The sequence below is a fragment of the Orbicella franksi genome, chromosome 12 (assembly GCF_964199315.1).
Source record: "Orbicella franksi chromosome 12, jaOrbFran1.1, whole genome shotgun sequence".
In the NCBI taxonomy this organism is placed as follows: domain Eukaryota; kingdom Metazoa; phylum Cnidaria; class Anthozoa; order Scleractinia; family Merulinidae; genus Orbicella; species Orbicella franksi.
In genome coordinates, this window is record NC_138156.1 from 11,406,343 (window position 1) to 11,541,117 (window position 134,775).

General features: G+C 38.9%; 8 protein-coding genes, 1 long non-coding RNA gene and 4 pseudogenes across 15 annotated transcripts; 8 read left to right on the forward strand and 5 right to left on the reverse strand.

The window, feature by feature from the left end:
• Positions 1-2,511: 2,511 nt before the first annotated feature.
• On the forward strand, positions 2,512-13,094 carry LOC145462657 (uncharacterized). Its single transcript, XR_014041230.1, has 3 exons — positions 2,512-3,087; positions 5,792-5,962; positions 6,406-13,094. It is a non-coding gene; the product is annotated as an uncharacterized LOC145462657 (long non-coding RNA).
• Positions 13,095-13,122: 28 nt separating this feature from the next.
• On the reverse strand, positions 13,123-16,286 carry LOC145462655 (uncharacterized; annotated as a pseudogene). Its single transcript, XR_014041228.1, has 3 exons — positions 15,747-16,286; positions 14,761-15,175; positions 13,123-14,660 (listed from the first exon to the last, which is right to left on the reverse strand). The product of XR_014041228.1 is annotated as an uncharacterized LOC145462655 (transcript).
• A 12,720-nt stretch (positions 16,287-29,006) lies between these two features.
• LOC145462645 (uncharacterized) lies at positions 29,007-30,891 on the reverse strand. Its single transcript, XM_081446224.1, has one exon. It carries the CDS (start codon positions 29,766-29,768, stop codon positions 29,007-29,009), a length of 762 nt encoding a protein of 253 aa, XP_081302350.1. The 5' UTR covers positions 29,769-30,891.
• A 294-nt stretch (positions 30,892-31,185) lies between these two features.
• On the reverse strand, positions 31,186-45,074 carry LOC145463893 (uncharacterized; annotated as a pseudogene). Its single transcript, XR_014041372.1, has 7 exons — positions 45,010-45,074; positions 44,448-44,699; positions 41,765-42,827; positions 41,212-41,444; positions 40,602-40,692; positions 39,589-39,951; positions 31,186-32,203 (listed from the first exon to the last, which is right to left on the reverse strand). The product of XR_014041372.1 is annotated as an uncharacterized LOC145463893 (transcript).
• Positions 34,162-37,612, reverse strand: LOC145463613 (uncharacterized). The gene is made up of 5 exons (XM_081447379.1): positions 37,519-37,612; positions 37,262-37,413; positions 36,756-36,998; positions 35,916-36,038; positions 34,162-34,473 (listed from the first exon to the last, which is right to left on the reverse strand). Exons 1-5 carry the CDS (start codon positions 37,610-37,612, stop codon positions 34,177-34,179), a joined length of 909 nt encoding a protein of 302 aa, XP_081303505.1. The 3' UTR covers positions 34,162-34,176.
• LOC145462639 (uncharacterized) lies at positions 44,577-49,540 on the forward strand. 4 transcript variants are annotated; one of them, XM_081446215.1, is made up of 6 exons: positions 44,577-45,988; positions 46,697-46,846; positions 47,501-47,675; positions 48,147-48,304; positions 49,039-49,211; positions 49,453-49,540. In XM_081446215.1, the coding sequence occupies exons 1-6, from the start codon at positions 45,638-45,640 to the stop codon at positions 49,514-49,516; spliced, it is 1,071 nt and encodes a 356-aa protein (XP_081302341.1). In that variant the 5' UTR covers positions 44,577-45,637; the 3' UTR covers positions 49,517-49,540. The 4 variants fall into 4 exon arrangements, with proteins under 4 accessions (XP_081302341.1, XP_081302343.1, XP_081302340.1 ...); XM_081446217.1 differs by lacking the exon at positions 49,453-49,540 and adding an exon at positions 48,653-48,739 and having other exon boundaries at positions 48,147-48,330; positions 48,816-49,131; XM_081446214.1 differs by lacking the exon at positions 49,453-49,540 and having other exon boundaries at positions 49,039-49,353.
• Positions 49,541-49,618: 78 nt separating this feature from the next.
• On the forward strand, positions 49,619-51,731 carry LOC145462649 (uncharacterized). The gene is made up of 3 exons (XM_081446229.1): positions 49,619-49,823; positions 50,676-50,933; positions 51,312-51,731. Exons 1-2 carry the CDS (start codon positions 49,619-49,621, stop codon positions 50,885-50,887), a joined length of 417 nt encoding a protein of 138 aa, XP_081302355.1. The 3' UTR covers positions 50,888-50,933; positions 51,312-51,731.
• A 15,782-nt stretch (positions 51,732-67,513) lies between these two features.
• LOC145463138 (cAMP-dependent protein kinase type II regulatory subunit pseudogene) lies at positions 67,514-71,802 on the forward strand (annotated as a pseudogene).
• Positions 71,803-75,842: 4,040 nt separating this feature from the next.
• On the forward strand, positions 75,843-78,205 carry LOC145463895 (uncharacterized). The gene is made up of 3 exons (XM_081447683.1): positions 75,843-75,933; positions 77,183-77,329; positions 77,481-78,205. Exons 1-3 carry the CDS (start codon positions 75,843-75,845, stop codon positions 77,729-77,731), a joined length of 489 nt encoding a protein of 162 aa, XP_081303809.1. The 3' UTR covers positions 77,732-78,205.
• A 158-nt stretch (positions 78,206-78,363) lies between these two features.
• Positions 78,364-87,097, forward strand: LOC145463442 (glutamate receptor 4-like). Its single transcript, XM_081447196.1, has 12 exons — positions 78,364-78,503; positions 79,015-79,068; positions 79,650-79,784; positions 80,108-80,293; positions 80,794-80,904; positions 81,190-81,360; positions 81,770-81,952; positions 82,476-82,661; positions 83,135-83,399; positions 85,014-85,381; positions 85,991-86,215; positions 86,570-87,097. The coding sequence occupies exons 1-12, from the start codon at positions 78,375-78,377 to the stop codon at positions 86,741-86,743; spliced, it is 2,187 nt and encodes a 728-aa protein (XP_081303322.1). The 5' UTR covers positions 78,364-78,374; the 3' UTR covers positions 86,744-87,097.
• A 2,153-nt stretch (positions 87,098-89,250) lies between these two features.
• LOC145462216 (glutamate receptor 2-like) lies at positions 89,251-103,985 on the forward strand (annotated as a pseudogene). Its single transcript, XR_014041177.1, has 16 exons — positions 89,251-89,995; positions 91,332-91,478; positions 92,535-92,771; positions 93,223-93,419; positions 93,906-93,959; positions 94,298-94,441; positions 95,126-95,308; positions 96,222-96,332; positions 96,852-97,025; positions 97,699-97,893; positions 98,494-98,679; positions 99,246-99,510; positions 100,461-100,828; positions 101,614-101,838; positions 103,046-103,218; positions 103,895-103,985. The product of XR_014041177.1 is annotated as a glutamate receptor 2-like (transcript).
• Positions 103,986-107,322: 3,337 nt separating this feature from the next.
• On the reverse strand, positions 107,323-109,565 carry LOC145463847 (melatonin receptor type 1A-like). Its single transcript, XM_081447640.1, has one exon. It carries the CDS (start codon positions 109,374-109,376, stop codon positions 108,381-108,383), a length of 996 nt encoding a protein of 331 aa, XP_081303766.1. The 5' UTR covers positions 109,377-109,565; the 3' UTR covers positions 107,323-108,380.
• An 8,039-nt stretch (positions 109,566-117,604) lies between these two features.
• On the forward strand, positions 117,605-134,200 carry LOC145463160 (glutamate receptor 2-like). Its single transcript, XM_081446883.1, has 15 exons — positions 117,605-117,781; positions 118,048-118,197; positions 119,486-119,740; positions 120,079-120,275; positions 120,793-120,846; positions 122,424-122,546; positions 123,359-123,532; positions 125,301-125,432; positions 127,503-127,676; positions 128,681-128,878; positions 129,407-129,592; positions 129,755-130,019; positions 130,230-130,597; positions 130,957-131,181; positions 131,691-134,200. The coding sequence occupies exons 1-15, from the start codon at positions 117,691-117,693 to the stop codon at positions 131,916-131,918; spliced, it is 2,820 nt and encodes a 939-aa protein (XP_081303009.1). The 5' UTR covers positions 117,605-117,690; the 3' UTR covers positions 131,919-134,200.
• The last annotated feature ends 575 nt before the right edge of the window (positions 134,201-134,775 follow it).

Consider the following 134,775-nt stretch of genomic DNA (forward strand, 5'->3'; position numbering starts at 1 on the left):
AGTCCATTATGAAAAAGCGAAGTCACGCTTTCAAGTGAGCGCTAAAAATGAAACGACAGGCAATAATGTACGTGAAGGGAACGATTCTCAACAGCTCACAGCATTGAAGGAAGGAAGAAGTACGAGAAAAAAGCTGTTTGATTTGACTTTACGGAAGCTTTCCAAAGGGTGTAAGATGAATCGGCATTCACCTGCTTGTTCAAATAACACTATATCGACGGAGAATGCTTTTGGACAGGGAGATATGAAGTCTGTTCATCGCAGTAAACCTATGCTGGTACCAAGTGTGGCTAGTGGCTATTTCGTAAACGAATGCGACAGTGCAAGCAAAGAGACTAATTCGAAAGATCACGAAAAAAACGTGCCACGCATTGTTTTAACAGACCACGATCCTGGTAATACGTCTGCATGTAAATCATTCGAAAATCGTCCACGTGTGCAGTATTCTCGATATGCTGGTTCTCTACCACAGTTACGAGTCAACGAAAAAACGACACGCCCGCCAAGTTGGAACGGCGATTCCATTTCAAAGCTGAACGATTTCACAGACAGAAGATCAAAAACTATAAAAAACGGTTTAGAAGTGGAGCAGAGTCCGGGATTCCTCGTGGGAGCCATGGCTATTTCAGTGTCGCCCTCTGCACGGCGTAAAAGTCTTCGATCGGCGAACTCTTTGCGTCCGAAAAGCCGACAACTTATTAGACCAGGCTCAAGTATCGAGCGCAGAGAAATGGCTGCGACGTCAGACTGCGAGGCTTTATCTTTCCTAACAAAGGATCACTTTGTGAAGAGAACTAGTTCATGGAGTCGAGGAGATGAGAAAGTTAATGATTTTATTAGTGCCAGACAAAATAGAAAGATTGATATTTTTCTTCCGACGATGTAACAATGAAAAGCTATGTTCATATCAGTTCATAGGATGTTTTTGTGGCATTAATCGTTTAAAATGCGACGATACAAAAGGACAAATTTCATACATACGTAGTATACGGCTACTACAACAACAACAACAACAAAAAAAAAAAAAAAAAAAAAAAACGAAACAAAACACAACAAATGAAAAAAAAATTACCCCAAAATTATACTACTCGGCCTCTCCCGATATCATTGAAAAGAGAGTATATGTTTTGTTATCTTTAAGAGCCAACGTTTTAAAATGTAACTTACTAAATAAATATAAATAATAAAAATGAATGAAGTATGGAATTTTTAGTACTCTGAGAGCGTATGGCGAGCTTGAATCATGCGATATGATCCTGTGAAAGTTGATTTCTTTACTAGTTGATTCCTCCCCCTCTTCGAGGAGGGAACGAGAGAACAGGATTAAAATGAGGGATTTAGCCTCCGTCTCTTCGCCTCCCCCTCCCCCCTACCCCGCCCTCGAAAAGCCCGACACTCAGACTACTATTTGTTCATTGAGTTATTTTTTCACATAACCGCTTTGTTTGAACTAATGTTTAAACAATCTCGCTTCAACGATGATTAGCCTGCTTAGAAGTGGTACGCATCTGCGGGAAAGCTAGGAAATGATCATCTGTTGTGGAACCAAGTTTACTTATAGAAATTAAAGTAAATGACGAAATATAGTCGACTTACTACATTCGCCAAAGGAAAACATACGAACAGGCTCCCGGTTGGGCTTAGGGTTTAGTGCGAGCTAGCTGAGTGCGGTCTAGGGCGAGCGGGGCTAGCTGAGAGCGGAGTGGTGAGGAGGGGGAACGCGACCAATCGCTTCTCTCGTGGACTTCGCTCGCGGAATTCTTTATTTCGTGCTAAATGGCTCACTTCGCTCGCCGAATTTTTTTCCGCCCTCGCTAGGAGCCTGTTTGCAGGCTAGCCTAAGGAATTCAATTCAGTTAGGATTTGTTAATTGAGTAGTTGTCATTTGGATGTAGAAAAGTATTAAGTATTGCATTACTACACTACACGATTGGCCTAAAAATGCTCGCGGCACTTTTTCATTTAATCAGAAGTAAAACTAAAACCAATCATGACTCGCTTAGGTACGCGTCAGTTTCATGTAATTGCTTCGAGTTTTGATTGGTTTACTGGGTTTTCTTTGCCCTTTGTGATTGGTTAGAGTGATTACTTTGGTTTGATTCAAGGGACCGTGTGGACCTTGTGCCTCCGTTTCAAAACGAGTCTTCGTGCAAAACCTCTCATATTTAAGCAATAGAACACCGTGTTTACATAGCGTCATCTAAACACGAGGAGGGTTCGGAGAATTCGAGACAGTTATGCAAACCCTCGACTACGTTTCGAGAACTCCCCCAACCCGCGAGTGTTTAGATGAGGCTATGTAAACATGGAAAAAGTGCTCTATTGATTTTATAAAAGTAATTCTCAAAAATACGCGCGAATCTAAAACGTCACAACGGTGTTTACGTACTCTCATCTAAACACACCTATCGACCAATGAGAGCGCGTGTAGTAGCTCAGTTATTTTATAAATGAAAATGAGTCTGATTTTCATGAAAAAACCTCTTGGCGGAACATGTTTTCATATGAATGGTGACGCACGAAGACTACTATAGTTTTGATACAGAGGTAAAAGACAACTCGGAAATGGCCTATTGAAAACCACTCTAACAAACCTTCGAGATAATTTTATCGTTCTGTTTCGATTTAGGCAATTTCTCTACCAGGTCTATCATAATTATAATTTTACAGTTCATAGTTGGGAGGTTTTTTTTATTATTTGATTTAGAGGATTCGTTCGCGAGTGCATTTTTTCAACCATTCATTTCCTGGGCGATGCTGCAACCTCGTGTGCTGTGATGCCTGTGCTCAAATTAAAATGAGAGGTTACCTAGCTCTGAAGGCTTGGTTCCTTTGCTTTGGCGCCCCTCTGTCAACTTGGCGTCGTCTCAGTGTGTTCCATAGTGAGCCCTGGGAGCGTTGATTTCGGTTCGGTTGAGGCAAGCTCCTGCAGAAATCACAAGCTGCGTGCCATGTAGAGCTCTTTACAGCCTTAATCTCGACGAGATCTTTAAAGAAGAACATACCATCACTAACGTACCTCAAGAGTTGCAGAACAGCTGAAAGACAGCTGAAATCGACAAACCCACGTGGAACGTCAAGCATCACGTAAGTCACAGCTACATTCATTCGTCTTTGTGCAGCTGACTTTTCCTTTGTTTATTTGTCTTAAATTTGAATGCGAAGGTTCCACTGCGCTACTAGGGAAGTGTAACGTCGATGGCATGATATCCACATGTAATATTTTGGTCTCGACGAATGATCGCGGTTATCGAACTTTGTTTTGTCGAGAGGCAGCGTTCTAAGGCCCGTTCCAAACGCCGCTCTATTCATGCGCCGAACCTAACTGATGAGTAAAGTACGGCAGAAGAGCGGCGTTTGAATCAGTTTGGTTCGGCAGGTTAGGTTTGGTGCGGCCAAAAATATTAAATTCGGCAGGGTCTGTCGCACAATGCGACGCTTGAGTAGACTGCAAAACAGTCGTATTTTTTGCGAACGCGAGCGACGGTCAATATTCGAACGAAAGGTCCGGAGCGAGTGTAAAAACGGCGAGGGAGAATGGGGACAGACGCTAGAAAATACGGCTGTCCGCCATGCATATGTTAAATTCGTTCAAAATTACCCGTTCTTCCAGCAACGGCAAATTCCCATTGGTTTAATTCTGACGCAACCTGTCATCAAATGTCACTCACACCTCATCAAAAAGATATAGACGCCGTTTCAGTTTCACAGTAAAGACAGTAATTCTCGTGGGAAAATGGACGACGTTGACTTGGATGCGCTTCCGAGCGATTTAGCAGCAGTCCACTCTTAAAAATTATCATTTTACTTTCAGTATGAACAGCTAACTCACTAAATGCATTGGCAATATTCCTCGAAATTTATAACTGAAGATGGGCAGGTCGGGTTCCTCAACGGCCATTCGCATGCATGAATGACCCCAAGAGCAAGCAAATATACATGCAAACAATTTATTATGGCACATATTTGTCTTGGGGCTACGGACTGAACAAGACTTAAACGTCTTCTAAACCTTATAACTTTGTAAGGTAATAAGTTATAAGATTTATAGGACCTTATAGGATTAAGTATTGTTCAGTCTGTAGCCCCAAGAAAAACAGGAAAAATACGTGCAGAAATAATTTGTTTGCGTGTAGATTAGCTTGCTCTCGGGGTCATGCATGCGAATGGCCTTTGAAAACCCTGAAAAACGTCTTCATTTGTATATTTCAAGGAATATTTAATGCCAATGTATTTAGTAAGCTAGCCGTAAATACCGAAAGTAAAATGATGATTTTTATGAGTGGACCGCTGCAAGGGGTCTCTTTTCCAGGTAAATTTTGCACACAGTCGGCAACGAGACATCCACCAAAACTTAGGTTTTGTCTAGACGCTTTTGTGCTGAAGGTCGTGTGTGATTGAAAACCGCTGTAAGATGTGGGTGGAGCTGTCAAGCAATTTCTGTCACCTTAGTGACATTGTACGACCCCCGCTTAGAATGAATTCGTTGTATGAAAAGCCGACAGTCGTTTTCTCGCCTCAAACGCCCTACGGGCGTGTGAGGCTCGTGCGCTTCACACGTGAGGATCAAGCTTACGGTGCTTTGCGCCTTCCGAAGACGTCCGAAGACGACTGTTTTGCAGTCTAACATTGGAGTGGCAGCTGATTTATACGGTGTTCTCCTTATGGGTCGAACCTAATGCATAAATTACTGTAATGTATTTTTCATATAACAGGACTCGTGATTGGCTCAAAATTGAGTGGCGTGACCAGTCGTGCATTTAAGAGAAACGGGACTGTACAAGCGAGTTTCTTTCGTGCAAATTCATTTTTTGCTTTTTCTCCGTGATAATAGCCCAGATTATGCGATTTCCCTTTAACAAGGCGAATTAACCAGGAGAAAACCTGTCTAAATACAAACACTGAACCTTGAGTTTGAATTTGCTTTCCTAAATATTGCTATAACAGCGAAATGGTAGTCACAGCTTTTCTATTTGGACAGAGTTCTTGAATTCAGAATGCGTATTTTCTCGTCGCAAATTGTTACCACTGGCTTCCCAAATTAAGTTCAACGCAAGTACGCTGTCTGAACCAGCCGTCGCTCCAAAGTCGCTCTAAAGTCGAGCTTAATCAAGTTTGGTTTGGCACGAGTGGAGCGGCGTTTGGACCGGGGCTAACAGAGGATAATGTCTCAAAATTAAATGTGAAGGTTCTAGTGCACTGTAGGGAAGTGTAGCCACGATCGTGTCATGTCCTTATGATACTGTACTGTGATCTTTTTTCCCAACAAATGATCCAGGCATGATCGGTGCGATGATCGAGGGCATTTCGAGCAGCAATGTTCTAAAGAAAAAAGTGTCGTTTGATATGTGCGATCAATGACTGACTCATTGTTTATTTATCCTTTCCATGGTAATAAACTTTAGGAATTCTATGTTGCTTTCTGGGGCGTGCAGATGAGCAATCTAGTTCTGCTAGCCTGAAAAAGAAAAAACAACAACAACTACAACTACTAGCTAAAATCTTGGACAATTTAAATGAAAAATTAAGACCACCCCTCCCCCCCATTTCAAAGATGGAAAAAATGGCATGTTTTGGTTGTAGTACGAGCTCATCATTGATTCGGGGGTAGGAGTGGTTTTATTTCGTTATTTTATTCTGACCAAGATTGTAGGCTTTGCTTCATTTGGGATACTCGTAACACCAATGAAACCTCTTCTTGTGTTGAAATGGAATGTATGACTTGAAATGGTGGGAACCAAGTCAGATCAGTTTTATTAGACTAAGTTATCCTAGCTTTCTTTTTCTTTAGCTTCTAAGGGTCCTGTAATTTGTTGCATTAGAGAATTCAGCTGGACATGTGGCTGAACAGTGTATTGTAAGCTGCCAAGATGTTTTGTGCCCAGGTACTTGAGATTGTGTACACCTGTAGCTGTCCAGATAGCATTGAAAGTGCTTCAAGAGAACATGAAAGATTTGCCAGGTTTGTAAGAACTCTTTGTTGTTGCTTTAAATAATATTGTTTTTAAAACAAAGACAAGACCAAGTATTATACCCTCATTTAAATCATGAGAAATTTAGGAATCATGAGCTGCTATTTAGTTGTTTTCTGTAAATGTCCTAAAATAACCGTTGTTACATAACAGTATGAATGTAATGCATGGCTTATATTATTATTGTGGATGCCAATGAAATATGGGTTTAAAAAATGCTCAATATAAACAGTATCTGCCGAATCCTGTCTATACTTGGTGACAGATCACCTGAACCCACAGTACTTGGTCGCAAATCTCCAATGCTTGAATTTCGTTTGGCCAGTTAGTTTTTAGTAGTTTTCTTGCTACTCTTGACTGTTGTTCATGATTGTAAATAATAAAGTTCTAACAATTCTTTCACCTCTTGCACTTGGTTCCAAAATCATAATAGGCAGTAAAAGTTTGCTGAAGATACAAGCACATTGTGACATGCGGACGGACTGCTCAACACTTTCACCCAACTGATGAAGACTAACCGTAAGTGACTGAAATGTTTGCCATCTAGTCATTCTAAGTGATAACATGTTACTAGAACAGTTTTGAATCGTTTAGGTACAGTGTATGTACAACCAAAACCAAAGGAATCACTCTGGCCAAACACAAATTACGACATTCCAGTACTAGTGAAGCAATAGAATGTGAAGCAAAAACATTAAGCTAATGCAAAGAGTACGATAATGTGCTGGGATGAGTCACAATTTGTTTCTTGAGGTCCAAGGGCCAATAAGACCAAATGTTGGCCATTTAAGAGACAGACTAAGTCATTATGAAATGCATAGGTGATACTTAGTTTACTGACAAGCAATACCTGTGACATCACAGTCTCAAGGTAACTGAAATTTACTTACAATACATGGTCCTTAACTGCAACCTTTGCCTGCTTCGACATACTATTGAAGATGTATTCTCAAATGTAGGATGCAGGCTTAAAAATTGTCCAGTTTGATAAGCTTGGCAAAAATGCAAGCATTATGGTTGTACCAAGATCTTTGTTTCTATCCAGCAGATTGCTGATACAAGGGGACTCTTGAAAGTCCTCTCTTGTAACTAGGTAAAAAAAAGGTACGCAATGCTTTCATGTGTCTGCTGCCTTTTGTTGGTGAATGTTTCTTTTATTTTGGGCAAAACAGCTACAGAACACCATCAAGAAACCCTCTTTTCTGTTCTTTTATTGTATCTTAGAATGTGTTGTCTTTTTGAAGGCATAGAAATCCTGACTTAGTGGCTGTTTTGTGGCCTGTTTTTGACTGAATGTAAGGAAAGAGATAAAAAGAGTGCATCAGGAAAATGAAGTGTTAGGGAAGAGTTGTCGAGTAGCAATTTGTCTAGTAGCAAGAATAGTGAGTTGAAAAGATACTTTTTGTTGCAAATTATTCATCTCATTGAAGAACAAAGCAGGTTATTGTGGTATTGATTTTTTCTGCAAGGGAGGATACATACTTCTTACATGTACATAATGAAACATTTAAAGACTATGGGACTGAACTAAACGTAACATTTTTATTGGAAGTAAAGAATATCATTTAATTTACAGTAATAACAGAAAGTTAACATCTTACTTCTTAAGTGGTATATTATCAACATGAACAATTAGACAGGTTTTGAAAATGTTTCTTATTTGTTACAGTTAGTCTGACTTACTTAAGTGGTACACTAACATCAAGAAATGTTTTTGATGTTTCTTATTTGTTAAACTTATTCTGAACCATTAGAACATAACATTTGAATTTGAAATAAAGAATAACATTTGATTTACGGTAACATCAACAGAAAGTTAACATCTTACTTAACTTGTATATTATCAACATGAACAATTAGAAAGATTTTAAACAGTTTCTTATTTGCAACAGTTACTCAGCTGACTTACCTAAGTTGTACATTAACATCAACATCAAAATTGAATGTTTTTGATGTTTGTTATTTGTAACAGTTATTATGCAACTTTAGTGACGAAGTTTGATGTTAGTCATATGTGAAGTTAATATTTTCAAGATCTAGAAGAGCTTCACTGATTTGGTCAGACCTAGTGTCTTTAGTTAAGTTCTTTTTGCTTGAAAATGCTTCAATTGTGTCTGTAAAAGCTGTAAACCAAACCTCCTCTCCATCACCGTCAGCACAGAGTCTTGCGGTAACAATCTTAGTTGCATTCTTTACTTTCTGTGGAGCACCACAATGTGGTCATTGCACAATATTTTTTCCTGGCTCATGTGACGTTTTTTTGTTGCATGTTTTTATGTGGCAGATAATATATATGTTTAGTTTATCAATGAATTTGAACTCATTCACATAGATGGTTTTCTCTGCATTGGCCAGATGATCTGGTCCTTTGATTTTGTTTAAGGGGAACTGCGACCTTCTTGAAATGAAGTGGTGGGAGTTGTTCCTAACAATGTGTTACATATAACCACAAATTTAAGTGTTATCGATCATGAGAAAACATAATACAACACTTCATGTTGGAAAATACACAAATAGGTCAGCATCATTGTGCTGGAAAAATATGCAAAATAAACAGTGGCTGTCAGGCAACAAGAAATAAAGATCTCATGTCAGAAAAAATATACGAAATAGACATTAACGCAAGAAATAATCTCATCTCCCAGCAAAAATTGGTGCATCCAACAAATATCTAATACGGGAAAATATCTACAAAGCAACATTGTAATGAGGCAATAATTAATTAAACATCTCATGCCAGAAAATATATATAAACCAAAACATTGGCTATGAGGTAACAAATAGTACAACATCTCATGCCGGAAAATATGTGAACTAAATATTGGCCATGAGGTAACAAATAACAAAACATCTCATACTGGAAAATATGTGAACTTAGTAACAAATAACAAAACATCTCTTGCCAGAAAAATATATTAAGCAAATGATATGACATTGGTTATGAGGAAACAAATTATAACACATACATGTATTGTGTATGGAAGTGACTGGTAGGAAAAAGAAATAAGAGAATGCCTAAAAAAAAAATGTGAACTATACCCAGGTAATGGGGAAATCAAATAAAACAAAACAATATACATACATGTAGTCAGGAAAGCAGGAGGGAAGCAAATGAATGTGACACTGCAGTGAATATGCATAAAGTAAAAGCAAACATGCAATAGTGAAGAAAGTGCAAAGAAAGTGCCCAAAACTTAAATAAACTTGAAAAAGAGGATAAAACCTGGAAAAAACTATCGACTAAACGTACAAAATAGAATAAATAAAATGTAGAATACCAAAACTAATAAAGGGGATGACGAACTGAATAAAATGCCACAAGGGTTTCAGATATGACATAAATGTGCTAATTTACAAACAGGAAAGCAAAATGTACAAAATAATAGAAAAGACTAAAGTTTCTTCTAGCTGGTTAATCAGGAGCAGCAATGTTTTGCGTGACGGCATTGTCTTGAGGTGGTTACTGCACTTGGGGAGGTTGTTCCTGAGTCTTTGCAGCTGGATCAGGCATGCTGGTGGAGCCTTCTATTGAAATGAAAATGAATTGATGTCAGTGTAAACTCTTATACTTGCTTGAGTAAGACCATACATACATATACATACATATGCACACATACATACGTTTATTTGATAATTAGGTTTAAAATAAGCAACTGTACAGCTGATGTGGACCTACTACTACTAGTCTGAATAAGAGAAACAGAAATTTACTATACAATTGTCGTAATATATACAATAACAATAAAAAGAGTAATCAAATAATTTAAAAATACCTAAATTCAGGATTCTTATTATAATTTGTAAATAGACCACTGTAAATAGAACAGAAAAAGATCGTATGTAGAGTTTCCTACACTTTTATTGTGTGTATAAGCAGAAAGACTGTGCATTAGTCACCTTGGCAACTACCAGTGAGAATCTTACTGTGTCCTTGCATGGCAACAAAACAAAGCCATCATGAGCTCTACATTCCAAAAAAAAAAAAAAAAACTGACTATGTAATTGTTGTATGTGGTACACTCTACCATCTGATGTCTCAATTGTGTATAAATACTGGTTGTATTTCCTCTAATAACAGTCCTTTGCACCACATTTTCACCTGAATGGAGTGGGTTCATGTTCACCACATCAACTTTGTGGAGGTTGAGGGGTTGAGGATCTTTGGCTGTGTGGTTGTAATACCACCTCTGTTTATTCTGGCTTGCTGGTTTGTTGGAGAAGCTGCTTCATTGCTGGAAGTGGGTTCTTTGTTCTCCATATCATTAGGTTTCTGGGCTGGATCCAACTCCTTGTGTATATGTTTTCAAGTAGTACAAGATGGCTAAGTCTGGTTCAGTACCAACTTCATATGCTTTATGGAGACATCGCTTTGTTGTCTTCATGGCAGGCTCTGCCTTCGTTGCAAATTCATTGCAAGAGAACTGCGGGTCAGTCTACCCCTGTAATGTCTCGCTGTAAATCAGACACGCTACATGAAGCTTGCTACAGTATATATATTTTACTGCGTTTTCTTTCTTTCTTTGCTTACTATTTTATTTTCACTGCTATTTTACAACGTACTGAGTATGTTCTAAAATGTAGCCTTGGTATGAAAACTTTTGCACAACCTAAAAACAATGAAACTGCATATGACTAAACTTACAAAAACTTTAAAAACATGACTATTTGATTTTTTTCTTTCTTTTTTTCAACGAAGAAAAAAGGCTCAAAAATCACAGGGCTGAAGAAATGACCTGCAGTGAAAGGGTTAGTAAAATTGTGTCTCTATAACCTGATGGAATGAGCACGGGCTGTTAACACAATGATTGCACAAGCAAAGAATTAATTTTGATGATCAAAGTGAACAGAACTCATTTCTTGTTCTTCCATAACTTGGTAGAAACACAGCACGTTTTCTGTTTGTTATTGGAAGTTAACTAAAAGAGGCACTTGTTGGTACCATATGTCAAAAAGAATAAAGGCGCACACTGAACTATAACTGTGAGGTAACTCACAAACATGCTTTAATCAACTCCTTTTGGAGTGAGAACTAACTTGATTACACAGTACCTTAAAGTATTCATTTAAAAGTATAAAGTTCAACCTTCTCTAACTGAGAAGGCATAAAATGAAGGTGTCTAGTCTGCGATTTAATCCTGATGAGACTGAGTTTCAACTCTATTGGCAACTCTTAAAGGAAACTGGTTGGAAAATCCTTAAACTGAGCAAACACCTGAACCCTGAGTGAAAAAGCCCCTCAATTCTTTACCACATTGGAGGGGCCAGAGTCATTGTAAAGTAGCTGGTCTTTCACAATGGCTTTGTGAATCTGCCTTCTGGACGTCTGAAGCCGATAAACCCCCAGGCGATTTTTGGTGGCTTGGATTGAGACTGGAGTCAAGCTGCTGATGCTCTCGCGCCACGGCTATGGGGCGCCGAACAAGTCAATATTCCCTACATATTTCCATGGTCTGTTGGACTTTTTATACGGTCAACTCGCCTTTTTATATGGTCAACTCGACTTTTTTTATGGTCAACTCGACTTTTTATATGGTCAACTAAACACTTTTTATATGGTCAACTTGACTTTTTATATGGTCAACTAAGCACTTTTTATATGGTCAACGCGACTTTTTATATGGTCAACTAAACACTTTTTATATGGTCAACTTTCGAATTTTTAATGACGTCCACAATGCATTGCGCCCAAAATCAAACAAAGATGGCTGCCACTATCTATCGTTTGAGGAAGCAGCAATAATTATGGCTCGAAACCCTGCAAGAGAACGCAACGAACATGGGTTGTTTTTATTCTTTGACAATTTTAAGTTACTGCTGTCGACAATATCCACATTCAGGGAAGCAGAGAGATACAATAACTTGGGCTTTGAGGATATTGACCAGGCTGCTGATCGATTGATTACTGCTGCAGAGACCATTCAGCTACTCATCTCAGATATTGAAAATAATGACGATTTAACTGATGTTTCGTCTGTCCTGAACCTGATTCTGATTAAAGTCAGAAACTTGAGTGTTCAGCTACAGCAATGCAGAAATGACATGTCAGACTTCGTTGGCGAAAGGGCATACAGCAGCTGAACTGATTCCAGAAAGGGTGGTCCCGGACGCCCTCGTTATGTCATTGAGGAAGATCAAATACGTTTTTTAAGAGAAATGCATTTTCCATGGAAAACAATAGCCGACTTACTTGGTGTAAGTGAGAGCACCCTTCGAAGGAGGAGATTGATGTATGGCATGACCGACCATGAAGAGTCAAGCTGGACTCAGATTTCAGATTCTGATTTGGAGAGAATTGTTCAAGAAATCCAAGAACTAACTCCTAATATCGGACAGGCCTGACTGCTTGGTGCTCTGAGAAGTAGAGGACTAAATATTCAACGATGGCGAGTGAGAAATTGTCTTCGCACCCTTGATCCTGTTGGTACGGTTTTACATTGGCGTTCAGCAATCTACAGAAGAAAGTAAAATGTTCCAACTCCAAACGCCCTCTGGCACATCGACGGTAATCACAAACTAATAAGGTGGAGACTTATAACTCATGTTTGTGTCGATGGATATTCCCGAATTATAATTTATGCACACTGCTGCAATAACAATAAAGCAGATACAGTCTTGGAACAATTTGTTGGAGGCATCAACAGTTATGGATTACCCTCAAGAGTGAGAAGCGACTATGGTATGGAAAATTTCAAAGTAGCAGAATTTATGTTAGAGCAAAGAGGTTATGATAGAGGTAGCATTATAACTGGTAGTTCTGTGCACAACTGTCGTGTGGAGAGGGCCCACAGAGATATTTACTCAGGAGTAATTTGCTTCTTTGCAAGAACATTTGCTCACTTAGAGGATAATGGTCTCCTTGATCCTCTCAATGAGTTGCATTTATTTGCATTGCATTACACATTCATTCCCAGGATCAATAAGTGTTTAGAGGAATTTAAAAGGCAGTGGGAAAACCATCCTTTATCTTCCGAGGGGAATCGTTCTCCTCTTCAATTATATACAGCTGGGATGCTGGAAAATGAACTTTCCGGATATGCTGCAGTTGCAAGTGTGTTTAATCCTAGTAGCATGCATGATTACGGATTTGATCCCTCAGGTCCATTTCCCATGGAAGAAGAAGACTATCAGGTATTGGCTCCAGATACAACTGTCCCACTTTCTGATCAGCAGATGGCATTGTTGGAAAATCAGTGCAATCCTTTGCAAGAAAATGACAGAAGTGGTGAAAATACATACTTAGAATGTTTAAGGATTCTGTGTTCTTTCATTTAAAGGATATGGCCTAAGCTGAATGTGGTAACGAACTTGTATTAAGAAAGAACATGCATTAAGAAAGACATCAACACTTGAGACTATAATCTGCACAAAACACAACAGCTTTTATTATTGGATGTAATATTCTCTTCTATAACTTTGATATTTAAAATAAATTTAAGATTACACAAATTGTTTGAATCCCCAATGTTGAAAAGAAATGTAACATATTTACCTCGAACAAGCCAGCCTTGATTACACTAGAAGACTGCTGGCATTCAGAAAAAATGTATTTAAATGATATCTCCTGTGTTTGAAATCATTTGTGTTTTAAGCAAGTAGATGCAATACTGCTTTAACTCAACAGTTAACTCAACAGTAAACTAACGGCCTGAGAAACTTAATTGGAGGTGATCAAGATTCAGACAATAACTTTATGGTATGTGATAATTCTTCACAAGATGTTCATTTCCCAACTATCTGAATTCAAAATGGCCATGAATTCTTCTCTGAGCTCACAAAAGCTTGCATATGTGCTTGGCACCTCCAAAGTGCAACCGCAAGTGTGAGCAATTGGTCTTCTTTGAAGACCCTCACTATTCGTGAACGATATTGTCAAAGCATCAGTGACAATAACATCAGCTGCAGTAGTAAATCTCAAAAAGGTTGTAAGCTTTGCTTCATCAAGCCCTCTAATAAATCGCTTGAGGTGGGCCATGGCCTCAGTCTCAGCAGCTGTAGTTGGACTTGCTTTGAGCAGGGCAATTACTTTGAGATAAGTTGGTATAATAGAGGAATAAAATTGATATAACAAACTTACATCTGGAAAATAGATCTTAAAGTGGGCAAGAATTGGCTGCCAACAATCACTCACATATTGGGGTTTTTGCACTATCTCCTTGTGGGCAACCTCTCTCATGATTTCTGCTACATTGCTGGGTGTGACCTTCCATTTACAATCAAATGCTGAGAAAAAGTCAAGCATCTCATCGCTGTCACAAGCAATAGTATTAGCCAAGCAGCCCTCAATAAGTTTGGTTTCAGAATGAGAAACATAACACTTGAAAGAATCTTGCAACATTTCCCAGGTAATACTCTCCTCCCTAAAAAGACAAACAGCAAGGAAGGTCTTGCTTATCTTGTGGGGAAAATACTGACTCTCTGTGTAACCCTTTACAAGTATCCTTGCTACTGCTTCCCACTTATTCCTGTCAGAATCATGCCTGATATAGGGAACCCTTTCAGTCTCCCCCAACATGTGTGACTCATAGAAATCTTTCCAAAACAATGAAAATACTTCCCTCAAGACCCCAATACCTTGTCCAGCTTCTTCATGACCAAGCTGATTTATAATGATGGCACTTAAACTGAACTTAATTATGGATGGATCTGAGAAGATCTCAAGCATATCAGCCTTAACATGCAACCTGTGCACTCATAACTTTAGTTGGCACTTCACCATCATTTGATTGTGCAGTTTCACCATCATTTGATGGTACAATTTCACCATCACTTGATGATGCAATTTCACCACCATTTGATGGTGCAGTTTCACCTCCATTTGATGGTGCAGTTGGTGAAAATACATGATTAACATTAATGACAGCTTCATAATTATTGTCAATAGACTGACTGTCCCACATTTCTGGGAAGAATGGCATTGGATCTTCAAGTAGGAGTGGCACTCCCAGATCTGTGGATACAGATTCACTTTCTTGCTTCTGTAAACTTGAAGAACTTGTTTCAGCAGGGTTTCCTGTGATGTCGTCAGTGTGTTGGGCATAGGCTGGTGTCATAAGCTGTTCATCCTTTTCATCTCTATCCTCCTCTTCAAGGGGCTCCAAACATCTGATGTACACACTCCCTTGTCCTGACAGTTTTATTATCCTTTCACCATCCATTCTCACTCCCTTTGCTAGTTTTGGAGTTACTAGGGTTCCATAGCAAGCCTATAAGGTATACATTTACAATCAAAAAAAGGAAGCAATTCTCATCAAATACACAAGTCATGTGAATGACAGGAAACAACTGCTTTGTAACCAAGCAACTGTTTACATGCTTATGCATGTGAATTTACCATCACAGTTTACAGGTATGGTGGTTTGAAAAGGGAAAAAGATATTCTCCATTTTACTTACACAAAAATAAACCTTATGTCAGCTGTTGTCTTTATACCTATTGCTGTTTTGTGTGGAACTGGGATACATTTTTGTCTTGGAATCACTAAAAAGCCCTTGACTTGTGTTCAAAAAAGATGTGTGGTTTTTTAAAGGGGTGGGCAAAAGCAAACACACACTGCACACACACACCTAAAACAAGCTTTAGATAAAAGTGGCAAAAGGTATATGTAGTCCCAAAGGCTCCATGTATTAGTCAGTCATTTCTGCTTCATACTAAGCTTTTGTCTCCACAAATTGCTTTGCATTTTGCCCTAAGAAAAGTTGTGCTTTCTAAAAATGTCTTTAATATTTCTTTGTTTCTCTTGATGAAAAGAAAAACAAACAAAAAATAATAACTTACCTTAAGGTATTCAAACATAATATCATCCCTTGGAAGTTGGCTTTCGATGTTTCTTTTCAAGTCCAGGTGAGTTCAATCTTTGTTAAAAGGCAACTGGTGGATAATAAGACCCCTCTCCTCCAGCTTCACTTTGCTGACATGACTTGGTACTTGGTTGGTATCAGGGTTTGGAATTATCACCAGGTCTTTGTGGATGATGGTCTTATTGGGGCGCCCATTCTTCTTTCCACGAGACATAGAATTCGTAGAACTACTCGTTGAAGGTCGTTTTCTACTCGTTGCTCCATGTGCGTTGTAACTTGGGAATCGTCGCGCAAGCTCTGCTGCAATCGACCCCGAGCTTGAAGACAAAATAGAGTTCGTTGAAGAGCTGTTCATCGCGGTCAACGCTGCCACATTTTGAATGTCCTTGTTCTGCAAGTTCCCAATGGCCTCGAGGGCCTGTTTGGCAATGGCACACGCCGAGGAGATTTGCTGCACGTCTTCCTTGCTGGCAGCCATCTTTGTTTGATTTTGGGCGCAATGCATTGTGGACGTCATTAAAAATTCGAAAGTTGACCATATAAAAAGTGTTTAGTTGACCATATAAAAAGTTGAGTTGACCATATAAAAAGTGTTTAGTTGACCATATAAAAAGTCAAGTTGACCATATAAAAAGTGTTTAGTTGACCATATAAAAAGTTGAGTTGACCATAAAAACAGTCGAGTTGACCATATAAAAAGGCGAGTTGACCGTATAAAAAGTCCAACAGACCATGGAAATATGTAGGGAATATTGACTGGTTCGGTGCCCCATACACGGCTGTCTGTCAAGTTGCAGTCTGTACCGGTTTGTTGATATGGCTTTGTACCAGAGTAAACTGACATCTCCATTTCCCTGGACACAATGAACCTGGCCAAGAAGAATTTTCAGAGTGTTCACAGTGCTGGTCTCTTGATGCAGGCCACATAATCTCCTGGCTGAAAATGGCAGGGTTACGATGGTTGCATGGTAACCAGCACCCGAAATTGTGACTCACTGGTCACCAATGTGACCAAAACTTGAGTGTTAGTGACCAGATATCAAGAACTGGTTGCCAGTGGGCAACTCACCTTTTCGTCTGTCAACCTTTCAACCTCAAAGAAAAGCGACATTACTTGTGAATGAAGGATATGATTTATTTGAGTAGATATAATAAATCAAAAACCCATGATTCATCGATGACCAACTGGATCGCCATGTTTAATTCAGCAGCTTCTTTATTTTAAGGCACAGTAAATTAAACAATTCTCTCGTATCGAAAAACTACCCCTGTTCAAAATTGCCCTTTACATGTAATGCATAGCAGACCCTTGAGTATTGAGTACATCATGTATGCCTACAAAATGTGTCTCTTCTATTTGATTTTACAATCTGGTGACTAAAAATTTACATTTGGCAACCTTTTTTTACCAACTTAGTAGCCAAATGGCAATTTAAGGATTTTTTAAATTTCGAGCTCTGGTGGGGAGGCCTACCCTGCCTCCATCTTCCTGACTGCCCTCAGCAAACTCTCTGGCCAGATTGACAGCAAGCTCCTTTCGCTTATTGGTACATCGATCACAAGGCTGCTGTGCTTGATTGGTTGAATGTCAGAGTGCTGTGGCCAACAAGGATTTAAGCACATCGGTGCAGTCACTAGGAGAAAAAAGCAAACAGTTATTTATCAAACATGAAACTCCCATGAAAAAATACAACAAGATCCAAAAATTTTAATATTTTGTGGAGCCCCAAAGAGAGGACTTGATAAACCAGACAGTGATACCATACTACATAGTTTTGCTTTGATTGATTCAGATTGAATGTTCAGTTTAGGTCTCTTTTTTCAGAGAAAGAGCATTTCATAAATAAGCATTCAAAAATCTGACTTTTAGCTTTACGAATCTGGAAATGATGAACAAGTCATTGAAATGTTATTCAAATTAATACTGCCAATTTTTATTCTAAAGTGGTTATCCAAAGCCTCCATTATTACAAAAAACACAATAGGAAGAAAATCACCGACTTTGCCAATCCCATGGATATACGTTTCCCAATTTGCTTAGGAGTGCATTACAGTGTCTGTATATTTCATGTGAGATTCTGGTTTATCCAGCTTGATTTTTTTGAGAATAAGTCCATGTTGAGAATAAGCCCATATGATGAAAGAGGAATGAAGCATATTCACTGAGACCAGTTTTCCCGTCAGTCCAAAGAACATATTCTTCAGGTGTGCAGAGAATGCAGTTGCAGTGAAGGCATCCCCATTCTTGTTCTGTGGGGAAAGGGGGAAAAACAATCAATTTATTAATGGCATGCATGTCTAAGAGTACCCAGTGGGTAGACTAAGAGCATTTTCCCCTCTGTGTACATCTTTCTTTCACCCTTTAGCATTACCAGGAGTGAGAAATCAAGCTGTTTTACCCCAGAGATTGACCTTGTCAGAATTCACCAGAAGTCAGCCAAGAGTGGAGGGAACACTTGGAAAACCCCAATACTTCCAGAGACACCCATTGAGGAGTCTTGAAGAGCATCCATTCACCTGCAAAGAATTGTTGACTGGCTTGAATCATTCCTACACACCCTGGGAGAATTCTTTTGAGAGGGGAAAATGGCCTAAACATTGGTTTTGGGGATGGAAGAGCCCACTTCAGAGCTATCAGCTTTTTCTTAACTAAAGACAGTATGCCAGAAAATTTACTGGCCCTACCTCCCGGCTAAGGTTAGGATGAAATCTTAATTGCACTGAAGAATGAAAACCAACATTTGTTCACCCCAGTTTGAAAGTCAGACTTAACAAAATAATTTAACTCATTATTTTTTGCAACAGTAAACTGGTTATGTGTGAACAGAAGTCATTCATGTACAAACAAATAATATGGCAAAGTTTGCGGTCATTCTGTGAAGAGAGTTAGTGAGTTGGTCATTAGTAATGCTCCCCTTTACCAGGCTTCGGTTTAAATACACACTGTAACAAACTACAACCTACATGACATTGTATGATGCATCGACTGATCAATGAACACACAAGTTTACAATTAGCCCAGAAATCCAACCTGCAGTGCTAATTTGTTTATTTTTATGTTGCAGGCGTGGAAGTTTTGTTGGAAATGGGTGTAAAATTGGCCTAAAGCGAAACGTAGAGCTTAGATGGAAATCTATGATTGGCATTTAATTCCAAAGATGATTTTTGCAATATGCTCTGAATCTTAAAGCAGTGTGAAAACTCAGACGGAAAATTTCCCTGTTTGCAAGGAATCAAAAAATTCTTCCAAGCAATTTCCAATCCCTTAATTGAACTGCGGTGTAATGTTTAAGCCACACATAAGAAACTAATTAAATTAATTTGTTTCAATTTTTTGTCTCGAGAGGTTCCTCCATAGAGAATGATCCAAAAATTTCTGATCCCCCAAGCAACACAGGAGAGGATTCAAAATTTCTGATCCCCCAAAGAACTCTAGAAAGGGTTCAGAATTTCTGATCCCTCAAAGAACACAGGAGAAGATTCAGAATTTCTGATCCCCTACAAAGCCAGTGTTACATCCATTGTAGCCACATTAAATCTTATCATTGAAGACAGGGTTTAGATCTTGCTGCCTCCCTGAACAATGTCTAATCAAAATATTTTTTCTTGATAACAATATTCAATTAGAAATTTTATAGAAATATGGCATAATTTTCTTAACAGATTCCATACACTCGGATTATACTGAGAGAGCGATGAAGAACAAGTTTCTTCACAGCAGTCTATTAATATAAGTAACTGTAAACATTACACATTGTATTACAATGATGACTGCACGTCAAAATTGCATTAGCTGTAAGTTTAAAAAACAGCATCAAACAGTACCTAAGAGGACAGGAAAGTTCAGAATTGACCAAAACAGTAAGATTACTCAAACTGCGCAACTGTGGGCATCAATGCAGACTTTCTCTGTCAGAATTAGGCCACCTTATGTGAAGGAAAAATTTCTAACAATTTCTATTTAACATGGAAACAAGGCACCTCAAAAAAACAAAAAGAGCGTTCAAGAACACCACAGTACATTACAGGGATGACAATTAAAGACTGCAATTTACATGTACATATAAAATTGCAGTTGATACTTTCCAGTGGGTCAATGTACTCTACATGCATGTATACAGTGTCCTCCAAAAACCTGTTGTCAAATAGCAGAGGCCATGGACTTAAGCATTGCCCAACACGTTTTTACGTCTTCAATCTAACTTTTTGACTGGGCTACCAGTTCATTCACACTTCAGTTACGCATCCACTTTAACCATACTCAAACGAGAAGAGTGGGGGTAAAATTGTTTTCATAAAGACCTGACAGATATGGATGCAAATATTGTAGCGAATGTTACAAGCAATTCTATTCTTTCTCTTTTAATTTGGCATGCTCGCCTTGGAGATGTTTCCTGGTAGATGGCAATAGTTTGCTGTCGTCAGTTAAAGAAAATGGACATAAGATGATACAAGTTTTGGGGAGCTCATCAACCCATGGAGTCTGCCTTCTGGGCACATCTTGTGGACTCCACTTCCCCTTAAAAGATCCTTTCCAGTAGTGGATCTTGACTCACTCACTTCAAGAACCTTTCCAATTACTGGCACTTTATCATAATTGACCAGATGGACTGCCACAAACTTTCCCACCTCAATGTTCTCCAAGCAGTCAGCATATTTTATGTTTAGGGATTCCATGGATGAAGAAAATTGTAATGATCTGGACACTAAATATAAGTTTTAACGGATTTTCTTTAGTACAGGCATGCCTGTGGAGATGTATGTACAGTGGATGTTTTATTGTTTTTTCCCAACAAATGCTCAGTCGTACAGTGTAGCTTTAAATTCCATTAATATGCTTAACACCTCAAAAATATGTAAGATGCACGTACACTATAAGCTGTACCCATCTGCCAATGTAGTGTATCGTACTTGTAATACATCTAGCAAGCACCACTTGCCATAAACCAAGAAACACACCTGCTGAGTCTCAACTGTTTCTTTGTCATGCATGGCTTGCAAATGATCAGGAATGGTGATATCTTCATTTACTGGCCTCTGCATTTTGGGACACCTTTTAAGAATTTCTAAAGGCCACTGCGAGTGATAAGGCAGCTCCAAAAGTTTGTCCATATCCTGGAGTCACCAAGCCCATGCTCTTGAGACTCCCACAGGATAGTGCTCCTCAAATTTTTTAAGATCTCTCTTCATAGCCTCCACATCAATTTTGTTCAGCGTGGGCTGCACAAGGCTGGGTCTCTCAGTTGGTATGGACTTGAAAAGACCAAAGATAAAAATGTCATAAACTGCACTTTGTAGACATTTTGTTATGGAAATTAAAATTAGAGACCTCACCTTGAATGCCAAACTTTAGTTTCCCCAAGGACAGTAAAAGGCTGATGTCATGAAATGTTTCCACTGGCTTTGAATTTAGTAACTTTTTCTTTATGACCTTAAAAATTAACATTAATTTTAATAACAAAACAGTGTAACATGCATGTACCTTGAGCAGTTGTTGAGGGGTGTCCCATCTCATATGCGAGTAATTTCTGTAATACATGATGCAATGTCCCTGCTCATCTGTGACAAAAATTATAAAGTTACTGAGCTCTACATTCCAAAAAAAAAAAAAAAAAAAAGCTCACTACATAACTATTGTATGTTGTACACTCTACTGTCTGATGTCTCTATTGTGTATAAATACTGGTTGTGTTTCCTCAAATAACAGTCCTTTGCACCACATTTTCACCTGAGCAGATTGGGTTCATGTTCACCACATCAACTTTGTGGAGGTCAAGGGCTTGAAGATCTTAAGCTGTGTGGTTGTACCTCTGTTTATTCTAGGTCTCTGGCTTGTTGCAGAAGCTGCTTCATTGCTGGAAATGGGGTCTTTGTTCTCCACGTTATTAGGTGCTGGGCTGGATCCAGCTCCTTGTGTTGATGTTTTCAAGTAGTTCAAGTGTCTCGCTGTGAAACATCAGACACGCTACATGAACCATGCTACAGTATATATATTTTATTGAGATTTCTTTCTTCCTTTGCATTATTTTATTTTTGTACTGAGTACGTTCTAAAATGTAGCCTTGGTACAAAAAGTTTTCTTTTGGAGTGACAACTAACTTGATTACACAGTACCTTAAAATATTCTTTCAAAAAGTATAAATTTCCACCTTCTCTAACTGAGAAGGCATTAAACGAAGGTGTCCACCTGAACCCTGAGTGAAAAAGTCCCTTGATTCTTTATCACATCGGAGGGCCCAGAGCCATTGTAAAGTAGCTGATCTTTCATAATGGCTTTGACAATCTGCCTTCTAGATGTCTGAAGCCGATAAACCCCTGGGTGATTTTTGGCAGCTTGGATTGAGACTGGAGTCAAGCTGCTGATGCTCTCGCATGATGGCTGTCCGTCAAGTTGCAGTTTGTGCAGGTTTGCTGATATGGCTTTGTATCAGAGTAAACTGACATCTCCATTTCCCTGTACACAATGAACCTGGCCAAGAAGAATTTTTGGAGCATTCACAGTGCTGCTCTCTTGATGCAGACCACATAATCTCCTGGCTGGAAAAGGCAGTGTCCCGGTCGTTGTGTGGTGACCAGGGATTGAAATTGTGACGCAATGGTTGGCAATGCAAGCAAAAATTGAGTTTTAGCGACCAGATATTAAGAACTGGTCTCCAGTGGGCAACTCACCTTTTTGTCTGTCCTAACCACTTGTTTTGGGGATGGAAAAGTCCACTTTCAAAGCTATCAGCTTTTTAAGACAATATGCCAGGAAAGTTACTCGTCTTACCTCCCGGTTAGGGTTAGGGTGAAATCTTAATCAGACCACTTAAGGATGAAAACCAACATTTGTCCACCCTAGTTTGAAAGTCAGACTTAAACAAATTTAACTCTTCTTATTTTGGTAACAGTAAACTTACCAAAAGCAGAAAATCCCCACTTCCTTCCCTGGTTAGGTGCAGACAGAAATCATTCATGTACAAACGAATAATATGGCAAAGTTTGGGGTCATTCTGTGCAGAGAGTGAGCGAGTTGGTCATTAGTAATGCTCATCTTTTACCAGGCTTCAGTTTCAATTCACTTTGTAACAAGCTACAACCTATATGACATTGTATGATAGATCGACTGATCAATGAACACACAAGTTTACATTTAAAATTAGCCCTGACTAAAACCATTCGAATGTTTTTTTAATCTTGTTTACTTCTTTTAAAAAACAGGAAAAACCAGAAATCCAGCCTGCAATGCTAAATTGTCCCTGCCAGAGAACCACCTGGTTTTATTATGTAAGTCCAAGACCACTCTGTTGTCCTTCATCAACAAGGCATTTCGATCTCTGAAACATGCATGGTCAAAGTCGAAACCATTGGTGAGGACTTCGAGTGTTCGGATTTCAAGGCCTCTGGAAGGCGTGATGAATACAAGCTGACCATTTCCAGGTCACAGCATTCTCTGGACCTCGCCGTCATTGGAGCAGCCAACCACCCGGACAACCTGGTCCCTGAGGAATAAGGCAAAGAAAATCTCATTACTCTTAAATTATTTGTCACCAACTATGAATAATGTCACAACTCCTTGTAGAACTCTGTTTCTATTGTTCTTTTCACAAGATCGTGTGTCTTCTTATGATACATTGCAAATAACCATGTGCGATCATCCATTGGCTCAGTTCCTTGAGGCTGTACATATGCCTTTGGTCCCAGGGACTGACTGAAAAGTTCAAACAATTCCTTGATATCCTCTTTTCTTCTGTAGAATACCATCACTTTAGTGGCACTCAATTGTCTTTCATCAATGTCATCAGTTATTGACTTGAAGGTCTCATACAGGTTTCCATGATCTATATCAGCCACAACATACCGAATGTTCAGTTTATTTGGATTGCCTAAAATCTGGACACAACTCTGCATACACAAGTCTTTGATTATTGTACTCTTTGTTGCCGCTGTTGCTGTAGCAGTGAGTGCTACAAATGGCACATATCTGTGTAACAATGACCTTAGCTCTGCTAACCGTCCATAATCTTTCCTAAATGCTTCCTCAGTAGCTGTGTTTTTTCCCCTGATAGAAAAATGAAAATAAAAATGCGACTATTTTGCCAAAATAATCATTCAGTCCTACATTTACTGTAACCAAACTCACAAAAGACAAAAAACAAAAAACAAAAAAACAAAAACAAACCAAAAACAAAGACATTAGGAATTAATATTAAATGTTTACATTATTTGACTTTCACACTTTGTCGCCCAATTGTTAAAACGACTTGACTAAATCTTGATGATAAATGCTTTCCACTACTGCAGTTGAAGTTAAATTAACCTAGTTTAAAATTAGAGATAAATGAAAAAAACAACACTCACCATTTAGCTATACAACAGAGTTGGAAACTAACTTTTGAGGTAAATTGCTTACAGTAACGGAGTGTGTTCATTTTCATTGTAATTGAAATTCTTGGCATCATTGTCAGTCTCCTTTGTCTCACCATTGTAGCCCTAAAACTGTTGTACATGCAAAACATGCTTTTTTCGGTGAATTTTGAACATTAACCATGCATTCATCATCATCATCTGCACCCTGTGATCAGACCACAGACCACAGAAATACTGCACCCTGGGATCAGAGCACAGGCTGCAGAAGTTCTGCACCCTGTGATCAGAACACAGACCGCAGAAATTCTGCACCCTGGGATCAGAGCACAGGCTGCAGAAATCCTGCACCCTCTGATCAGAACACAGGTTGCAGAAATACTGCACTCTGGGATCAGAGCACAGGCAACCAATTTACAGAGGCATTGCAAACTGCACACAATTTAATGTATTCAGTTTCAAACTTAGAATAATATACAAGAACTTTAAACTATTAAAAATAATTGTGCTCCACTACTTCAAAAGATCATTTAAATATTATTATAGAAAAACAATGGTAAATGATCAGCATGTAAATGCTTAAATTACATTTGAAATATTATGATCACTGTAATCCTAATCTGCAGAGATGGTTCTGTCATCAGAGTCACTGGCAAAAGTACTGTCAACTGTTGCTTTCATTTCACTTTGCATTTCAAAGGAGGCAGAGCTAATCCACACAGCATGTCTGTTTCCTTTGAGGGCTGCGACAAAGGCACCCCCACTTTTACTATCAACATCAACAACTGTATCTCCTTCTCTAGAGAGATTTTCCACCAACCAGGGAAAGGCGTCTTCCATGGCAGTGGCTGGTTTGGGGCATAGCCCACAGTAGTTAAATTTTCTGGGCTTGTAGAGACGGACAAATGTCTGGCGGTGACTTGTCACGACACCGACCAGTGGCCCATGACCAAGGTCTTCACTGCTTCTCTCAAATAAGGGCCTGAAACAAATGAAAAGAGAAAACATAAACACAACAAGCTCCTTTTCTTTATTTCAGTTTGTAGTGGTGATGTTGAAATTTAACACTTGAACAATCTTCTCCAAATTAGATTTTCATTGATCAACATTCTCAAAACAAGAAATCAGACTGCATGTTCATCAAGGAGAACTGGATAAAACGGTTCACAAACATTGTGGTTTGAGTAAAGACTAAACCAGACGCCACATGTAGCTAACACTTTCTTCAGAATTCTAGTTGGCCAATTAACTTCTGCTTTCAGAACAAAGTTGATGGCCTGACTGATTTTTTTAAATGCCATCATCACTTTAAAATTTATTAACACTTGCTGTGACTTAAATCTGGTAATGTTAAAAACTCGGCAGATATCGCAGTTTTTAAAGAACACGCATCAAGAAGCCCTCTGGATTTTTCAACTTTGTTGTGTGACATAGAACCATCAATACAATATTCCCCAAGATTATGTTCCTTCTGGATAACATTGATAATAGGAGCTATCTGGACGGTGAAGCATGCAAATTTAACTAATCATAAATGTGCAATCATATTATTACCTGCCTTCTCACGTTTTTGGGGAACATTTGTCGCGTGGAAATGTGCTGTTTGAGAATCTGCTGTTCCCCCCTCTATCATCCGTTCCTTGACTGCCTTGAAATCATTAACATTCGTGAATAGGACAAGATTGAAGGATGTTGTCTTTGTAAAATTTACCTTGGATATAAGGCAAAACATTCTGTGGACACAGACAGAGACGAGGATCAAATTCCATTGACTTAAAAGTAAGTGACCATAGTGATTAAAACAATGTCAGTTACATGTGCTGTCAAAATGAATCTGATAAAAATCCAAAGCTGAGGCTCTACATGGTAAAACTGTTTCTTTGCAGTTCTGGCAAATGCCCTTGTCTGTCCACTGTGACATGTAAAAATGTGAGCTTACAATAATATGTTCCAAACACTGTACCTTACCATCACATTTGTAAAACTCTGTAGAATGCCATTTATTATTTAACCAGTGGTAAAGATGCCCAAGAACTATGTTACAGCACGTTGTCACCATGATTTCATTTTTAACATAATCAAGATATGTGTACTTACTTCACAAGCCTGCATTTCCTATCGCCAAAAATGCACCATGAAAATGAGGTAACTTTACTACAGCTGCCTGTTCCACCATGCTGAAATCCTGAGAAAAGACAATGATTCCCTTTGCTTTATTTTTCCCATTCACCAGACCATCCACTTCCTGGACACCCTCATCATCTCTCTGTCTCCTCAGTCTTTCTAAGTATTTTTGAAATTCATGCAATTATTCAACATCCTTCACCTGGAAGTAGGACATACAGTGCTGGCATTGTTCCCCCTTCATTGATGGGTAAAATCGCTTAACCCTGCCACAGAGTAAAATCTACTGGCATTAGCTGGAGTAGAATCTTTAAGTGGCACTCTTTTAGGGTGAGAGAGTTAACTGCAGCTTGAAATTTGTAATAACCAAACCAAACCATCACCGTCACAACAGTTTTATGTAACGCGCTTCCCAATCAATTAAGGGGACAGCCTACCTTCATTTTCATACATTTTATGAACACAGTGCTCGCAAACTTTTAAAGATATACCAATCATCTATATATCAAATTAAACTGCAAAAGATACTCTATCACAGTGGAAATTGAAAAATGACAATTGTTTAATTGAGAAAGCATACTGCCCCCCATACACCCAGGTCCCTAATTGTGCAATCACTCATCTGGCAACAGTGCTAAAGTTACTTTACTATATAGAGGGCCAATTAAATCATTTCTAGCAAGAGTAAAGATAACTCTGTGCAGTAAACCTAAAAACTGCATTGCTACTCTAATTTACAGTTATGAAATGACGGGATGAATTATAAGCCCCCAAAATAGCCTAACAATACAACATTGCAAAAGCTAGTAACATTTCTGGTTATCAAAAATTGACTGTTAAGGTGGCTCTGAAAATGGTCATTCTTGTAACATTTACATGGCCATGAGATCCTCACTACAAAAATCTAGGTTATATCACTGAATGTAGCATAGCTCAGAGTTTCCAGTTCTGAAGTTTGACATGAATAAGATATATTCCAGAGGAGACACACCCACAAATCTGACCACACCCATTTCCGTACCTCCCAAAATAGTAGATATTGGGAACCAAATATCTCAGCCAAGAAACACAGTTTGTTTGTCAAATTTTCAGTGCAAGTTCATATTGTTTTGAACTGTGAAATGGGCCACTCTCATGCCAATACTTTGAATAAGTCAAAAGTTATGACTATCTACATAAACATGAGAAATTTACCTTGGATTACTTGAGGTTCACAGCCAGTAACTCATAAAATACTGGTCAGTTCAACGCAAAAGTGGCTCATTTCACAGCTCTTACTATCCTAAAGACACTGAAAATTTCAAATCATTTGCTCATATACTTTTTTAAAAAGAGCGTTCCCAGTGTTCAAAATCCTGAAAATTTGCATATTTCAGAAAATAAGGCTTAAAGTTAGTAAACTAAATTAGAAACAGAAATGGAATGTTTTTAAGGAAAACGACCAATTTTTTAAGTTTAAAAGACATGTTTCGACAGAACGTCTGTCATGTTCCGTTGAATGAATGATTACAAAGCAAGTTGAATAATAAGGAGACAAAAATGCTAATTAAGACAAATAGTAACAACAGAACGTGAAAAGGTGTAAATTAAAAGGATAATTTTAGATTTACATGGTGTAATTGCTGATTGAGGCAAGGTAGTTTTTTTTTGAATATGGATAGCCTCCTTTATCTTGAGTTGAAAGCTGGTAGACACGTAGGATGGTCCTTCATTTGCTTATTAAGAATCATTATGTCCTTTTTTCCATTTCCTTAGCTGTTTTCGCCGTTTCTTGGCAGCCTCCCCACTTTTTCTATGAGGATGGTGAATCTGGTCACTGTCTAGTTTTCTACAAGCTTTCATGCAGTGGACTCCAGGCAGAATTCCAAGCTGTTTTATGACAGAAAGCAAGGACATTGAGCCATCATTGAAATGGGCTACTCCCAAAAAGGTTGCTCTTTCAACTGTAGGCAAACTTGCGTGTGTCTCTTTGGTAGCACGTTGCCAAATCAGTCCATTAATACTTTCATTTTGGTTTTGTGTGCCTCCATGCATGCATTTTGACAGGAGGCTCTCCTCGCTGAGGGCTTCAAAAGTTGGCAGAATGACATTTGCCACAGCCTCTGGTATTGGGTCTTTGTGTACATAGTCAGTAGTTTCTTTAGCAATGTCTCTTTGGAACCCACACCAGGAATTCTCTCCCTCTGGGCATAGGCCATGATCTGGGTTGTCATTGCTTGATTTACTATGATACCAAATGGCCATGACTGCAGTCTGCATTGCTCTGATACTGTGAGTGTTCTGCCTGATGGCCTTTCCAAAATACACTTGCAGTTTGTCTATTCGGTTTTCCGTCAGCCTCCCGTTGCCACCAACTGGTTTGCCGTCCTCTAAAGGAGTCTTCATCAGTCCCTTTTCAATGAACGTAGGCGTGAACCCAACCGCTTCTAGACATGGCCCACACATTCAAGTTTTTGGACCACAACATTGCCATACACAGCCTCTTGAAGTAAGAGTTTGTGCGCCTTGCTGTCGCCATCTCTAAGGAATTCAACTTATCGTATTTCATATTTTTCAATAGACCTTTGAAAAATGTTTAGCAATCCAGTGGCATCCATTAATCCACAGGACCCTTCAAAATTCGCATGGCATTGATGTTGATGTTGTTCCCACCACTCTTCAAATTCAGGTGATCTCTCTTTCCCCATCCACTGCACACACTGCTTGCATTCTTTGGACATTACCTCACAGTCTAGAGCCTTGCCTGTGATTGTTGACATTGCAGTAACTACTCCATACGATGGCAAAACCCTCTCTTCCTCCGTGTTCCATCCCCTGACACTGCAATATCATAGAGGCTTTCTTCGTTGGGCTCATAAAACTCTTTGACTTCGTTGGCAGCTCTAGACATGCTTTCTTTGGCAACAGATTCGGTTGCACCTCGCAGAGCTTTCACATCATCACGGTACGAGTTCTCATTCATGGGAGGTAACATGTTCATCACACACGTAAACTTTACAAGTCCTTGGTGAATCACACCAATGTTTCTCATTGCTAAAACCGCTCTTCTGTTTACCTCGAAAGCTTGTTTATTAGGCACTTTGGCAGAAGTATAAAATGAATGAGAAAGGGAACATTTTCCTTTGGTACACTTCAAAATAAGAAGGGAAGCTAAGCCCATTTTAGACTCTTCATCTTCCTCGAGAGAAAGAGTTCCCTGTTTACAGGAAGGGCATTGCAACGACTTGAATACCGAGGCAAGGACACAGATATCAACAAATCTAAAACCTTGGAGATTTTCACCCTCAGTTTTACTGAATTCCTCTGAAGAATCATCTGTCTGCGTCTCAATTTTACGCTCTGAAGCTGGCAACGACTTGAAATTTTTGAATTTCACACCTCCGGCATCTCCACTCGACTCGTCGCTTTCCTCGGTTGATTTTTCTCGAACTGGAACAGTTGTGGTTGAAGTATTATTTTTCTTTTTGTACTGGTTACCAGTAAATCTTCTCTTTTTCCTTTCTCGACTGCATACTTTCGTTGGAGGCATGATTTTACTGAAAAGATTTCACCACTGAATTGTAAACACTCACTCTCGGTCGCTTGCACGTTTTCTCTCTCAAACTAGACCGTGTAATCGAAATGAAGTGTCACCTATCTATGCAAACTTGTTACCAGTCTCCAATATAGCATTGGATAGAATGAGGCTGAAATCAAACTGGAAAATCGCCCTTTTTCGGGCAAAAACAACGCACAAACAACATTGGTTTCCATGGTTACCGATCACAAACTGGATAAAACTCTCAAATTGATGTAAAATCATAGACAAGTTGGCGAAAAAATGTAGCTTTTATGAAAGTAAAATGGCCAAAGATGTCTTAAAACACAAAATCAAAACACAAAAAGTTTTCGATTTTAAGCCTATCGAGCCACCTTAAAGGTTCATTGCACAGAAAATTTATCAGATTCTAAAAATGTATGGTTTATGGGTACGTTTCTTAAAACCTTTGCATCTACATTTGCCAAACGGTGTGTCTAATTTGGCCCGAAAAGTGTTTTTGAGAAAATCAAGAAACTTTTCACTTGCGACAATGTCTCTCAACATCCTCCAGGAACATGAGGGTCTCGCTCTTCTTCAATGTTATGTTCCTCCTCATGCCTTCTGTCACTCCTCCTTTGCTGTCTTGCTTCCAAGGCACCGACGCATTACTTTTTTCTTGCATGGTACGTGCGTTTACTGCCTTCCTTGTCAGCAGCTTCAGAAACATACCGTCCTGGATTAAGGTCACACTGTCTCATGATGTTTGCAGTAGTGTGTGCACCATCATTAAAACGTGCTACAGCCAAAGCACATGCTGTCTCCACGGAACTCAGGCCTACGAATGAATCTTTTGGACATAAGCCCCAAACAGCAGAGTTGAGGGACTCGTTTTGGTTTTGATTGGCCCCTTCAAGGCAGTGATCCAGCAATTCATCTGCAGATAAGGCTTCAAAAGTTGGCTTGATTACTTCCACTACAGCTGGGGCCAAGGGAGACTTGTGTTGGTAACTATCAGTTCCTTTTGCCTGATACCGCTGTCACTCACACCATAAAGTTTCACCCGCTGGGCAGTAGTCATGTTGAGGGTTTTCATCTAAGGAAGCAGAGTGGGACAATATGGCCCATTCCCTCTTTGTTTAGTGTCAGTCAAACGGTCTCTCCCTCCAATAGTCTTTCCATCTTCAAGCTTCCTTTCCTTGTGCATATTCTTGAGATCACGAAGCCTTCATCCTACTCTCTTCTGTACATGACCAACGCAGTCTTCCTTGGCGATATCAGTGTCACCAGAAAGGTTTCAGTTCCACAACACTGGCATGGTTTTTGCAATCACGATCTGAAATCATGGTGACATATCTCAGCTTGTTTTGCTCAATGGATCGAGAGTAAATGTCAACAGTGCATCGCATTTCCATTGAATTTGCAGATCCGTCATGCATGGGTAATGTCGCAGAGATGAGATGCTTTCCAACGAAGGTAATCCTGCAAGGGTCTCTTGTCCTGCTTGTTTAAGTAGTTACACTTGTAACAAAATTTTGACTTTATTTCATAGTCAATGACTTTGCCAGTTTGCCAGGAAAGGGAAAACACAGCTCCATAAAGTGAACTATGACTCCTCTTCATCCATGTACCATCAATGGTGATGGATATGTCAGCCAGGTCATCTTCTTCACAATTGTTTATCTCCCTTATCTCCTTGACAGCTGCAGTCATTCTCTCCTTAGCTTCCAAAATAGCTGCATCCTTGATATGTTTTGAATGCTTCTCGTAACTTCTTTTGGCCATGGGCCCAGGAATGTCCAAAGAACTACATATCTTTGACAATGCTACATAACCTCGTCAAATTAACTTGGAAGCAAAAACAGCATTCTTATTTACTGGGAAAAACCGTCCAGTCTTGTAATCAGTACTAAAGGAGGTTTCTTCGCCACATTCAACGCATTTGAAGGTCATCTGGGATGCCAATCCCATTCTTCCATCCTTGCGAAGAAGCAGAGAGCCTTCTTTGCAGCTTTTGCAAACCGCAGCTTGCTCAATCGCCGAAACAAGGCTTTTGATATCAAAAATTTGCCGTCCTGAACAATCTTGAAGATCATATATTTCTTCCAATTCATCTTCCTTGAGATCAGACAGCCGTCGCTTTCCACTAACAATCTTTGTGACGTAGGAATTTTAAGCTAATCACAGTTTAACTCAAGTAGCCCCAGAACTACTGCGTGAGGTATTCCCTGCGAGGAGCACTCGAGTTTCATTCTATGATGGAATCTGATTGGCCAAGAAGAAACAAAAGTCATTACGTCACAGAAATCGTTTCCTGGCTCGGGTTCGCAGACGTTATTTTCAGCGGGGACAACCTGCAGCACCCTCTCTCACAGTTGGAAGTTGGATGGAAAGGTGTCTAAAATGCTGGTTTTCACTCCCAGTATCAACTCAAATTCTGCAATGATCTGAATGACAATATACAATAGTAACATTCTGTGGCTTAATATCACAAATGCAATAAGCCAACCACAGTGAAAGAACTAAGGAAGAGTGTATTAATTAAGCCTCGGAAAAATTACAAAAGTAATGCCTCCCAGGTAAAAAAGAAACCAAAACAAACCTTACAAAAAGGAGCAGAATACCAAAATCATGCAGTCAACCTTTACACTGTAACTCAAAAAGATCTGTTTTAGACCCAAAAATGGGGCTGTTTCGGTGAGTAAAATACAGTACTATTTTTGGGTCTGATTTAGCCCATTTGGAATAGAGTTCTTTTGGCTCCAGTAAACACGGCAGGAATAGCCCTGTATAAGGTAGTCGAAACGAAGACACAGAAGAGCTATTTCAGAAAAATGGGGGGTAGCTTTGGTTTTTGAAGGGGTTGAAGTGGTGCGTTTTGATGGTTAAATTAGCCCTTCTTGAGCCGTTTCATGCCTCCAAAAAGGAAGAAAATTGGCCCATATTTTGTGGCCAATTTAGCCCAATTAATGTTCAAAACAAATGTACACTAAATGACTAAATTAGCACCATTATGTCTGAAACAACATTCTTTATGAGCTGTTTTCCACCTTAATTATTTGAAATAGTCCTCTTACAAGGACTAAGATGGATATTAACATTGTTAAAATGGCCCCATTTGAGCCATTTCAAACCTGTATAAAGGGGAAACAATGGCCACAATGGGAGATTGATTTAGTTCATATAATGCCAAATTGAATGCACTTTTCAGGGCGAATCACCACCAATGTTGTCTAAAGGACTCTTCACTTTAGATCTGCTTTAGACTCAACAGAGTCTAAAACAGCTATTGGAGGGCTAAAATCAACTACCACCTACCCTAGAATGATTCTAATTTTGTGGTTGATTTACACTTATGATGACACCCTAATCAGCTTAAATAAAAAAAAAAAGTTTAAACTGTCTAAGAACCACAACAGGCATTGGTAATAAATATATACACAGTAGACACGTTTTGTGAAGAAAATAAAAATATTTTATTTTCTCACTAACATTGTTGGTAAACTAAACGGAACACAAAATGACTGTGGATAAAACAGCTACTGAAAGACTCTATTCACTGCCAGCATGCCATAAGTTTCTTTACAAAAATTGCAATTTATATATGCTAGAGTTTGAATCGGACCTTTATGAAACTTGCTTGATAGATTATATTTATCTCCTTAAATTCAGTAATATACAAGTGATTACAACTCAGAAAAGATGGTGTTGACGCTCACCAAAGTGTGGCCTCTGCCAATGCCCTTTAATGCCTACTCTGAGAACGACAATATAGCTTTGCTGTCTTTATATACCATGTTAAAGGGGAAGTATCATGGGGAATTTGATCTAACTGGGTCAAAATTGTGCTATAATGCCTTAACTTAGGAACAAAATGTTACCAGAACACCAAGAGAAGGAAATCGACTGAAAGAGTGACAAAGCATGAGTTGTTATAGCACATAATTGGAGGAAAAATGTGAGAACTTGAAAAACATTAGCCTAAGATTTTTCAAGTTGTAATCCATTCTGACTTAGTCAATCTATGGTCAAAGACACTCGGCAACAATTTTAATACTCTAGGGAGGTTATTATAACAAACGTTAGCCATTGCTTTCAGGTTCCTGTTAAAGGGTTTTTGGGTTATGAAATCACCCCAAATCCTGTGATACTTACCCCTTAAATATATAAAATGATGACAGCAAAGCCACGATGCTGTCCACAATGCTCTGGTGTGGAATACTACACAACACTATTCTTTCGCACACGATATAAAGTTTGTCAAAGTCAAACCCTTTTACTGTGGTAGAAATTTGTTGTTGCACAAACATGGCAGGGAGCATCAACAACTGAAACAGTTCTCTTTAAAACTGAAGTGATGTGTTGTTTTTAGATAAAGCTGATTGATTGATTGATTGATTGATTGATCACGTCAATTGATTTACAAATCAGAAATTTCATTAAATAGGGTGTTGATGCTCAGCAAGTTGTGGACTCTGCCAATCCCCATTAAAGCCTGCTCTAAGAAAGACAATATGGCTTTGCTGTCTTTATATACCATGTTAAATTTATAAAATGATGACAGCAAAGCCACAATGCTGTCCACAATGCTCTGATGTGGAATAGTACACAACACTGTTCCTTCACACACTATATAAAGTTTGTCAAGGTCAAACCCCTCTCCAATCCCAACAATTTGTGGTTGCACAAATATGGTTAGTTCATGGGCAGCAGTTCTCTGTAAAAATAAAAATAATTTAAAAAAAAAAAACACAAAGATGAGTCACCTGACTACATATAATTTACCAAATTAAACTACATGTAAAATACTTACATATTTGTATAACATAATGACGAAATATTGGAAGCCGAATATAGAGATACTGGTGGCTGCTGGGTCATTGATATCTATCGCTGTTAAAGACCCTCACATGGCATAGTTACAGACATTTTATTTAGTTTGTTTGCCACAGGCTATTACTCTATCCAATGTCCAAATAAAATACTTACTACTATTTGCCTAGCTGTTGGCAAGTTTACTAAAGACGTATCTTTTCATTTTTTTCAGTGAAGACTCATGATAATGACTAAATTGCCGATAATCGATAATTCTCGGTTTTAGTTTTATCAGATATAAGGCCCTTTAGGAACTTGACGTTTTACAATGTTTTAGCTCAACAGGGTTCTTTGTTTTGTAATAGAGCACATTTGAATTTCCAAGCTTTTGCGTTGCATGACATTAAATGGCGCCCCGAAAAGGCTGTTGTGTAGGTCCAAAAATGAGTTATTGCTTTAGTTTTTGCTAACTGAATAGTTCTTGCACTAGAAGAAGTATATTTAATTTCAACGTGTTGGAGGTCTAGAGTAATAACTTATTTCTTCCCAGAAAAGAGGTTGACAGTATACTTCAGAATAAAGCTAAATTTGCTCACACACCTGATATATAATCTTGACCAAAGTAACGCATGGCAAGGAAAAAAAAAAATAGAAATTGATAATTTGGAGCATTGCTTCTACTGGTAAGTGACCAATCAATGCCTAACAGAAAGGATTCCTCAGCAAAAAGCTTAAGCTTCGCACCTAGCTGGCATATACCTTGATCCCAGTACCACAGAGCAAGGAAAAAAAAAACAGAAGTTGATCATTTGAAGCATTGCATCTACTGGTAAGTGATCAATCAATGCCTAACAGAAAGGATTCCTCAGCAAAAAGCTTCGCACCTAGCTGGCATATACCTTGATCACAGTACCACAGAGCAAGGAAAAAAAAAAACAGAAATTGATCATTTGAAGTATTGCATCTACTGGTAAGTGATCAATCAATGCCTAACAGAAAGGATTCCTCAGCAAAAAGCTTCGCACCTAACGGGCATATACCTTGAAACAGTACTGCAGAGCAAGGGAAAAGAAACAGAAATTGACCATTTGAAACATTGCATCTTCTGGTAAGTGATCAATCAATGCCTAACAGAAAGGATTCCTCAGCAAAAAGCTTCACACCTAACTGGCATATACCTTGATCACAGTACCGCATAGCAGCCAAACAATATATAAAATGATTAATAATGATAATGATAATATTATTGCAACATGTTGGCAGCTGTTGCTTAAAGATAGGGTAGCTTGACATAAAACTTAGTACTAATAAATTAATATCGCAATAAAAAAAAAAAACACTGACCTTTTTTGAACGTAGTGGGGTTTCTTTCGGATTTCTTTTGTTCTGGGATCTTGACGTAGAGGAAATCAGGGTTACATGTAATTCCTCCTCATCTTCCCCATCTTCCTGTGCTCCATCTCCAACCTAACACAGATACACAATGAGTTATCGAACTTCCCCTTCTTTTGGGTGATTTATTCTCAATAATGCACAGCTATAGATTTGTTTTTAGGAACAAATAACAATGATGAACTTAAGCTGGAGCATGTTAGGAGAATCTAATGCAAATGACAATCCTTGGCTTGCACGTGACGTCATCATTTTCTAAAATCTGAACTAAAGAGCCACCAAAGTTTTTATCCTCATCAGGCATAAGAGGGGCTAAATTTATATCTGTTTTCAACTTTTCAGCTTAGTAGCGTGCTTCGTCTGGAAACCAGCGCATTTTGAATTTTAGAGTTATGGCGGTGCGTGACATAAAGCTACGAACGCGTTTGTCGGAAAAATATATACTTATCTCGTGACTTTTAGCCTATTCAGAAGTTAAAGTATTCGGAAAATTGCTTATGTCAATGTTTGTTTGTTCAGTACAGATAATCGGTCGCCTAGATAGACAAAGTAAGTTCCAGATGTTTACAACATGGCGGCGGCTTCATACTGGGCTCTGTAAATTTGTGCAAAATATTACGACGAATATCTGAAGTCTAGGAAAACGCAGACTAAAAACTTGGAGAAGTGTCTTCTTTACCTATACCCTATAACATCACAATTTCCTCACTTTCTCCACTGAATGGTTTTCGAGTTATTTTTTTGTTTCGTGACAGTGCAAGCCAAGAACAGTAAACTGTAGTGGTAGCTTACCAATAATCCCGAGTTAGAAGAACCATCAGCACTGCTATCAGATCTAGATGCTACATTCCCCTCGGTACATATGGGCGATACGTTGCGTGTAGAATTCGAACCTACAATGGAAAGGCTCACCTGAAAGTAAATGTACAAGAATGTTACAAACGAGATGGTTGTGGTAATAAGTTTAAACGATCCGCAAGTAAGCTTAAGCTTAAGTCGTAAATTATAAAACGGCGATGCAATCAATTGTCCCCTTTAAGATACAAGTGGCGCCAATTATTAAGACAAGGGAATCGGCATTCCACAAAATGACTTTCCTTCGCAGTAAAATCGCCAAGGCTAGTGAAAATCAAACTAAGAATTCGCAGTGACTAAATTTTCCGTTGGAAGCCTCCCGCCTAAAGATTTGACATGCGCGTTTTGGAAGAGCGCTCTCAAAGATTTCTGGGAGTGACGTAGGTTTGTATCCAGACTCTTTCGCGGGAAAATGATAATCACAAAGCTGTAAATGTTCTTGCCTGATTTTCCTCTGTTTCTGCCTTGACAACTGTGACAAGACCCTTGAATCTTGATCGTTCCTTGAACTCCGGGAAATATAAGCAACATTCTTTGTCATCCTCACATACTGCAACTATGTCACCTCCATCAAGTAGATCATAATAAATCAAATCTAAAAAAAAGATTGACTAATTGAACAGGAGCACGGGGAATGACATGGGCTTCAACTCCGGTTCAGTTGTAATTGCGAAAGCATGTCGACTCAAGTACTACTTACCTGATATCCTTTCGGTGGTTGCTGTTGAAAACCCGTTTGCCTCCAGCCATGACTTGACTTCATCTTTAGAAAACGATTTGGCAAAGTACTCCATCTTTAAGCGGTCACTGTATGTTTCCTTGATCATAAGCACGGCGATTGAAAGGGCGCTAGGGGAGATGCAGCCTTTCTACCACAAATGGACAAAAGGCAGGCTGGAGTACACAATCATGGACACCAATGAGAGGTTTACGACTACAACTATCTTTGCTTCTGTTGGACAACCTATCGTGGCTGTCTATCATTTCCCATTTGTAGTTAAAAGCACCATTCAACATAGCGACCTTGAATAACCCAATAGTTACTGTCAATTTGGTGTCCACGTAACCCGGGGGTATTCCCTTATATGGGCTATATAGGTATAATCGGCGCCAAAGGGTATAGTTTTTGAGCCATTCTGGTTTGAAATAGAGTATGGTTTGTGCACTCTGGTCTTGAAATGGGAGTGTTTTTTGAAGAAGCTACTTCTTTATCGTTGTATTTAGACCATCAAAATCGTGTACGTTCCGCAACGGCTTGTCACGTGCCGGGTTTTAGGGGGTCTGAAATAAAACCTTGAAAGCGCCATTCAACATAGCGACCTTGGATGACCTACTGAATAGTTCGGTTACCCAATACTCACACAAAACATCCCAGGGGTACTCCCTTACATGGGCTATATAGGTATGTGGGGCACCAAAGGGTATGGTTTTTGAGCCATTCTGGTTTGAAATAGAGTATGGTTTGTGCACTCTGGTATTGAATTGGGAGTGTTTTTAGAAGAAAGTACTTCTTTATCATTACAATTAAGACTACCAACATCGAGAAGGGTGTACTTGTACCTATCGTAACGGACTTTAGGGGTCTGAGCCATAGGGCATCAAATTTTGGGTTGGATCTGAAATAGGGTGAGGGTTTCAAGAAGTTCACCGCACACCCCCACCAATTTTTTTTTCTGGGAGTACCCCTCCCAGGGTCACATGTAAGGCAACATAAGAATAAAGACAACCTTGTGGCAGACTTCCTGGAAGACATTTTAATTGGATGATTGCAAAGGTCTGCAAAGCCGATTGCGAAATGACCGTCTGGTCACGTTTTCGTGGAAATAAGCTTATTAATTGACTGATTGAGTGAGTGACAGATTGATAGATAGATTGATTGATTGATTGATTGATTGATTAACTGGTTGCTTGGGAATCTAAACCTTTCTGTAGCATTACATGTATCTGAATGGCTCTTTAACTCTTCATGCAGCTAACTATAACGGTAATCAAGCACCATAAGTGTGAGGTGGAAATTATAAAATAAATTTTTCCACAAAATTAAATACATGTTCAAAGAAGACTTGATTTTCTCCCGGTCACTTTTTGGTTTACATTACATTCCAGTAATTCAAAAGGCTCTATGAATAGGAGCAGAACCTACCCTTAATTGGGCCCATCTTGGATAAAATGGAAATGGTTGTATCAGTCAGAGTCAAAATGGCTCTACTGGTTGGGGCAGTTTTGGTGGAAGCAAAATGGCTCTGCTTTGCGATGTCAAAACGGCTCCATTAATAGGAGCTTAGATGGCCCTCAATTGGAGCCAACTAGACTTGAACGGAAATAGGTCTACCAGTTTGAGTCAAAACGGCTCTAGTGACAGGGGCTGATACGCACCAAGGGGCTGAATTATTGTACACCGTGAGCCAAATCAGTTTTTGGTGGGACAGAAAGGGTTTTTATTGGGGTCGATATAGACCAAATTGACAAAATGGCCCCTCGAGGGGTCAAATCAGCCCCAGGGGCCATAGAGCTGAATCGGCACTTTGGGGCTGAAACAGATCTTTTGAATTTACAGTGTACTGGCATGACAATGTGAAATTATAATTGTAATCTAGTAAGGCTGTTGATGGTGTAATGTATTGCAATGACTGTATCAACTTCCCATTGGTTCTAATATTGTAACCAAAACCTCCAACTTGGAAAATTTAAGTTATTTAACATGATAAATAATTACACTGTTATTACTTGTTAATTTCCTCCCAAATCACATATTACACGCATGTAATACCTGCTTGAAATTAAATAAGGCCGGGTACTCTGCTCTCACTTCAGTAAGTGGTACTTTTTTGTTCATCAGTTTTGTTCTGTCTGGGAATATGAGTGCCATGCGGTCTTCCACTTTCTTCACGTCTGGTTCTGTCCGCATCTACTCATTCTGTAACCACTCCTTGTGTCTTTTCATGGACAGCTCATCTTCCCCTTCTGGAAATGGTGGCTCCCAGTTGATTCCACCCCTTCTCAACTTCAGTGCTACAGGTTGTACTTCAGACCCCTTAGTTTTTCTCCTCTTGTGAAGGATAACTTCAGGGTAGTCAGTAATGGATTTCCACTCATTCCTGAACTTCTCATAAAGCTGGGCAAACCAGGGGTCCTGAAATTTGGGTTTTAAAGTTAATAATATGCTTTTGCATTTACCAGTAACAGGTAAGAGCTTTTCAACTGACTACTTAAGAGATGTGACCTACCTGACATTGTTTTTGTTTATTCCGATGATAAAAATTGACATCCTTAATTAAGCTCTTTAGTGCAGAGTGCACTATTGGAATGGTTTAGGAGGCTGCTGTTCGCTAAGGCACTAATGTACTAAGCCATAATTCAAAAATGCCATAAGTTGTAAACTTTAATGTTTGCCTAATTAATTAATTAATTTCAATTAAGCAATTAGCCTTACAGGAAGGGGGGCTAAGTGTGGTAGGTACTCGAGTGCACTAAGCAACATGTGTCATACTTACGCTGATTTCACGACAACATGACAATGCTACATATATGTTTTTTGGGCCTTGAAAGAAAATATAAACATGAAACATACACAATGCTGAGATAATGTCTCATCAAGTTTTTGTCCGCTCATATTTTGCAAGGGGAAAAGCAAGTTCACTACAAAGGGAGAGAACGGCATGGGTGAGGACCTATGTGACTACTGTATCAGAGCCGTAAATTGCACTCTGCACTATCTGAGATTCTCTCACTAGTTTTAATGAATATTACCTTCCTAACTATAGCTTGCTATACTGAACTTACATATCCAGTTCCAACAGATTTGTCCCTGAGGAATGGATACGTCTTTACAATGAGCTGCAACATTTCTAGCGGCTGATTTTTTTTTGGATACCTGAAACAACACCATTAAAATTAAAAAAATTGGAGTAAAATTTAATTACCCATGGTTTATTTTGTCCAATAAAATTTACTCTTGACTGGCAATAAAACCATTTGCCTGTTTTACTTCAGTTGTGAACACTTTGACATTATTTCTATGGTCTGTAAGAGTAAAGACCATTAAAAAATGTGGTCAGTTTGTTTACTGGACTAGTTGTCATTTGGTTTGGAAAATTATTGACTGGACCATTAAGCCTTATATCAAGCCTCAGTCAAGCGAGTGGGGTACTTTTAATAAGCAGGTTCAGTGAAACCGCTTTTCTTCTCTCCCAAAGCTTCTTTATTATTGTCAAGACAAATTTAATTAGAGGGAAATAAAAAATAATACACAAAGGAAATGAAGAAATAATCTCTATTTAACTGCCCTGAGAATAAAGGCAGAAAAGGGGATAAAAGCCTTTAGCCATTGTTAAGAGAATTAGGCTAAAGGTACCATTCACTATATAAGTGGATTTAAAAACTTTCTACTTAAAGGGTGAATCTTGAAAAGTGCTCATATATTCGGGAAATGAAGCTTTTCCTAATTTTCCTTGTAAGTTTTGAGCCATCCTTTTCCTGCAAAAGTTTTGCCACCTCTGGTCTATGATTAGTGGGCAAATCAATTTTCGCAGGCCAAGGGAGTTTTGCATTAAAAACAACAGTTTCAGTGCTCACTTGGGCTGTGCTGGCAGCTGGTCGCTTCCTTAAACAAGAGTAAGAGGGTATAAGTCACCTACCTGCTTTTGGTTTGTAAGTTTATTCATTAAAATTGACTTAAATTCATGGTATTGACGTTTTATTATTATAGGTAATACAACAATGATAATATTATTAGCAGCAAAAACTTAAGAAAAAACTGTAACTATAAACTAGGACACGTACTGTGACATATACTCATAAACTGCACATTTCTAGCTACTATTAATGGTGCAGTTCAAATTAACTGTTGAAAAAGTGCTCCCTTTAAATGTGTTCCCTTACAAGTAGATTCATAATAAAATAAGGAGTGCACATGTGTGGTCGGTAACTGAGCCAAACTACTCTACAGGGAAACTTAAAATAATACTATGGAGCTCTGATGAAGTGCACCTACTTGAAACAGGCTTGAGACAATTTTTTGCTAGTTCTTTTAATGGACGACACTTGGTATACTTATAAATACTTGCTATCATTACCCCATAGGAATACATGTCACTCATAACTGATGGAGCATGAGATCCTTCAATAACCTCAGGTGCAATATGACAATGTTCCCTATAGTACTTAGCCTTTTCTTCCTCTGTTAGGATTTTTTTCCTTGCTTCAGAAATTAAACAAGCCTTTCCAAAATCAATAAGTATTGGTGAGAAAAAGCTCTTGGAACTGCATGTAATAACTACATTATCATTCTTTAAGTCATTGTGAATTATTTGCTTATTGTGTAGGTAATTAAGGTAGTCACTCAGCTGTGTTAAAATATGGAACCAGTTTTCTAAACCTCTGATTGACACCTCTGCTTCTTGTTTCATTGCACTTTTCAATGTCACTGGTTTAAAACTTGTGTCACCATAAAACTGAGTCACGATGAAAAATGGTCTGCTATTATTGTTCATCCTATATATTAATGGAAGATTATTATGGCAACACTGCTGTAAATATGATGCCTCTTTTTCAACCAGTTTTGCTACAACCGAGGTTTCAAAATACTTAACAGCTACTGGAGACGATCTAAATTGTTTCAGGAAGACAGTACGAAACCTTCCTTTACCAAGTTCAACAGGAGTACCTTCAACATCTTCCAGCAAAGAGGGATCTATTTTCAAAATTTCTCTACACTTATCAGCAATTTGCTCCTTGGAAATGCTTTGATGGCAGCCTCGAAAAGTCAACTGAGAATTTTTAATCTTATCTTTCTCCTTTTCAGATGCTCTCCACATCTCAAAATATTTTTCTTTTATAGTTGCTTCTATATTAAACGTTTTGGTGAGGGATTCATTCTCCTCTTGGAGGTCTTGAATAACTGCAGTTAGTCCTTGTTTCAAGAGCCTTTTTTCTTCCCTTTTTCGTTTGTTCCGTGCTAAACGCTGTCTCCTTCTACTTTCCAGTGAATGTCTAGACGATTTCTTCTTTCTGAAATTCATGAAGTATAAATTTATACATGTCCCCTTTGATGAGCGGCATACTTGATGTATTCACTCAAATGGGGTGTCAGGAAAAGGCGGCATAATAAGATATAACCACCTAACATGACAACAGCATCTGCATCAAGATAAATTTATACACCTTGTATTAAGGCCTTACAGCCCTCACTGACAAGCGTTGAGTTACACTCGAGTGAGTTGTTGGTTAAAAGCGGCTAATAATGCCACCCTACTCAACAGCTGTTGTACGGCACTGTAAAAGCATAAGATCAAGGTTCCAGCTGAGTCAGAAAGATTTTTCTCTAAGTTAGCTTAAAATGGCTTTCCAGAGTTTAGTTTAAAAGAGGCGGTTCATTAACTTTGGCATTAAATGCCAGTCAATGTGAAGTGTTTTTTTTATGATTGTATACGCAACATCTTTTTTACATCAATGAAGATAAAATTGAAATTAGCGAACAAACGGAACAAAGCGATCTTAAAGGCGAAAACTAAAAGATGAATTTTTGTAACTCGTCGTTACCTTGATTTTTTTAAATTGCCAGTGGAAGTTATCAACAATATTTTATTCCTTATATCTTCCAATTCTCATGTATGGCTCTGAGGTTTGGAGCATTTATGACAAAGATGATTATAACTCGTGGGAGAAAGACATAATTGAAAAACGCATCTATATTTCTGTAAACAAGTTCTAGGTGTTAATAAAGAAATTCAAATGCAGCCTGTAGAAATGAACTTGGGTGGTTACCTCTAAAAGAAATAACCGACCTAAATGAATATCAACCAGAAGTCAGCATTGCAAAACAATGTATACAAATATCAAAGGACCTGGGAATTTTTCTAAGTTCCCCACCCCTCTGGAAATTCCGATTGAGCTTCATACATTTTCAATTTTTTGGTCTTGCAGAACCCCCCACCCCCCAGGAAATTCAAATCCCTTCTGTGGGAGGGGTATGGATATTTTCTGGAACTGAACATTATGCTAAAAGCAACCAACCTCTTTAAAACATGAAATCTAAATATACATGTATTGAACTTATCTGAAAATAACTCCCTGTCATTTTTTAAATTTTCGAAAATTTAAGGTGGCTCTGAACCCTACCTACAAGAATTTTTTTAAACTTTGCTAAAAGTTGCATCTCGTTATGCTTATCAAAAGTTGATAATATAAGAAAATTTCACCGTGCTGTTTTTCAATTACAAGCCCCTAAAGATGTGATTAGGGGTGTTTTTAGCAGGTCATACTGTTGCTATGGTAGCCTATTGCATCACGAAAATGATGCCTACGTGTTCACCAATGATTGGGCAGTTTTTTGATACCATGATTGTAGCATCAAGTGATAAAGAGAGCTTATAACGACCCATCAAAATCTAAGTCTTGGAAACTGTTTTGAGCCACCTTAATCAAAAATTGTTGTATTTTAGTTACATTTTTTAATTTTGTTTATTTATTTATTTGTCTTTTCTTTTTTTTTTACTTGTATTATATTTTAGGTAATACCATGTACTCATATGGGAATTATACTGAAATAAATTGTTGTTTTTGGATCAAAAAAAGTGAAGTTCACTCACACGAACGTAATAAATTTTCTCTTGAGTTACATGTATATACCTCTGATTTTGCAAAGCCTGGGGTTCCTTTGTTTGCTCTTCAACATTGGCGGGGTCTTCAGGCGAAATTGCAGTGGGCGTGCGCGTATGCCCGGAGTCATTTGAGCTTTTTTCTTTTGTCAACAGCTTTAGAAATTTCATCCTGTGCCCCATGACTGGTATGAGTTCTTCGCAAGCCCTTTCAGTAAGGCACATGAGTGCTTCCCCGTCTATCATGTTTTCTGCGAATACAGTAAAGCTTAGAGTAAGTTTCCTACTCTGGGGTTAACGAGATTACTAAAATCAGCAGTTTTCCCGCCGCTTGATACCACGTTTATGCAAATCAACTTAAGCATAATGGAACTCGTTTCTGGTTCTTCTGCTGCTAAGAACTTAACAAAAGAATCGTGCTTCATGAACTGAAGCTTGAACGATGACAGAGTTGCGTCGTACTCCTTATAAAACGATTATAACACTTAACAGAATAATATTGGCATCGGGGCAGCAAAGGTCACTTAGGCTACACAAAACACTAATCGACAAACAATGCACTGTTACGCTCAAGCTGTTCTGTGTTCACTTACCATGAAATGCAGATGCTGTTGTCATTCAGCCATGACCTTAGCTCATCAACTGATTTGTGTTCCATAGCTCCTTGCTAGTTGAAAGCGATAAAAGAGGATACAAACGGATGGCAGATCGTGACCTTCGCAGCTTGAAAGTTAGGCGCAAAAAGAGACCGAACTGGTTACTGTTCAACGATTTAGCAGTATTATTTATCGTTTAGCGCGCTTTTCTGCGCGATCCATTGGCTTGAAAAGCCATGTGATGTTTGTTTTAATCGTCATGTGAGTGATATGCTTCGTGACGAAACCATGACGTTGCTTCGATTTCGCGCTAAAATTTACAGAATGCGCGAATGAATGCACGGGTTCGCGTCTTGTCGGCAGTGAACTTCACGGGATGCTTATGTGAAGGCGACTTTGATGTATTCGTGTACGTTTTGCTCTGGTTTTCTAGGGCATTCTTTTAAGAAGCTTCTTAGCCACATCAAATTTATACATAGTCACGAACCTAATTTCGCCATAACATGCGGTGATTGTGGGCAATCATTTCGCAAATTAGCTTCCTTTAAGACCCACATCAGAAGAGAGCGGGCAAAGAAAGCACTAGCCGAACATCCTGAAGACGCTGACACCGAAGTTGGCGATTATGAAATTGACGATGACGGTGAGCAAGAGTGATGAAGAGCAAGGAGCCGAGAACTACATCGGTGACGTCACGAAGTTTTTAACCTCGTTTATTTTAAAAACTAAAGAAAACCAACTCAGCCAACAAACTATTGATGTAATTCTTGCAAACACGCAGGATGTTGTTGAAAGCAGCGTACAGTGCCTCAAGGATAAAATAAGGAAGTGTTTGGCGAACAATAACACAGAAATTGAGGCCGTGGATGGTTTAGGTGATATACTCGAAGAACCATGCGTCTTTTCAAGGGCCAAGGAACCACTGTCAAATGAATATCTTCAGGTCAAGTACTTTCTGGAAAACTTCGATTTAGTGGTAAGTTCATCATTTAGTAAGTTATTTAAACTCACTTTCAAGCTATTCAGTCAGTTGAATGTCTCTATCCAATCCATAGCATCATTGATTTTATATTGTTTCTTTCACAATTGCTCTGATCAATAATTATGGAGGGAAAAATGATTCTAACTCTGCTCAAGTTTTCAGATTGTACATGTAAGCGAGAGTGTAATTATATCCTACGTATGCAATCAGTTTGCCTGGGATGATCCCAGGCAAACTGATTACATAACTTAGGATCCAGTTGAGTCACTTGAGTGTCTGTTAAAATATCTCTTGATCAACATGTTGACTGACACTTCATGACATTGGCTGATATATATGTTATGTAACGACCAACAAGCTGGCGGCCAGAAGTGGTAACCATCAACATGTTCACCAACATACTTACTTCTTAATTCTCTTTATCCCCTGTGGGACATAAGTCAACATCAAATGAGGTAGACATAGAGCTAGACTTATTCGCCAAGAGTCTGTTGTGTCGACTCATAGCATTTATAATCCTCCAAACACAAAAAGAATGCTGTATGTGTGTAGAGTTAATTAATGGGCTAGAAGTATATTTTATGTAATGAGGTTGTGATGGACCTGTTCCCTTGTGATAGGCATTTTACCTCTTTTCTGTCCTCGCGTCTCACTTTAGACTAATACATGTATATTCTTTGTTTAAAAAACTATATTGTCTAGGAGCCACAGAAGATAGTCTTGAGTCAGCACACTGAATACCGTACTATCAGAGGTTGTCAAAAATTAAGGATTGTCAAGGAAAGATTTCAATATATTCCAATATTGAAAACCCTCCAAGGTTTACTTAATCAGCCAGATATACTTGCAGAGGTAATTAGTCAATAATTGACCAATGAATATTAATATTAACTAGTAGTGATCAAAGGTTAGAGCAGTAGGTTGAGGCCCATACTTTGCACGTTTGGTCTACTTTGGTGGCGTTCAAATGGCTCAATAGAAAATAATTTTGCTTGAATGACAGATAATGATCTGCACATGAAGTTGAACTAGCCATGTAAATAGATAGCCTGCGGTAAAAGTGTTTTTAATTAATTAAGTATTAACTTACTCTTTTTTTAACCAGCGACCTTGCAAGACAGCGCGTTGCAAAGTGATTTCTATTTGTTTTACATTGCTCAAATTGAAAGTTTGTTTTCTGACAACCACTTATGGCCACAACAAATTGGCCGAACTACAAATTGGAAAATTTATTTTCTGACCACAGGCTAAGGTCATCATAGCCATTAGCCGAGCTACGTGGAAGATTTGTTTTCTTACCACAACTCACACCAAGCTACAAAACATTCACTCCCGATGACGCAAGCTTTAGTTACTTGTTGTCAAAGGCGAGCCACGGCTCGACTTTCAAGAAAGAACCTTGGGGCCAGCTGGCTCCTGAGTTTTCAGATTTAGTTGCCAGCAAGAGTATTTCAGTTTCAACGTGTTTATGATGATAATTTGTTTTTTATATTTCTTACCCTTTAGGTAAGAAAACCCCACAATAGTACAGATGGTCTTCTGAGAGATTTTTGTGATGGTGAAGATTTTAAAAGACATTTGCTGTTTGGGCAAGACCCACAGGCTCTTATTCTGCACTGCTACTATGATGACTTTCAAGTTACTAATCCTCTTGGATCCAAGACAAAGAAGCATAAAATAGGTACTTGAATGATAAATAAATTTCTAAACTGTAATAAAAGTCTTCATGAAGGACACAATTTTTGTCTTCAATGACTTGTTATTTCTAAAGATAACCGTGCATGAAAGTCATTGAAGTTACAGTGCAGCTCATATATAAGCGAACTACGCATACGCGAATCATGCGTATTTTGCGTATACGCGTATGTCAATACGCGCGCGTATATGTCTCTTTGTTATGCATTCCCATAAGTTTCTTTATGTGAAGCATTGTTAGTCAAACAAAGGACATTATATTTCTTGGGTATGAAAATGGCTTCAAAGCGAAATTTGCATATTGTTAAAACGTCATGCCGATCAATAAAAGCTATCAAAAATACCATATATGTTGTAAGTAAAAAAACACACCTAAGAGAGTATCTACAGATAAATTTTTGCTTTTTTTTTTTTTATATTTTATCCACTATCAGTTATACTATTGTTGATTTTATAGGGGCATTCTACTTCACCCTTGGAAATCTTCGTCCACAGTTCCGCTCAGCAATAAACATGATACAGCTGGTGGCACTTTGTCCAGTTCCTTACATAAACACTTATGGAATGAACAAAATACTTCAACCATTTATGCAGGATATAAGTCTTCTTGAGTCTGTGAGTAGCATTTCAAAATTCCAAAAGTAGCCTTTTAGGCAAGACTCAGTAGTTTTAAAGTAAGTATTACTTGAGCGCGGCGAGGTCTGTACATAAAAGACTGTGGAACAATATTCTCTGGTATTTTCCTGAGCAAACTTTACTAATAAGAGATTCGCTGAATGTCTAAAATGATAACCAGAAATGATTTTATTAAATAAAAGCAAAATGCAGAAAGAATTGAAAATGAAAAGGTTTCAGTTTCTGTTGGGTATTTCAGTTGGACAAGAATTCCTTAATGCTTTTTTGCAAACCTGTTGTAATTACAAGAGGTTTTTCGAGAGTCAAGTTTTGTTTTACTTTTGCAAGCCATCACAGTGGTTTAATCAGATTCAATCAGGGCAATACCTAATGTGATACTTAAAAATATTTTTTGAAAAAGGAGCAATCTGAGTTGTTAACTTTAGTTAGTGGCCCTCTGACTACCTTTGAGTCATGTGCAAGGTCGTATCATACTCTCTGGCAATTAGAGCAGTATAATTTGATGGTTATAGCTTGAGGGTAGCTTGGCCATTAGCAGTTGATTTGTAGTCACTGTGGAAGTTTTAGCTTTTCACTGCCTGTTAAATGAAACCATTTATTTAAAATATATGTTTAAGTAACTATGATTTAATATGTCATGATTCATATGCATGCAGCTGCATAAGAAAGGTTTTTCATACGTGTATATTATTAAAGTATCATCTGTTCTGCAGGAAATTGGTGTAAAGATCAAAATAGATGAGCAAGATAACATCTTTAGGGGAAGCATTGGACCCTTTGCTTCAGACAACCTTGGGGCACATTGTATTGGTGGATTTATAGAAGGTTTAATACCTTTAGAGTTTGCAGAGTCTGTATGGGTACAAACAATGATATTCAAACAAAGGTACCTATTACATTATGACATTATACTTGCCATCAATTCCAGGATAATTTGTAGTAAATGCTTCTTTCAAAATGATGTCCATTTCTGTCATTTCACTATCAAACCCATGCAAAGGGTATTTTTGTTGTTTTGCAAATTATGAATAATTAATAACGTATGATAAGGTGAAATTGTAGGATAAGTTTAAACTGAATTGTATAATATATACTTACACCTAATTATACACTTATGTTCAATACAGTTCACTGAGAACCAGTATCAACTGCGAACAAGAGCAGGCCACAAGAGACACTGCCAGCTGGTAGAAAATGATAAAACTTTATCTACAAATTATGGAGTAAAAAAGTTGTCCCTTCTTTATCGGTCCCGTTTTTTTCCATGTGGTAGATAGACTTGACCTTGATGTCATGCACGACCAACTTGAAGGGGTGCTGCCCCTTGAGATTAAGTTGTTGCTGCAAAAGTTTATTTCAGTGGAAAAGTACTTCACACTTGACATCCTCAACAGAAGAATGGCTGCTTTCAGTTATCCTATAGTTGATGCATGCAATAAGCCAAGTGCTATAACGCAGCAGGCCTTATCTTCTGATTCTCCCAGTTTAAGTCAGTCAGGTATGTTTAAGGCTACCTTGCCAATTTTGTTGCACTTGTTTTCTTTTAAGGTTTCTTTTCTGAATCAGACTGACAAAGAAACAAAAAAATAGCTTTTAGAATTTATTTGATCAATTATTATTTTTACGATAACTGCAGAAATTCTCGCATGCTCATTGGCTATTTTTTATCGTCAATAAGTGGACAGACACATGAATTTATAATTTGTGCGATGTTTCAATGGGGGAGAGCGGACAATTTGACAATTTTTTATCGTAAAAAACAAATTGATGTCAGTTTTTAATGCGTCTGACCTGTTATTGACAATGAATTTCGTCATAACATTGTCAAAGTAGTCTGAGGATCCACTTTGCTATCGCCTCGTGGATCCACAGCTACTTTGACTATGTTATGATGAAATTCATGATCAATAGCAGGACAGACGCATGAAAAACTGACATCAATTTGTTAAACAAATGTGTAGTTCCATAAATTATCCATACCTCCCCCATGGAAGGGATTTTAAGACCCCCACCCCTCTGGAATAATCCCAATTGAGCATCATACATTTTCTAAAATTTTTGGCCTTCAAGAACCACCCACCCATCCCCAGGAATATCAAATCCTGACTGTGTGGTGAGGGAGGATTTTGGATATTTTCTGGAAAGAGGCAATACGTGTTAAAGGTCTTACATGTGTACATACAATGTCTGTGTGATTTTGTCTGTGGCATTAATTTTCATAGTGAGTGTTTGAACAAACTTTGATTGTTAATTGACGACATCAAAATACATAAAAAGTGAGGGAATCTCACTGCGCAAACCCATGAGAAAATAATTTAGTAAGTATCCCTCTTGTGCTTGTTTTAATTAGCCTCGCAGATGTGGTGCTTCGCACGAATGCTTCCTCTCCTTACTGGGGACCTTATTCCTGCTGATGATAAACACTGGGAAAACTTTCTCAGGTTACTTAAAGTGGAAGAGATTGTTTTTGCTCCAAGAACAAGTGTTAGTTCGCAGCATATCTTGCAGTTCTTACTGAAGATTACCTCGCTGAATTCAGTGAACTTCATGAAAGAAGAATGATCCCAAAGCAGCACTATATGGTCCACTATCCAAGGCAAATTGGGAGGTAAGAATATACAGATTAACAATTGATGCAGAAAAAAACAAGTGAAATATTTTGTAACTAATTAGCAATAAATTAAGATAGTTCAAATTAGGATTATTAGGTCGATTGTTGAAATATACAGTTACGTCATACAGTGTAGGAATAAAAGTAGCTTTTGGTTTAAAATTCAGCTGGTCTCAATGAGAGTAATATTGATAAAAATAACATGTATTTCATAAAAGGTTATGTTAAGGTTACTGGTAAGTTAGAAAGTTGCATTGTCCTTAGGAATGGAAACATAGTTTCGTGATATATGTCTACACAAAATAATTATCATAACGAATTAATAGCAATTACAACACAAATAAGTGGCTGCTTGAACAATATTTTAATTTGCAGAAGAGGACCATTAGTGAGGAATTGGGCCATGCGATTTGAGGCAAAGCACAATTACTTTGAAAGGCTAGTGGAGAGAATTAATAACTTTAAAAATATTAATTAATCTTTGGCAAGGCGCCATCAAGCACTCCAGGCATATTTGCTCCAGTCTTCTACGGGAAATTTCTTACGAATGTCACTGGAAGTTGGACCAGGTACTGCAAAACTTAAAAAGCAACTCTTTATTTTCATCGATGCATTTGAACCTACATGTAAATTCTTTGGGAAAATATATCATTTTACGATAACATCTTCCAGGTACCTATTGAGCGACATTACATTGAATACTCACATGTCCCTACTTCATATCCATAGCTCACATTTGATCTATAACATTTCTAACATGTCTGAAACTTTCTTGTTGAAAAATAGAAATATTTCATTGTTTCAACAATTCTAATTGTTCATACAGTAATTTGCTTGTTCAACAAATGTGAACATGTATGCATGACTGTGAAGAGTATAACTCAGGTTCATACATGTATTGTAGTAATACTCGTACTTCTGCATTATGAAAATAAGCTTATCAATATTTTATTTAGTGAGCTCAGAACTGCATGGCATGATAAGGCTACAAACTCCTTGCGCAGCATTACTAATTAAAGAAACATGAGCAACAATGTGTCTACTACAGTGTGACCTCGTTTGCAACTGCCTTAAGACATTTTGAAGTGGAGTCATTTCAAATTACATCAGCAGTTATGATGGTATAAAACAAAGGGAGTTTATTTTTTGTTAGTACCATCAACATATTTTGTCAAAATGGCAATAATTAAACTTAATATGGCGACTAAATTGATAACTGAAGGGTAAAGTTACCTTGTATCTAGTTGCTCAGAAATTGCCAGGAAGGGGGAGGTGCGGGAAGGGGACTTACGGAAGCCTAAAGAGGAGGGGCTTTTATGTAGCTTTTTATACAGTTTTTAGTTGAGAATTGAGAGGTCATTTATGTTATTATTTCATTTATGTGGCCTGCCCCTGGTGCATATATTAAGTATGTTTGTTAATAATTTACACTATTTGTATTTCTTTTATTTTTGGCAGAACCACGTGGGTCAAAGTATGATACTAAATATTGCAGGGGCTTTGTTATTATTGTTCGCATTTGGTGTGGCATTCCAATTTTTGGAGAAGTAAAGGAAGTTATAATTTTAGATGGACATAAAGTAATTTTGCAATATACAACTTTAAGAGTCCTTGAATACGTCACTCATTTGAATGCCGTCAAAGTTGTGTCAAGAAATGAGGTGTCGTGTGTGAAGCAAGCAGAGCTTGTTGATTTTCATCCTCTTGGGAAGTGCAAGGGTTTTGGACGCTATACCAGTAATGACTTTATTGCCCTAAAATATAAAGTCGACTGCTGCAATTAGTGACAGAAGTAGAAAATAACACTTACAAGTTTTCTTTTTCAAATGTTTCAAAGGATGATCTTCTCTGCTAACCATTAGGTCAACATTTCAAGTGTCACTCTCTATTAGAATGCCTCCTTTATTGTGCTAAATTAAAGTGATTGTTTCAAGAAAACTTGTTAGTACTGTATTAAACAACAAAATCTTGATGTGATGTTGCACTGGTAATTTATAATTGACATTAAGAAATGTTTTTAATAGCCCTTGAAGGCCTGCTGTCTTTTGCAGGGTTACACGCCCATCCCCAAAATGCCCAGCAGTAAATTCATTGATGTCGATTTATACATCCGGGGAAAGAAAGGCAGTGTGAGAGTAAAATGTCTTGCCCAAGAACACTACGCAGTGCCCCAACGAGGGCTCGATTACAGACTGCTTGATCAGGATTTTATTGCAATAGCCATTAGGCCACACTGCACCCCCACGCTTTGTCACTTAGAATATTGTTAGTTTGAGCCCTTTTAATAGCTTTGATTACACTATACAGCTATAGAAACTGAATAAACCATGTCCACTTCTTACTCTCTGAAAGTGCATTTCTTATACACACGGGATAACCGAGGTTTTAATACATCTGCTTATACCAGTCCTGACATTGGTATACGTACAAAAATTATCACTGTGTGCGTGCAATAACTAAGACTGTGTCTGTTGGTCCTCATCAACAAAGCAATTCCACCGTCTTAATAGTGGAAAGTGTCAGCCACTTCCTCAGCCTAACTCCAGAAGAAGGAGCACTGGTTCAGGCAAGAAGACAGCTTACTCCACTCTACCGTTTTGACTAAACTTAATTGTTGCTATCCATTACCCATGCGTGAGTGGTGTGCACTTAACCTTTGAGTAAAAATACTCTTCATAATTTTTACTCAAAATGAAGAGTGTTTTCTACTCACTATTTTGTGCATTAAATAGTACTCAAATCGTGAGTAACTTATCTCGTTATTTCGAGTAAAATAACCCTTTTACTCAGAAAAATGAGTGTGTTTCACTCAATCCAAAAAAGGCTTTTTTTGTTGTGTGATGGCAATGTCAGCCAGGTCATCTTCTTCACAATTGTTTATCTCCCTTATCTCCTTCACAGCTGCACTCATGCTCTCCTTAGCTTCCAAAATAGCCGCATCCTTGATATGTTTTGAATGCTTCTCGTAACTTCTTTTGGCCATGGGCCCAGGGATGTCCAAAGTACTGCATATCTTTGACAATGCTACATAACCTCGTCAAATTAACTTGGAAACAAAAACAGCATTCCTATTTACTGGGAAAAACCGTCCAGTCTTGCAATCAGTACTAAGGGAGGTTTCTTCGCCACATTCAACGTATTTGAAGGTCATCTGGGATGCCAATCCCATTCTTCCATCCTCGTGAAGAAGCAGAGAGCCTTCTTTGCAGCTTTTGCAAACCGCAGCTTGCTCAATCGCCGAAACAAGGCTTTTGATATCAAAAATTCGCCGTCCTGAACGATCTTCTTCAAGATCATAAATTTCTTCCGATTCATCTTCCTTGAGATCAGACAGCCGTCGCTTTCCTCTAACAATAGGGAACTTAAGCACGCGCGTTTTTGAGACGCGGACGGTAGCCGGAAGTGGGCTACTTTCACTTTTAACTTGTCCTCACACAACCATATTTACATTGCTAAGTATCTTTTCTTCATTAGAGATGAGTAGTATAAAAAAACTGGGAGACAATACCGTCCTAGCATGCGAAATCTTCTCTTCCGGTTGCCGTCCGCGTCTCAAAAACGGGCGTGCTTAAGTTCCCTAATAGGCACCTTAAGATACCAGGACGGGACGAGCTAGGACGGCTACCGGAAGTAAATTTACTCAACCGGGCATGCGCACGAGAACTTTCGACTAATCTCTCTGCGGTCCTCGTCTCGTCGAGGACGTCATTTCACCCGACTAGCCGTCGTATCGAAAACATGAGTATTTTGCTCTTGTTTTGCCCCGCTAAATGTTCCAATCGACTTTATTTTCAGTTATATTGATAGGAATTTTTATAAGGTTCGCATTTTTCGTGTTTGTAGTGTATAATTCTACGCTGACATACGAAAATGTGAATAAAAACATTCCTCGTCTGTTCGTTTGTGTTTCAGTCACTGTTCAGTCGCTCTCACGAGTGTGCAAGCTCAGTACAAACTGTATGCGTTGAGGATACATCAGTGTAAGTACAGTCGATAAAATGTAAGAATGAATGCCATGGAGCATCAATCGAGCAAATAGAAGATACATTTTCAAACTGATGTTTAGTTGTTGTTTTTTATACTACCCGGAACTTGATGCAACGTTTGTTTTATTTTCATAATGCTTGTTACAATTACAGATGGAAATTTAAATGTTCACCAAAAGTCAGGATTCTTCGGCGACAGAATTCTCAAACGCTTCGGTGGTAAAAAGCCATCTGAAGCAGGTCGATCAGTTTGTTCGTTTAATTTTTTCATACGGAAATTCGGTTTTCTCTATTAAAATATTGACAGATGTGTGCTTCGCTTATAAAGAAAAATAAATTCAGCATCGCTGTTCACTATGGTTTAAGCTTAATAGGATAACATTTCTACCATCTTTTTTATAGTCTAAAGGAAGTTTGAACTATTAACGTCGCCGTCCTTTGCGAAAATACACATCTTAAGCATTTTGTTTTTGGCGAAACGACGGGATCCGCGACAGTTTCCCGCGTCCACTGCCGTTCCCGTCCTGGCCTTCCCGTCTTCGTATCTAAAGGTCCCTAATTTTTGTGACGTAGGAATTTTGAGCTAATCACAGTTTAGCTCAAGTAGCCCCAGAACTACTGCGTGAGGTATTCGCTGCGAGGAGCACTCGAGTTTCATTCTATGATGGAATCTGATTGGCCAAGAAGGAACAAAAGTCATTACGTCACAGAAGTTGTCGAGGAAAAGGTTGTTATTCATCGTGGTAGATGCAATAATAAAGTGTATTATCGTTTGTGTCACGATGTAGTCACTTGAGATGTAGATCGCGACGTTTCGACTGCTTACTGCTAGTCTTCTTTAGGCGATAAGGTCGACTGATTGCACGGTATCATTTATATCACAAAGGTCGGCTGTGATTGGTGCATTTCGATCCTCCTATTGTTCCATTTTTCCGGCGAGTAGCTGTTCCCTCAGTGGTCCGCTGTTGTACCGTTCTCCTGTTGTTGTGTTTCTTGATCGTGGGTATACATGCTTCAGGAGTTTCAATTCTACTATCCCTGTTGATATTATTAGGGTGAAGTCTTATGTGAATAGCTTCCTTGACCCTACGTGTGTACCAGTGAGGATCTCGATCAGTAAACTTGACCTCATTCCAGATAGGATAGTGGCCGGTCTCGTGGGCGTGTTCAGAAACGGCGGAGGTCTGGGTACGGGCGAGTCGTATATCCCTGTCGTGTTCTTTGATCCTCTCCTGCATAGATCTCCCCGTTTCCCCGATGTAGACTTTGCCGCACTCACAGGGAATCCTGTAGACAACACCATCTTGTTTAGCCGGGTTGACGGTGTCCTTTGGTCGCACTAAGTGTGACCGAAGTGTCTGTCGGACTTAAAGACGGTGCGAATGCCTTGTTGTTCTAGGCAGCGGCGGAGAGACTCCGAAACGCCTTGGACATAAGGTAAAACGGCGGTGGATTTAAATTCCGCGACAGGCTCTCTTCTTGGGGTTGTTCGTGCCTTTGTGATCTTCTGTACAAAAGAGGAAACAAGTACAGATGACAGATGTTTCTTCTCTCCAGCGATTACTGATGGTTTGGTGACGAGACGTTTAGCCCGGTCGTACAGACACTTCACAATACCGCGCTTTACTGACTGAGGGTGGTGTGAATCATACGCTAGGTACTGATCAGTATGTGTTGGTTTCCTGTAGTCGAGGGTGGTAAGGCGGCCATCAGGTCCTCTGTAAACTGACGTGTCGAGAAAGGCGATCTTGCTGTTGTTCTCGATCTCCATGGTGAAACGGATTGATGGTTGTTGACTGTTCAGGTGCTGCAGGAAGACATCAACTCTATCCCGATCCAGGATGGTGAAAGTATCATCTACGTAGCGTTTCCAGATCTTAGGCTTGCAAGGTGCGGACTCTATTGCTTGTTCTTCAAATATCTCCATGTAGAGATTAGCAATAACCGCGGATACAGGGCTCCCCATGGCTGAGCCGTCTCGTTGTTCGTAAATCGATCCGTTGTACTGGAAGGACGTAGATCTTAATACGAAATCCAAGAGGTCCGCGATTTGAACTGGTGTAAGTCTCGTGCGGTCAGCTAGGCCCGCGTCGTTCTCCATTTTTTGTAGCGCGGCTTGTACGGCGCCCTCGATCGGTACGTTGGGCTAAACGTCTCGTGACCAAACCATCAGTAATCGCTGGAGAGAAGAAACATCTGTCATCTGTACTTGTTTCCTCTTTTGTACAGAAGATCACAAAGGCACGAACAACCCCAAGAAGAGAGCCTGTCGCGGAATTTAAATCCACCGCCGTTTTACCTTATGTCCAAGGCGTTTCGGAGTCTCTCCGCCGCTGCCTAGAACAACAAGGCATTCGCACCGTCTTCAAGTCCGACACGACACTTCGGTCACACTTAGTGCGACCAAAGGACACCGTCAACCCGGCTAAACAAGATGGTGTTGTCTACAGGATTCCCTGTGAGTGCGGCAAAGTCTACATCGGGGAAACAGGGAGATCTATGCAGGAGAGGATCAAAGAACACGACAGGGATAAACGACTCGCCCGTACCCAGACCTCCGCCGTTTCTGAACACACCCACGAGATCGGCCACTATCCTATCTGGAATGAGGTCAAGTTTATTGATCGAGATCCTCACTGGTACACACGTAGGGTCAAGGAAGCTATTCACATAAGACTTCACCCTAATAACATCAACAGGGATAGTAGAATTGAAATTACTGAAGTATGGATATCCACGATCAAGAAACACAACAACAGGAGAACGGTACAACAGCGGACCACTGAGTGAACAGCTACTCGCCGGAAAAATGGAACAATAGGAGGATCGAAATGCACCAATCACAGCTGACCTTTGTGATATAAATGATACCGTGCAATCAGTCGACCTTATCGCCTAAAGAAGACTAGCAGTAAGCAGTCGAAACGTCGCGATCTACATCTCAAGTGACTAGATCGTGAGACAAACGATAATACACTTTATTATTGGCACAGAAGTTGTTTCCTGTCACGGGTTCGCAGACGTTATTTTCGGCGGAGACAAGCGACAGCTGGAAATACGTCTGCGTTCGCAGGCTAAGTATTCTGCAGAAATATATGGAACTGATAACGAAAACTATGCCCTAAACAACAAATAAAGCACCAGCACACACCCCCTCTCTCTTTGACTATGTTTAAAGCAACGTGTTGTATTTCACATTTATTTTGTCGGGATAGAAACTGAGAGCAAATAATTTAACTGTTTTAGTAGAATTCCCAATACATTATCCACAGTTAAACGATTTCCAATTATTTCTCTCCATTTCTCTCAGAGTAGCATCTAATCTTCACGCATTTCTAGCCCTTCACTTGCTCCTATTCTGACTGTTGATAGCACACGTGAAGCTCAGGTAATCAAAATCGCAGCATTAGCATTAGAACACACGCAAAATTCACTAATTGTTGGTAGAAAAGTGCCGGATTGACGTCACTTTTCAAAGATATCATGAATTTTTTAGGTCAGTAGCCGCCTTATTTTTGTAGTACACTCGTTTAAGGGTATATGTGTCTGTTGCTTCCCTTGCTTCTCCTTCGTCAAGCAATTCCGGGTACCCGTCCTCATTCATTTCGTACCTACGATTCTTTATTCCATTGTTTCGCCAAGAACATAGAGCGTCACATTTTACATCTTCTTGACCATGAATGTGCAGTTTTGGGCAATGTTCCTCGGAGTGTCCGTGGTAACTAAGTTTTCGTCGCAAGGGCGTATAAGTAAGAGGACGGCCCCTTCAGATGCTAATGGCGACGAACACCATTTAAATACTGGTGTTCGTCTGTCTCCATTGGAGAAATCTCCAGCATACCTTCAAAGAGAGATCAATGCGTAACACTCAATATTATTTGCTTGAACCTGAAGACCGTGAACCATTAGCCTGCATAGCAGATGCCATTCTTGTCCCCATAGTCCTTTTCGCTCCTCTTAACCGGCGGGGAAGCGAGAAGGGCTATGGGGACGAGAATGAGCAGACTCGCTTGTTTTTAAACAATCGTGTCTCGAATCCAGATATCCCACTGCCAAGCGTCAGACAGAGGGAGATCTGAGTACGAGATTAACGCTCGCTTTAATCAGGTGGGCGGGCGAAAAGTCACGCACGCGAATGTCTGCTCACTCGTGGAAGTGTTACTCGCGTGTCGCTGAGCTCTGCTACGGGCTAGTGGATCATGTGTTTATATGCTTTTGTATCTAATATGGGCGAAACCAGTAAACAAATTCTAAATCCTACAGAATGTTTTTGGATTAACTCCCAATGTTTGACGAGTGCTTCTGTTTTGGCAGCAAAGCAGAGTGGCGAAGTTGAATTGAATTTAACTTGTAGCTTCGCCACTCACGAATTCTCTCGTGGGATCTGAACGTTTGAGAAAATGGCGGAGAGCCACCAAAACCACTAATTACGAATTCCGCCAGCTACGCAGGCTAATGCTATTATTCTTTTCACAGAAATACAAAAATAAACTAACCTGCGGTGAGAATCCTCAGAGTCAGTGTGACTGAGCGCATTTATGCCTTGTTGACCATGATTTCCTTGATCTTCAACTTTAACCTGTATATCAGATTAGAGCCAGTTAACGTTAACATTGGTATTTACAGTCCTGCATGGATAGAGGCTAGGAGGACAAAGTTTACCGGCAGCGTTAAACGCACTATTTTAGCCTGGTGAACTGTATGATTTATATGTAATGATCCCATCCCAATTGTAAACCAGCTACCAATTGTAAATCAGCCATGTGAGAAAGTAAAAACGACTGCTATTGACTAAACGAAACTGTGTGAATCACACAACTCTATATTTCCAGTGGTTCATCTTCATTATCGAAAAGAGGTCTTCCAGCAGGGGAATCAACACTGTTGCGTGTCCTAAATCATTCATCAGTCAATCAATCTATCAATCATTCCGCAATTGTGATAGAATTTCGGAGTGTTGACACCAAACCTAAGGGTCCTGGGATGGTTCGTCAAATTCCTAAAAATATATATCCCCTTGCCTTCGCCCTGAAAATTTTAAAGTTCCAATAAAATTGAAGGCAGGGAACACGTCAATAACGCACTAGTGAATTATAAACAACTACTCTGAACAAACACACTCGTCAATGGAAAAAAAAATCAAGTCACTGTCAGGAAATTGCATGTTTTACTTGTTGAAAACTCTGAATGACTTTCAAGTATAAGAATCTTGCGTCAGATATAGTAAGGAGTGAGAAATTTGTTTTTCGAAGAAGTCCATGCATGCCTTTCGCGACTTCACCGCTCGCGCCCCCGGCCGAACACGAGAACCTGGTAGCAGGTTGTCTCAGAAACGAAACCTTCATGCGGAAAATAATTACTTTTAAAAGGCATTTATCGTAAAAGAAAATTCGCATATTACAATTTTTCCTTTTTGTAACGGGGACAAAAACGTTAAAGCATGTAACTTTTTTTAACTTCGGTTTCGACGGTTTGTAGCTATTAGGTGTTTACACTCTATAAATAAAGATTAATTGATTGAAGTACGGTAGTGAAGTTTTCATACCTCTTCCCCTCAGCTCTTCTGGAGTTTAAAAGTTGTCTTACAAATTTACCTAGGAAGGACAACCTATCTTCGTTTAGATAACCGCGAGATTATCGTAGTTTCTGAAACTCTTACTAAAGTTTACCAAACAAAATAGTTCAGATTTCAAACCTAGCTATGCGACCAAGAGGAAGTCAGTATAGCACTAAAGAGTCAGTTAAAAGATATATTTGCCAAAGAAACTACTGTAGCAACAATGACAATTTTCTACATTCGTAAATCTTAAGAAGTATCCATTTTTCTGAGCAATAAAAGATTTCTTTGGCATTTTTTTTGTGAATTTTCTCTCATTTGTTCTAGCAACATTTATATTACAGTAAAAACCCGCATAAAAGGATACATGTTTGGGGGGTTCAGGCTGATTTTGTTCTTATATATCGGGTGGTTTCTGCAAAATCAGCCTGAAAATGTTCTTAAGGTGTTCTTAAAATTGTTTCTAAAAATTAAATACTGCATAGACTATCAACAGATGAAATCAATGTGCAAGCACAACATTTTAATTAATTAATGGATAGCACATACATCGATCTACTTAGTACAAAGTACTGTTCCCTAGTAGGTTATACTAATCTAACTGGCAACCATTTTTTTGTATATATATAAGAACAATTTTCATCTTGCAGGCTGAATGTGTTCTTACGTTTTTGACCAAATTTCAGCCTGAGCGTTCTTAACGAATCCACTTGTTCTTTTATGCGGGTTTTTACTGTACTTCTAACCGAAATGTTGAGGACAATTCAATGATGGTAGGGAATGGTATTTTTGCGTTAAAGATAATTTCCAGTCCGTACTGCGCACTCTCGAGAGTTTGTTTGCATTTTGTTTTGTTTCATGTAGGACATCACAAATGTAAACACATACATGAATACATATCTATACTTTCATTCGGATTTTAGAGTAGCATAACAGCAGTTGTGCTATGAATGAATGAATGAATGAATGAATGAATGAATGAGAACTTTATTAAAGTGTCAAAAACCTTATAGCCTGGAAATAACGTAATTAGTGAGTAGTTGTAGTAATTGTAGCTAATATCTCGGAACAAAGTAAAATAAATAGATAAATGAGTAAGGCAAAGCTGAGTCACTAATTACATTTCAATAATACTGATTAACAATAGGATAAATCTAAGTTACTACTTACACTACAATAAGACTAATTAACAATTAGACCCGTGGCCCTTGAGGGCGAAGGGTCTAATTGTTGTAGTATCACCCAACTTGGACAAAAAAAGGCAATAATAAAGTTAGCAAATGCAAGTTGAAGAAATATTTATTTGGGAATAAAACGAAAGAAAGCGTCACGCTTGTTTGCGCCAATTTCGCTACCAAGGACTATTACTAATAGTCCTCTAGGAGCGTAGCCAATTAAAATGCAGGATTGTATTAGTCCACTAGTTGAGTGATACTAATTCACAATATTAACAACAAGAATTCTGAAAATCTTAAATAGAGGATATTGCATGGCTGCGCGGAGATACGAAATTTCTCTTCGAGTGTTGAAAAATATTTTTCAAACACGAAGAAAAATTTCGTGTCTCCAAGCAGACATGTAGTTTTCTTTTTATTATATAAAATCCTCACAATACAACAAAAGATGATTTAGTTTTTATTTCAAAATTGACTACACAAGCTTTCAGTCAGTTGTTTATTTGTATGAATCGTAAACAAGGCCAAGTTATTTCAATACAAAGAAAGACTTAAGCGAAAAGACTGAAATAAAATCTGTATAAATAGAAAATGGTCGTCACTAAAGGCATAAAGATAGTTAGAAATTTGGCAAACAGTAGCAAGTAACATACCGTTCTTTAAGCTTACTCCTGGCTTTCGTCGCTGCTTTCAACTACCCTTACACCCTTCCATTTCTTACTACTTTCAAATGTGCTCGAAATCACGTTTACCAGGAGAGGTTTTTCTGCTTCAAATTCACATTTATGTTGAATGTTCCTCCATCAATTGTTCCGCTTATTAATGAACCAAGCCCTGATAGAGGCATCCGAAGTCCTTCAGGGCTACGAATACACTGATATGGATGCGCGTGGTTCTTGCAATTGATTGTCATTCTGGCCTCTGAACGACAAAATACCGGATATTTTTTCTTTTTGTTTGTCCGGCAAGGATGAATAGTTGTTTACGGAATTAACATTCCGGTGTCCTGTGACCTGCATGATTTGTGTTGGAGGTATTTCGTTGTCATTTAACTTCTGTACGAGGTGTTTACAAGCACTATGGTTTGTCAATCGCTTATTTTCTAGTCCAAGACGAGCCTCGTTTACCATGTCTTTTAGCACTTGATACTGTTGAGCTTGTTTACCCCGATGGGTTGTACTTTATGCCAGGATTTTACTGATAGGCTGGATGGCTGAATATTATTCACCGCCAAGTAAAATGGGAAATCATCCGTCTTCATGCTTTCCGGGCGCTTGCTTGCATAAAATTTAGAAACACGAACTGGATCTCTCTCAGCTCAGTGGTAGATCGGGAGCTGAGTACCTTCTTGGCTTAATCTTCCGCGAATCTCTGGGGTCAGATCCAGTTCTAGTTTTAGTCTGTCTCTCAACCGAGTATTCTAAATACTCTTTTCCGTCGGGCGTTTGCTTGAGTTTGACATCTCCCCAGCACAACTTTCTCTGTTCTTTGCCGCCGCGAAGACCAAAATGTATGGTCGAATTTAGCCACAAAGTGTTTATAACGGATTGAGGGCTTTCAATCCTCAGGCGTTTGGAAGCATACGGTTTTTCAATTTCCTCGTCTGTTAGGCCATCAGATCTCATAGGCGTGTTTCCAAATCCCTTGGCTTTTAGATCCATTTGTTTTGCTTTGAGGGTAGCCATTGTAGTTTTAAACTCAGCGTCAGTAACAATTGTGAAGCCGCATAGTTTTGTTTGTTCACATTACTCTGGATGCTTAAAAGAAAACCTCTCAAACTTGTTAGTTCATATTCGGAGCCATTTTTTTTTTCTAACGCCAAAGATGAATTTCGAAAGGTCATTCAGAAATTGGGGTGAAAGCTCATGAAGAGATGCTGAATCAAGCAAGCCAGGATTTGATATCCGAATGAACCTCTTGAATAACTCGACGTCGTACGTAGTTTTCTTAGTCGTCCTTCGATGAATTCGTTCAGTTCGTCATCTGTGTTCTCGACAAACCTGCTTGTCTCCATTTTAGAATAAAACTAAACTTAACTTTGACTCGCGAAAAAGCCAAAGCAAAAACTCTCAGCGGACGACGGGCGACGGTTCGGCAGAACACAAGTGCTTGACAGCGCGCGAAAATACTGCTAGCTGATTGGTCAAAAATGATATCTTCACATGTGAGGATATCGTATCGTTTTTATCAATTTGTTACCACTCGGAATACCTCTGACTTTTATACAATAAAAGCAAATGTTGTGCGCTTTCCATTCGACCAAAGATTCCGGTTTGCATTTCCGGAAATTTCCAGAAAAGAGGACTACTTCGCGAACTATACCCAAATTTCCGGAAATTTCGTACCGGGAATTTTCGGTTCAACGTTTCGCGTTTCGGAAAGTCGACAATTTTCGGGTTTTCTGGAAACGTTCCCAGGAAATCTCTGTACCATTTGCCACCATTCGGAATTTTCGGAATTTTTGGTTGAGTAGGCAGCTTCCATTATCTTTAAAATCTTTACAACCATACAGAGCTCACACGGATTCATTTAAATCATTCCATCTTCAGTTTTCACAACAGAGTATCTAAGCGAAGAAAGCTCGTGTGTTGTTGTATTAACTCTAGGTGTCAAACATCTACTTCTTCTGCATACTGTGATGGTTAATTCTTTTTGCAGATTACAAATGTAGAACCTTAAAAAGTATTGTCATTTAGCAATAATTCTCTATTGTTCCACTTCATTTAAAACACTGCACAGAACGAAGACTTAAACACTACACGCTGCAATGAATATGGAGATAAAAACCCTACACCGTCCTGTTTTTTAGCTGTTTTAAGCTTACAAAGACAACAGGACCCACTCGCAAATCAACGATAAGTTACTGAAAAGTGCATGCAAGAACTAAAACCAAACACACCATCACAAAATGTCGGTAAGCCCTATTGTTTTCCCTTTACAACTCGGTGATGGTAAATCCCTTTGCAGATTGCAAATGCAGATGTAGGTGTATCTCAAGGCGGCATGAGCCGTGCATGTAGATCTTTCACAGTCGATCTCAACCCGTCTAAGGAATCCGGGCAGATCAGACCCATGATTAATCTCACAAGTGAGAAGCAGTTGATCCGGCACGAATGCGCATATCGTACAAAGAACATTGACACCTCGCTCTAAGAACTCTTCGTAGGGGGAGGTCTGATCGTTATACATCTTTTTTTTTCAGTAGCTCGAGTTTATCTCTGTCACAGACATTACAAAATTGCCAGACAGAAGAATAGTATCTGAAACGCGAACAAGTAAGGGCCTTGAACAGTTTGCCTTGTTTATCTAAGGATACGGGATTCTTAAGCCGAGAACAGAAACAGAAATCTGATTACTAGCTTTAACAAGTCTCTGTCAATACCGCAGTCATCCCAAATAGGTCAGTGCCATCATAAATAGGTATTGATTTACCTCATGCCCTCCCCCCACCCCACCCTCTTGTTATTGTGGTGGCTATTTACTGAAAGGCCATCTCTAAGTGATTTTCACTTTCCTTTTAATCCGAAGACTCTTCAGGCTCACTTTTATTGACACTTAAGGGCTCTTTATTGACCTCTTTATTCGCAGATTGGACTTAGGTGATTCTTAGAAAGCTACATGTACATGTAATTCACAAAAGTCAATCTGGGTGATGCTGTAGAGAACATTCCTTTTCGTTCACCCAGTAGCGTTCCCCTTCATTGCATATACCGACGCCATATTCTAAAAGACAGTGCCATTTTGAAGGGTAACAATTTTCATCCAGAAGATTATTTCTTAAAAAATGTTCAAAGAGGTATGATTATCCAATTACTTGTCGGTAAAACAAAAGGTAAAATGTGCAAGTCGGTCAGATAAAGGGATTTGACAAGAACTGCCAAGAAAATTGAGGGTAAAATATAAAAACAGTGACTCTCACGCATTATAATCATGTATAACGTTACCACTGTTGGTTCGCTTGTTTCAAGCTCGCCTCGCTTCGTCTGAAATAATAACAAACGAAAAACATAAACGCCAAAACATCTGCTCAGTGACTTCTACTCGTTTATTTTATTATATAAACAAGGCGCGGCCACTCCGTGATAAATTACTGTCGTCGCATGAAGGTCTTCGAGGGTTGAAGTGAAAATTAAAATGCTCTCTATGGCCTCCATGTAAAATGATTTAGTGGTCTCCTCGGAGCCGATCAATCGTCCCGGCGGTGTCAATTATATTTTCACTGCCCTTTTTAGCGAGGCTTCGTCTGGGTGTTGAAAGGCTCATTTGGTTGAAAACTTGCATCAAGACCAGTTTGTGTTGTTTAATTAAAAGTCACCGCCACTCAGTGTGTCTGGCGTCAGAAACTCAGTGAATTTACTCTGAAAAGGTTAGAATCTCCGAAAGACAAATTGGACTCCCTGGGAAGTAATTTCCTAATAGCAGTAGTTTCTCTTCACCTAAAAATTTAAGAAGCTAGGAGGAAAGTCTAACGCGTCATATTTACGAACAACTTGATGTGATATTTTAAACAAAGAAAGAACAGCTTTCCATATGATTAAGACAGACAAGTGCGGCCAAGTCACAGCCATTCGGCCGATTCAGGTTATTTTTTTAAATTTATTCTTTTCCAACTGAGCACATTTAACAGAACGTAAATGATTTTTTTTTTTTTTTTTTTTTTTGGCATTTGGCATTTGGCCGCTGGGTGCAAAATTGTCGTAGAAGCGTGTACTTTTAATTTCAGTGTTTCGCTGTAGGTTTCTGTGTTTATTGTCAGTCTTCAATGCATCTTGTGGAGTGGGAGGACATCGGGAGAACGAGTTCGTGCTGAGCGTTGTTTGTAAATTATGTCTTTTTCATACCAGCTGCTGGCATCTTTTCAACATTTAGCCCTTGTATGTGTCAGTTTGAATCCTATCCTTGTGTTACAAAAAAAAAAAAAATGCTTCAAATTTTCTTCCTTTTATATTTTATTTACTAGTTCTTGGTATTTTTTACTAAAGATTGTATTGGGATCCAATGAGGGATGTACCACTTGACTTTAAAATTAATTCATATGACTTCATTAAATATTCCGTGTGGGTTTTCCTTCCCGGCGTTTCTACTGTACATCATTAGGATTTACACAACGCCAGAAAAACAGATAAATTAAAAATCCCTACAAGGAGAAGATATCTATGACATGGCACGGACGTTTTTCATTAACAAAAATTTCTCAATGAACGCTGCCTTTTTTCCGTAATAAACGATTCTTTAATACTGTCAGTACATTTTGCAAGACAAAACAACTTTCTTCCAAGTTGTCTTTGGTAATTTATGGCTATTTTAACAATATCTACAAAACCAGATCGAAATCTTTCCTCTGATATCAGTCTCGGCGCGGCTGGTTTGTGAAAATTTATTTCCTAGCTAACAGTTAGTAGCAACCTACCTAAGAAAACCGGGATATTCAGTTCAGAGAATTATTTTTTCCCGCTGGGAGATATTCTTAAATTTTGAGCCGTCAGTCACAGAATTGTCTTGTTGAATTACCATTAGCTTGACAGTTAATTTTGTATTCTGTGCCACCTGGAGTTCTCAAACCACAGCTCATTAGCATAATGCTTGAAACAGGCGGACTTGTTTTGTTTACGAAGTGTTTCACCTTTGGAAAAAGAAATACTTACTTTAGGTTTCACTTGGCGAAGACTTTTTAAATCACTTAATCACTCGACCGAAATATGAGATCCGTTATGAGACAGGTCAAATAACACGGGGAAATAAGTACGCTAAAATTCGGTCGAGGAAATAACATCTATTGCTTTTTCTCGCTCTTTGAGATGGTGACGTCAGCTGTTACGAGAAATTATAATGCAAGGAGAATAATAAAACCCACCAAAAAGGAGTGACAGCTGTTTAAATTCAAACCGCATAGAAAAGACTTTTCTTTCGAAAATCTCCTCGAAGACGGAGATTTTCTTGCACTTAATTTAATACGGGCTTGTTAGAAAACACGCCGGATTCAACAGAAGTCACACTCAAACAAAGAACATACGATTATTGGTGGATCAGACTTATTCCTTGTGTCGATTCTCCAGCGCGTAAGGTTTGGGCGCGTTGCCTAGAGGCGAGCACAAACTAGAGATGTGTAAACTCGAAGGTAACGTCGAAAACGCGAGCAGTAAATTGATACCGGAGAATGGAAACCACCGTTCAGTTTTCTATTCCCCCAGGGCTAACTGATCTACTCGAGGAATTTGTGGTCAAGTGCATACAGGAGAATCCAAACGATTTGGTGGACTTCGCAGCTGATTACTTCAACATGTTGCGATTAGGAAGAAAGAAGAAGGACAGCAAAGCAGGAAAAGAATCGACAGCGTCGAAACCAGAGAAAAAGGAGTGCGTGGAAGACAAAGATGAGGTGCAAGAGCCGCCGAAAATGCCTGCTCGTGGACGAAGACGAGCAGTTGCGGCGGAAGCTTATAACCCTAACGAAAATGACGCGAGTGCGAAACCTGTAGTTCACCCCAAAACAGACGAACAATTACAGCGCCTGAAGAAATCGGTGGAGAACATTTTGCTTTTCAAGTCGTGTGACCGGGAGCAGATGAAGGAACTTCTTGATGCAATGTTCGAGAGAAAAGTCAGCCCTGAAGACGAAATTATTCGCCAGGGAGCGGATGGAGATAATTTCTACGTGATAGATAATGGCGTCTTCGATGTATTCATCGAGAAAGACGGTAAGGAAGTGAAAGTTCACACTTTTAAGGACGCGGGCAGCTTTGGAGAACTTGCTCTCATGTACAACTGCCCTAGAAATGCTACTATCATAGCTAAATCCCAAGGAAGCATCTGGGCTCTCGACCAAGCGACATTTCGGCGAATTGTCGTCGGTGCCGCGGCGAGGAAGCGACAAATGTACGAGGCGCTTCTGGAGAACGTGCCCATGTTAGCACAGCTACAGGCGTACGAGAGAATGAATTTAGCCGACGCTTTGGAAACAAAGATCTTCGAAGAAGGCCAGTGTATTATACGACAGAACGACGAGGCGGACTGTATGTATTTTATCGAGCAAGGTACCGTTCGCGTCACGGTTTCAGGCAAAGAAATCTCACACCTAAAGAAAGGAGCCTACTTTGGCGAAGTCGCGCTTGTAACAAAGAACCCGCGATCTGCCTCTGTGTTTGCGGATGGCGGCGAAGTGAAGTGCGCTTGTTTGAATGTAGACGCGTTTGAGAGGCTTCTAGGACCATGTATGGATATCATGAAACGAAATATTGCACACTACGAGGAGCAACGGAAAGCTTTGGGCTTGGATTCTTAACTAGCGATGCTTTGAAGAACATTTTCCAAAACACCTGCCCCACCGGCGACTAGTGGTTTTAAAAGGAAAATCACAGAAAATAATATAAACAAAAATATCAAACGTTGGCCTTTCTCGTGGTGTTCAGGTGATTGTTTCAACAGAGGTTATTTAACCTTTTTTTTTGGCAAAATTTCCAAACGTAGTTTTATCCAAGCAAGAAATTGTTAATATATTGTGATGAATTCATTGAGGACTAACCGCTCGATAAGAGGCTCGCTAATTGTCAATGCGAGATGCAATGTTTTGCATGTTTAATTACTTGAGCTGGTTGTTTTTATCTGTCATGCTGTGTTGATGCCACGTTCTACCGCTTTGAGTTTTCTTATTTTCAAAAGATCAGGTTGCGTCCAGCGTGTCTGAGAAGTAAAACAATTCTGGACCGCGGAGTTAAACTTTTTTGATTCGCGACTTTCCACCGAAACCGTGCTAACCGAAAAAAAAATGATGCATGTGAATGTACCTAGAGCTAAATAGTCATTTCTCGGATATCAGTTTGGTTTTCTCTACATCTGTGAAGTTTATCTGCCCGCAACGAATGACCTTTTAGGCTTCACCGCCTGTTTTTAACAATAACCACAGCTTAAGGAATCTCTTTATCACTGTCACGAATAGATAAGTTAATATATATATAAACGTATTGTGTTTTCATTTGCAAGGCGGCATATCCAGCCTGGTCATACGCTTTGCTGTTCCAAATTGCAATTTTCCTTATTCCTTTATATATATTTAAATTCCCTTTTCACAGAATGGAATTTATGTTAGCAATTAGTGCAGGCTGGAGTGTTGATTGAAACTCTCATGTTGACCCCAAAATTAAAATAATAATGTCTGGCTTTTATTCAAATGATTTGAACCACAGATCTATTTTCTAGCGAAACTGAATATTATATTGTATATGTGACTGACTTACTTGACTAAAAACTACGAAATCCAGGCTAGATTGGTGCTATTAAATCTCTGTTTTGCCGTCTTAGGGTGGTTTTATTGTTACCATGTGTAATTACTAATACATTTCTTTGGGTATTCCTTTGTTTAGTGGCCCTACGGGAGAGGTATATAGATATAATGAGATACTAAATTTACTTTCAAGGGTATTAAAATACCTTTTGTGAAGTAGAAAAAAAAAAAAGACAGTGAGTACAAGATTTATTTTTACAACAAGGTCTGTTACGTCAGCTCTTCAACAATCTTAAATCTGGCTTTCGCGAAATTCTTCTTAAGCATACTGTGGTCGCAAGGACATTCTTGATTGACATCGTGTGGACCCCGGATGAGGACCGACTCATTCGGATTTGCAAAGCGGGGTTTGCTAAATGGGACGGATAGCTGATAAAGTGAAACTGCAATGGGCATGCAGGCATGGGAGTTCTTGTATTTGAGGTTAAGCAACGAATAAGTATTTAGAAATTAGGGATTATCAGCTGGAGTTTTTTTTTCATGTATGCCCATATCTTAATCAGTTAATACCGCTCATTCAACTCCTGATTGATCTATCGGTAACTGAGATTTGCATCTAAGATGAAATGGTTCAATGGTTCAATTGAATCTTCTTTCACTTCAGGGCGAAACAGCATCGAGATAAGAACGACCTTTACAATTTCGCTCTTCAGTGATCTTGTCCTCATCTCCGCTGTCACCATTTTGGTCAATGGAGTCTCTCTCTGTTTATAGTTGGAACAATTTATTTTTTCGTCGAATATAGCATAGCCTGAAGAGGTTTGAGTGAGTGAATGATAGCATATGCATAGCCTGTAAGACAGGCCTTTCAGATGTGGGAATGCAGGATAATTTTCCTCGCGTGTTTGGCTCAGTGCCACCTTGGTAGAAGGCCAAGATGAAATCCATTCACATCAAGCTTCCTGTACTTTCTGAATCCACGATGACGCTCTCTCATCCATTACAAGCGTAGATATAACTTAAAAGCGATCAAGGGTTATTAAGATAGAAAAGGCTATTCCACGCGATCTGAAACGTTTAGAGTTTAATGACAACAAATTGAACTCTTTAGAATTTCAGTGTGGGGAAAAACGTTTTAATCTGTTAACAAGTAGAAGTAAACATTTTTATGAATTGCTTATTTTGAGTCTCAAGAGGTTTCATTAAGTGGAAAGAGAATTTTGCCTGGACGACACAGCTGTTTCCAAAAGTTTTCTTAATGCGAGATCCATCTCGTCTGAAACCTTTGTAAGGAGCTTTCAGTTCAAGATTTTGAACGATATTACTTTTACTAATTACCGCTTAGCCAAGATAGACTGTCCCAAAAAACCTGTGTACATTTTGCGGAATTGAATCGGAAACTGTAAATCATCCATTTTATAGTGTCTTTCACAAACCTAATCTGGAATGATTTCAATTTGCATCCTTTTGGTCTTCGGTTTCTGGCAAAAGAGTGAACCTCACGCTACAAGATGTGTTACTAGGTAAATTGGACGCAGAAATAGAAATATTGAATTACTTTATTACGCTTGTTAAGCTACATATTTGGATAAGTAGGAAACGTGGTGTAACTCCTAATCTAAGTGCTTTTAAGGAAATTGTTAAAATGAAAGTTAGAACTGAGAAATATATAGCTATGAAAAACAACACAGAACTTAACTTTCAGGCCAGATGGCAGCCGTACGTAAAATTCAAATTAGAAACTTAATTTATGATATTCAGTCTTATTTTTATTTAATTTCATTATAATATCAGGGCATGTAAAATAATTGGTGTTACTAATGTTAGGCGTTATTAGGAATATGTAATTTCTTTTTGTTTTTGAACCTCACAAGGTTATAATAAAAAAGTGGAAAAGTGAAAAAAAAGATAGACAAAAGATATCAGGGGTGCGTCCAAACTGTAAGTATGCTTTAGTTGTGTTGGATCTCCATCTGTAAAAGACGACAGCTCAATGCAAGCCGTAGTAACCTTCGGCATTACGAGTTGTAACTCGATTACTGCACGACTTAAAGTGACCAGTTTGGAAAAACAACAAAACTATCATCGACTGATTAAGAATTATTCCAGCAGTGTGCGTTGGATATGAGATGGTAGATAGCCAACGAGGTCAACGAGGCACGTAGCGCCGAGTTGGCTATAACCATCTCATATCCAACACGCACTCATGGAATAATTCGGTAAAATAAAAAAATTTTTAAAAAAAGTCAAAACGCCCCAAAACATGACGCCCACGATTACCGCATTTGTAAAGCGTGGTATAATTAAATTAATTGAATTAATTAATTAATTATTAATTAATTGAATTGAATTGCTCCTGCGTGCTATCAACCCATTTCTGATCTCAACTCGTCCACACAGCCCATTTTAACCAGACTGATTGGCAAAGACCTTTTTCCCTTTAATTTGCTGCTCTTTAACTCGTAAAATGTAATAGAAAATTACGAGTTGTTGTTATTCACGAGTAAGCACGATCCTACAAGTTATCCGTATCAGCGAATTTCGTCGTAGCCGGAGCGCCAATCAAGCGAGCTGACACGAAGATTTTGGAAAAGTTGAAGTTCAAAATTGTGATGGAGTTCATATCGTTACTATGCAAACTCTATAAACCTGCGACACCTGTTAAAATGGGTTAATTCGAGGGATGTAAATTTTCTTGAAGCCATTCTGTTTTACACTTTTACAGAGTCTCATTTAGCCCCGTGACTGTACCATTTGAGTTAAACAAAAGTGGCAATTAAGAGAATTAACTTATTAATCATCCACAGAATCAACCAAATAATCAGCCTTTGTTCTAGGCTATTATTCAGTAGTTAACGGGAGTACAAATATCAGTCCGGAATCGTTATCAGATTTGATAACCTCGACCAAAACAAACCATTAACCAATCGCTGCGGAAGTTTTCGTTCACGTGACATTATTTGGTAGCAACAGTGTATAATTCAATATGGCGGTCGACAGGGCGCTGCGATGAAAGGAGTTACTTTTTTCACAACATCACAATGCAATTTCATTTAATTGTAATTGTATGTTTTCTTCGCAATAGGTTACTGGATTATGGAATAGAAACAGAGATGTATGGAAGAAAACTGTCTTTGTCCAAAAGCTACAGCGAAAAGTTTCATTTTCAGATAGACACCGTATAATATTTGTTCCGAGTAAAAACACACGAAGGTAGACAACAGTTATTCTGTTCACAAAAGCTTTGTTTATTGATACTAATATGATAGCTTCTATTTTCACTCAGGCTTCATTTTCTTGGTAGTTGGCGAAGCTGGCTGTTCAACAGTCTGTATAAAATATAAACGAAACACTAACAGTAAATACATCTTGAGTTCACAAATTGACACTGAACAAGTTGCTTCTATATTCCAAGCGGAGAGCTGTAACTGAATTTCGTTCAATTTGCATGAGCGAAGCGTGGTTAGGACCGAAACATCTCCTACTATGATTCATTACTATGAAATGGAAATAACAGTATCGAAACAGTTCGCGACCCTCCCTCTGTCGACTCTCTGTCCAGATATACTGAAGATAGAATAGCTTACCTCGATGGCCATATCCCATCCCACGCCTAATTCCATTTCTGCGATTGCTAATTCAATCCCCTCTGCCGTATTGTACATTTCGTTTCCATCTTTGATGCACTGGAGTTCTCTTTGTCGTTGTGGGCTCGCCTGATATGGTTCTGGCACAACAACAAAAATATAGCAGGTATATTTACTTTAATTCGTGATACACCTCCGTTCAGTGGAATGGGTACATGCAACACTTTATGTCGTGAGATGTGACAGTAAACTTGGAAGTCTTGGCATTTCCGGAAAAAAATTGTTTTAGTTATAGATCAGTAGTCTATTGTTGTGCATTCAGTGATATGGAAAAACGCTTTTAATGACCGATTCATATAAAAGAAACTATAATTCAAGTAATATGTTTTCGTACCATAGTTCACTCGCTAAATCCAACAATAAGCTTCATTTTATAACGACTGGTGTGCCAGAAAACTGACCTAGTTTGGCCGGCATTTCCGGAAAATATTTCAGGACCGCGAGTTGTTGAAATTGACTCTAAAATATAGGCAACTTACCCTTTAACGTGGTTGTCGATTTTCCCGCAGTCCGAAAGGTGTTTTAGTTCCCTGTTTATGAAGTATTGCACCCGGCCTATCTGTCTTCCAGCAACTTCTCTCAAAGTGTAATTTTTCTTAGCGCTCTTGGATACCAGACTGTGGCACGTCTAGAAGTGTCTCGGGTATTTCTCTAATTTCCGGCAAAACACAACGAAGTGCGAACGAGTCTTTGTTTCCAATTTTCAGGAAGGACATGAAAAGGAGTTCCTTCTGGCCCCTTGATTTTGACCTCATGGTAACCCTTCAAAAGAAAATAAACAACTAATGTTAGATTCGCAAGTGGTTTCCCGACCACCTGGACTGTCGTACCATGAATCGAGCGACTCACTAAGAGCTATAATTTTTTCTGAAGGGGCTTAGATGATTTATGTAAGTTACTTTTACGTACCCCTTGATTTTGCCACCAGTAATTCTTAAAGTTGAATGGTGCGTGTCTGTCAGGCCTAAAAGGAACGAAAATTTTATGCTGCAAAACTCGACAACAATAAACCTACCCTATGTAATGACCAAGCTATATCCACAAAATCGACATAAATTTGCTATTTTGATTCTATGGGTACCAGCATCCGCCATCTCAATACCTAGGAACATATCGATTATAGCTGTAAATATGGCCGCCGTTACGAACAACACATCGCAAATCAAAATACCCCCGTGTACTTTTTTCACAGATCGTGCACAACACTAAAAACACGTTAAATCCCAAGAATATGGCGTGAAGATTAACGACATATTTTTTGTGATTTTCGCAAAAATCTCCAGGTAACTTAAATCTAATGACAAAATGAAAAACATACCTGGTTTGGATGCAAAATTGCAAGCGCTGTTTCACTTTACGAGTAGCATTTTAAATCGTTTACGCTGGTCTTCAACCGCCATCTTCAAAACACGTGAGGCTCCATCTTTTCTGGTAATTATCGAATAGATTTATGGGTAAATTACCCGAGTATAATCGAACAAATAACGAGCAAAGCGAAGTGAATACGAAAATTCCCGGTTTTTGAAATGGCCGCCATGTTGTGACGTCACATGGTTATCAAATCTGATAACGATCCCGGACTGAATATGTCTAGCCGAATCACGATATAAAGCGGTGTATGGTGTATCATACAGCTTGAAACAATGCAGAAAAATCGTTGAAGGGAAATTAATTCACAACATAGATATCTGATAGGTAGCGTGGAATAAGTTGTTTGTACGTGTCCTTTGAAAACCAGCAAAACAATACTTCTCGTTGTTTTTCACAAGGAGTGAAGATGCGGTTACTGATACACTCTTAACCACTCTTGTAAAGCTTTGTTGGCAAAGATACTTGTAAGTAGTTTTCTTGAACTTTTCTTAGTAAGAAAAACAAACTGACATTTAGATAGAAGACATCTTGTGATTTTTGCTTTTTAGCTTTGTACGTAACCTTAAAGTGAAGTTCGAATGTGGAAGTCCAGTTATTGAGCAGCATTTTCAAAAGTTTATAATTATAATTGGACTTCACTTTGCTTTTAGTAGTGGCATTTATAACAGAGTCCCACTCGCCCTCTGCGAGTCAATAATTCATTTCCGCCGTGAAAACGTCCAAATAAAAGTCAATTATTGATGCAGTAATGAAAATTTGATTGAACCAACTGGAAACAAACCTTGCATTTTCTGCAGTCGTTCAGCGATGCCACTGAAAGGCTAAAATGTCTGTTTTAGTGAAAAAATTTTTAAACGCGTACCCCAGAAGAAACGGAATAACAGAAAGTGAATCAAATATTTTTCTTTCGTATTACGTTCTAACTTAAACTACCCGGGGTATGGGTAAAATGTCGAGGATACTGGTTTTTCTTTACTTTGTATTCTTCATGGCATGTTCGGCTCTCACTACAAAAAAGAAGATTCGCGATATCAAGATAGGTGAGTAATTTTAAAACAAATATTCGGCAGTAAGTTACATGCTCAAAATTCCTCTTGAAAAAGGGAAACATCTTGTGATGCTTTTTTTTGTTTTGTAAGATCTCGACTTACTTATAGACTCATTTCTTATAAATGAACCATTTATGCTAAATATGATATGCTGTTGATGATTCAACTACATATTTTTGGAAATGTAACTCAAGTTTGAAGGAACGTACATGGAGCGTTAATCTCATACATCGAGGAAAGATCTCGCCTCAGACATCGTACGTGTATTATTGTATGGATAAAATCGATCAATTTTTTGGTACGCTCTTTAAGCGGACCTCAGAAAGCAACAACAATGGTAGTGATTATTTCGGCGAAGAAAGGGGTATTTTTACTGGACTGTGCAAAGAGATATGTTGGGCCCTTGCAAGAACGATGACTGAATCGTTACAAGAGGCAGTTTGTCATTTAATGATTATTTACAAAAAAAATACAATGTTTTTTTTTCACGGTTATGAATCACATAAAAATCGACAATGTTCACGAGATAGGCCCTTTCCGGGTTGCGTTTGCCTTTGTGTCAAAACGAGTCTTCGGGCAAAACTATTCAAATGAAAATGAATTCACATGCGCGTTCATTTCCATTCAATTCTATGTTGCCTTAACCGTTAGGAATACGATTCCCGAAGGGCTGCATCGGTTGGGGAAAACCTGTGTTGCCCGTTAGAATATAATTTACCTCAAGCTGATACCTCCTAGGTTTTCAAGCTGTTTCTTAAGAATAATTTGTTTGATTAGCCTATTAATTACCTTTTACACGTCCTATTGTTTTTTTATATAATCATACATCTAATAACTAATGTATATAATACGGTTTGCACTGTTTTTTTTCTTCTCATGTTATATAAGCTTATTGTCTACCCCGGTTAACTTAACTTGGCAGTGACCAACCTGAAAGCCTTAGCTATTTCGGTAACTGTGGACATTTTGCTTTCCATTTATAATAATTTTTGTGTTATTGTTATTAATGTTATGTAGCATTTATAGATTTCTTGTTAACAATATGTAAATAGTGCAAAACAATAAAATCTGAAAAACGGGATCGTCCCAGAATGGGAGGCTTCTTTGCAAGGCTTTACACAATGGAACTGAAATAAAAGAGAGAGAGAATGAACTATTTAAAGTTTTGATGTCTGTAATGACTCTCTTTTAATTAATGATGTTTACTGTAATTGATGTTTGCGTTGATCTGCATGCTCAGGAACGCTGCACCGCAAGGAAACAGAGAGCCTTCTTCACGCCTTAGAATATGTCTTTGATTACGTACTTCCAAGGAAGCTACAGTTAGAAACACTCAGGTTCAGTTTGATTCACGTCAAGGTTGATGGCAAAGATCTTCTTTCCAAGGGTATGCGATGAACATGTCAAGATTTCGCTCATTTTCGCCACTTGTTGCATTGTCTGTGATTTTCACTATTTTTGAAAATGTTTAATTAATAGCTCATTCCGTTTTCAGTTTCTCATGGCTATATGATTTCTTTGTTTTCTTTCATATGTAGATGTGATATCTACACTGTCCCAAGTTGTAACCATCATTGACTTGGAATGTAAGAACAAGGAGGCTTTAGCTCTAAGTTCCCTACTTTATGTCCCGATAATAAAGGTGGACGCCTTAGAAGATAGCTCTGTGCACAAGTTTTCTATGTCTATGAGACCGTCATATCACGTCGCAAGTCAGGCCTTGTTTGATGTCATGGATTTCTTTGAGTTCTCCAGAGTAGCGGTGGTGTATGATGGTACTTTGATTTAGCTTGATAATAAGATTTAAACCCCGTTTACATCGTTGAATGATGGGAGCAATGCCAAAGTTATACAATGCGTCCATTCCCACTCAAAGTGTTTGCACGTTCTACTGTTTCAAAAGTCCGTTCAGTAACTCAAACGTTTGTTCACGATCTACAAAATTAGGAGCAATATAACAATAAATTCGGCTCAGGTGAGACTCAGGTGTCAATGGCACTGATAAACTCCAAGATCCATGTCAAGGTTATCATACCTCGGTATCCATCGTACTAATTAAGGGCCTTAGAGTGATGGTAAATGATGCTAATCTACTATGGAACGTTGCTTATCAGAGTTTCGCCTGGCCATAGCAACAATTTTCCAATACCCATTTGCGCACGTCGTTGGAAAGAGTTACTATAAAAATGAGAATATGTTTTGTCCTAGGAAACAAAACCGTATATATAGCACAGATACTTTACTCAAACTCGCAAACTCTTTTCACCACATCTGCTATGCCACATTTGAGTCCGTCTCTAAAAGTATAAAACGTTACTATTTGATTGATTTATTCATGCCTAATTTATTTAGTTTATATTTCAGCCCGGAAAACCAGAGAAGCATCATACTTTTACGCCAAAGCGCAACGCTGGTCACGCTTTAATATTGAAATGATACCGGAACTTATTGTGACCGACAAAAGGCAGACAAGAAACGCTCTAACTGCACTACGCAAGTCGCATATCAAAGAAATCGTCTTGTTTTGCGATCATAGAGACCTACCTGACATTATGAATGAGGTAACTGCGCAATTGTTGTCTGTGATTCAAGTAACTGGGCCCAATGACGCTCAAGGGCCATGCTTCAAGACCTTTAAATGCAGCAATTATGTCTAAGCGTATTGATATTTGAATTAAGGAAACATGCCGACGATAATTGTCGTAACTTTGCCCCAGTTTATTGCTTACTTTTTAATCAAACATGTTTAGTAGAGTTGAAAGGAATACAGGATAAGCCTCCAGATTAAAAGCGCTACCAGCCATAATTCCTAGACGTTCTAATGCTGTAGTCTGATAATGCATTATATTAATAGAGAATATTTGCTAAAACCGAAAAAATGTTTGTGAAAACGAATGTTTTCAGCGACATAATCTTTTAATACATTATTGGCAAAAAGTCGAGAAAGTAAAATAAATAAACTAAAAAGACTAAATTAAACGGCCTTTAATGGGGCCAGGAAAGAAGACCTGATCTCTTCAACTGAATAGTGATCAAGGCTAGTATTCATTTCATCTCCTTTTGATGTTCTAGGCGCTGTTTGTTGGAATAAATGACAAGGAATATCGGTGGATTACCTCTGACTTGGTAATGTATTATCGTACATACAAGCTTTTCGATGAATGGTAGAAGACAAAGACTGGGATGCGTCAAAATATAACGAAACAAACGAACACATAACTAAGATACCAAACCCTTTCCGAACTCCGTGGCTCAACAAAGCCGGCAGTGTACTCCAGTTTCCATAGTTTCAGAGTATGAAATGGTTTGAGTATCGCTACTCCACCCCCCAATCCCCTTGAATAAGATGCTGGTCTATCGACGGAGACGCTAGCATTCTTATAGAGTTGCCCCAACAGATCGTCCGTACCCATTTATACTCCAGGTGAAGAGAGGCACTTTGAACGTTAAGTGCGAAGTTGCACAACTGAGAACTCGATACAATGACCCCAGAGCTCGAACCCAGACAGCTCAAGCTGGATTGCATCGTAGTTACCCCGCTCTCTAGGATGAGGGTCCACGATATACATGTTTGATACTAACCTAAATAAAATAAATGATAGCATCTGTTCCGCAGAGTTGATTCGATAAAGTGTAGTCCATTGAATAGCGGTTACTTGCCTCCTGCACAGATGACTTTATTGGCAAGAACTTTTCTTTGTTAACAGGAGGTTGCAGGCCCAAACCGGACGTATCCCGCAATTCTCGGCATGCTAGGACTCACGCTTCATGTTAGCAACGAGGCGATAGCCAGGATCTTGCAACAACATGCGAACAGTAGAAAAGGTGTCGAATACTCACTGGTGAGATACGTTATTCCGGCCTTCTCTGTATTGTTAGGGTTATGTGCAATAAAAGCAATATCTCAAATATACACTTTTTCAACGGGCCAACTAAGTAAGTGAAAAATAAAATAATGATAATGATAATAATAATAATAATAATAATAATAAAATAAATCGCTTTCGCTAAACCAATCAAAAGGCTACCTTTCATCTAGAACACGTTTCACAATGACCCACCCTGAATAAACGCATTTTCAAAATCAAAATATGGTTTGAGTGTGCACAGCTTTCTAGTGAAGGATAAAGCGAACCAAATTAATCTTTTCGATCAACTCTGACAGGCCATGTACGCATCAGTGCATGACGCTGCACTCGCTGTGGCAACAGCGGTGCACAATTTAATGAACAGTGGCCGCGAGGGTACGAAGTCAATAGATTCCCATTTCACTGACAGTGAGTGTCCTTTACGAAGTGCGTCAGCTTGGCATGGGGGACTAGGTTGGAAGCTTCTGCGTCAGCTCAAAAAGGTAAAAACAGCTTTAAATAGAGATACAGGTTTTACTGTATAATTAGGCGTATAATTAGGTTGTATAATAGGCTGTAGATTGGGTGGTTTAGAGTTTGAGCCCAATATTATTACCTCTCATAGTTCCTTTCTATCTATGTCTACCAACTCAAGATAGCTCTGGGAGCAGCCTGTCATGGAAAAACTGATCCCATCAAAGTGAGAGAAGCAGTACTCCTAACACCTTTATGCTGAGAAACCGCGTTACTGGGTGACGTTAAAAACCGACTAAATATGTGACGTCAGATTCTGCCACGTCTACGCTTAGCACGTGAGGATGACGTTTGCAGAGGGTACCGACCAGGAACGCGTTTGATATATGGCCTTATATTTCTAAATTCCCTGTTTGTCTCTAACACTCTCATCAGCTTCCACTTTGATCAATTAATTGTTATAGACGTATCTTTCATGACTCATTGCACTGATACCAAAACGCTACTTTTTTCTCAATTGTATTTGAAGGTGAAGTTTCAAGGTCTTACCGGCGAGGTGCAATTCAACTTGGTTACGGGCGAGCGACGAGTTCACAGCGGTTTGGACATTTTAAACGTTCTCAAACACAACGTAGAAAAGGTTTGTACGAGGTGGTAAGTCCAAAGCTTTTCACGGTAACTAACCTGGGTGCTTGCAGTACTTGTTTAATTCAGCGGTACTAGGCTCATAACGGAACTCTCGATCGACCAAGCTGGAACTTAGCTCCAACACAACTGACAAGGACTGAACTAAATTATCAAGGTTACCAAATTAGAGTAATTTACGAAGCTGTCATTTCCCAAGCAGGCAATGTCAAGCTCTGAAATAATATGTTTTGTACCTTCATACCTGTCCTTGCGTAGCAATTATTTCTTCCTTTCTCAGATCGGCTCGTGGCAGCCGGAACCTGGAATGAAAGAACATCGTGTGTCATTACAGGACAAAACGCCCCGGTGGGTGGGGGACTTCGCTGAATTTGTCAAGTGCCACAATCCGGGGAATCTTCAGCCCCAGGAGCCAGAGGCCATCCCAGTGTTGAAAGTTACAACTGTTTTGGTGAGAGAGATTTGAAATTTATAATTCCAAAGATAGTCAGGTTAATACTGATGGAGCCACCTAAAATTCAACATGACTCTGAACCCTTCGTACAAAATCGTATCATTCTTATCAAAATTCCATTGTAAAAAAGGTTTAGCCGTGCCGTTTTCGAAATACAAGTTCTTGAAGCTAACATTAAGGGTGTTTTTAGTAGATCATATTGTTGTTATAGTGACCTGTTGAGTCACGAAAATGATTACAACGTGTTCTCCAATGATTGGGCAGTTTTTTGGTTCCATGATTGTAGCATCAACTGATAAAGAGTGGTAATAAAGACTCATCAAAATCTACGTCTTGGAAAGCGCTGGAAATTGTTTTCAGCCACCTTTAAAATGCCTATTCACTGATGTTCATTGGTTCTTACTAGGAGCCGCCGTTTGTCGAGAAAGTAAATGAGTCAATGCCTTTACCAACTGGCAGAGTTCCTAAAAATCTTCTTCAAGGCTTCTGTATGGATTTGATCAAGGAATTGTCGAAAGAAGCAAACTTCGACTACGAGATTTATTTGCATAAAAGCTATGGAGGAATGGTGGAGGAGCTGAAAAAGAAGGTAACATTGCTCGCATAATTTATAGGCGTGTATAATACGTGTAATTAATTGCACCTATTTTTTTCCTAATTCAAAGCCTTCTTAACGTATGGCATGTATAAAGATCATCTTATAGCCTGCAGAGCCACAAAAAGTGCTATAATAACAAATTTGCATTTTACATCAATACAATACTGAATTTACAAATCTTGATGGCTGAAGAACTTGTTTTGAGTTTCACGTCGTTGTAGTTGAGACGTTTTACACGCAGGTATACCTATACCAGCTAAAATCTTTCAAATCCTGGATCTGTTATTCTTAACAATTTTCTAATTAAATGCAGAAGAATTACTCCTTCAGATAATAAACTGCCTAAAATAAGCAGTCCACACAGAATCATTTATATGGCCTTGTTCTATTCCTATAGAACCACAAGTTTGCTAGTACAACGTGTTGACGTTTTTCTAGGGTACCCATTATTGCTTTTGTTTTAAACCTGTTTTTTTATTTTTTATTTATTTATTTTTTTTCTCTCCCTTTGCAGGAAAAAGACATTGCTCTTGCTCCTATCACGATAACGGCAGAGCGCGAGTTGGTTATTGACTTCAGCAAGCCATTTATGGACTTCAGCATGAGTCTGATCATGCAGAAACCGGGAGAACCGCCCATCAACATATTCGCTTTTCTTCTGCCTTTTAATGGTGGCGTATGGTTTTCTACTGTCGGAGTGGTAACGTTTACCCTCATAATAAGTTTTCAAAGTTTATGTATCTAAGAATTATGATTATTAATGCTTGTTTTCCACGCTAACGGTGTCCGGTCTCTGACAAGTTTTCATAGTTGGGGATGAAACAGAGCATTTAAGTTGTTTTTTCGAGTAAGGCCTGGTTCATACGTCGCCCTTCTGCCGTGTTGAATTCAATTCAATTAAGTGCGGCAGAAGTGCGACTGTCGATTCATATGTTTCACTTGTGTCGTACTTAATACAGAATTCAGTAATATTGTCGGTTATGTCCGTCAGCGGAAAATGTTTTAAACGTAGACTTTTCAATATGGCGGTCGTAGATGCCGAGCGACGAAGGATTTCAATTTTGCGAAAAATTGTCAATTTAACGAGAAGGAGAAGACTGACGATGCAGCAGTATTTGCATGTTGCATTATATTCAGCAAAGGCACAGGTTAAAAAGTTGAATTTTGTCTCAGGTCATCGGCATGACAGTAATGATGTTTGTTATCGACTATTTGAGCCCGTTCGGTTACCGTGCCCGAGCTCGAGAATCAGATGAAGAGCCTGGAAATGAGTTCAACCTGTTGAACAGCCTGTGGTTTGCTACAGCTTCCGTTCTGCAGCAAGGTCCGGATAACACCCCCCTGGCGCCTTCTGGTCGGCTGTTAGCTTCTGCCTTCTGGTTTTTTATAATGATACTAATATCAACTTACACAGCAAACCTTGCTGCTTTCTTTACCAGTAAGTATTGATGTGTTTACATAGAATGATGCAAACACGGCTGAGCTTGTCGCGAGCTGCAGTCGAGCGTTTCTAGAAGGACTATCCCGTTCTTCAGAACAGTCCAGTTCTATGTTTCTCTAGTAACAGACCACGTTCGATATATCAATATTCTAACATGGCTCCGAGGCTTTCGGGTCAAAATTATACATTTTTAAAGTTTCTTTTGTCTCCTAATTCCCAAAAGAGACTTGGATACAAAGAAAACCACAGAAATATAGAAGTTTGTCCTAAAAGCCTCGGAGCCGTGTTAGGATATTGATATATCGAATGTGGCCTGTTGATAGTTCGTCCAGTGTTAGAGGCTAACTAAACAATAACTACAAGAATGTGACACAAATCTCTTTCGTTTTAGGCTTAAATTGTAGCTTAATCGAATCATTACTCATCTCGGAAGTCTATGTCAGGGTTTCAGAAAGTCAGAAAAGCGATCCTTGCCAAGGCAACTTGATTTGGGCCCTTTCTTCTCTTATTCTAACCTTTTAAGCGCGCGTTCGCATTAAAGTTTACCGCTTCGCCGGCTATGAAAACAGTCGCCCTATTAAACGGTCACCTATTAAACGGCTACTCTTATTAGGCAGCCAGTAATCAAAGTCACAATAATTAATGGTTTTTCTATTGTTGTTACCTCTATTAAGCGGCCAGCCCCCTTTAAGGTGGCCGAACACAGTTTTCGCGCGCGCTTTTGCTGATGCAATTGAGCGCGCGCACAAGGATTGCAAAAACAAACATGCCGTCAATAGAGCGATCATTTTCTTTACTCAACACCCGCACTATCTGTGCTATTTTTCTCTATTATTGAACGCAGTCTATTGATGGCTTCAGTCTTTTATTACAAAGATATGTTAGAAAAGGTAACGACGGAAAGAACCCAGCAATTCTCAGCTTTCTCTTTGTTACCGAAAGAACCCAGTTAAATGAAGCGCATGCGCAGTTGCTCGAAAAATTGAGACCGATTGCTTTTGCAGAAACTTGCGGATTTCTGACGATCCAGTCGTTAGAATTTCAAGAAATTTGGCAAAAAAATAGTTCAGAAACCACGTGAATGATCTATCGCAAAAAATCTGAATTTTGACATAGGGAATTTTTAATAATACAGAACATGCGGTGAAAACGATTAACGGCGAATTACGAAAATTGCCTATGTCAAAATTTTATTAGAACAGTGTTGACAGAAGGGATTTAATGTCAATTCGTAGTGGACTTTTTAAATAAACAAAAACCATTTTTTAAGCCTTGTTTTTAACCAGCCCCGTTGCCATGGCAACAGCACACACCTCAGCCAAAATGCGAGAATAAACTTTTCTGTGGTTAACCTTGACTCTTGCAAAAAACGGGCGCCAAAGCATAAATAGCTTAAAAGTAATGGTGAATTAGGCATAGGCTCTTGAAAACTGTGTTCGGCCACCTTAGGCGGACACTATTCATTTTCCCGAGGGTGACCGTTAATTGAGGTTGAACTGTAATTAATGATGTCTAGGCATTCTTCACGATAATCAAGCGACTGCTGCATAAGATTTGCATTCATGGAAAATGAATGAAGAACTACATGGTTTTCTTTTTTATTTCTTCAAGTAAAACGAACCGTGAAAACTATTAACTCCCTGGAGGAACTGGAGAATCAAAACGAGACTAAATACGGAGTTCTCAACAATGGCTCTGTGCAGAAGTTCTTCAAGGAATCGGAAGATCCTCTTTATCTAAAAATGTTCTCGCATATGAGGGAGCACCAGACATTCGTGAATGCTACTTCAGAGGGCGTTAAGAAAGCGAGGAACGAAAACTACGCCTACATAACTGAACAGCCCTACCTGGAATACTACAATCAGCAAAAACCGTGCAATACAAGGTTGCTGAACAACCTTCTACAAGCCAAGGGCTATGGGATTGGCTTGCAGCAGAATTCGCCCTACACAAACAGAATTTCTGTGGCAATTTTAGCGGCGAGTGACGAGTTATTTAATCGTATATATTCTTATCTTTAAATTTAAAGGCCGTTTCTTTGCACGAGGTTTGATGTTGAACTAAACCAGTATAAGGTTCATTAACTCTTTATAATCAAAACCCATCGTCCCTGGTTCAAACTGAACTGCAAATCTTGTCACTTAATGTGGCTCCACTCAGGAAAAGTGGCCAGTGGATGAAACCTTTAGTACGCTGCCATACAAATAAAAGATATTGAGCAGTAATTCATGTAAGATGCTGCTTTTCGCCTTCTGCTGACGAATTTGAAGCTGAAGTTAATTGAGATTTTTGACCGAAAGTGGATTGACAACTAGTGACTACATATCGTGTTGTTAGGCAAGGCACTCGCCTCTCACAATTTTTCTCTTTACTTATAAGGGAGCATAAGTTTTATAGTAAAACCTGTCAACACGCTCGAGGGGAAACCAGCGATCTCGATAGACCCTTACCTAATCCAGGTGGGGGAAGTGATACTCCCAATCTCCTTATCAGGTACAGAAACGGAGAAAGTACTGGTTTGGTCTGGCAAATTTCGCCCTAGTGCAGAATTGTTTTCTCCTTAATCTCGTGTCATTATGTCCTTACAGTTACGTGAGAGATACTTTATCGAGAGGACTCGTCGAAAATGGTGGGATGAACGTAGCCAGTGTCCAAAACCATCACAGTCCAAAACAGGGAAAACACAGAGTCTTGATGTCAATAACATGGCCGGAGTGTTCCTAGTTTTGCTGGGTGGTGTCATTATCTCCTTAATCCTACTCGTTATTGAAATACGCTGCAAGAGGTTGGTTGTGTACTTCACAAGTAGCCAGGTAATATTTCGTGCGACAGGGACGATACAATAATACCGTACTGAAGTATTTTAAACAAGATCTTTAAGACAAGGTGCCCAACGGTGAATCGTCCTATCTCCACTTTCTCCCATCCATTGCCAATATCCTTGAGTGATAAGTTAAAACACCCGATTGTCATTTTGAAGACAGCCGTAGAATGTAAATGTTTGATTTTGTAAAGTTTTTATGGTGATATTGAGACGCGCGAAAATAGGTACGAATGAGGCATTCATTGGAATCTTTACTGAGGCATAAGCAGCCTACATCTGGCAAACGGCATTATCTTAAGCTGGATGTTGTTACTGACGTTACGAGGTGACATTTCCTTTGCAGAGTGCCCTTAAGCGACGGCTGAGTCGTAGTTGTGAGCCACGTGAACAGTCAAGCGTTCCCAAGGCGATTCCGGTTCGAGTGGCTGTGGTGTTGTCCCAGGGAGACAAGGTGCTAAGACGAACTGAGGAAAAACCTACATCAACTGCTTGGAATAAGTTGTTTGGAAGAGGCTGAAGGTAGTTCATTCCTTGCATGGTGACGTCTTGTTGGGAATGGGAGAGATATGTAATGATAAGATACTGCGGTGGGGATTTGGTACGAGCAAAAGGGGTTGTACATATAATACAGTCGATTCTCCCCACAACTGCCACCTTGAGGATAGGGGAAAGTGGCTGTTTTGAAGAGGTTGAATTGGGGCTTTGTATACCACTATTCGTCAGTCTTTGACTAACAGGCCGTTGTCGAGATGTTATTTTGGCAGTTGGGACGCACTTGAGTGGTCCTTGCCACTTTACTACGCCCGTTTCGGCCTTTCTTGTCCAGAAAATAGCTATCTCTTCTTTCTTGAGTAACTTTGCTTTTTCCGTGATTTTCAGTGTCCCAAAGATGAAGATGAGGATTACGCATACGAAACAATAGATGTAAAGTTAATATGCTGAGCCTGCTATGAACTTTAAAAAGCGATCAATCCTCCTCAACACAGAAGTGGGCGCTCGCATCCAAAGAGCTTATTACCGCTAAAAAACTACACGAATTGACTTGCGTTGCTAGACTTGTACTCATTTCATCGAGCAACACACAAAGGCTTTACAATGGGGACTAGCAAGTGCCTCTGCATGTAATTTTTGTGGTTGCTTTCTTCTCGAGTTCTGAACATCTTGTTCAGTAGTTTCAACATAATCGAAACGTAAGTAAGGTGGTAAAAGATAATGGAAGAAACCAGCGCTTGAAGTGGACCACATTCTCTATGGAATTATTTATGAACTTGAACCAAGAGATTATTAAGGTAAGAGAGTGAATCCCTCATATAGGCCTTATGCCATAGGTAATCCCTCTTAAGTTATTTTTAGATATGGTGCCCAGTTATTCCGAGAATGTTACTCGCGCGATGCGTGGACAGCCATGGGTACCATGTCTAAGAGTGACTTAAGAGAGATTACCTTTGGTATAAGACCTATATGGGGGATTCTCCCTCTTACCTTGATAATCTCTTGACTTGAACTGGCTAATCGCGCAATTCCTTGAACATGGACGCACAGTGATAAGCTAAAGGAGAACGTTGACATGCTGTAGAAGCTAAATTCGGTGATTACTGTGTTACTTTTCTATGGAGTAAAGACTATAAAGTCTCTAAAATGTTGTTGAAGGTCCTTCTAACAATCTTAATTCACTTCAGTGGCTTTTTGCCTGGTAATGTAATTATGAAAGGAAATCAGAATGCTCTGTTCTCCAGCATCTTTTAAGACATCCAGGTTCGATGCATAATACATTATAGAATAGAGAAAATGTAGCGGAAATGTATAAATTAATAAACAGCATCTTAATAAGGAAGGAGACTTTCTCTAAATCTTTTCGTTGGGGATATTAAGTAGGCCCCACTCTTCATGAACATATACTCCAGGCTTCTTATTAAGTGCCCGCAGCCGGCTAAAAAACCGGCTACTTCGATTTCTGAGCCGCCTACTATTCGGGAAGTAGTACGTGAGTAAGTTGTATAAGAGTAACTTGGGGAAAACACAGTTCATAAGTTATTAGTATAAATCTATTAGCGCTCTATCAGGAATGCCGTTCTCTGATTGGCTACGCTACTCACTATCTATTCTGTGATAGATAGTGAGTAGTGTAGCAGTGTGCCCTTGTTAACAAATTGACGGCCGCTTCTTGGCATTTTTGAAGTGTCTGTGAAGAGGATTTGGATAAAGTTTTGAACGACTAGTAGATTTATACTAAAACAATTGGATTGTTCGTCTCGATTTCTATGCGATAGAAATGTCGAGCTCATAATCCAGTTGTTTATTAGAATAATAGAGCGGTTTTCAAGTGAGTGTCGAAAGTAATCAGGTAGACTATTAGCAAAATTTGTTAAATAGCAAGGATAACTATTACGTTCCCTAAATGTCTGTTTCTCAATCTGGATTTTTCAGTACGGCCTGTTGCCATGGTAATTAATAATCCTCTCTAAGTCCACTTTGCGCGCTTTTGCTCGGTCAACCGATCATTCACGGAAATCTTTTGAGGTCTTCGGAAGTGCTTGGCTACCTTGGTCGTGAACTTTTAGACTAACTTTCGGAATGTTCGTTAATCTTCGAATATTGGGGAGAAGATCGTGTCAGTCTTCGGCTGATATTCGTGAAAGTAATCTTCACGCTCTTTACGTTGCGTCGATCTATTGGAAATCTCCCTTTCACTGATAGTGAAAAGATTGAACAGCTCAATCAGTTAAGAACTAGCTAAAACTTTGGAAAAAATTGAACAGTAAAAGAGCTAGGGATTAAATGTAGTTAGGTCGGAGACCAAAGTGGAAATAATTTTCTGGGTATTTTTTCAGCTTTGTCAGAATTGCTGTGTGGGTGTCTTGCCGGTGAAAAAAAATTGGAGCTAAGGTCAATCACACCTTTACTGCAGTCGAAGCACCTATATGTAGTTCATAAGGCGGGACCATCACAATGACACAAAACTAAATGCAGTTAAGTAAGGTTTATTCAAAGGATACATAAACGACAACTGAAGACCCACTTGCAAGTAAGTACTATAAAATAAAGGTCAATGATTATGCTAATTAAGAGTGTGTATACGTGACGAACTGATCAGGAATTGCCAGCAAGAGTATAAGTCTTAGTCAGCATTAAGCAGCGCACGATTCAAAGCCTAAATTTTCTGTTTACGGAATGGTCTTCATGACTGCATAACTGGTAACTGGAAAAATAATAACGATGAATAACATAATATCAATCTCATAAGCAGCCGTCGATAAACGTGATTTCGACTTCGGAATATGTGCGTGCGAAAGTGATTTTTAAGAGTGCCGACTTGTTTACTATTTCATATGAATTTTAATGCAGGCAAATGTCCGTTTTCCAGATTTAGTCATGAAACAGGCCGCTATGCATAATTTAACAACTTCGTTTTCAATGTAAACACGTCCTGAGAAAATCAATTATTAAAGAGAAGTTTTCTGACTCATCAACGAAGGGCTGCGATGCGCATTTAAAAGAGATCCCGAAGAGTGTTTCAAAGATCACTGGCTGATTGTTTCAGGAGGAACTGACCCTGGAATCGATTTGCTTGCAAAAACACAAAAGCTTTAAATATTACGGAACGTAATTTCACCGCTTGGAAAGAAAACACACGGACTATTGCCTTCACGGAGTATTTCAGTATCCTGAAATAAGCTCACAATGTGGAAGTCTTTCGTACCGGCTTTTCTCCACGCCTTTTTCCTTTTAGCATTGACGTCCCAAGACAAAGCGACGCTGATCAAAATAGGTAAGCTAAAAGAATAAGAAAACCTAGCTAGCCCTTTTTGAGACTCATGTTATGAGAAAATGAAAAGTTGTAGCCAGACGAAAGTACATCACAGCGCCTGCAAGCCTTTTCAAACATTGAAATCAAGGTATGTTCGGAGTTTTTGTATGCGTTCTTGAAAGAAAGTGTTTGTTGAAAGATTATTTTCTGATAGCCACTACTTTCAGCCGTTTTGTTAACAAAATGTAAACCCAGGAAATAGAATCAAAGCATGAAAATTCTTTTTGTCTAAGAAAATACGAAATTAAATATCAGAAGATAATTCAGCTGAGAAATTGTCATTTCGAATAACTGAGTTGAATTAAACACAACTTTGTTAGCTAATTTTGGCCTCGCACTCTTTTGTTATGTCAGAAACATAAAAGTTTTATGGTGTTTTCGTGGAATTGATAAAATTCTAAATAAAATCCGTATGCTCCAAATCGCTGAGGTAAAACTCAAGAACTGTGTCATAAATCTTTATTTAAGATATGGTTTTCTTCAAAGAAAAACGAAGAATCATTTTACTCGAGTCAAAGAATTTGATGTACTTAACAAAAGGGATAGCTAACGATTGATTTAGGAATAAAACGTGAGAAAGCTGCAAAAACATAATTAATCTTGCGTACAGCCTGATCATATTGTGGTTAACAAACCAGATGTTGACAAAATACCGTCATACTAGAAGCACATCATTACTGATGGTGAAGATTCATTTGCACAACTTGGCAACTTATGATTATTTTACATTGCTCCCACATTTTCCAACACTTTCTCTGGAAATAAATAGTTTAGGTCATAATATCTTAAATACATTTTCTCACATGCATATTTTGCAAAATAGGAAGACGTTTTTCATGATCGAAGCGTAGTCAAAATTTATCCGGCAACATTTTCACTGTAAAACAGATTAATATTTCATTGACACCAAGTGAAATTCATATAATGGAGAGTTTTAATTACGGCCAAAGGTGAGCTTTCTAGAGCATGTGTTGTCATTACAGTTCAGCCTGCTCAAAATACAGCTGTAGGGCTGTTCATGATAACGTTCAGTTTATTCAATAATGAAACAACGATAACAAGAACCGATCAGCCAAATTATACAGAACTTTGTAGAAAACGCTCTCGGTGTGGAATCTTTCGGGTCAAATCTCGGTAAAATCTATGTAGTTAGTCAAAACTGTGTAGCTAAGAGTCAGTCACTTTAATAAAGTGTTACTTCTTCTTATTTCTTCCTCGGACGTAGCTCGAGCGGGGCGAGAATCGAAGATTGTTTACTTATGTGGCAGTCCGCTAACAAACCACTTTTCCTCTCCAGGGGCGTTGTACAACAAAGACAGCGAAAGTCTTAAAAGTGTTCTTGAGGACGTCTTTAGGAACGAGTTGCCACGGATACTTAAGACGTATGACTACAGATTAGTGTTAACTCCTCTGAGTGTTGATGGGAAGGATCTTCTTTCTAAAGGTATGTACAAAATGAACACGTCGCGTTAACTTTCAGTCGTTGAGGCCGTTTTTAATTCTCTTTTTCCGTTTGTTTATACGGTAGACATACTGTTGCTAATTACTTTCTGTATTTCCATATTTTTAACGGAGGCGGCGTGGCCGAGTGGTTTAGGGCGCTGGATTTGAAATCTGGAGGGCCCTGGTTCAAATCCATCGCCCTACCGCTATCTGGATTTGTTCTCGGTAGCCCCGAGTTCAACTCCTCGGCCGCGTTGTGTAAATAGCCAACTGGTCAGCCTCCCACCAGTTGGGATTCTTAACAGTTTATGTTATATTTGAAATATTTGTTTATTTATTTACAGTGTCCCCAATTAGCACATTAATGCTAAATACATCGACACTTAAATAAAGTGATTATTAATTATTATTATTATTATTATATTTCACGCTACGTTTCATATTGCAAACCAGTTTCATTTGGCTACGTGTACTTTTTAACATCAGCGTTGAAGCTACTCTTCGCTATGCTCTTACATCTCATCTGTACATCTTTTCTTAAAAATGACATGGGTTCTTGGTTTCACGAAAATGACTGTGAGATTAGAATTCATGTTCATATGGAAGGTTTTACATCTGCACTCAGTTTTGAAGCAGAGGTAAATTCTCTTGATAGCTTTAGGTGTCAGAGAAATAAGCTTTTCCATCAGTTTGCGTCACTCAGCCATGATACCTTGTCAATCATTTCTTGTGAGTGAAGAAAGTAGTGCCATTAAAATTTTGACAATATATTCTACACGGAATTGCTGTTTAAATGAACCAGAAAACATTTAGATGTACAAAAAATTATATAAATATCAATAATATTTCCCCTGTCCGCAGTTTTGATACATAGGACATCACATGGCTGCCACTATGTGCAAACAACTGTAGCTCTTTTGTTACGTAACAAAAAGACGCAGCCAGCAATAGCAGATACTTGAAGGCTGTGTTTACATGGCAACCTATCAATGCGAAAAATTTTGGCTATGATGTCACCGTACGTAGGGTGATCTTCTTTGTTTCCTTCCTCTTGCAGATGTAGCGTCTAACTTCTCTTCAGTGTTTTCTGTTATCGACTTGGCGTGCAACGATGAAAAAGCCTTTGCGTTAAGTTCACTCCTGCAAGTTCCTCTGATAAAAGTAGACGCCATTGAAGACGAAACTTCTCACAAATACGCCATGTCTATTAGACCGTCGTATCGTGTTGTCAGCAAGGCTCTGTTCGATGTGATGAAATTTTACTCATTTAATCGAGTAGCTGTTGTCTATGATGGTAAGTGCATGTAATTATAGTTCTGCATATACAGCAGGAACCCAATTTTTTGAACCTTCAAAGAAAACGAAAATTAGGTTGAAAAATCGGGCAGCTCGAGAAATCCGAGCTAAAATTACAGTATTCGAGTGAGGGGAAAGAAACGAGTTTTGATTCAAGTTATCGAACCATGACTGTGTTTGGATATCTGATCATAATTAGCGTAGGCTTTTTAAAATTTTTTCCTCCCTTTTCTCCTTAGTTTTAGCTTCGATTGAGAAGATATAGAAAACTAAAACTCATGATAATGTGTGACCAAATTTAAAAATGCCTCGAAGCTCGTCAAAAGTATCATTTTCAACTGTCATCTCGGTGTTTGGAAATGTGGCCAAACACGGTCCTTCGTGTTTGATATATTACTTTACGAGTTTGGACTGTATGCCAATACGCTTTGTTTTTATCTCAATTTCAGCTCGCAAGTCCCGACAGGCTTCCGTGTTCTATGCATCAGCTCGCAAGTGGACGCAGTATAACGCTGAAATGATGCCAGAGCTTCCTTTAGATAATAAGTACAAGCTGAGAGAAGCTCTTACTTCCCTCCTAAAATCACATATCAAACAGGTTATACTCTTCAGCGATCAAAGGGACTTAACGAAGATTATGAACGAGGTAACATGATACTGGTGCAATAGTATTCCATAATGGTCTTGGCCATGATTTGGTTCTGGTTAGCTCCCTGGGCGTTTCGAAGTTTTCAAACACGCAAACCAACTTCACCGAATTATTTTGTTTGAAACTTTGTATAACGAAAGCAGTTTTCTTTTATGGAGTGGTGAGAAACCCTTTTATAAGTAATTCTGGTGTATTAGCTTGGGAAAATAGAAAAAAGCAACTCGTAACGTAGTTGCTAGTTGCTATCGCAGCATTCATTAGGGTAGGATCGTTAATGTTTTCCCGATCTTTACATTTATCACCACTGATTTTATTTCTACCACAAGCTTATTTCAACTACTAGGAGTGAAAACTGAGACTGTCGCATTCGTAGTCAATAGAAAGAAAATACATTGGCCAGTGGCGCGCACTAATACAACAGTTTTTGAAAACTGCTGTTTCATTACCACGCTTTCTTATTTTATATTTTTCTGGTCGTTACAGGCACTGTTCGTGGGAATCAATGACAAGGATTTAAAGTGGATAGCCTCCGATTTGGTAAGGCTTTGTTATTTCATGTTTTGCTTTTATAAATTGTTTCTTGATCGATTTCCCGACATTCAAGATATCTTAAAGACAATTTTACTACATCAGTCCTAAAAATAACCGTTTTCACTCAAGAGACAGATAACTCCTCCGAAAAGAGTTATCTGAAAAGAGTTATCTGTGAAACAGGACAATCATGATTTCAAACGCATAACTCGTACGATTTTATCCTTGTACTTTTCTGTTGGTTCAGGTAAATCACTGAGTAATATTGTATTACCTTCCTGGTCTATAAAGCAATCCCGAGTTAATAATTATTCAGTGATACTTGCTCATTTTGAAATCAACAGGAAGTGGCCGGTCCTAACAAGACATATCCAGCCATTCTTGGCATGGTGGGACTAAGTCTTCACCTCAGCAATGAAATCGCTGCGAAAGACTACGAAAAGAGAGCCTCAGAAGTCATCCAGAGAGGAGCCCTTGATTACTCCCTGGTGAGTATCGCGAAAACGGAAAGAAAGCATAACATGTTGGCGGAAGAGTTGGCGTTTTTTCGCTTTGGTTTTGCTCTAGTTCATGTTATGCTCAAATATATCACGTGAAAAATACGCCAATACTATGGGCAATGAGAGTTTCGTCTGTCTTTCAATAATATTGATTACCATATAGCTGAAAATGCCAGGACATTCTCAGTGAATATATTTGTATTAGAGTTCGAGTGGTAATGTTCAGACAGACAGTGATTTCAATTAGTTTCAATATAATAATTGTATGTTTACCGAAACTCCGTTCGTTTCGATTCCCTTGCGAAAATCGAGGAAAGTACGACTATAACTCGTAGCAACAGAGGCCAGACCACTTACTTGATAATTACTTTTGAAGCAGGGATGGCGCGGTACTTAGATCGCTCGCCTCCTACCATTCCTCCTACCGGGTTAAATTCCGGCCCGGTGCCATATGTGGGTTGAGTTTGTTGTTGGTTCCCGCCTTGCCTCGGGGTTTTTTCTCCGGGTATTCTGGTTTTCCTTCCTCCACAACAAACATCTCCAAATTCCAATGCGACCAGGATAGAGGACCCGCATTAAAAACCAGCAAAGCCTGATGTGGCTTGCTCTCTAAATACTGTGATTTAATTTCCTAAACGACTTTTTAATGAATTAAGTTCATCTTTCCTTAAGGCAATGTACGCCGCAGTATATGATACAGCCGTCGTGGTCGGAAAAGCAATGGAAACAATCCTGATGAGCCCGGAGGGGAGAAAGATGATACATTCATATGGAAACGATGTGAACTGTCCTTTGCGAAGTATGGTGAAAGAGGGTGAAGGACTGGGACAAAGAATACTGCATGAGTTAAGAAAGGTGGGGGAAATACGAATCCTGCTCTCGCCTGATGTCATTAACACTCCGAAAACAATAGTACATGAGCTGAGAATTAGGCAAAATACTGTACCCTATCCCCAAGGACGGACTTGGTGATAAGACAGCGAGAGAGAGTGTGTATCAAAGGGATACACTCGGAAAAAAAAAAATACAACGAAGCGACGTTAAATAAAATGCACTCAGTGAATTGCTTATGTAGTGACTAATTTCAATTTTGATTTCCAAAACTCCATAGCATATCTAGTATTTTGCTTGGTGTTTTCTCTCTCGCTCTCATCCCATGTCATGCCAGATGTTTATTTATAATTATTCACATTCATATTCATATCATTATTCATTTATAAGTATTCATAGAGAAAATGCTTGTGTTCTCATCGTGGAGCGACAGATTCAATAGGTTTGGTTATTCTTTGGATTAATTTCCAAAGGCAACATGTGCTTTAGACTCTAGAACGTTTTCTGTGATATTATAATGGCAGTTAATCAGGGACATCAAGAGAAGATGAAGGGTAAGAGAGTTAATCCTCTATATAGGCCTTATTCCCAAGGTAATCCTACTTTTTAAGTTATTTCCTTAGATCACTCGGCTTCAGAGATCAAGGAGGGTCAAGACATAACCAATCTTATAACGTGGATTTCACTTATTTGGACAGGCAGTTTCATCCTTCTCGAAAGCATATTACGCATCTTGCGTGGCAACATTATCTGCGGGAGGACTGGTTCTATATCTGAAAATAACCTGAGAGGGATTACCTTAGAAATAAATCTATATGAATAATTAGCTCTCTTAACCGTCATTCTTTCTGGGGATTATATACATTATTTAGTATTTAGTGAGATAATAGTTATGCGGAATTACTCATAGAAACGTTTCTTTTTTTTCGTATTCCAGGTCAGCTTTAAAGGTTTAACAGGTGATGTAAGATTTGATGGCGATTCAGGCGAACGGATGGTGCAAGATGGCATGGACATTTTGAATGTTCTTCCTGAAGATATCAAAAAGGTACAGTGTAACTGTGTTTCTTTAATAATTGCTAAATGTGTCATCTTGGATTGGGAAAACAGAGGAAGGTGAATAAGAGTTGGTAAAAGTAGGGGGGGGGGTCAGGATGAAAGACTAAGGGGTGGAACAGGGGAAGTTACTTCCTCTTTTTCACCTCCCCCTACTTATCAATTGCAAGTGTCTCATTAACCTCTAAATTTTGCGAAATTTAGCTGAAGTGGAAGCTAACTGCACAAACAACTCCTTTTTTCGATGCTAAATTTGACAGGAGGTTGAATAAGTGGGTCACTGGGTTGAGTTCTTGGGAAAGACACTTTCACAGTAGCGAAGTAACTCTCGTCAATCGGGTATGTGATCGAATGGGTGACGGTGGAACGCTGGAGGGAGGGAGAACCCTGCGATAGACTAGCATCCCATCAAGGGAGAGGATTGAGGCTGGACATAATGCCACCGTGTGGGTCACTATGCTCTAACACAAACTTAGCCTTACCTTACTTTTCTGCTTGACTTACACATTAGGTTGGCTCATGGAAGCCAGTGCCTGGTGAAAATGGAGTCTCTGTTTTGCCGATGAACAGCGAGGAACCGGATTGGCTTGGGAACTTCTATGAGTCTGTTAAATGCCATAATCCTGGTGACCCCGGGCCGCGTCCAAAAATAAGGTTACCAAAGCTCAGCATAACTACAGTACTGGTAAGGAAAGAGAAAGAGAGAATTAACAAGTTGAAATATCTTACATTATGATTCTCTTCCACAGACTCGTTTGTCTGAAGATGGTAAAGACGTTAAGACCAACCCTTTTGATTAAAACTTTCATCAGTTAACAGAGAGCGTAATGACGTGATTTGAATAAAGAAAACTCTTTGCGAAGTTTATACAAGAGATATGAAAAAACAAATTCTTGGCGTGATTTTGAATTTCGTATTGACAACAGGAGATAGATATGTCATTTTCCAGTATGCGACCGTATTACTTGATAATACTGCCTTCCATAGCTTTCGCATCCTGATTAGCAATCAGAAAGGTTAGAGGGTTGTCAAAAATATCTTATAATGTTTTCAGGATTTTTCATAAAGTCGCTTTTAGCTACTCCTCTATTGAAGAAAACTGCTTTGAAATCAATAGATTCATCAAAATCATCGATCCTTACTTAAGAAGTGAAAGATTTCTCTTATGTTTAGGAAGATTTAAATGGATTACGAAAGTTGAAAAGTTCAGCACTACGCGGTTTGCAGACATTGCTGAGGGTGGTCGGGTGTGAGTTTCCAGGGAGTCGAGGGGCTGAAGGCTGGGGTGATCTGTTATCTATGATGTAATTCCTTCAAGTTAATATTGCTTTCTTTTAAAATATCGCACGTTCTTCCAGGAGTCACCATTTGTAGAGATGGCAAATAAGTCAGCTAAACCAGAAGACCTGGCGGGAAAAGTGTCTGAAGGAGTTCTTCAAGGATTTCTCATTGACGTAATTAAAGAGCTTTCGATAGAAGCTGAGTTCGAGTATGAAATCTTCTTACGAAGTGATGGAAGTTACTCAAATGTAATTGAGGAACTAAAGAATCAGGTAAACACATTCTTTTAATTTGAAAGGTGTTGAAAACCTCACAGTATGATTAACGGGTGGGTTTCTTTAGGATTCTTAAATAAATAACGAATTTTGGGTTTCTCTACTTAACGTACAATCCAAGATCGACTGGATCGTGGTGCATCAAGGCAACCGAAGAATCCCAACCCAGAGTGGCTTTTTCGGTTCCCTTAATGCACCACGATCCGGGTGATCATGGACAAATTTGCTTAGTAAAGAAACGCAAAATCCGTTTTCGGATTTAAGAATTCAATTTTGGTTATTTCCTGAGAAACGCAATCTCGTTCCCAGAGTCTTCGTCCCCCTTGACCAGCGGTCGGAAAACGAGAGCTCTGGGAGCAACCATTTTGAAATAACCGAATTCTGCCCATCCGGTTTCTCTGCCCAGTCTGCATCTATTGCGCACGCCTGAAATGATTGCTCCCAGAGCTCTCGTTTTCCGACCGCTGGTCAAGGGGAGCGAAGACTCTGGGAACGAGATTGTGAGAAACGCAGCTCTGGGCATGCAACATCTAGCAACAGTGTGGCGCATGTCACTAGCTGTGAAGTTACTAAGAATAAATACCATGTTTCTTTTAGGAAAAAGATATGGCGCTTGTTCCAATAACAATAACCGCAGAACGCGAGTTGGACATTGATTTTAGCAAGCCATTTATGGACTTCAGCCTTAGTCTCATCATGCAGAAAGCGGGTGATCCACCCATTAACAACTTTGCTTTCCTTCAACCTTTCACCGGTACAGTGTGGTTGTCCACGGTTGGAGTGGTGAGTGTTTGATCCATTTTTACTGACCTCAATCCAAGGGCAACAGTAAATTTTGTTTCAGCGAGGTCCTGAATGTTTGTTTAACCGAGATTCTGAGTGTCAAGGGAGCAAGAAGTCATTGTTTCCAGTTCGTCCAGCTATACGAGTTTAGTTAAAATGTATCTTGCAAACGGTAGTTGTGAGGTATAACTATTAAACAATGTTCTAAATTACGTGTCGATGTTCATTTTAAGACTGCAGAATTGTGTTTGTGTCGTGCAGTATATGGCTTTATCGAGTACAACCTTTTAATGCGATATACCTATATGATCCTCGACGTCACTGAAATGCCTTTTGAATATATGTCCAAGCATTTTTAGGGCGCTTGATTCTTTCCAGTAGTAACCCCAACCCACCCAACTCCACCCCACCAAAAAGAGCAAACTAGATAGTCTGGTCAACAATTATAACGATAACAACTATGATTGTTTTGAGAATTTTACGGTTGGTTGACTTGTGCATTTCCTAGTAGGCTTCAGGCATTGCAGCACTGCAGTGGCTTCTTTTAACGACACTTGCTATTCCAGGTTTTGTTTATCACGGCAATGATGTGTGTCATGGACTATTTGAGCCCGTTCGGTTACCGTGCCCGAGCTCGAGAATCAGATGATGAGCCTGGAAATGAGTTTAACCTGTTGAACAGCCTGTGGTTCGCTACAGCTTCCGTTCTGCAGCAAGGTCCCGACAACACTCCCTTGGCGCCTTCCGGTCGACTGTTAGCTTCTACATTCTGGTTCTTTATTTTGATTTTAATTTCTACCTACACGGCAAATCTCGCTGCCTTCTTTACAAGTAAGTAAGACAAAAATCAAAAAGTGCTGTTATATTGGTCTAAAATATCTGACACCATAAAAGCCTCTCCATCTCTGTTTTAAGCTTTCACATTACAAATACTAGATTCCTTCGGCTTTGTTGAGTAGAAGCCGGCTACCGTTTAAAAAAAGGTCACATTTAAAGTGTGCTAAAGGAATACACTGGAAGCCCCTGAGGACATCTAGTTGAGCTGTTTACCGCTCGTGTCGATGTGCGGAACCACCAAATATCTGTAAATTGATTGTTTTAAAGTATGCAGTCAAACCTCTCTACAACCGCTACCTTGGGGACAGATGGAAGTGGCCCTTATAGAGAGGTGGCCGTTAGGGGAGGTAAGGGTGTAAATTATGACACCTGTTTTTTTAGGGGTACAACATGTTGTGTTTAAAAAATGTTGACTGTGGCATAGAAATACCCATCACAATCTAATTATATCGATAAAACGGAAACCAAATAGCAACGCCGCGCGGTACAGATCACGTTTGCGACCTTTTACAATATAAAATGTGGTTTTGTATACACCATTCGTCTGTCGCTGATTAACTGGCCGTTGTCGAGAGGTTATTTTGGCAGTTGGGACGCGCTTTAGTGGCCGTTGCCGTTGTGGAGGTGGCCGTTGTAGAGAGGTTCGACTGTACATTCAGTATTCTCCTCTTGCTAAATGACGCTATCGATGACAATTTATCAAATCTACTAGTCTACCAAAGTAAATTCTATCTTCAAAATATTATCTCGGCAAATTAGGAATCAAGAAACGACGAAGAAACAAGAACTATTTGCCATATGTCTGCAATCCTGTGCTCTTCTTACACATTTAAGTTATCTGATAATATTAATTACTCGCTTCTTACCGTCCAAAACTGTTTTAGCAATGTTAAATTGCAAAATGGGTTTCAGTAATTATTATTTTATTTCTCTCTCTTTGCCAGTCAAACGTACTGCAGACACCATCAATTCATTAGAGGCTCTTGCAAATCAGGATGACATTAAATACGGTGTCAAAGATGGAGGCTCAGTGTACAAGTTCTTCGAAAAATCAGAGGACTCGCTGTATAGAAAAATGTTCTCTCACATGAGGGAGTACAAGACCTTTGTAAAGGATACCGAAACAGGAGTGAGACGAGCGAGGACAGACAAGTATGCTTACATAACGGAATATCCTTACCTGGAGTACTACAATCAACAAAAACCTTGCAATACGAGACTGTTGAAAAATCTCATTCAAACAAAGAGCTATGGAATTGGACTGCAAAGAAACTCTCCGTACACCAACAGAATCACGGTTGCCATTTTAAAGGTAAGTATCATTGGAGGGACACAGTGATCTCCGTTGTCATAACCTGGCAAAGAATTTTCGATTAGTTTTTTCCAAGAGAGAGAGAGAAAAAAAAAAGAAAATACGAACAGTAGCAACTATCTTGTTCCTTAAATCTTTTACTTTGTGGAACACGCCACTTTAAACCTTTTATTAGGAGTCAGCTTTGCAACGATTTTCGAATATTCTTATTAGCCACTCAGATATTGCGTTTCTTAACAACAATGTAAGATCGTGTCTTCAAAATGGAGATAAATGACGGCAAAGTCCAAGTTCAAAAAGCGGGAAAAAGGCACGTGTGTAAGAAGAAATTTACTTAATAATTTCACCATGAAGTATTGCGATAAAATTGAAAAACTTAAAACCATTTTGATCAAAATCACAATTATTGGAGAAGAGTGCTCTTGAGATCTCGAAACCTCTATTTTCATTCGTTCTTGTAAATGTTAATTTGCGACTCTTCTGTTGTGAAAGCTAGGGGTATTGTGTTTTTTCTTTACTGTTTCGTTTGGCCAATTATAAAGAGTCTTGTAAGTGGTGATGGTCGACCCATGCCATTCAACGCCCAATGAAACTTATGTAGTAGTTGTTCTGCGCTAAAGACGAGAGGTCTGAACCAGTTAAGTATGATGAAGTTTGTCTCCTAGCTCAAACGACGCTCTTGAAAACTCAAGGGCGAATGGTTCAACTCATACCATCTATAGAACCTACTTTAGCTAAGTTGCTCACATTGTGAAGATTGACGTGCCTCGATTTTTTATTTGTAGTTACGAGAAAAGAACTTTATTGAAAAGACACGTCGAAGTTGGTGGGACGATCGCAGCCAGTGCCCAAAGCCTTCACAGAAGAAAACTGGCAATACACAGAGCCTCGACGTGAACAACTTGGCCGGTGTTTTTATTATCCTTCTTGGCGGTGTTGTAGTCTCAATTGTCCTGGTCGTTATCGAGATACGCTGCAGAAAGCTGGTAGTTTTCTTTACGAATAGCCAGGTAAAGTATTTAATTTGATGCGTGTTTTTACCTGGATTTTGGTGACAGTGCTCTCTCTTTTCGAATTTTTAAGAAACAATTTATCGAAAACTTTATCAATGTGTTAAAGTTTAGCTAGCGAGAGGGGAAACACCCTTCTATTAATTGGGGACACATATTGTAGCCGAAAAATCCATACTGATGGCAGTGTCATCACAATAACCCATTTTAGCATTTTACAGTTCCGCGCTTTGCGATCAGGCTTTTGAGCAGAAGCGAGACTCCAGCGAGACTAATTTCCCGTTATTAGGTTGACTAGTTTCTTATCTTTATCATCCAAGATCACCCTAAACTTCGCTTTCATGCTGAGGCTCGGTTACTTTTCACAGCACCGTACAATGGTCTATTATCTATTCGGAAAATACTGAACAACAATGACAAGCAACACTACATGAAACTTCGACTCGCTGTTAGCCAGAATTACTCAACTACAGTTATTGACCGTAGTTTTGTTTTCAAGAGCTGAAGGGTTAAATAGTTCTAAAGGTGCAGTGGCGTCCTGGTTAGTGTGCTTGCCTCCGGATCGAGCGGTCCGGGTTCGAGCCCTGGCCAGAGAAATTGTGTTATGTTCTTGGGCAAGACACTTTATTCTCACAGTGCCTCTCTCTACCTAGCTGTATAAATGGGTATAAATGATGAATTTAATAAGGGGGGAAACCCCGCGATGGACTAGCATCCCATCCAGGGGGGAGTAAAACTACTCTCAGTCGCTTCGTACTATTGATACCGGAGATAAACGTTTTGGTTTACCTGCTAATGTTGTTTGAAATACTTACTGGACGCGAGAATTAAAATCGAACTTCCAAAACAGATGTGTACAGGAGCTACATGGAAAGGGAAATGAATTCCATGCATAAGCAATAATAAGAAAACAGCTCGCACGCAACTTTTTACCTATTAAATAAACATATCCTTTTAACCAGTCTTATTGTTTTCCATCGGCAACCATCCACTCAGGACTATTTCTGTTATTTTTTCCACGTTCCTGTCTCGGGCACGTTTCTAAATTTAGGTGAAATCTATACGATTACAGCAAATAAAGGTAGAACTAGAAGTAAATTGAATTTCAGACAACATTTGGCAGGACGTAGCCTTCTAGGTTATTAATATCATTAAAAAAAGAAAATGCGAGTTGTTTTGATGTCTTGGAATTCATTTCCTTCTATAGCGAGCCATCAAGCGACGTCTAAGTCGCGAGACACGAGAACAATCACGTGATCCTAACAACACCCGCGTGAGAATGGGAGTTGAATTGTCGCAGGGAGACAGGGTGTTAAAACCAGTACGACAGCGCGATCCTGAAAAAACTGGCTGGAAAAAGTGGTTTTAAAAGGACAAAAGGTATCAATAGAACATGATTAGCATTAAACGATGCGCCCTTTGTTTGAGCACCACCTTTGAATTGGTGTAGCCTTGATAGACAATACGGGCACAGAAGGTTTTCCTTTTAGCGAGGGATCAATATTTCAGAGACAACGTGTCGGTTTTTGGAATGTAAGGAATACGAAAACGTCCATAACAAGGAGGTACCCGTGGAAGCCCTATTCTTAATTGACTGGAGGTGAGGTGCAGAAAGTGCCCGCGCCTATTGCTAATATCAGAACTTGGAGCTGACGTTGGAGCTTGTGGCCACGTGCACTGAAATTGTTATGCATAATGTTTAGTTTAAAGGTCGGTACACACTAGGGGACAAGTCCCATCGTGTGAACTGGCCATTTTTGCTTCAAAATCTAGTCGCAGGGACCAAAGTTTAGTCCCTGCGACTAGTCCCACGAATTCAAACCAGTTTGAATTTTTGGGACAAGTCCCTGCGACTTGTTGCTCAAAACGCTTCGTGTGAACTGTTCGTGGGACAAGTCCCTGCCACCAGCCCCTACGTGTAAACTCTTCAGGGGACTAATTGCAGAGACTAGTCGCAGGGATTAGTCCCCTCGTGTGAGACGACCTTAATGACGCGGCTTGTCTCGGGCGCTTGGAACGTTTTTAATTGTTTGTGTGATATGTTCGTCATTTTCAGTGTCGAAAAGATGAAGACGATGAAGACGATGAAGACATCCCTATGGAAAACATCAGATTTGTTGAGCCCGGAATTAAGAAACCAAACATGATTAATCTGCAGCACCATGACAAATACGCCTACGCACCCGAGAGTAAACTCTGAAAGAACAGTGCAATCTAACTGAACTGCAGTGTCTGCAAACAGAATCTCGTTATAAAATGAGATAGGGTTAGGCCACCCACGAGTTTAACAGGTTAAACTGGTTATCTGTGCAAGGTACCGAAAGTAACTTCCTCGTAAAGTTAAAAGAAGCTCAGTGTACCCTACATAAAATACAGAAGATATAAATCGTATAATTTTGATTAATTGTGGGATATTTCAACAAGCTATGTCACAACTCTGCGCAAGAATAAGTAAGTAAGCCCTTGATAAGGCATCATCACCAACGACAAATGAGGTGACCATTATCATAAAACAACCAATGAGATGACGATATTCAAAAGTATGCAATATTTTAAAGATGATCAAAAAGCAACAAGGATGTTTGAAACTGAAGGGCCAATTGAAACTGCAAAACAAACCAAAAACATTACAAGCTTAAAATTATGTAGCATCCGTGACCTAGCTTCTTTGGTGCTTTTAAGTTGCTAAACATGCCTCGCGGTATCGTCACACTGGAGGCGACAGACCAGTTTAAGGATAATTTCCGCGTATTTATATGTTCTTGGTTCAGCTTTTCGTACACTGTAAAATTATTGTGCTGCTAATATATACATTTGTTGCTGTCAATCTGTTATGTTTAAATAGTAATACGGAGACATCTTTATTAATTCAAATCTTGCCTTGAGAAATAATGATTTTAAGTGTAATTTTGGTACATTGAAATGTGCCCACAACGTAATTTCCATTAACACAATCATTTTTGTAGCTTATATTTGTATAGATAATCAAATGATTTCGAGTAAAATTTGAAATAAATAAGTCCAAGAACTAAAAAACCTGCACGAGCCTGTTGGGTGAGTGCAATTTGTAGTCTTTGAAAAATTCACGAGTGCTTATTTATTTCAAATTGCAATTGGATTACTTGCTAATAATAAACCATTATGTCATTTTAACTTTCTACCCTCAGAAAGTTAAAGCACTTAGCTTCAACTTTTTACATTACTTGGAACTAATTGGCGTGTTGTCAGCCAATAAGGACGCTTTAAGTTTTACATTTTTATTATTATATGCTAAAAGAACATTTTCAATTAAGATTTATGAAGTTTTAGTTATTTTCAACCTTTTTTTTCATATAGATTTCCTTTTAACATTTAATAGCAAGTTCTTATCATCATGAGAAAATTATTGCGCTTTCTATTACCTTTAATATTGTAGCTGTACTCAGGAGTGGTTGACTGTTTTTGATCCAAACACGTTTCGGATAATACTTTAGCCTTCGTCAGTTTAGCTACAGAAAGCTGACTTTCATTAGCGTTCTATACAGTTTCTCGCTGAATTTCTATTTATAGTTAGCCAAAACCGCCACAGAGAATAGAAATATGCATTCTCAAAAGGATTCTTCTGCAAAATTTTAAACAGATATTCATAGTTTATAAAATTATAGACGCTGTCGTGCCACTTTAAATGCGAAAAGGCACTAATGGGAGCGAAGTAAGACGAAATCATACAAAAAGCAATAAAAACTCTACAATCAAATGAAAGAGCACCTTGTTTTTGGTGACTTCATCAAAATCGACCTTACTTACATGAAAAGTGAATAAAATACAAAGTTCTAAAAATCACTCTGTTCAGTGCTCTCTACTTCAGAAATTGCGCCTTTTATGAAGAAGTTTATTTTATGACTCTTGAAAACGTTATATTCAGTTCCTGATCATAATGAAACAGTTTTAGATTTGGTAACAAAGGCCATTTCCTGAAGGATCGAAGCTGAACTGGCTCCCATACCTTTTTCGTTTTTAAAGTGGCTCCGCTTTACAAGCACAATAATTTGGTAAGCCTTTTGGTCTGACTTAGATGCGCAATTGCTTTTAAACCTTGTCGTAATAAAGACTATACAGAAAAAAAACTTTCAGCGAGTAAAATTAGTTTCTATATTGATAAAGGGAATGGGCCGCCAATAGTTGGCGATTTCGATAAGAGGATTTTGGGGGAGTGTGTTAACACTGTGGAGTATACCGAGTAAAATATCAACTGTGCAAAAGATAGAAAATCGATTTTCATTTGAGCATCGTTCATCGTTCCGATGGGAACTGAGCCATCATTTGTCCGTGATCAAATTTTTACGCTTTCTAATTAAAACCAGGGGTTTTGAAAATGATTTTTACTCAATTGTTATTCATGTAAATCTAATACATTATTTCTATAAAAGCATTTACGCCGAGACTCTTCTTAAGACAAGGACAAAAAGACCAAAAACAGTTCGGCTATATCATCTTAAAAGATAAACAGAATGTGCATTAGAATGATCTGTAGGATAAGAATGGAAAAATATCGATAAAACCTCCTTTGAAAACCTTGCGCACCTAACCCCGAAAGAGGCGGTTAGCCTTAACAACTGTCCCTTCTTCTGCTGGTTCGCCAAATGTGTCCATGAGGGGTTAATTGGGTATAGTCGAATTGCTTGAAATGAAATGCAACGGAGAAAAAAAAGAAGGAAATTAAACAAAATCACTATAGTCTACAACATGGATCGTCCAAATACAAGAACACTTATGGTTTAGAGCGTTTGTTTTGGTGTCTATCTATTGAATACTAACCTTACAGATTTTCGTTTCTATTAGAGCTTCAGCTGTCCTTAATTGTTTCACAAAGTCAATAAATCCCCCATCAAAAAAAAAAAATCTCTCGTCGTTTCTCCACCGTGAAATCAGTAAAAAATCGAAAAAAAAAAAAAAAAAAAATCAACAAGAAACTCGAATGAATGTCTAGAGTTTGTTAATTGTTAATTAACAACACATTTTGGTTCCATAAAGCCTACAAAACATCGAACGATTAAGCCCTGTTAATGAATGAAAAACCTAGCAGGCAAATACTATCCGTCCTTAATTAAACAACCCTGCAGGTGCAATTTATCAGCGTTATTTGGTTACTTTCACTTGTCCGGCTGACTCGCACACTAACTAGGATTTTAATTGGTCGAGCGAGGCGGAAGGCAACAAAAGATGTCAAAAGTTGTCAGGGAAAAAGCTAATCAAAGTTTTTTTTTTTTTCGGATATACGGCAAACGGTGGCAATAACTGTATGGTTTTGTATGAAACAATTATGTATGAGATAACAGTTTTTTAGCAAGTGGGCAGTGAAAAGTTTTCCTGCAATTTTACTTGCAGAATATCTTATCCTTTGTGAGAGTGAAAAACGTTTATTTTTTTTATCTTATTACATAAGCGAAAATTATATTGATACAGCTGTCGTCTTGAGTCTTTCTATGCCCTTTGCAATGCCGAAAAACTAAACCGACGGCAGTATGCCAATTTAATATTAACCTGAGTTTCAAGAAACAAACGTGTTTTGTTATTAGTTTCATAGTAAGGAATAGCACCGGAGAATATGAACTCCTTCATTTAATAAAATAACTTGAAGATAATAATCTTTTTTTTTAATTGCACAGGATACGCCGCATTTTATTTATTAAACGCGAATAGATAAGACCAGTTTTGTTTTGAAATTGATCCAGTATTTTCAAGTGAAAAACGTTTAGTACTATACACATTTTTTTTTTTTCGTGCTTTGAACTTGGTTTTACCTCCGATCTTATCAACAAGGCTTAAATAACCCATTATATCAGACGTTTCTTACTCCATCAAAATACATTGGCTGTAGATTCGCGTTGATGTTAAGAAATCCATGAAGTAAGAGTGCAATTTGAACTGTTGTCATGGAAACCAGTAAGAACTAAGATAAATTATTGATATCACAAAAAGACTATTGATTGGTACAGTGATATCTCCTGCAAATCTTTCCCGACGTTTGAATAAATTTGAACTGCTGTTAATCGCTCGAAATCGGGTCAGATGAGATTTTTAAAGTGAATTTCCCATTAGTTTTTAACAAGTCGATCATCTGGCTTAAACAAAGACGTAAAACTAGTATGTATTCACTTGACGTTAAAACTGACTTTCAGGCTCGAGCTTTACTGTATATTCCAAACAAAGGCTATTGCTTGGCAGTAACGTGGGAAGATAGGCGCATCATTATCATTTTTAGGAGGATTTCAGGTTTCAAAATAAAAGTAAAAAACAAGAAGAAACAAAATTATGCGTTTCACTCTGCAGTTAATAAACTGAACTTGATCTCTCCGCGTACAGTATACGTACTACGACCAGGACATGAGCGTCCCTTTTTATAGATTCAAATTTCAAGTTAATCTTGTCGTTTGATTTCCACGAGACATCGATCATAACTAACACATCCTGATAGGACATCGATTAAAACTAGGATTGCCACTACCATTTAAAGACTCTTATCCTCTTGCAAAGTTAATGTTTTTCGTTCTTAATAACGGCTAAATGTTTCTGTTTGAAACTAGTGCACGTTCAGCCGTGTTCGATGAACCAGCATTCTCACTCACGTCGATACGTAGCATATTGTTTTTTCGAAAAATTCCTATTAGTGCTTGACGAAAAGCTTTGCTTCGCACCCAGTAAACAATTGGATTCACAACCGAAGTAAGCCCCACCGAAAACGTTGAGAGCATCCGTGCAAATCGAGGAACATGCAAAAGAGTGAACATTAAGAAACCTAGGAGAATTGTGGGAACATAGCAAATGGCAAATAGGCATATTACGATGAAGATCGTGTTTGTTAGTTTCACCTCTTGTGCGTTTATTATTTCCAGCTGCCGGGAGCTCGAGCCTTGGGCAAAGAGCGAATGGACTCTGCGATTTCTTGTTTTCATGGCTTTGAAAATTTTTGAATAACAAGTTACGATCACCGTTGAGTTTACTATCAAGAAGACAAATAGGAACATGTTGTACGATGTACTGGAGCTGTGATCGTGAATGCAGAGAGCGTAGAAAGGCTCAAACTGATACCGTCCCCATCCGACTAGAGGTGTACCGGCGAATGCAAACGATGCAACCCAGACAGCTGAGATCAAAACACAGAGTGTTTTTACTTTAAATATTCCACGATGCTTGACTGGATGAACTGTGGCGTAATACCTTGTAACACTGGTGACGGCCAGGGTTAAAAGACTGCAAGGGTAGGAGAGATACGTTTGAAAAGCCTGAAACTGGCAAACGCTTCCCTGAAAACCCCACGCGCCGCTGACGAGAACGGAGATGAGAAGTGGGAAACTGGCCGCCGCGTTAAGAATATCAGCGGTGGCCAGATTCAGCAGGAGGAAGTTTGGTACGGTTCGCAGTAGCCTGTTTCGATAAATTGCCAAGTAGACAGTAAGATTACCAGCTATCGCCAGGAGCATGAAGATGGTGGCTATGCCTGACTCTAGAAGCACCAGAAATGTTGAACGAGGTGGAAGAACCACTGTCCCGTTCATGACGTTATATATTCAGATAAAACAGCAGCCAGTATTTTTAGAACTGATCTTACTTAAGGCGAATTAATCTAAATCTTTGAGATGATGCTGACTGATTTTAAGGAAGAATTTGTATTCAGTCGCCCTTGCAGAGCCAATAAGATTAAGATGACGCAACAAAAGGCGACGTTTGAGTAAACGAAACTGACAGCTTACGTCCTTTGAAGTGCTTGAGTAAACTCGTCGACCATTTCAGTAGATAAAATGCAGCGTGGGTTGGGCTAATGAATAAAATATGTTGATGGATCATCTGACTGGTCCATTAGCCACGCGACAAGCCCAAATATATGGCCGATTAACACTTATTAATATAAGTTTTGCGTAACGTACCAGGATGATTGGTTACCTGAGTTGCGACAAGAATTTTTAGTCTATTCATTGGTCTTTATTTACGAAACAGTTAAAAACAAATTGGGATTAAAATTTGCATGGGACATTTAGCGGAATTTTTTTTTCTTTAATACGTGTCTGATCGAGATCCGCGTTGGCTGGGAGGGTGTTATTCAAAGAAAGAACTCAGTCTAGGTTGTTATTAAGGAAATGCTTTTCGTTTTGGTATTGTTCACAAAGACCAATTTTTTTTGAACAAGAACCTAAAGGGAAAATGTGATATCTTAACAAATACATTAGTATGAAAATTAATTTAAAAAAGTTTTGAATGGATGAAGATAAATGAGGTGGTCAAATTAATGTTTGTTTCCGTTTGTTGTTTCCTTGGCATTGGCCTTGGGAGAGACGTACCCTAGAAAGCTACTGTACCCCTTTGTGTTCGTCTTTAAACGAATGGTGAACTTCAATAGTCCGACCTTTTAAAACTTTGTCAAGAAATACGTAATTGGAGGTAAGATCAGTAACGTCGCTAAATGCATTGCCCTTGTAGAAATAACTGTATTCTCTCTACAAACATGCACCATTTTGCCTGACCCACCTAATAATAATAATAATAATAATAATAATAATAATAATAAAATATAAGACATATTTATGCAGGGTGGCCATTTCAGTTATACAAAATGCTATCGATATCAGTATGGGTCCTGCGTAAAATAATAAATAATTAATAAAATAAAATATAAAATGTTCAAAAATTTAAAAAATCTATGCAAAAATCTAAAAATATAAATATAAAAGGAGATATAAAGACTAGAACTAAATCCATGACACAATTATTAAAAATGTGTGCCCCTTTGTAAAAAAATGCTCTTTTAGTCGATTCTAATTTAACGTTATCGATGACTAATTCATTCTTATTCCTTATTCCTTTGTAGAACAGACGGTTACGTGCGTTTTTTCTAAGCGTGTTACTTTGATGAAGGACATGGATAGTTTCCCCTGTGGAAATTAAAAACTTTTTCTGTGTTTTAATCAATTTCGCTTTGTCTTATGCAGTGTATGTTACAAACATGAGGAAATGTATGCATGTTCTAAATCAAATTAGTCAAGAAATAGGCTATAGCTAGTATGCATTACTGGCGTTGCATTCAAAACGTGGTGCAATTAATGTCTTGGGAAAGTTTTCTTGTGAAATTAAAATTTAGTTCGTTTTTTTCTTCATTCTGCGATTCAGTGTAAGCATTACACAGAGTAATGCTGAATGCATGATTTAGGATCTATCGACTATAAAGTGAAACTAGATTCATCCATCATAAGCTCATAATTTTGCATTTGACGTTTTTTTGGTCTATAAATACATTGAAACAAGGGTAAGGGTGGAAAAAAATATGAATCTTTTATTCACTTTGTTAGCACTTTAATAAAAACAAGTAATGGACTGTTTGCAGGCCGTACGTCATGGTTAAAGCTATAAAAACGCCGGTCAGAGAAATATGTTTAATTATTGAAAATCGTGTTGAGACAACTGTCTGCCATCAGGTTATTTTGTGCTCAATTTTTTTTCTCCTCGTACTTGATAACGCTTAATCCAGTTAAAAATCAGTGATTTCGAAAAATGTCGGTAGCTGAGAGAGGGTTTTGTTGGTAAAGCCTTTAATTTAACGCAGTATTTTTGCGTGGAGAGCTAACGGATTTATTTCCCGAAAGCTTTCTTGACTTGACTTTTTGAAGTTTTAAATAGCGCCACGATAACACAAGCGAGTAATGCCACCAGTGTTGGCGTTAGCTAGATATAAATTTTAGAGTTATCTTATTTTCTCCACTTTGAATTGTCAACAATTGCCTTCAGTATCTTATCATTTCGTGGGTAGTCAATGACTTGTTTCTTCTTGTTATCCTCAAAACCGACCGATACCCTAAAAGGAATTCATCAAGAATACTCAATAACAATCAACTTTTATTTGTCTAAACGAGCCAAAACAAGATCGGTCCAACTTAATGAAAAAAAGTTGACTACGTTTTGCATAAGAATTCATTCATCCAATTACGATGAAAAGGAGCAGAGTTTTAACTAATTTTTAAATTTCAAACGCGTTACTGTTTGCCATACATTATGTTTTGAGATACATATTCCGTTGAAGCCTTATTTTGCGTTCTCTGACACAAGCTGCGATGTAAAAGAGAAGTGGCACCTACTTCTTCCCACAGTAACTCATTTGCATTTTTGTTTTGCATTTGAAGAAAAAAAGTTTGCAAATTTGTTGTAAAATTCCGTTACAAATTTCCCCAATCCAAAGTGAACAAAAAACCTTGTAATGGTTTGAAATCCCTCGGGTTTTTTCAGGAAGATGTCAATTAGAACTTTTGGAAACTCGAGATAAACGTAAAGTTAAGTATTTCAAATACATCATTAGGAACTTTGTGGACTGAGCTTGAATTTCGCTGCGCACACTAGCTAAGACCGGTATTGCCAAATGTTCTTCTGTTAGATAAAAACAATATTCGTGCACGCTGAAAATGTTCAAGAAAGCACGGGAGAAAGGTTCCTTTAATTATATTTATCGATCTTGGTTGAAAGAGGAACTCTCCTGGGGAACCCCCTTGAACATTTGTGGTGCACTTTCGCAAAAAGTACTACGTGATCTGAATTCTGCACGTACAATATGTTCATCCCACCGTTTACATTTGTGTGTGATTTATTTCAAGAGAAACTTCCCGGAGTCTTATAAAAAAGTGCTTCGATCAGATTGTTATACGTCACTTAGTGACAAATCAAGACGGAAAGAATCATCAAAACACAAAGACGTGAGCACATCCTACAAGGAATTCATCAGAATACTCATTAACAATCCACTTTTATATGTCTAAACGAGCCAAAACAAGATCGGTCCAACTTAAAAAAGTCCACAACGTTTTTTTCATAAGAATTCATACATCGAATTACGATGAAAAGGAAGAGAGTTTTAACGATTTTTCCAATTCCAAACGCGTTACTGATTGCATGCCATGTGTTATGTCTTGAGATACATGTTCTGTTGAAGCTTGGTTCTGAGCTCTCTGACACAAGCTGCGATATGAAAGAAAAGTGGCCTCTACTTCCTCCAACCGTATCTCATTTGCAGTTTCGCTTTGCATGTGAAGGAAAAGGGTTTGAAAAAGCAAAAGCTTTATATTATCTTTATAATGTCCTCCCTTATTTTTTTTCTTTACAAAGATGTGAATTAGAAGTTTGGAAATCTGAGATGCATGAACGTAAGGTTCTGTATTTCAAATACGTGATTCTGAACATTGCGGACTGAGTTGAATTTCGCTGCATACACTAGTTTTGATCACTACCTATTGTCAAACGTTATGCTGTTAGCTAAGAAAAAATTTCGTGCTGGCTGTAAACGTTCAAGAAATGACAAAAAGGTTTGTTTTTATGTTGATCGCTCTTGGTTGGAAGAAGAACTCTGCATGGTCTATTCTGGGGAACCCACTTGAGCATCTGTGGTGCACTTTCGCAAAAAGTAATTCGTGATCTGAATTCTGCAAGTACAGTTTGTTTATGCCCACCGTTTACATATCTACACGATTTATTTCACGAAATATTTAACCCACTTTAGTAAGCGCTCCGATCAGATTGACATGCCTCTTTGGCACAAATCAATATGAAACGAATCAACAAAAAACAAAGAAGAACGTGCAATGTACAGGAAATGAGCTCTGTTTTGACGTCTGTGCACAATGGCCTAAGGTGGTCTGCAAAATGGCAACGTTTTCTCCTTTTTTCGAAGTTTTGAGGGAACAGCCTTTTTAATTTTCAGAAAAAAAGAAGTAGTAGTAATTAGGAAATACAAATCAACTTAAATTGTTATTTAGCATTTCGTAATTGTAGCAGAAATCAGAGAAGTTTAGCTAGGTGTAGATACCTTAAGACAAAAAAAATTAGTGTATGTTACTATTGTAAATAGTAAACAACAAGTAGAAATGATGTAATCACAAAAATTAATGCAATGCAATAAGAACAGTAATGTTTTAAGTATAGTTATGTAGAATAATTAAAAAAAATTTTTAAAAAATTGTAATTTTCAAATGAATGATTCAGTCCGCGCAATACTAAGTCGACATGCCAAATCGTTATCTAAAGTAAAGCTAGTTCGAATTGTACCAAAACTGATTAAAAATTTTATTATGAGTTCGAGATTAAAGAAAACAGAAATGTTAAAGTAATAGAAGTATGCACTGACCATTCTAGGGACAAAAATCTATACTTCATTTTACTTTCAGCTTCAAGCTTCTATACAATGGCTAATGAAGACGATTTCCGCTCAACATTCGAGCATTAAAGACAAAAATATAGTTACCAAAAAACCCTCATGGCATGGTAACATTTTGAATACTGTGAATCAAGAAGAACTTATCGAGACTTTAGTTCTCAAGCTGACCCCTTGAGAGAAAGATTATTTTGAAGTTTTACGTATTCTGATAAAATCGGACGTACGTTCAATGTCAGCTGAAAACAAAATAACACACGCTTTAAGCATTTTTACGAGGTTTGATACAACTTTCTCGAGAATCCTTGAGAAAAAAGTATTTCAAATGTTATCGTGTTTTAAGGAGATTTTAGAAGATAAAGTTTGCACTTATTGCTTTAAGGGGCTAGGTCTCGCAATTTTAGGCAATTTCAGCTCTGATCAAATGGTCATAGAATTAATTAAAATAACACAAAAACGGCTCAAAACTATAGAAGATCTCAAACAAAACACAGGAAAGCCAAGAAGTGACATGGATGGACAAAACTGGAGAGGATTAAAATGGATTGCTTTTGGGTCAATTTGAAAAACGTCGGCCCACCTTTTTTCAAATTTATATCAGTTTATATCAAAATGTCACTTACACAGCTGGAAAATCATTCTCAATTGTTATGTGTCTGGGAAAAGAGGCTTACGGAAAGGACCTGCTATCAGTCCAGCGTTAGTTTCCTTGGTGAGTTTATCGTGAACAATGTCGGGCCGCGAATAGCACTCTTTAAATAAGAAGGCTCAAAAACTCGCCTCTCACCTTGGAAGTGTACACGAAAACAGAAGTTAAGGCTTTTGCTCTGCCATTTTGACGTTTAGAGCTCATAATTAACAAAATTAAACAAAATTACCAAAAACAGCGTGACCTAGCCCCTTTAAACTTTGAGCAGAATCCGCCTTATAAAACATTTAAAAATGTCATATATTTAAGTATATTTTAATCCTCTAATTCCAAGAAATTGTTCCTGCCAACAGCAAATCTATGCTGGCAATATCGATAAATCGCTAGGCAGGTTTGGCTGACGGAAACATCTTGTTACATCTTGACGACGCACCACTGTTCTGTGGTAACACAACGTCTTTTTCTACGGTTTCACGGCTTTACAAAACATTTCGTTTTGCTGGCTCTCGACATGCATCGTTTTACAACTATTGCAAAGAAACACAAAGACGGCAAGAGAGTCACGTGACGCTTCAAACACTATCGCGGGGTACCCACGGGGTACTATTACAAGTCAAGTCTGTTCGGTTTCTTACTTATAGTCTACCCGTGCAGGCACCTTGCGTCTATGTCGTAGTGAAAACCACACCTTGCGAATAATAGCATCTCATATTGATCAGACAATATAATTTTAATTTCCTTCTTTAATGCGTATTTTCTTTTAACTGTCATTAGACTATTTATTTTAACTGTCATTATTTAATCCACGCATGAAAGTATTCACACCTCGTCATTTCATGTAAACATATAAAGACAAAACCTACCATTATCTCTATTTCTAACTTAAAGGTGACATCAAAACGTCAATTTCTTGCGTTGATCGATAGTCATTGTAAAACAAACAAACGAACAAACAAACAAAACGTACGGAATTACAACAATAAAAAAATTACATCCTAATGATAGATTGCAGTTCATTTAAATATAAGTAATCCTAAGATAGCCGTCCTATGACTTTTCTGTTGGGATGTATCGCTCAGTTCTCCAAATCCTTGCTCTATTTCAGACCAAATCGAGTCGTTTTAGAATTGTACTTTGTTACCCGAAAACCTATATGACTAACACTAATCCAGGATCAAGAGGTGAACAAGGCTTTAACTTCTCTTCCAAAGAGCAGTTTTCGCTCGAGTGTCGAAAGTGATTCGCATTTGTCAAGTGATTGGCTCAAAAACTTCCAGCCAAGTTTTGATCCAATCAGAAGTAAAATTTGATTTGACGACGCACGTTTTCCGACGCTTCGCATCAGCTACACGTGTTTGCTCCGAGTGTTTATTGATTCAATGAATTGTCTGCGTCCTTTGTCATTGGTCAGAGTGATTATTTTGGTTTTGATTTTTATCAAAGTCGATTAAAAGCCGTTCTAAACGTGTTTTTCAATGCTTTTTGAGATTATTCGATGTCAAAAATGGTTGATAGAACGTTTTTCAGATAACCTCATTGAAACGTAAAAAAACTGAAAGCAAATTGATGCTACACCAGTCAGGTTTGGCGTCGAGATCATAAACCCAACTTTTTAGTATGGAATAATATGTATATTTTTTATGCAACCACTAAGATAAAATGGACCGATAAGAAGGGATAAATATACGTTGACGTAAATAAATTCTCTTGCCTTTCTTTAAACCATACCCAATTTGAGACAAGAGGACAAACCGATACCTGAAAAGACCAACATGAGAAGTCTGTAAGTTATGATTCATTTTCTGACCAAAATAACTGTATCATTTGGGGCAGTGCAAAACGATATTTTTGTTTTCAAAGAATACTCCCTAGTAATAGATAGTACAAATAATGTATTAAATACTTTGAGAAAAATATTATATATCGCCATGGATCCTTTGGTTTCTTTATTCCATTGAGAACTGGCACAAGATGGACTTTCGTGATGTTCATCTAATCACTGTTAAAAGTGATTCAATACTACTGAAAGGACTTGAGCGCATTTGTTGACGCTGAAAATAGCCTAGTTCATTACCTGCTTCTTTTAAATTTGCATCTTTATGTAGTTTCGCATCCAAAACAAAAAAGAAATGTTGAATGACATGGTCGCATGCAATGTCGAGGCACCAAAATATCTTTTGTTGTTTTCGTCGAACTGTCAAGGAACTACTGGCCCAGGCTTTTTCGTGCAAAGGTATGTCAGAAAAACAGTAAACATTATCGAGGTAATCTGGAAATATTATGTGTAATAAAGATTTAAATTTTAGATTGAGTTAAGTTAAATATTTTGCTGGCGGTTTTGGCTTAAAAATTCACCCCATATTTAATTATAAAGGTTTTCCTTTTGTGCATAAAAATTTCATTTGGTCTAATTAAGCTGAAAATGGAAGGCGTGTTTTCGTTGAGGTCAGAAAAAAGGAGATTTTCTTTCAACATTCCTTCTTAGCTTCAGAATTATTTAACAAAACAGAATACGCTTAAAGAAATGTCTCGTTTTATTTTAGTTTAGTTATGTCAAATTAATTATTGATCATTTTGTTCGCAGCGTTTTTCATTAAATATCAAAGAATGCTTCTTAAATTTAATTAAGACCTAGGAGTTGGATTTTTCTAGGTTGAGCAGAAACCACAGCAAAACAAAAATATGCATTTACATTATCAAATGTTGTTTTTGTTTGACAATCCTGGATAATGTCACGTAATTTTATAATAATTTATACCCAAAGGCTTAACTTTAATTCTACTTCTTAATATTTGCCGTTTTTTCAATAAAATGGTGCAAAAATATGGTATTAGTATTTAATCTTTTGAAACATTTATTACCGACTTGCTTTAGTATTGAATTATTCACTAAATAAGCATTTAAAATTACACATGCTTGGTGAAATACGCCAAATTCAACCACACCGAGGGAATACATCTACACCGGAAAAACGTTTGATTTTCGCTACAACCGGTCCTCCTTTTCAGTACACAAGGATTACAACTCAATTCTGCAAATGCGTGCGACCACTTTCATTCTTTTTATATGCCCGATATTGGCTAATTTCATACAGCGCGTGGACCTTTCCGATCGTCGAGGGGCAATAGGTAAGGAAATTTAACACAAAAATCACATTCTCCTTCTCATTCGGAAGTAATATTTTACAGTATCTTGCACAATGGTAGTTTTTCATGCAGTTTTCAGTTTAATCACGATCTCATCTTCTATAAAAGGTTTTTTTTTTTAACATTCAATATTGAGATAATTAGGGAATACTTTATTTTCCACGCCAGCTGCCGGCAAAAGAACTTGTAAAGCTTACTAGGATTAGTGTTACCAAGGAGAAAGCTTACAACAATTGATTGCCTTTCAGGTGTCGTATATCACCCCAAAGATGAATCTATCGCTTTAATGCTGAATGACAGCGCTGCTTCTATCAACAGGACTCTTATTTACTCACGACGCCTGAGTATTGACATAATATCAATCAAAGCTAATTCTGCAAAGGACTTGCTACTGATTGGTAATTATTTTCATATTCTTATCAGTCAGTCAGTCAGTCTGTCAGTCCGTCCTTCCGTCATTAGGTCAGTCAGTTAGTCAGTCAGTCATTCCGTCCGTCCGTCCGTCCGTCCGTCAGTGAGTCAGTCAGTCGGTCAGTCCGTCCGTCCGTCCGCCCGTCCGTCCGTCTGTCAGTCAGTCAGTCCGTCCCTTCGTCCGTCCGTCCGTCAGTAAGTCAGTCAGTCAACCAGTCAGTCAGTCAATCAGTCAGTCAGTCAATCAGTCAGTCAGTTAATCAGTCAGCCAACGAACCAGCCAGTTGGTAAGTCAGTCAGTCAGTCAGTCAGTCAGTCAGTCAGTGAATCAATCATTCCGTCTGTCTGCATGTCTTTCTGTCTGTTTGTCTTTCAGTGGTTCGGTCAATCGATCGATCAACCAGTCAGTCAGTCAGTCTATTAGTGTGCCAGGCGGTACGTCAGCTTAATAAGCCAAACAGCTGGTCAGTCACGCTGTTATTCAGCCACTCAGTCTGTTTGCCTATCTGTCCATCTTTCTTTTAGTTGGTTGGTCAGTTATTCGGTAACTCGGTCGGTCCGTCAGTCGGCCAGCCAGTCCGTTCGTCCGTCCGTCCGTCCGTTTGTCTGTCTGTCTGTCTGTCTTTCAGTGGTTCGGTCGTTCGATCGATCAACCAGTCAGTCAGTCCATCAGTAAGTCAGGCAGTCTTTCAGTGAGCCTTTTTCACAAAAAACCCTAAGTCAGCAGCAGCAGTAGTAGTAGTAATAGTAGTAGTAGCAGCAGCAGCAGCAGTAGCAGTAGTAATAGTAGTACTCATAGTACTCGTGGTAGTCGTAGTCGTAGTAGTGGTAGTGGTACTGGTAGTGTAGTGGCAGTGGTAGTGGCAGTGGCAGTGGTAGCGGTAGCGGTAGCGGTAGTGGCAGTGGCAGTGGCAGTGGTAGTGGTAGTGGTAGTGGTAGTGGCAGTGGCAGTGGCAGTGGCAGTGGCAGTGGTAGCGGTAGTGGCAGCGGTAGCAGTAGCGGTAGTGGCAGTGGCAGTGGCAGTGGCAGTGGCGGTGGCGGCGGCGGCGGCGGTGGCGGCGGTGGCGGCGGCGGTGGCGGAAGCGGTGGCGGCGGCAGTGGCGGCGGCGGTGGCGGTGGCGGTGGCGGCGGCGGCGGCGGCGGTGGTTGCGGTGGTTGCGGTGGCGGTGGTGGTGGTGGTGTTGGTAGAGTCGGCTAATATACATTACCGATGCGATGTCCGCAACAACTCATTAGAAGCAAGACTGATCAATGTTTTTTTACTCCTGCTTATAGAGAACCTGAGGAGGATGTCATGTGCCATAGTAATCTTTGACTTGTCGTTTGGAGATCATTATACCTTTGCATTTGCCGAGGTGCTCAACGTTCCATTACTAAGCTTCAAGCCCGTTATACAAGACTTGTCAAACGAGTTCTTTTATTCAGCGCTGCCATCTTACGAAACGTACGCGCGCGCCATAGTGGACCTGCTGAAGTTCTGCATTGGCAAAGAAAACACTCCGAGGGAAAAAGTGGCCATTTTGTTTGAAGGTAGCAGTAAACGTTAAATATCTCTTATCATGCAATGTTTCATGGGGAAACTGTAACAAAATCTCACTGAAAAGCTTCAGAAACTTCAGACTCGTGCAGGCCTGATTTTACTGTTCGCTCGTTATGACTGATTGCAATGTGGATGATCTGTATTAAAAAGATTGAAATATAAATATCAGTAAAAATACATAACTGCTGTACCCACAAACGCTAGCAGAATAGTAAAAACAGCAGCCAAAGTCGTGCAGTGAGGTTATCAGAATCGCATATTGTTACAATCAAACATTATCATTGTTGTCGACTAAAGTATTGTGCATTGTGTTCAAATTGTTTTTCAGATGAATACTCCACGATAGCAACAAAAGTGTATTCCATTGCCCGTGAAATGGAGAAATTCAAAGTCGACCCTATTCCGGAATTAGAAATGAAAGACAAGGACAAATTACAACGCGCACTTAAAGTTCTGCCCAAAGTTAGAGCAAAATACGTTTTGGTCATTTGTAGACCTGAAAATCTGGCTACCATCCTGGAAAAGGTAGTATTTGTCCTTCAGGCGTCATGTTATAGGAAACTTAAAAAAAAAAAAAGAAAGGGAGAATAGTAATACCGCCATAATAAGGAAATAGGAAGGAAGTCTTGGAAATAGTATAGAATTACTATTCTTCAGCCATTTTCTGTCGGATTTAGAATGTATATCGAGCTGTATTTTGGATTCTATGACGCAACAAACGGAGGAAAACATGTGACGTCATAGGATTCAAAATGACCAAAACTCAGAATGCAAATTGTCATATTCAAGGACAATTAATATTGTTACACTTTTTCCTAAAATTAAAAATACTCAACAGACTTACTTATCAATAATTCGTCTGTACAAAGTAAGTCTAAATTCATAACGGACCATACCATTTACGGCAAATCTTCCCGTCATTCTATACTCTATACTTATAATTGATCAAAGGTCGTTAGTATTTATTTGGATTAATTTGATTTAAAGTAATTTTTCTCTTAGTCTATCAATAATGTGAGTAAATGCTCCCTTTCTGTCTCAGTCACTTCAACTTGGAGCTATGAACAAAGATTCAAGATGGTTTACCTTCAACGTGGTATAAACTGTTCAAATGATGTTGTTAATGTAGTCAATGCGCTCAGCTACACCTAGTTAGTTTACGGGCATGCTACTTAAACTGAAAGAAACAGATATATCTACTAAGCATGACAGTCGTAAAAATCCCAACTGGCGGGAGGCAGACCAGTTGGCTATGTGCAAACATGACCTAGGAGTTGAACCAGGGTCTACCGAGAAACAATTCCAGCTCAGCGGTCAGAGCGGGACTTGGACACGCGACCTCGGTATTTCAAGTTCGGCGCCCTGGCCACTCAGCCACATTACCTCCTTGCTATTAACGCACGTAATTACTTGAACAATCTTGAAAAATGAGTCTGGTGTAAGTTAGTCTTCATGAACTTGAAATATAATGAAGGATATCAACAGTAGAACAGTAAATTGTCAAAATGGGAGAAAACTGATATTTTTTCTGTTAGCCAAGAAGCACACGTTGTGCACATTACTGGATGGTATGGCAAGATGGCAAGAAAGCCGTAATTTTTTTATCGCCCGTCTTTATGCAGTTATTGGGCGGTTTAGCCTATAGGGCTATAGGGCTATCATATTTCACACGACGTGCCTAGTTATGGGCGCTTCAGTTTTTGATCAAACTGAATATAGACCTCTTTAGCCTGGGCGGTTTGTTTTTCATTACAGACCACGTGATATTCTCTACGGAATTGTTCTTTTGTTTTAAAAATTATTCCTTCATAAACACGTGACTTTGAAAATTTAAAAGCAAGAATTCTCAAGAGTATTGAAAAGGCATGGACAGATTAACTGCCTGCTGTGGATTTACATGTTCTCAAACTCATCGATGATTAACCAAGTTAAGACAAGGAAAATCACGACCGTGAAGGAGGTTTGGATACCCGGTCTCAATTAGCTTAGATTTTGACGATTTTACTTCTCCGTTTACTCCTTGGTTTTTGTTTCGATTGAGGAGATAAATCAAACACTCGAGACAGTACTGTTTCATCGGCTATCCAAACACCTCGAATTTCGTCACAAATACTCCACTGCGCTTCGTATTTTCAACTCTCTTCTCGGTGTTTGGATATCCCGATGAAACACTGTCTCTCGTGTTTGATATGTTACATTGATAACAGCATGCTGCGAACGGTAAAAAAGAAAAAAAAACTGTAAATAAATCGACAAATAAAGCGTGCTTCCCACGGTAAAAGCACACACACAAAACAAATAAACAAAAGACCAAAACAATAAACAAAAACAAACCTGGACTTGCCACAAGTCGACCTTTGCTTTTATCTTCCTCGAGCGAAGCGAGAGGGCAATCTTCGAGCGACGAAGTCGCGAGCGTGAGCGACGTAAAAACAAACAGGCCAGGTAGAAATTATTGGAAAGGACTTTTAGAAAATCTAAAATAAACCTTGAGAGGACGTACAGTTACAACGAGAACAACTCTTGTTTCATGCCCAGAACCGTGTACATGCAAAACATAACGAAGCACCGCCCGTAAATATTTTAAGTACCTTACAAGGTACTTAAAATATTTAAACAGATGTTTCCTGGTCTGACCGTAATTTTGTTTCTTCCTACTCTTATGTTGTACAGGATGTAAATGTATCAAAGACTTTCTTTAAGGGACTTGTAGGTCTCCAGGTCAACTTAACGCATCCGAAAAAGGCAGAAGAAATGAAGAATAAATACGAGCACGACAAAAAGAAATTATCTGAGGTGACTTGGATTTGTCGTTTAGGGAGATAAGTAACATTATTGATGTTGTTGTTTGTTTGGAAAAAAAAAAAATAAACCTTTTAATCGAAGACTATCATATATGATAATAAATGAATATTTTAAGAGGAAGCCTCCAACCACCTAGTGGTGGTTTTCAGGAAAGTCCTCTGAAAAAGAAAGGTCAAAAATAAATTAAAAGCCTAAAATACAGTATATTAATAAAAGCTAAGAGCTTAAGACTACAACTAAGACTTAAACCAGAATTAAGATTAAAAATACTACTAACTTAATTAGGTTAACAACACTGCTAGTGCTTCTGCGAGGGCTAGTAATGTTTAACTACTGTCGTAAAATCAGAACAAAAGTAATCAAATGATGTGAAGTTTATATGAAATAATTCATATATGAACTGCGGTTGTAGATGAACTTAAATTGGAAAATTTACGGCGATGATCATTCTTCACTTTCATCTACAACCGCAGTTCATATATGAATTATTTCATATAAACTTCACGTCATTTCACTCCTCACGGGAAGATATGAACTCAATAAATTGACCTCACTCCCAATGTGTGGCTTCATAGCTCAGTTGGTAGTCAAGAGCATCGCACCGGTATCGCGGAGGTCACGGGTTCGAATCCCGTTGAAGCCCTGATTTTTTCAGGCTTCTTCTTTCCAATTGCTTAAATTGGAAAATTTACTGCGATGATCATTCTTCACTTTCAAAAGTAATCAAATCTGACTACAGTATTTAACAAAAACATTTTTTTAGAAAACAGTCTCTTAAATTTGTGTTAATTTTACGTTATCAGTTTGTCCCCATGATCATGTACGCGTTGGTTAACGACACTCTTTATGCAGTGAAGGAAGCCTTTGAGCAGCCGAACGTCGAGAGGATCTTGAAATCAAGAATTAAGAATTGCTTTGAACCTGGAAGGCGGTCTACGTCAAGCGCAAAAGCACTGCTTAAAATTTTAAACGAAAAGGTAAGTTAAATCTAATGATAAAAACGGTTTGTTCTGTCGTTCGTTCCTCCATTCTTTTGCATCCTGCAGACGCGCTCTGCAATCGTGTATCGCGTTCCGCTCTCTGCCCCACTAATGCAGGCTATTCTTTTGTTTCTGTTTTTTATCACCTGCATGACTCCAAGAAGTTCAAATTAAACACCTGGCCAAACATATCCGTTCGGAAGGTCCTTAATCCCCTCTGATTTTCTTAAGAGAATTGTCACCTCGAGCGTTCGTGTATGAGAAATTTAATGCCGGTTGTTTTCGGAGTGATAAAATGTCGTTTTGGGTACCGGAAAAAGGTCATCTATGACAATGAGACCTAACTGTTTTTGCAAAATAGACAAACACTTAATTTTAGCGCAGCCTAAAATTAACTTACGGAGCTCTAAAAACACTCTAGATTACCAAGAACAGTGGTTTGAAGCGTTTGAGAGAAAACGTGGTGCCCTGCATGAAAACCTCCCAAAAAGACATTTTAAAATTGTTTCGTTTATTTTTTTTCGCAAAGTGCTGCATAGGTCCCCTGAAGTTATTAAAGGGGTTATGAATACATATAAAGGCTGTGATGTTAAATTTTCTAACTTCTGACAAACGTTTTCAAATTCTATTGTCGCGTTTTCCTCTTAATATTCTTGGTCTTAGTGTTTTCGGAGCCAAGGCAGTCAGTCATAATTTTAGCACTGTTTTGAACAAAAATGGAGCAACATGCAGTGATAGTGTCCCATAAAGAATTGGCGTCAATAGCGGGAATTGAAAAGGGGGTGAACCATTTGACTTTTGAAGGGGAGGGGTAGGGGGTGATTTGGGTTACGTCTTTTTTTTAACCCTTTTATGTACTAGGAAATCTTTCCCGGACATGTGCATGTATGATATTTATGGCTTTCCTCCCTTCCCAGCCTAGGGACTAAAAATCTAGTGGGCTGCATAACTGCGCTCGTTTACTGGGCACTAAAATGAAGACAGGCAATTCCAGATGGAGTAAAATGGCTAAGGGCAAAGACCCAAAGCCGATTTAACCATACAAATTTTTGGAATTAATTACAAAAACAATTGGCTATAGAAATTGTGTTGAGCCCCAGTAAAGGTGAGGGCACAAAAACGCCTACTAAACTATCCTAAAAGATAACACAACGAAACAAAGCGGACAGGACAAGGGGAGGAGGTGGGACCTGAAAACGAACGTGTCATCCGGCGAGAAGCAAGAATGAATGAATGAATGACCGATGCATTGTAACCAGGCCACGAGTCCTGACATCACGAGCGGGGGGTTCAATACAATGAAGAAAACAAACCCCCTTGTCCAGGCCCCCGCACGTGTGGTATGCTTTACATAACAATTACTGTTGCACAAGAATCAACACACGTGCCTTCAATATTGCACCATTAAAATAAACCAAATTTCCTGGGAAGAAAGACATAAAAATTCTATTTGCCTAGCAAATAATCTCTTTTTATCTCCATGTATTATGCTTCTTTTAGAGCTCTCTGAACGTGCGTGAACTTTTATTCGCCAGTACAGTGGATGAGTGTATGCATTAGTTTTTGGTACAAGTATACTTAGAGGATATTTTGCAAAATCACCCACCCCTCTCTCAAAAGTAAAATGATACACCCCTAAGTCACATCATAAATATTTTATCCACCACGAACTGACTCATTCACATGTGTCGTATATACAGCTTCACATGATATGGTCGGGTCGTGGCATAGCATAGGGATTTCACAGGTACTAATTTGTTTTTAGGTTAAGTTTAACGGTGTTTCAGGAATAGTAGCCTTTGATAACAAGACACAAAGCCGGCAGGTGGAGAGACTGGATATCATGAACGTTCAGGAACAAGAGAAAAATGGCAATACAAAACCTGTGTTAGTGAATGTAAGTCTTTAAGGGCTGTTGGAATCTACATACCTCTCACTAACCGAACTCGAAGTCCGTACTGTAAGTTACGGATCCTCGTTTTTCCCCCTTCGATTTATATGGGCCATAAATCGAAGTCCAATACGGACGTAAATCGAAGTCCAGTGAGGACTTCGAAGAAGAGGTTAGTAAAATATTTATTATATTTCCACTACGTGCCTGACAGGTTCGGGAACGATTTCTATTCACGCGGAACGACTTCAAATTTCTGACGCACCTCGAAAGCAAAACAAATCAATTTGAAGTCGATTTTAAGTCGTTAGCACGCTTTAATACACAATTTAGAGTAAAAGAAAGTTTTGAACTTTTACTTGCAATAAACGTTAAGAGCACTTGGCGATAAATCACGGAACAGTTTGGCAACAAAACCAACTTTAACATTTAGCGGGCCGTACAGGAGAATACGGCCTGCTAAATTGATCAATCACAGCGCACGTACTAACTGAGAGATATAAGCATATTGTATATGAGATGATAGATAGCCAACGATGCGCGTAGCGTCGAGTAAGGTATAATCGTCTCATGTCCAAAAAGCGCGAGGGAATAGTTGCTTTATTAAAAACTCCCCCAAAGTATAGAAACCTACACTAAAATAAAAATAAAAGATCCCCAAAAAATTACTCGTACGCTTGCCCTGTTTGTAGAGCATAGTATATCGGCTCATATACCATTATGGCTAAACCAATAAACACTCTTGTGCTGTGGAGGCGCATTGGCCTCATGGTTAGTGCACTTGTCTCCGGATCGAGCGGTCCGGGTTCGAGTCCTGGCGGGGGACATTGTGTTGTGTTCTCGGGCAAGACACTTTACTCTCACAGTGCCTCTCTTCACCCAGGTGTATAAATGGCTATCGGCGAAGTTAATGCCAGGGGTAACCCTGCGATGGACTAGCATCCCATCCAGGGGGGAGTAGAAATACTTCGAGTCGCTTCATGCTAAGGAAACCGGGATAAGCTCTGGCCTGGTGAGCCACTTGGCTTGTATGCAGACTTTACCTAATAAAAACTCTTCGACTGCATTATTCTATGATCCAGTTTTCATGGACACCTATTGTTATTACCTGTATTAGATTATCCGCATTTTGTATCTACTAATGTATTTGCTGTTTTGTGGTTCTGTTTAACAATTAGATTATTCGCTTTCGATTGCTGTGCGTAATAGTTGAGGAGTGCGCAGCCCTCTTTAACTATCTCGCATAGTAATCGAGAGTGAATTATCTAATTGTTTTAGTACAAATCTTCTAGCCGTTCAAAACTTAATCTAAATCCACTTCACAGACACTTCGGAAACGAAGTCGACACTTCGAAAACAAAGTCGACACTTCGGAAACGAAGAACTGCCCGCCATTTTGTTTTAAGAAAACCACACACTGCTAAGCTACCCCACTATCAACAAAAGTATTGAAAGTTAATAGCGAAGTCAATATGAGAACGGCTTTCGTAGTGGGATTCAGAAGTAGATTTAGACTGAATAGCCGTAGCCAGTTTCAAATTCACGGCTTACCAACGGAATTTCAGAACAGACAAATGATTATTTTCTATTGAACATAACCACTTATGGAAACTTGAAGCAAATAAACAAATTCAACATTTTTGCCGAGGCAAGTGCCTCCGTTCGCTGCCAAGGAACTCGGTTCGTTACGGCCCTGTTCTATAATAAGCGCTGGGACAGATTGGCAAGTTCTGGCTCTATTGACGTTAGTCAGCGTGTCTTGCATCTCTACCATTTAAGACACGTAGTTTCTGAGTGATGGATCTGGTAAATGGGCCTATTGAACCCCGCTCTCCTTCCCCCCCCCCCCCCCCCATCTTATTATTTTACCTGCGTCCTTCTGGCTGCAGGCAGCCTCGTTGCCCCTTTTGTACTCTATTCATTATCTGAAACAAACAATATTCATTGAGAAACAACCATCGCGTTTTCACATCACGGAAATGTGAAAACACGACGCAGGGAATATCTACAGGATAAATCAGTATCGTTCAGATATAAAAAGAGTAAGTGACAAGCTACAGTGCTGGATTATTGTAGGTTGGTCACTGGAGCGCAAACAACGAAAAAACAGCGAACAAGCCAGTTCAACTGAACAGCTTGGAGGACTCCATCGATTGGACTGGGGATTTCTGGGAGGAGTTACAGTGCTTAAGGAAGCAATCTAAGAAGAAGCCTTTGAAAGGACAGCATCTAAAAATTGTCACTATCGAGGTTAGAATCAGCATTGATTGTAGCGAGGACAGATTCAGTGACAAATGTAAAATAATAATTTTCCGATAACTGCAGAAATTCTCGCGCGCTCATTGGCTAATTTTTATTGTCAATAAGCGAACAGACACATAAATTTATAATTTATGCGATGCGTCAACGAGCGAGAGCGGGCAATTTGACAATTTATTATCGCAAAAAACAAATTGATGTCAGTTTTTAATGCGTCTGCCTTGTTATTGACAATGAATTTCGTCATAACATTGTCAAAGTATTCTGCCGATCCACTCGGCTATCGCCTCGTGGATCCACAGCTATTTTGACAATGCTATGACGAAATTCATGATCAATAACAGGACAGACGCATGAAAAACTGACGTCAATTTGTTAAAGGAAATATAAGGTATACAAAATCACGAAGTTTTGGGATTAATAACCTTACATCAGGCAGACGAACTCAGTTTCAAACAAGGATGAATTACTGCATGGTCTTGTACAAGGATGGGCACCTTGGAAACTTAAACTAGAGGGACCTTGTAAATAAAGTGACACAATAACAAGCAATAGACCATTTTCCGAGTTACCTGGTTCCTCTGTTTTAAAACGAGTTTCCCTGGAAAATCGAGGAAAATAGGTTTGATTTGCATGAAAATGAACCTATAGGCGGAACTCATTTTCATATGAATGGTTTTGCACAAAGACTCGTTAGGCAAAATGCAACTCGGAAATGGTCTATTTACGCCATCGATCGATAGCGAGATTTTGCTAGCTTGAGCCTTCAGTCTGAACATGTGGCGTCACCCTGCAAAAAAATAATTCCGAAAATAATATGAATGGTTTCGCACGAAGACACGTTTTGAAACAGAGGGAAAAGACAACTCGGAAATGGTACCGGCCTATTCAATTTCAAAACCACAGCAATCCCTTCGACACTGAACCGTTTGTTTTCACTTGATCATTTAGCAAAAAATTTGAAAACGCTGTCTAAGAAATTGATTGTTTTGTAGGACTCACCATTTTGTGTGAAGATAGCGAACCACACAGAAGGCAAACCACAATACGAAGGATTCAGTATCGACCTTCTTGAGAAAATAAAAGAGAGGATGGGTTTCAGTTACACCCTCACAACTTCCAAAGATGGAAAAATGGGTTCCAAGGACGCAGCTGGAAACTGGAACGGACTCATAGAATATATCGTGAACAAGGTTTGAGCTAACTGATGGGATTACAAATTATATGACATATACCTCTCGTCAATCGCTTTTGAATGGCCAGGGTCGTTACGTCGCGCTTAGAAAACACCTCCCGACTCTTCAACGTTGATTTTTCCGACTGTGTGACGATATCGCACGTGCAATCAAAATTTTACAGCGGAGTATCATCAGTCTACTTAACACCTCTCGTGTCAATACATAATCTCTAGATTGGTATACTGAATGAACTAAACATAGCATCTTCAGGAAATACATGCTGCAAATTCCTGAGCTGCTCTTGGCTATTCAGGGATATTTTACCCTCACAGTGCCTTCCTCCACCGAGGGGTTTAAATGGACTCCGGGAAGGGCGATCTAAAAAGTGCTGAATGCATGAAGTAATGGAAATAGTAATAGGGGCTACTACGCAAAAAAGGTCAAGCTCCAGCAAGATGGGACACCTACCTAAGTTCGAAATTTTCCTTGACTAACACTGTCTTGTTATAATTAAGGTTTTATTTTATATTATGGTAATTTCAGAAAGCAGACGTAGCCATAGGAGCAATAACTATTTCAGCTGCAAGAGAACTGTATGTCGACTTTAGCAAGCCCTTCATGGACTTTAAAGTCAGCTTGTTGATGCAGAAGCCAAAGAAAGAAGACGTCAACCTGTTTGTATTTTTGCAGCCTTTTGAAAGAGATGTTTGGCTTTCCACCATTGCCGTTGTAAGTATACTTGTGTCACAAGTTTAGTGAAGGCACAGATGAAAATGCCATTTTCCTGTTCCATTCAGAGGTTGTGCCGTTGATGTTTCACCAGTATTGAAAATTGCATTTGAGAAATAGCTCTTATATCTTTCACTTCGCATCTTCTCTTCCCACTGCCAGGTAATAGCCATCACGTTCCTCATCTTCTGCTTGGACCACTTCAGTCCCAGTGGCTACCGGGCGACAGCCGCCAGAACTGGCGAAGGGGATGGTGACGAACTCAACCTGTTCAACAGTCTGTGGTTCGCGGCAGGCTCTATTCTGCAGCAAGGTGCTGACAACACTCCAAGGTCTGCCTCTGGAAGGATGCTGGGTGGAGCATTCTGGTTTTTCACATTGATTTTGATTTCTACTTACACTGCTAACTTGGCGGCCTATTTCACAGGTAGTTAAATGACTTGTTTGTTGTCTTATAATAAATTCAAGAACGTGATACACGAGGACGGAAATTTGCGAACCAAAACAAACATCCTTCCCGATTCAGGATTCCCAACATTGACGATTAGGTCAACTTCTCCTGGAATTAAAGTCTGACCCTAACAGAAAAGGTGAGAAATAAATTTGGATTGAATTTGTTGATATTATTTACTTCCAGCCAAAAACACAAAAAGCAGCATCAACTCTCTGGAAGACTTGGCCAAACAAAAAGAAATTAAATATGGAGTGTTAAACGGAGGTTCGCTGTACACTTTCTTCAGCCAGTCACAGGTGGGGACCTATCAAACCATGTTTCATACGATGAGGACCGGCAACACGTTTGTCAACTCGACAAAAGAGGGCGTGGAGAAAGTGAGACAGGGTGGCTTTGCTTACTTAACCGACGGGCCGTACCTCGACTATTACAACAGTCGAAATCCCTGTAATACCATGATGCTGGAGAATTTGCTTGAGGCTAAGAGTTATGGCATTGCACTGCAACGAAATTCGGAACTGACCAATCAATTTTCCGTCGCAATACTTAAGGTAATTTTAAAAGACTTTCTTATATGGCTAGGTCTGTGAGCGTGCCAGATGAATCAAATACTTTGCTGTCAGCAGGCAAAATGGAGCTATCTTGGCCGCTCGGTATTGTGCACTGTACCTTGAAAGATGAGAACATTTTTGGGTGTTCTTTATCCCATACATTCACCAAGCTTGTTCGTTGAAGATGGCGGGGTATTTATTCTCGTTCTTTTCTTGCTTGTTTATAGACCTCGACTCCGTCTCGGTTCATAAACACGCACGTAAGATAATATGTGTTTTTCAAGTGATTGGTTGAAAATAATGTTCCAGGTTGCGCATATCGAGGAAGAAAACTGATCTGATCATCGTTCATTTCTTAGCTGCGCGAGGAAGGTGTCGTGGAGAAGCTCCGAGAGAAATGGTGGGATCATCGCAGTGAGTGTCCAGACCCCAAAGCAAAGGTTAGCAGCACGCCTATGAGCATCTCATTGGATCACATGTCTGGTGTGTTCATTGTGTTAGCAGGAGGAATCGTTGTGTCAATAGTGTTTCTGATGGTAGAAAGAAGATACAACAACCTGAAGGAACAAGTCAACAACAGCGGGGTGAGATGATGGCTTAGTCTTTATGATACTCCATTTAAGTCCACAGAAGAAGTCGTCCTGTATCAGTAAAATATAAGGATTTTTTTTTGATGTATCAAAACCAAAATCCAGCTTATCACTCGAAATCAAATCTGCGGATCTTAATAACAAAAGTAAAAAACGCAATGAACCAATCAAAACGCAAAGAAAATACATACAATCAGTGTAACCACGCGTCTCATCGTCTCAAATCTTGACTATTCCTCTTTCGTTTATCATGACCTTACACTGGAATTTAATTATCTTTTGTCGGATTTCCGCGTCATGAGGGCCACAGTTCGCACGAGACTGATTCTTCTTCATATTGGTATAACTGGTTTGTTTTTTAGCAAAGGTTTTTTGTCAAAAGAAAGATTGCCCAAATTTCGTTGCATTTGACTTTTAAATGAATTGTGACTTCCTTCTTCATTCAGTTACTGGTAGGTTGTACTACAATTATTAGCATACAGCCTTTGATATCTCTTTTGCAGTCAATGGGGAGTGTGGGAGAGCAGATGGACAAACCAACCGTGGTGACTCGAGTCAATCCCAGGCCCCTCTCAGACCAAGGATCCGAGACCAAAACTATTAACAACACTGACAATCGAAGGAAAATGGACATGAAGGACGGAGCCCGGGCACGAGACAGCTTGAATGTTCCCAGAATGCCCAGCAGGCTTCCAAATATTTACGCCGGTGCACCAGAAAGTAATCTGTGAATGGACGCAGCGAACCCTCGTCAATCGAGGTTTTAGTGGCCCGTTGGTTCCATTCTGCGTCGATCACGACTGGAGAAATTATATTTTGAATCTAGTTGTATCACAAGTTTATAAGGATACACAAGACTCTGTCCACCCGGCAGCAGTGCAAACGTCGGCAGCTTTGACGTAACTGTTTAGGTTTCAAAAGTAATATCTTGGGATGTCGCTGAATATTTAACACATAGTTACCTGTTTGTAACTGAGTTACTTCATGTAAATGTCGCAGCTTATACGAAGACATACTGTACGGCTCTCTTGCATGCTTACTCTGCTAATGAGGAAAGCACGAAAAGCAATATATCTCCCTTAAATTCTTTCGGTTTTCCTGGGCTATTACAAGTAAATGTGGAGTTGCCGTGTAAAGTTCACGAACATTTTTCGTCAGTGTTTTTTTATTTATGAGTCCATGTTTTTGAAATTATACCTACGAGAATCTACTAGACCCGAAGTGTTGTCTTAGGGTCAGTAATTGAGGTTAGCAAACCACTAGTGCCAACCGTTTACCTAAAAAAAAGCATTTCAGTCAACTGTAAATATTAAAAATGGTAAGGATTATTAAGTCGCTAGAAGACTTTAAGCAAATGTCCACTTTCCCTCAGATCGTGCTCGTGCCGTGAAAGACCGTGTCTGAAGCCCTCCGAGCCACAGCTCTCTGACAGGGGAGGTGGAGAACTCTGGGGTGGGTTTTCCCGCGCTTTCGATTCTCTTGACTCGCGCTTTGCTGCTTTGTCCACCGGCTTCGATTTTAACATCGCTTCGCGTTGTTTTCCCTACTTAAAAAGATTCATGTATATATAGAAAATAAGATAAAATAAAATAAAATAAAGTTAGGTCACAATGGAATTATTGTCAAAAGGGAATATACAAGTAAGCTATACTATATTGGTGATTTCACATCCTAATCAACGTGTTTGTGTGAGGCAACACAAAAGAAAAAAAGGCTGCTCTCAATCTACAATAGAATACTCACACACAGAGAGATATATAAAATAGACAAAACAAGCAACAAAAACAACAACAACACAGTGGAAGGCCGGCGATATATTACCACAGAGAGAGTTGGGAATTCTGGCATTTCCGGACAGTTTTTTGGAAATTATTGCTGAACACACGAGTAGATAGCGCTCTCCACGTTGCACTTTAAAGGGATATTTGGAGGAGATACTTGGGAATTCCCGTACTTTAATAGCTTTGCGGATTAATGGGGATTTTTTTATCTCTTATTAACCATCTCTTATTAAACAAGCGCGAAGGCCGTACGCCCGGGGAAAATATCAGCCCGAGGTCTTCATTGTAGGGACCGAGCGCTGCGAGGTCTGTCCAAAAAAGACCGAGGGCCGATATTCTTCTATCACGGTCCCGAGGAAGATTGGCTCAGGATTAGAGATTTATCACATGACTGATAATGTTAAGAAAAAAAAAATACAAGAAGCCACGATCAAGAACTGGGGAGAAAAGCATCGCATACCTTCATGAGCGCAATTCTGATTGCGACTGCCAACAAGGCGTATACTCACATCTGATGCTCAACAAAACAGAAGGGAAAAAGAGTTGGAAGAAAAAGGAAAGCCATAAAACTACCAGAAAAATCATCAAGACTGATCGTGCGAGATTATTCCGGACAGTGCCCGGTTCAATAGTTTGAGAATATTGGATCGCGAATGGAGCAATCTGATTGGCTGATTATAGTAATTGGACCTCTGAGCTATCTTACGCCCGGGGAAACGAATTTTGTCTTCGAGTGCGGTTTATTTCACGAGATAAAGCTCGTATCCCCAAGCGGTCACGTGCATGTTTATTATATGGATATTGATTAAAACCCCAAAACTAAGACATCTTCATCATTTTTTAAATTCATTTTAAAAACAGCGAAAAACTGTGGTCACCTTTACTGAGGTCGGGAAAATGTAATAGAAAATATTTAAATTAATATAAGGACCATTTTAAAGAAACGCAAAGATAAAGTTTAGTTGCTTCCAAGTGTTGAAAATGTCAAATTCAACACCAACGATGTTGACATGTCCAACTGCTATGTCTGTAGCCATGACAACATCAATATCCTTACTTCAGGCCGGTGCTTATCCCGATTACTGTACGATGAAGCAACTAGGAGTGTTTCTACTCCCCCATGGTCAGGATGCTAGTCCATTGCAGGTTTAAGCCCAGCATTAAGTTCACCAGTACCCATTTATACGCCTGGGTAGAGAGAGACACTGTGAGAGTAGTGTCTTGCCCAAGAACACAACATAGAGTCCCCACCCAGGGCTCTAACGCGGACCGCTCAATGCGGAGGGCAAGTGCAATAACCATGAGGCCACTGCACCTCCACACAGTTCAGAAGATTACGTATTAGTACCAAGCTCGATCTTTCGCCTTTAGAGGATATTAACCTTTGATGATATACGTATCTTACAATGTTTTGAAAGGCCTAGGGATGAGTCAGTTGAGGCATAAAACGTCCTAGTAATAAACAAAGTGAGCACAAGTAAATCTGACAAGTTATTATGTGGGTATCTCACAGAAACAAAGTTGCTCACTAAACCACCCCGCCCCCCCCCCCCCCCGACACACACACGCTCACACACAAGATTCCTGATTTTCATTGGTCAAGTACGGAGAATGGAACGTGATTTGGCAACAAGTTTCAAAATTGAGAGGGAAACACACTTGACCTACAGTACAATAACCACCACTGAGCAATATCACGGCCTACAGTGTCTGGATTTAAGTCACAACAGGACCTCATGCTGGTTTCTGAAGCATGAATGAATTTTTTTCCAAGATATTATAAACCTAATATTAGATCCTTTGTTAC

Excerpts from the sequence above, each read along its gene's own strand:
- LOC145462645 (XM_081446224.1), bottom strand. The coding sequence starts at position 29,768 with ATGCCTCCAACGAAAGTATGCAGTCGAGAAAGGAAAAAGAGAAGATTT.
- LOC145463613 (XM_081447379.1), bottom strand. The coding sequence starts at position 37,612 with ATGGAGTACTTTGCCAAATCGTTTTCTAAAGATGAAGTCAAGTCATGG. Across the intron at positions 36,999-37,261 it reads CAGAAACAGAGGAAAATCAG|AGGGGACAATTGATTGCATC; the intron begins GCAAGAACATTT and ends CTTGTATCTTAA. Across the intron at positions 36,039-36,755 it reads CTTCTAACTCGGGATTATTG|GTTGGAGATGGAGCACAGGA; the intron begins GTAAGCTACCAC and ends TATCTGTGTTAG.
- LOC145462639 (XM_081446214.1), top strand. The coding sequence starts at position 45,638 with ATGAAATTGACGATGACGGTGAGCAAGAGTGATGAAGAGCAAGGAGCC. Across the intron at positions 47,676-48,146 it reads GACAAAGAAGCATAAAATAG|GGGCATTCTACTTCACCCTT; the intron begins GTACTTGAATGA and ends TTGATTTTATAG. Across the intron at positions 48,305-49,038 it reads ATATAAGTCTTCTTGAGTCT|GAAATTGGTGTAAAGATCAA; the intron begins GTGAGTAGCATT and ends TCTGTTCTGCAG.
- LOC145462649 (XM_081446229.1), top strand. The coding sequence starts at position 49,619 with ATGCACGACCAACTTGAAGGGGTGCTGCCCCTTGAGATTAAGTTGTTG. Across the intron at positions 49,824-50,675 it reads TCCCAGTTTAAGTCAGTCAG|CCTCGCAGATGTGGTGCTTC; the intron begins GTATGTTTAAGG and ends TGTTTTAATTAG.
- LOC145463895 (XM_081447683.1), top strand. The coding sequence starts at position 75,843 with ATGTCGAGGATACTGGTTTTTCTTTACTTTGTATTCTTCATGGCATGT. Across the intron at positions 75,934-77,182 it reads GATTCGCGATATCAAGATAG|GAACGCTGCACCGCAAGGAA; the intron begins GTGAGTAATTTT and ends CTGCATGCTCAG. Across the intron at positions 77,330-77,480 it reads CAAAGATCTTCTTTCCAAGG|ATGTGATATCTACACTGTCC; the intron begins GTATGCGATGAA and ends TTTCATATGTAG.
- LOC145463442 (XM_081447196.1), top strand. The coding sequence starts at position 78,375 with ATGATACCGGAACTTATTGTGACCGACAAAAGGCAGACAAGAAACGCT. Across the intron at positions 79,785-80,107 it reads AAGGTGTCGAATACTCACTG|GCCATGTACGCATCAGTGCA; the intron begins GTGAGATACGTT and ends CAACTCTGACAG. Across the intron at positions 83,400-85,013 it reads CCTTGCTGCTTTCTTTACCA|TAAAACGAACCGTGAAAACT; the intron begins GTAAGTATTGAT and ends TATTTCTTCAAG.
- LOC145463847 (XM_081447640.1), bottom strand. The coding sequence starts at position 109,376 with ATGAACGGGACAGTGGTTCTTCCACCTCGTTCAACATTTCTGGTGCTT.
- LOC145463160 (XM_081446883.1), top strand. The coding sequence starts at position 117,691 with ATGCGTGCGACCACTTTCATTCTTTTTATATGCCCGATATTGGCTAAT. Across the intron at positions 117,782-118,047 it reads CGATCGTCGAGGGGCAATAG|GTGTCGTATATCACCCCAAA; the intron begins GTAAGGAAATTT and ends ATTGCCTTTCAG. Across the intron at positions 129,593-129,754 it reads GGCTTTCCACCATTGCCGTT|GTAATAGCCATCACGTTCCT; the intron begins GTAAGTATACTT and ends TCCCACTGCCAG.